Genomic DNA, 121,896 nt, shown 5'->3' on the forward strand with positions numbered 1-121,896 from the left:
GGCTTCGAATTCGGGCAGCTGTTGTTTTGTTAGAATATAACACTTGGTGACCATTAACTGTCAAGGAACCTGGTTTCTGCATAATGGTAGTGTGGCTCTCACTACCATACAATATTATTAATATAAATGTACAATTATTAATCAAAACTACAAGTATTTAGTAGGAGAATGACTCAGTAGTGACTTTTCGATATGCTTTACTTTTTTCAGCCCCGCACTGAGATTGCTACTCAGCGAATTGCTCAATTGCCATGGAACCACAGTCAAGCATACCATGATACTTAGCTGGTTGGCAAATACCACGGAGATTGTGTTTACACTGGAACAATTAACGCTCGAAAAAGAAAGAATTAAACAAAAAATATATTTTTCTCTCATTCAATAATTCGGCCCATTCAATTTACAACACATTAAACTTGCATAAAAATATTTTAATAGAGCATTACAATAAGAAGAACAACAAATGAAAAGGATCAAGTAACGCGATACGGGAATCCTTTCAGGAATGTGTGCATAGCAACAACAAAACGACGTAAATAAAATTACTCGCATAAGAAAAGCTGAAAATTAATATGGAAAGAAAGGCGACTTTAAAAATCTCGCCAAAAACTTAAATTATGCCCGAACTTGTTTTGTATTCGTTTGCATTCAAGCGAATGTGAGGTGTGTTGGTTTTATTGTTGTTTCTTTGAGGGTAGAATTTAAAGTTTCCTGTTTTTGTGAGCATGTCCGCACAGCTTTTATGTGCCTGTACCACAAAGGCGGATGGCGTCATTTTCCACAACAACACGTGTGCGCATTTAGTAAGGAGCTGCTGACGGCGTTGTATACCAAACCCTCGATTTTATGCAAGTCGCGAGGAGAGGAGTTTGCAAACTTTTTATGCCTTTGTTTTTGCTGCTTTTCAAGAAGTATATACGAGTGTGTGTACAATACAATAACAAGCATTGCATGTAAGATAGCTCGCGAGCGGAACACATTGGAAGCTTTTGCCAACCCTGACATGTCCCATATAATTCAAATTTACCAACCTGGTTCACACAGATTTTGAATATAAATTGCGTCATAAGTTTATGTGTAAATAAATAGAATCAATTACACACAACATGTGCCCCAAAGCATTGCTTTGCTTTGTTGAAAAAAAGTGAAATGTAAGGGCTCACACATGCTGTTGTCTTCTGTGTCCCAAATAAATATCAGCGAGGGTTAATAAATTCAGTGCTCGTAGACAAACCCATACGCTAAATGTTATTCAATAGAAGTGTAGCGTCAGCCCTTTTTATTTAGCGGCTTCTCGCATTAAATATCATATTAGCTTTATTAGATGCTTGAGTACTAATGGCCAATTTGAAAAGGAAGAAAAGTATAAGTATGCTCTTGAATTGACAATAGATTTATATTACACTTTACTAAGGATCACATAGATGTATTAGAAATTACATACAATACACATTCGAAGACTACTGTAGTCAGAAGCTAATAGATCGCTCGTTTTCCGAGTGCTAGTCGCACTACTGCCGAAATTTTTTTATCTAACTTCCCATATCCTTCGGTATTTTTAATTTTCCCAGGATCTCTCTACAGATATGGGATTTTTCTAAAGAATCCTAGTTTAATTAGGATTAAAACTAATATAGTACCTTCTTCAGACCAGCAATGCCAAGGATGAAGGGCAAGAAGAGCAACCATTTCAGCTTGAAAATTTTCATTGCCAACAACAATGTCATTCTCATATTCTTCAATTTCTTGCGAACTATTGAAGGAAAGAGAAGAATTTCAAAGGTTTAATAACATAGAATTCCTATTTCCAGTATCACTTTGAACTTCTTTTTTTATACCCTGAACAGGGTATATATAAATAATCAGCATGTTGAACTGAGTCGATTTAGCCATGTCCGTCTGTCTGTCTGTATATATACGAACTAGTCCTGCAGTTTTTAAGATATCGTAAGATTTTTAATACTGCAGATGTTATATTCTCCTCAAGAAGCTGCTCATTTGTCGGAACTGCCGATATCGGACCACTATATCATATAGCTGCCATACAAACTGAATGATCGGAATCAAGGTCTTGTATGGAAAATTTCCGCATTTTACTACATATCTTCACGAAATTTGGTGTGAGTTATTGTTCATAGAAATAATTTAATCTCCGGAAAAATTGTTCAGATCGGTTTACTATAGCATATAGCTGCCATACAAACCGAACGATCGGAATCAATCAAATTTTCGCATTTGACGTGGTATCTTCACGAAATTTGACAGGGATTACTGCTTAAGGTAATACTATAATCTCCGAAGAAATTGTTCAGATCGGTTAACTATATAACCTTAATGTTTCTAGCAAACAACCCGTCTAAAAAGAATTAGTAAAAAGTTTTCTTTTTTATACTCTCGCAACAAAAGTTGCTAAAGAGAGTATTATAGTTTTGTCCACATAACGGTTGTTTGTAAGTCCTAAAACTAAACGAGTTAGATATAGGGTTATATATACCAAAGTGATCAGGGTGACGAGTAAAGTTCAAATCCGGATGTCTGTCTGTCCGTCCGTCTGTCAGTCCGTGCAAGCTGTAACTTGAGTAATTCTTTGGCACCATAAAAAGGTAAAGTTCGAAGATGGGCGGAATCGGACCACTGACACGCCCACAAAATGGCGATAACCAAAAACACATAAAGAGCTATAACTAAGCCATAAATAATGTTATGAAAATAAAATTTGGAACATAAGATCGCATTAGGGAGGGGCACATTTGAATGTCATTTTTTTGGAAAACGGGGCGTGACCCCGCCCCCAAATATATTTTTCGTATATATCTTGCAAACCAATAAAGCTATATAAACCAAACTTCCTGCAATCGTTTCTTTTAGCCGTTTTCTTATACAGTCCAAAAATGAAAGAAATCGGATAATAACCACGCCCACCTCCCATACAAAGGTTAGGTTAAAAATGACTAAAAGTACGTTAACTGACTAACGAGAAACGTCAGAAACACAAAATTTCACAGAAATGATAGCAGAAGAAAGCTGCACTCAGATCCTTTTACAAATTGAAAAATGGGCGTGGCATCGCCCACTTATAGGTCAAAAACCATATCTCAGGAACTACTCGATAGATTTCAATGAAATTCGGTATATAATATTTTATTGACACCCTGATGACATGTGTGGAAAATGGATGAAATCGGTTCACAACCACGACTACTTTCTTTGTAACTCAATTTTGAATTCCATCTGAATCCTTCACTTTATAATATATACATTAGGAACCAATGATGATAGCGAAATAAAACTTTACACAAATACAGTATATGATCAGTGGCATCACTTATAACTTTTCAAGGCCCCAGATATCGAACATGTTGAACTCAGCGCCTAAGGTTAAATTTTAACCGAAAATATGGGTAAATCTCTCAGATAATTTAATGTAATTTAGAGGAAATTGTTTTCTTCCAATAGTGTGTCTCTGTTCCAAATATTATTAAAATCGGGTCACAACATCTCCTAGCTCCCATATACATAATTATAGGTTTTTCAAAAATATCATCCCCTAGCTCTCATATACCTAATTATAGGTTTTTCAAAAATTCGTTGGGCTTTATTACGCATATATGTATTGGTTAATATGTGATATATCTTAGCAAAATTAAGTGAGCGTATAGTATTGGATATAGTGTCCCTTGCTGGTGAAATTGAATGAAATTGGTTCAGGAATTACCTCAGCCCTCATATCTATATATGACGATTTTCGTTATCCTATTAAACTTTATGCCGAATTTATGGGTAAATTTGTGCGTTATTTTAATAAAATTTCTTCAATAAATTGCGAGAGTATAAAATGTTCGGTTACACCCGAACTTAGCCTTTCCTTACTCGTTTTTAATTACTTTTTCTTACGTCTTTAGATTTGCTTAAACACATAGTTACTAAAAGAAATGCACCTGTGAAGGGTATATTAGCTTCGGTACATCTAACGTTTCTTCTTGTTTTTTTAGTTTCGATTAATAGTGTAAAGCCCTTTCTCGACAGCATTCTAACTCTTAACATCTCGGTTTATATTTAGAACAGCCAATCCAAGCCCTTCTAATACGAAATATATAAGTGTTTCCTAAAGATCTCCATAAGCTATAGTCTCAATAACAAAACTCACTGATCCAGTGAGTTAAGATCATTCTCCTTTTCACGAAAGCCTTCATTACTTTCTCATTACTGCTCACCATCATGACCTGAAACAAAGTTAAAACAGTATTCATCTTGGAACCAGCATCAGCTGGTTCTAATTACTGTGCTCTATCGACGAACAACAGTAACATCTAATAAGAACCTTACCGATGTTCAATGATATGATGATATGATCTAAGTTCAAAAGAAAAATATACTTCGAACAATTTAGGAAGCATAATGAGTTACGAATAGCTCACTACCTAAATATATGTATAAACTTCGTAAGCATCGCAAACGGAGTCTAGTGAATGAAAACTTTGTGGATAACTGTTAGATAGAACAATATAATTCCAAATGAAATCAATCAAAGTACTAGCAATTGGTCACAACAGCGTGAGATCTATGAGGCCTAGATTCTCAATGAAGGAATAAAAAAACTCGGAAAAGTCACTAACTTGGCCGGATATAAATATTGCGTAGACCAGAGAGACATGGGAATGAACTATCTAATTAGGTTAGCCTACAGTGGTTTTAAAAATATATCTCAAAAAGCATTTAGTGCAGATGTAAACATTTTCGCGTGATTATTTTTCTAAAATTAATCGGCAGATTACTCTGATCAGATAAGATCTTCATATTAGTTAATATAGATGAAAAAGGTAAAACTAACATCAGACACTTGTCAACCAAGATCTAGCTTTTTCTTTGTAAAGACGTAAAGAATATAATGAAATCTAGATGATAAAAGATAATGCTAATTCCCTTAATTTACATACTGCATATTTACTTACATATATATACATGTATATGTAGAAGGTTATATAAACACATGTGTAAATTACCGTTTTTATCGCTTTGTTTTAAGTTTCGGCATTATGTGTTCCACCATCGCTACCCTCTTATCACATAAAATATGAATTTATGCTTATGTATTTATGCGATTTTTGTATCAAATTGAAATTTCGCAAGTTGTCCTTCAAAACGTTTGTTGACTTTAAACGCTTAAACGGCAAAAATTTGCTGATATAATTTGTAGGCGCACTAAACGCCTTCTATATGGCCGAATTTAATACATATGTAAATATATATAAATATGTATATGTATATGTACGCTTATAAAATTTTAATGTTTTGTTATAAAATCTGCAAATTTATGTACCGGTTAATGAACTTTGTCATGAGTAAGTAGTTTTTTTTTATTTTGGAAATCAATTTTTAACTGTTTTATTGTTTGAAATGCGAACTTTGGCACGTGCTTGTAACCAAGGTTAAAGAAGGTTGATTTTTTCATAAACGATTAAGGAAGAAATTCCCTCTCTTCCTTTACAGTCGAGTCTTCCGAACCTTCGAAACAGTAGCAGAACCGATAGTTCTGCAAAATTTCTCAAAATTATTTGGGAATTGTTTTCTTCCATTACAACAACAACAATAATGGGTCCCAATATAGATACATGTGAAAAAAATCATGTTATGAAAAATCTTACATATTCGTTAAAAATAATATAGAGTCAACCGAATGGTCGGAATTCCTCTTATTCCGTATTCTTGGGCAGCCGAAGGTGGGGAACATATGAAACGATTATATGGAAAACCATATAATTTGCTCAAAAACGCTAGCTGAGGGTTGTTTTTATAGTTTGTTGTGCTGTTTGAAAATTGTCTATTGCCTTAAAGATGACGTCGTATTTTTAAGGCCCCTTTCTTAACATTTTTTGGTTACTTTATTCACAAAATTAACAATGTAACAATCTGATAAAGAGAACAAGAAATTAACAAGCCAACATGACAAGGGTTAATTTCATTCATTGTATGGTAAGTGTGCAACAGGGGCTGCGATCTATCAATGGGAAGATAAATCTATGTGTTTGAGCATGGCTGCATTTCGAAATTCCTGTGTATTTTGGATCTTTTGTCTATTTCATGGTCCATGACATTTAATTAAAAGGTATTCAAAGTAAATTTCGGTAATTAACATTTTTGCAATTCAAAACGCAGTTATAATTCGTTAACGTAGCCTGTTTTTATTAGAGAGAAATGACAATTAATCTTGAGAAACTGGATATCCCTTTATAAAACTTCCTTCAAAGGTCATATTAAGGGTTAAGATAACAGGACTGTTAGTTCCATTGTTAAATATCAACTTTTGGCGTTTCAAATAAAGTTTAGAAATTTGAAGATACGTATGATGTTGTTGTCAATTCCTTAATTGTCAAAATCGAGCTATAACTTGTTAATTCACCGGATATCGAACGTGAAGAACTCAGTGCTTAAGGGTAATTTTTCATCGAAAATATCGGTAAACCTAATTGTGTGTCACTGTACCAAAAATGGTTAAAATCGGGTCAGAACTTCCCTTAGCTCCCATACACATAATTATAGATTTTTCAAAACTTCGGTGGGTTTCATTTCGCATATATGGGTTAATTTGTGAGATATTTAAGTATGCGTCTAGTCTTAGATAATATACGTGAGTGGTGAAAATGAGTGAAATCGGTTCAGGAATTACCTCAGCCCTCATATACTATATATTATGACTTTCGTTATTCTATTGGACTTAATGCCGAATATATGGGTCGAATTGTGTTATCTTTATAAAATTACATCAATAAATTGCAAGAGTATAAAATGATCGGTTGTACCCGATTAAAATCGTCCTTACTTGTTAGTATATAATATTAGGTCTACAGCTTTGCTTTTCGTTTTCCAATAGATGTCTCTATGGTCAAGCACTGGTTGATTAAATCGTTTTATATCGATCCAATCCACATGTCTAAATGTGTCAACATTAACCCAACAAAATATTTGTAGAGATCTGCATCTCAAACTTATTCTCAACTGAAAATGTCACTTTTTGAGCCGAATTTTCGACATTTGCGGAAAATTTTGCTTTTCTTTTTTAATTCCAAGAAAAGTGCGGCTGAGGCTCATCGACATTTGTAACCGTTTTTATACAAATAAACTTAAATTTACGAAAAAACGGCGAAAGCAAAGTTGTAGACCTCATATATTATTTTTTACGAGCATATTTTCTCAATAGATAAATAAAATGCAAATATGTATTTATAAATATATAAACAAAGCATAATTATACAAATTATTAAATATAAAATTATCTTAAATACCATATTTATCAAAATCTACTTACTTTTTTAGCGTCTGGTCACTTTATTCAGTTTCATTCCGCTGGTTAAACACTTGCCAAACTAAAAGCTGGCCACCCTAATAAGCTATGTGAAGCAAAGCGAACAGCTGATTGTCGGGTTTGTTGTGCTACTCATGTGTTCGGTTTTGCGTGCTTTTACGTTTGTGGCGCAAGTTTCTGTGTTTTCTCGGTATTAATTTGTTGTGAATTTAGCGAAAATACTATTTGTTATTCAAAGTGAAAGAAATACTGTTAAATATGTTGAGGAAAGTGCCATTAATCGTGATTTTGGGCTCAACCGGCACTGGCAAAACAAAGTTGTCACTCGAATTGGCGGAGCGCTTCGGCGGCGAAATAATCAGCGCTGATTCAATGCAGGTATGTTAAATGCCAGCGCTAGTGGAACAGGGTTGTTATATTAAATATTATTTACTAAAATTAGTTATTGGTGAGATAAATAAGAGAGGATTGTATAATAATGTTTATTTAATTTGCATTAAATAAAATTAAAAAAAATTAAATTAAAAATTGTTTTAACATTTTTGTAAATATTTTTTTTATCAAATTTATTTTTTTATTAACTTATTCAGTTATTATTTTAATTATATTTTTTTTGTTATTTAATAAAAAATGTATTTAATTACTATTTAATTAATTAATTATTTGCTGAATTAATTTTTACTTATTAAAATTTAAAGGTTTATTTTGCTATAATGGGCTATTTTCATTAAATTTTTTTAATTGAAAAAAAAAATCGATTTAAAGAATCTCAACCACTTGTTAAATGCTATAACAATTTATCGAAAATTTTAACGAGTTCCTAAAAAAAATAATAATAAAATGTTTAATGAAAGCTTTCATAAAACAAATTCTTAAAAAATATAACTAAAAGAAATAAAGAAGGAATATGTGCAGAATTTAGTGCGATTTTATCTGGCACCCAAGCCACATATCTCAATCGACATATTTGCCACAAAGTCAACCGGAAAATCGAAAATCGTTATATTATTTGATACATTAATGCTAGCAAAAGATCTATTTTAGAATTTTTTTTCTAAAAAAATTTGTTACGACATCTCTCGCATTGATAAATATATTCTGTAAACAAACATCCAGAATAATGAATATTATTATAAATGGCATTTGGACTTTGGGAAATTCATGAACTAATTTCCCCCAACCGCTAACTTTCCTTGAAATGATCACAGACCACATCTTGCTAGCTACTATTAGCTTGAATACAAATAAGCTTACAAAATTTAAAGAAACTAGTCCTTCATTGACAACGAGCTTGACATGTGACTCAATGACCAACGAACTAAGTGGAAGCAAACTTGACCCCGCAAAATTGCCTCAATGAAAACTACACTTCTAAAAAATCACCCGTATATATATATTCAGTTCCTACCAGTAGCAAAATTGAAAATTATAAAAAAGTGTATTATCATCTCTAGATGAGCAATATTTTATAAAACTCATCTTTATATAGGGTGATTCATTTCGAGGTTCCCTATTTTTCTATAAAAAAGCACAGAAAATTAAAATTTTATTAATAAATAAACATTATCATCATTATCATTTGAAAGAGCATTATTTGGCATTTATTTTTATACTCTCGCAACAAATGTTGCTAAAGAGAGTATTATAGTTTTGTTCACATAACGGTTGTTTGTAACACCCAAAACTAAACGAGTAAGATATAGGGTTATATATACCAAAGTGATCAGGGTGAAGAGTGGAGTTCAAATCCGAATGACTGTCTGTCCGTCCGTCCGTCTGTGCAAGCTGTAACTTGAGTAAAAATGAAGATATCTTGATGAAACTTGGCACACTTATTTCTTGACACCATAGGAAGGTTGCTTGAGCAAAATCGGACCACTGCCACGCCCACAAAATGGCGAAAACTGAAAACCCATAAAGTGCCATAACTAAGCCATAAATAAAGCTATGGAGCTATGGAAAAAAATAAAATTTGGTACGAAGGATGGCACTATGAAGGGGCATATTTGGATGTAATTTTTATGGGGAAGTGGGCGTGGCCCCGCCCCCTACTAAGTTTTTTGTACATATCTTGCAAACCAATAGAGCTATATAAACCAAACTTCCTGCAGTCGTTTTTTTAGCCACTTCCTAATACAGTCCAAAAATTAAATAAATCGGATCATAACCACGCCCACCTCCCATACAAAAGTTAGGTTGAAAATTACTAAAAGTGGGTTAACTCACTAACGAAAAACGTCAGAAACACTAAATTTCACATAAGAAATGGCAGATGAAAACTGCACTCAGATTTTTTTACAAAATGGAAAATGGGCGTGGCGTCGCCCACTTATGGGTCAAAAACCAAATCTCAGGAACTACTCGACCGATTTCAATGAAACTTGGTTTGTAATAGTTTCCTTACATCCCAATGATATATTGTGAAAATGGGCCAAATCGCTTCACAACCACGCCTACTTCCTATATACCAGAACTTTGAAGACGATCTGAATCGTTTAATTTACAATATATAAAGTAAGCACTAGTGAAGATATCGGTGCAGAACTTTGCGCAAATACTATGTTAATACTGTGGCAGCACCATTCTAAAAATCACCGAAATCGGAGCATAGGTTTTTAAGGCCCCATATATCGAACACGAGGTGCTTCTAACCTAATATTATGGTTTCCAACTTGCAATGGACTTTATACAATATATATGACGACTATGTGGGTCAAATTATGTATTATATAATATTAATAAAGTTAAATAAATAAATTGCGAGAGTATAAAATGTTCGGTTACACCCGAACTTAGCCCTTCCTTACTTGTTATGATTATCTCTTTCAAATTAGGCTTCGTCTTAGATGGTCTTCGTTGAGTCCAATTTTCGGTGACTCGTTCGAGCATTTACATACCCATTGAACTTATCGCTGAACAGAGTTGAACAATTTGTAAACAATAAAAAAATACCTCTACTTAGGTACCAGGTTATAACTTTCTCGCAAAAGCCTAGATTAGTATTAATACGAATTTTAACCAGGTGAGCCATTGGATTGGTTGGGTATATATAGTTTTTTCACCCTTAGCGGAAGTTTTGGTCCATTGAAACAATAGTTACTATGTAAATATAAAGATATCGGTCAAAACAAACGATTGTACCGTTAGAAAGTGGTCCGGTTAACGATTCGGAATGGTTCACTTGAATAGTGTTGAAAGTGACATTCTGGTAAAAAATAAAGTGGTTCATGTCTGGGGTATTTTTAACAACAGTAAAAACTTCTGAAGCCGATCCGTGTTAGTAAGACAATCAATTGAGTACTATTAATTGATCAATTATACTACTTTTTATTATCAGCATTTGTGGTGTCTTTGAAGATAGGTTTTAGTCCATTTAGTGAAGTAGTATTAAAATAGGCGGTATGCATTTTAATGAGGAATGCTGTGGTGTCTCTAAATGGACTCTCAAGTCTCTTTGTTACTTACTTTCGACATATAATACATATATAAGTGCAGATCTATGCAAATTCGCATACACCACAATATATAAAAAATTGAATTTATTGCCAACTATCAAACTGACATTGATTGCTTTAAATCTCTAATGAACCACTTGACCACTCGGCCTCTGAAAACATGTCGATTATTCATTAATGGGCCGATTAACGGCAAAAAGATACCATTAAGAGTCTAAGTGACTTGGATTTAGCAGTTGCAAAAATCGTCAGCTAATTGATCCTACTAATTATAATACATACATATGTGTATATATTATATATTTTGTATATACCCGCAAATGTGCGCCGTATGCCATGATCAAAGTAGACAAGCCAATTAAAATTGTTTCGAAACACGAGACATTTATTAAAACTGTTTCTAGTTTGACATTCATTATTTATATTTTAATTTTATGCATATATCCATATATCTACATACACTTATATGCATTTCTATTAGTAAATTTGACGACCAGTTAAAAGCGTTTGAAAAAGAAACGCCGAAGAGCGAAATTTAAGTTTAACAAAGAGGCATAGACAATTAAACATTTTAGAGTAGTAAAACCTGTTCAAGCTTTCCGGAATGTATGCTAATTTCGCCATTATAATTATGAACATTTTACGTTCGCATATACATTTAAACTTAATTAATCTCGAAAGCGTTTTGTGGAACGATAGTAACAGGTGACATCAAGTTCAATTCGGGTTTTATGTTCCATCAATATTTTGGAGAGTGTATGTGATACATATTATACACCTTACTTCGGACTGAATTCAGAATCAGGATACATATTTAGTTGACTCAATAAATACGGAAATCATTGTCGCAGTACTAGAGATAAAGATGGGACGATAGAGAAAAAGAGAACATTTTATACTCTCGCAATTTATTTATTTAATTTTATTAATATTATATAATACACAATTTGACCCACATATTCGTCATATATATTGTATAAAGTCTATTGAAAGTTGGAAACCATAATATTAGGTTCGAAGCACCGAGGTCCTCGTGTTCGATATATGAGGCCTTAAAAACCTCGGACCATAGGTTTTTAAGGTTTTTTTTTTCGTCGATTTTTAGAATGGTGCTGCCACACTATTAACATAGTATTTGTGCAAAGTTCTGCACCGATATCTTCACTAGTACTTACTTTATATATTGTAAAGTAAACGATTCAGGTTGTCTTCAAAGTTCTGGTATATAGGAAGTGGGCGTGGTTGTGAATAGATTTGGCCTATTTTCACAACATATCATTGGGATGTTAGGAAACTATTACAAACCAAGTTTCATAGAAAGCGGTCGAGTAGTTCCTGCGATATGGTTTTTGACCCATAAGTGGGCGACGCCACGCCCATGTTCCATTTTGTAAAAAAATCTGAGTGCAGCTTTCATCTGCCATTTCTTATGTGAAATTTAGTGTTTCTGACGTTTTTCGTTAGTGAGTTAACCCACTTTTAGTAATTTTCAACCTAACCTTTGTATGGGAGGTGGGGGTGGTTATTATCCGATTTCTTTCATTTTTGAACTGTATTAAGAAGTGGCTAAAAAAAGGAATGCAGAAAGTTTGGTTTATATAGCTCTATTGGTTTACTAGATATGTACAAAAAACTTAGTATGGGGTGCGGCCACGCCCACTTCCCCAAAAACATCCAAATATGCCTCTTCATAGTGCGATCCTTCATACCAAATTTTATTTCCATATCTTTATTTATGGCTTAGTTATGGCACTTTATGTGTTTTCGGTTTTCGCCATTTTGTGGGCGTGGCAGTGGTCCGATTTTGCTCATTTTCGCAAGCAACCTTCCTATGGTGCCAAAAAATAAGTGTGGCAAGTTTCATCAAGATATCTTAATTTTTACTCAAGTTACAGCTTGCACAGACGGACGGACGGACGGACAGACATTCGGATTTGAACTCCACTCTTCACCCTGATCACTTTGGTATATATAACCCTATATCTAACTCGTTTAGTTTTGGGTGTTACAAATAACCGTTATGTGAACAAAACTATAATACTCTCTTTAGCAACATTTGTTGCGAGAGTATAATAACCTTGACCAACTGGGGAACTAACAAGAACTGCTGTTTGCTTTTTTCTTCCAGACTGGATATATTTTAGCTACAAGTCTCAGAATTGTACCATTAGCAAAGGTCATTCGGATTTTTGTTTTAATTCGAAGAATATAATTTATAATAATTAATTTATTAAACTTTCCAAACTAACCAAAAAAATACAGCACGAGTATTTAATAGACCATTGTATCACCAATTCAATCTACATACATTAAAAGACATAAATATACATATAGACATTTTAATTAAACCTGTGCCTTTTCTACTTATTTTCTTCTAATTTATGTGTGTGACTAACTGGTTTATCGTATAAATTCTTGCTGTTTAAAAATTTTGCTTTCATTCGGACATAAGAAAAAAAACTCGAACATGAAGTTCGTTTGGAATTTGCGAGTTTTTGTATTTGATTTGAAATGTTTATTCAAATTGTCACACAATTCAATAAAGAAATAAATTCTACAAACAACACCATTCAAACGGCAAACAAGGAAGTGATTTTTATGGAGTTGTTATCTGAAGATCCAGTTCATACCTAAAACAAATTAAACAAACACACAAAAAATTTTAAAATTGTGGACATATCTGGTATTTATGTATATTTTAGTTGAAGCGGAGTTTATTTGAGAATTTCGCATTTAAATTTTACTTGTATGTATGTATATTGACGAAAGAGTTCCGGGGCGAAATCCATCAAATTAGTCGAATTAATTGCATTGAACAAGTGTGAGATTGTCTTTATGTACAGTTATCTGGCGCAATCTGTTTTTTGTTTCTTCAATAAGTTGTATTTGAAAATCATTAACGATTTTTTTGGTAGATTGCATATTCAATCGATCGTTAAAAAGGTTTGGTCAAACAAGTTTTGAAGCGAAAAAAATAAAAAATATAAAAACTAAATTCTACTTGAAGCACTATCAGATTCAATCGGTTAACATAATTACTACAACATCACATCTATGATTATAAGTGTTGACTAGAGTAGTGTTATTTAAAGAATCAATTCGTCAACTTAGTCAGCAAATGTATAATTTAATTGTGTACCTTCTGCTTAAGAACTTTTAGCGACTGCCGAAACGAACAAACAACGTTATGAATATCATACATTTCTGTCACAAATAAATATATTTACATATTTTTTTGATGATTTTGAGTTATTTTCACATATTCTCGTACAATAATAGATCTTGTACTTTTATTTACGAATTTTTTTCCAAATTTTTCAGGTTTATGCCAATCTGGATATTGCGACCGCAAAGGCCACCAAAGAAGAGCAGTCTCGAGCTAGGCATCATCTCTTAGATGTTGCTACACCAAATGAACCGTTTACGGTGGTCAGTTTTCGTAATGCGGCTTTACCAATTGTATCCTTTTTAGAACTGAACTAAAGTATTATAAAGTGTTTTCCAAAAGGGAAGCTACAAAAGTAAACCGATTGGGACAGCAAACGATGACATTTTTTTCCACTCTTTTGAGATTTCTCTTACATTTCATCATAGAAAGATATACAATCCAACTAGTCGATATTAAAAAAATTTACTACCGAAATTCAGAGTTAGTGCCCCCATTTCAATTTCATTGATATCGCAAACTTTTGTAGCGCTATTATGGAAAAAGCCGTTTAAATATTTTTATACCATGAACAGGGTATATTAACTTTGTCACGAAGTTTGTAACACCCAGAAGGAAGCGTCGGAGGCCCTATAAAGTACTTATATAAATGATCAGTATGTTGAACTGAGTCGATTTAGCCATGTCCGTCTGTCTGTCTGTATATATACGAACTAGTCCTGCAGTTTTTAAGGTATCGTTTCGAAATTTTGCAGATGTTATTTTCTCTCCAGGAAGCTGCTCATTTGTCGGAACTGCCGATATCGGACCACTATATCATATAGCTGCCATACAAACTGAACGATCGGAATCAAGGGATTGTATGGAAAACTTCCGCACTTTACTACATATCTTCACGAAATTTGGTGTGAATTATTGTTCATAGAAATAGTTGAATCTCCGAAAAAATTGTTCAGATCGGTTCACTATAGCATACAGCTGCCATACAAACCGAACGATCGAAATCAATGGCTTGTATGGAAAATTTTCGCATTTGACGTGGTATCTTTTTACGTCTTTAGATTTGCTTAAACACATAGTTACTAAAAGAAATGCACCTGTGAAGGGTATATTAGCTTCGGTACAGCCGAAGTTAACGTTTTTTCTTGTTATATTTAAATTTGGATCCATGAGTAAGTACATATTTTGAGAGAAATAATGTTAGATTTATTAACTTGGTTATAATATCTGTACCACCGTACTATAGAAAAGTTGTTAAAGCTTCGAAGATCTCTGACGTTGTGTGTCTTAGCTTTACTCAAAGAGAAAGTAATGGCGAAAGTGCTGATTGATTTCCAGATAATTTTGTCAGTTTGTATACTATATACATGACTTTCGGGCGACTGACTTAATTTAGCGTTAGAGATAATATTTATCACTGCAGTTTCACAACTGGATATATGTATATGTATGTATAGTATGTAGATTATTCGAAAAGCAAAGAAAAACCCGGTGGGAATTTGAATTAATCGGCCAAAACTGGGGATAATTTCAAGAAATAAATAATCAAAAAAGATGAGAAGTAGATATTTCGACGATACTAAATTATTTGGATCTACAAATGTAGCCGCGCAGTGTGTATTTAAAATACACATATGTACATATTGTATAAAACTACAAAACTATCAACATTAATTTTTATTGATTTCCGCTATTTCGATTGCTCTGTTTGAATATAATACAGTTCTCGTAGACTTTCGTAATTAAAACTAAATCTAAAGAAAAACACAAAAGACATTGAATTGTTTTATGTTTTTTACTACTAAAAATATTTATTTCTAAAATATAGATTATATTTGTATGCGCATTAGCCTTTAAATACCTAAATATTTGTCTGAAGTTACGACCTTTTAATTGAAAACAATGAAATATTTATTTCAATGGAATATCAAAATTAAAGCACTTAAAGCTCGCTGTGAGTACCGTAATTTCCTATTTAAAAACCATAAAAATTATTTTAAAATCGCTTTTAGAATGCCACATATTAAGAATGTTTATTTCTATCAAACTTTGTCATTGTGCGGTGGCTAGTATTTTTCTTTTGTAATCTCTGCGGAATTCGTTGTCCCAGTTTTCCCAACAAGTAAACAGTATGTATTCAAATCTTCAGGCATTAATCTGCACGCACCGAAAACTACTTTTGTTGGAAAGTCTAAAAATAATGGGTTGCCACAGTGGAAAGGAAATTATTAATGTCATCACACAACAAACCACGCACATCAAGACAACGGTGAAACGGTAGTGAAGTTGTATAGTACGCCATGGTGACAGACAGCAGCAGTCATGCTATTCCCATCGTGTGACAAATGTTGTCATGTGTGAAAATAAATAAACAAAAAAAATCAGCGCTACCATAGCTAGATCTGCGGGACGGACTTGTCACAATATCAAATGCGAGTATGTTTTGGGTGTCCTCATATCAAGTGGCCGGAGATGCCAAGAATTCGTATTAACATACATATGTACATATTATATGGGGTGGTTCATATGCATAAAATGAATATTTGCGAATTATTTATTAGTTCCGGGTAGCCTGGCTCCAACTTACGAATGATAATTTTAATAGTCTGGTTCTGCCAAAGTTTAGAACATTGGATTTCCCATCAACACAGCAGAAATCTAATGAAGTCAAGTTCCCAAAAATTTTTGAAAATTGGATCCTTTCTGTAAACCATCAAAAATCAGATGGTGTCAATCAAAGATCTCTTGAATATCCAGCGAAAAAGGATCATATATCCTGTCTCTGCTGAGCTTACTGTTTGCGGAAATGGAGTTTAAAGCAATAATTTCACAGAAAGCTATAAACCAAAGTTGGCACCATTTCAAAACCGAACTGACAGATTGGTTTTTGAGGCAGTTTCGGGTTCTAGAAGATCTTCTGTAAATTCTTAAAATAGTCCTCGGTCATTCGATAAAGAAATATTTGAACTAACTATATAGTCTAGGGTTTAGAATTTTTTTTTAATTATTTCTGAAGTTGTTGACATTTTGATAAAGTGATATACCACCCACCCTATATGTAGAGTACAGCCTGCACACTTCAGTAATAGATGTGAAGCATTTCCATCGCCCATCAACCGTTTGCTTCGTTGATTGTGTCGCTGACTTTGTCAGCAGATATTTAGTAAGCAATATTTTATACTCAAAGAATAACAACAGCAATTATGAGCTGAAGCTGTTGATAGCAGCATCAAATCAAAGCAGATTCTTAGGGAAGCCAAAAAAATGAAAAAAAAATAAAACAAAAAAAATATTTATACACATAGTAAATTAAAACGATTTAGAATTCTTCTTGGCAATTAAAAGAGACGCTGACTAGATGGACGCCAGAATTGGCGATGATGCTGGCGACTGTATGCTTGGTGTGGGCGTTGCGGCGCAACTTTGTGTATAACATACCAATTAGTTCGCTTAGAATAATATATGTACACAGACACAAATTTAAGTATATATATATCTATAAAACTGGGGGCTATAGTATTATGGAAATGTTATTTCCGATTTTACATGAAATTGTTGTAATAATTCGCATTCGAACGAGGGCATTGGCCTAGGTGTATGTTTTAAAATAGTCAAAAATAATCAAATAATCATATAATAGTGGCAATAAAATATAAATTTCCACAATGTATATGTTGAGATTTTATTAGCGAAAAATCACGGCATGTGCCGTTAATGATGGCCACAATATCTGCTTTTGAGCGCACGTGTTTATATACAACTGTTTATCAACCACAAAATTAGATTAGAAATAATAACAATAACAGTGCAAACACATTAGATCGCATTTTGAAAGAATGAATGTTGTGCTAATGATTCTACTATAAAAATGCTAAGTGTGAAATCTGTATTCTTTATTATAAATCGATTGCGCTCTTTTCGGCATTACAATATGTTAGCTATAGGTCACACGAGGTTATTTCCATATTTTTAATATTTTCTCAATATATTCTTAGCTTATAAAAGGGTTTAGGATGTTAAACCTATGTTATCCATTTTTACCAACCAACATTTTGTTCATTCTCACCACTATTTTCTGAGTATCACGAAATCGTTCCAATAATTCGACTTAATAGCATCCTATAACCGTTTTTCCATTCATCATCAGACAGTCGATGAGATCACACATTAGATATGAATTCCAGAAAACGGTAATTATCACCAGGACGATAAAACACTCTTCGTCTTCTTCGAAGCAGGTTCACCTCGGTTCACTGCTTTAATTGTTCCTTAGCATCTGGTGTACCAGAAGATCCGTATTTTGTCGACTGCCACGATGTGTCCTCACTAAAGTTACTGGAGAAATCTCAAATAACTCCTGACACATGTCATATATGTATTATCATAATATAGAGAATACTAAGAATACTTTTGAAAGAAATTTCAGATATTGCTAACAGCTTATTTCTGTCATGAAAATAATTCTCACAATATCTATTACATATTTTCTTAAAAATTGTAGGACTTTCCATACACGACAAATATGTAGTATGAATGTCTCGGTCTAACATCCGTCATACACTGAAGTCAGCAACAATTATATGGGCAAATTATTCGATGCTTCGAAAGCAAAGATTCTGATAAATAATTTATCTGATATTTTATTTGCTTTCTCAGTATAGTTAATTTTGCACTTATTTTCGTCACAAATTTGTATGGTTTTCATAATCTAGTCACGAAAGGTGTCAGTTTCATGCATTCATTGTACATACAGTTGAAGCACTTATGCTGACAGTTGACAATCAACAGCTAACCTCGAAATATGCCATATAATTCTGACATTAAAAACATATTTTAAAAGCTCGTATCATAAATAAAATCGTTTCCAAAAACAAAAAGCTTAAGACTTCACCAACACTATACCCCACCACCACTTCCGCCCAACTGCAGTGTTCCTTTCAATTCCACCATATTATGCTGTTTTGAGCATATTCCCTACGGCTAAGCATATACCAAGAACGCTCATTTAATATTTGCAGCACATATTGAAGTGTCCAACGGCAACGGAAATGTCTGTTTAACAATTTGTGATTCATTAAAGAAGCTACACTTCTTTCTCGCATTTCGAAACTTGCATTCCAAAAACTTGATTGACAGCGGGAAAAACAACAACACAAATATATTTCACATATGCATATGGACGTTCTTCCATAGAAACGTATGGTTGTTTTCGAAACTAAATATTTAAGTACAGTTCTTGCGTTTGGAATGCATGGGACAAATTTGATCTGCCATTATTAATATATTTTATGCAAATATTCTCGGTTGACAATTTGAATGAGAGACAAACGAATCTCATCATCAGTGAACCTATTTGAGCAATATGTTTAAAGCCTTCTCCATTTCCATACCCTGCTGCATGGATTTTAGAGTTTTGGGGTCGTCTTCATATTTCCCAATGAACGAACTAGTAACATATTTGAAATCTAACTCATCGTTAGTATCACGATTTCATAGTACCTTCTGCCTGCTCTAATGTCAATATCAAAATTTACGAATAAAAAAATTTTTAGAAGATCATAAGTTTTGTGGACATGTTTCTGTCACTTTCAGAACTCATCCTCGAAACTATAATCATTGGAATAAAATAGGAATTTTGAGAAAAACTCTTGGATTTATTGCTCACTTTTCTGAAGGTTCGTCAGTCCACATTGTATGCTACATAGTGAAAGAGACTGGGGTAGGAGATATAATTTACATAGGATCATCCTTATATGGAGGGAACTTTTATAGATCGATTAGAAAATATCCCACGGCTCCATCATAAGTGATATAGTCAACAGGTTCGTCCTGCTTTATGATGCAGAAGCATGGACGATGTCAACATCCAATGAGACAGCACAAGGAGTTTTCGAGAGAAAAGTTTTGCGGAAGATTTATGGTCCTTTGAACATCGGCAACAACGATTACTGCAGACGATGGAACGATGAGCTGTATGAGCTATACGACGACATTAACATAGTTCTGTGAATAAAAAGACAGCGGCTACGCTAGTTAGCACATGTTATCCGAATGGACGAAAACACTAAAGCTATGAAAGTGCCCAATGCAGTACCCGCTGATGGAAACCGAGGAGAGGAAGACCTCCACACAGGGAAAGACCAGGTGGAGAAAGACCTGGCTTCACTTGGTAACACCAATTGCTGCCAAACAGCGAGAAGAAAGAGCGAATGACGCGCTGTCGTAAACTCGGATATAACCGCGTAAGCGTCGTCTACGCCAGTTAGGAAGATGAAGTAGTCAATAGATTCGTATGTTGTTTAATTACGTTCGGGAGGTTATTACGACCATATTATTTTACAATGCAGAGACTTTCTAGCGATCAACAATAAAAGTGGACTCTCTTTGAAATCATACAAATCTCTACAGAATTAAACGAAATTCACAAAAACGGAATTACACTAATTCCCAAGACTCATAAAGTTCGAAAAATGTCAGGACGGAAAGCACATAAAATCAATTAATGAATTGAAAGTGAATGCATTAAAGTATTGATTCAAATATTCAAATTAACGCACACCAAAGTGGAATGCAAAAACAGCAATCTTCATTTGTCAGAACCGACAAATGTGTTCCAGGAATTGGAAAAACTCGAAAAGGTGAAAGATTGTATGCTAAAACGTGTGTCCCTGCCGAGATGGACGCAGATAATGATCGTTTATGGCATGCGTGTACTTTGTTGTTGGCGCATTACGTCCGGCTCACAGCTCATAAAGTCATCACACCATAAATAAGAGGCGTTCCGAAAACAAAATCTCTTATGAAACAATGAAGGCAGAACAGCTAAATGATGGGCTTTTAAGATGTTGTCACTTTCAGTGCTTTCCAGTTTAGAGGCCCCATGATGATTTCGGCAAATCACTAATGAAATGCAATCGAGAGTTAACATATCAACTAATTAAGATTTAAATAGAGGTCGAAATGATGCGGTTCAAGTTGAAAGACACACACTGCCGAAGAGTCGAAGAAATAAATACAAAGTCATTGTCATCAGCAACATGAAGCGGGTACCACCAGCTACGGCCCCCCCGCAAGATACTTAAATACTTTTTGAATTCAACGGGCAAATAAAAAACCAAAAACGAACGCCGTGAATTGCACGCAAATCGACGCAATACGTTGAGAAAAAGCGTAACTGAAGCATATGTAAACAAAAAATCTGGCGGGCAAAAAGTGCATAAACAAAACAAAACAAAGCAAGAAACGCGAGTGGAGAGGAAGAACCAACAAAACCGAAAATTCACAACTTTTTAGCGTCTTGCGTCGACGCGTCAGTGTCAGCCAGTCAGTGAGCCGGCCAGGTAGCCAGTCAAGCCCAGGCAGGCAGATCGCGACTGCGCGCAAACCTTGTGCAAGTTCAAAAACCTGTATGAATGAGTCAATCGGCAAACAAAACAAAAACCAGACACAGTCATAGTCGGCGCGTCAGCGACGTGTGTTGCATTGGACGATGCGCCGCAGACGTCTTGAAAACAAAGAAAAATGAAGAACAGAAAAAAAGTAGCAGAGAAGCAGCAACGCACGAAAAATAAAACAGCAGCAATGCCGTTTGGACGCCGGGTCTGGTTGAGTAGACAGACGCGGCACGCCGGACCGGCCGGCTTTTTGGCCGTGGTTCCACTTAAGCAATTCGCTTTTAATAAACAAACCGCATTGCATGCGCACTCCAAGTTCAAACATTAGGACGGACGGACAGACGGATAGACGGAGGGCGGAAGAGATAAGCTAACAGCCGCACAGACGCATCAGCGAATTCGCTAACAACAAACATACATATGTGCGCAGTGCATATATGGCTGTACAATTGTGGGGAGAACAATTGAAACTTCCCTATTTTTTTTTCATTTGGTGATATTGAGAGTGAAGCGGCAAATCTTATAAGAGAATTAACCTAACAGACTAAACATCTCTTCATCATCGACCTTTTTCTCCGCGGACCGGCCTCGGAAGGTCCGAGAGTAAATTGAAATTAGTGAGAAAAAAGTCCTTTCCAATAATCTATTTGTGAGTTTATGAGTTAATCTAAACCGTTTCACTTGTCAGTCATAGATCGGCGCCTTTCTTCGCCAACAATCTCGCTACCCGCTATCATCGTTACTTCATGTGGTTAGCCCAGACTTTCAACTTTTCAATTTCGCAGCAATTAAGTCGCGCTTAAGTCCACTCTATCCATGACTTAGTGTCGGACGATGGGTCGACATATAACATTACATCTCTTTAACGCATCCCAAATATACTCCATTTAAGTCATTATAACCACACCGACGAGAAATCCTACACTTCCTTTAGCGAAGTTCTCTTTATTACCTCATTCAGCTCATGACTTATTCTCTAGAACATATATTTCAGTTTCGGGAACAGTAAAGCCAACGACCAAATTCTCACAACATAAATAATTTGATAACTCATTAAATTCTAACAATTCCCATATCTCTGTTTCGAATATAAATAGAGGCTGTATCTACTTACACAAAAAACCCTTTCCACGACATAAGAAAATTTGGTCTAAAATATAGTAATTGGTCGAGTTTTCATTAATTTATGGGATGAATTTTGGTCTTTGATCTGGATCGTGACTGCTTTAGTGCTCAGACAACTTATTATAATCTCTACAGTTCGAGGCAGGAAATCACTTAAAGAAAATATTCTAAAGTAATGCAATACTTCTGCTGCCAATATTTTTCTCGCAACTATACATACATATTTGTAAGCGAGTATAGAACATACGCCGATCGCCTAGTCATGCTACCGACCTAAAAGCTTTATTTGTATGCATCATACACACTCACACACATACACATACATATATATTTTGTTTGTACTCGTATGTTTGTTGTATGTGTGTGTGTATGTGGTGCAGGCGCATTGCAAACATTTATTAATGTTTTCATTTTGTATCCGCCATTGTTGTTGTAGCTGTCGGTTTTTGGCTATTTTTTGCTTGCATTCCTCTGCTTAAACGCTTAACAGCAGTAACGTCATTGCAAACAGACGCGAAAGGAAACACACAAAACATGCAAAAGTCATATCTTAACACTAACCGTAAACAAATAACCGAAAAATAATAAAATAAATGAGAAAACAATTCGTATTTGTTTGTTTATGTACAAACATTGCAAAATGTCACTTACTTACTTACTCTTGACCGATAAAGCAATATGTCTATAAACAAATTCGAAACTGGAAAATAAATATGCGAAAATTTCTGTATGTATGTATGGATGAATGTAAGAACAATATTGATATGTTACAATAGAATGTAAAGTCGGTATCCGCACCGAGGGTTTCAGGTTGAGGCTCCACCTCAAGCCCCTTTTAGCAATTGCTCTTACCATGCGCGCATATACAGTTGAATCGGCCACTAACACAAAATAGCGATAATCGGTGACTTATTTAGGGCCCTGGCATTTATACTGTCAGCACCTAGTATCCAATATGACTGGAATCCTAATTGTTCCGGATTGTTTTAAGTTGAACAGAAGATTCCGTTTGTTACTTATTAATAAAGGGAGTCTCTGAACCAAGTCTCGAACTGCCCCTTGTCCTGTTTCATCCATTTTGAGTGCCGAATTTCTAAATGCCCGCATCTTGGAATAAATTATTTTTTTATGAGACTGGGATAGACTTTTTGACGGATTAAAACAAGACGAAGTAATGTATGTTCTCATTTTCCTGATCTTGCCTACATATGGTACTGATTGGACTAGCTGCTACTGATGACAGAACACTTCTTCGCTAATAATGCACTTTACGATACATTTTTAATATCCAATCTTGTTCAATTTTTTATGAAATAGATGCAGGTAAAGGTTCTGCTGGAACACTAGGAAGCATCAACTTATTTCTACAAACCTATCTATTATTCAAGTTTTTGAATACAGTTTTTCGGCTAACCAAGTTTTTCCTAATCAAAGTATTATGCCGAACCTTAGTATGATCAACTATTCCTGTTTGCAAATTTTTAATAATGACAGATCTAATTAACTATGGCCATATAAAGAACCGATTCCAAAATCACTGTACCTCAAAACACCACATACATAACTTGTACATAAATCGATAAAGCATCAGTTACAACACCACTAATATGTACATTGGAAAACTCATTTTATCCATTTCGAAACCAAATTTATATATTTTCTGCAAGTTAATAATAATTATCTCATGAAGTAGTCGGTTTACATGCATTTTTCCCGCAACAACATTTATTTGGCGTTCAGTTCCAACTCATTACGATTTCATCCACTCTGGCTTTCCAGTGATTGCGTAATTGGCAAGGAATGTAAACACTGAATAACCGGTAAGTACAGTGTTCTCGAGTGAGCCCTCCCAGTAGCTGTCCAACAGTATGGCACCATATTTGGTCAAGAAGGCCGTAAGAGCCATGCTCACGTATATGTAGTTGCTCTCATTGACAGCCAAGAATGTCAGCGACATGATATTGCCCAAAATCGTCAGATCTTTCAACGTATTTGTATTGCTATCATCGCCTTCCTCTGTGAAGAGTTTCGCAATTAAATCAAAAGCGAGTGGTATAACGAATAGACCATGGCCCAATGCCAAAGCGCTGGTTTCCGATGATGCCAAATATAATTCAATATTTATTAATGGCAAATGCACGATCTCCATAACACTGTCAGATATCTGACGTATCTTATTGCAACTGTCACTCTCGTCGCCCTGCTTGTAGGCATGTATGATGCCCAACAGGCCATGACAGAGACCAAAGGCACAAGCGGAGAAGGCATACGGATGTTCGGTCGGCTGTATTGAGGCCAAAGCAAATCCTGAGGCACCTACCAAAAGGCCATTGAATACCATGGAAAGCCCGGCCATCCTGCCGTTTAGCGACTTCACTAATCCGTTGCTAAACAATTAACCTCTGCACGGCGGTATAACGGTCCGGTTTTGCTTCACCTGTTTAAAACTCGGCCGCCAACCGGATTTTGATATGTCGTCCCTTGGAGTTCACCTACAATTTAATTTTCGCGAAGAATTTAGTGTGAGCTTCTTATAATCACTGTTAATTTTGAAATATTTGGCTTTCGGCAGACAAACAAAAAATAGTTTAAAACAATTTTAGTAGAAATAATAAAAAAATATTTATAGAGAATTTTGTTTGAAAACCGAACGAAAAATTTATGATGTTTTTCACCATGTTGTTTATGAAATACTAATTTCAGAAGGATGAAGTAGCTAAGAAATTAAGTTCTAAGTGTCTACACAATAAACATTGAACTATGTTCGATTAGACCTCGACCTTCGGACTATACATGAACTTTCTGGAATAAGTCCATACAGCTTGTGACTTACGAACCCAAAAACCCATAAATTCTTTCCGGTATATGTCTACAGAGCAGACCAATAATTTTAGGCATCATTCACATATTTCTCTAAAGCTCTCGATTGTCGTTTTCATATCCGTTCAAACTACATATTATTCTTTTGTAAAGGTCTCGTAGCTGGCCACTGAACATTTGAAGTAGTCATTCAGCGGTTGAGTTCACTGTTCAGATTTTCAATTAGATCAAATATTTGATTTACACCTTCCAATTTCAGATTGGGTCTTCAACTATTCACATAGTAGTCACCGGGGTTCCGCAATTATAGATTCTAACTGTTAATCATTAGTTGTAATGGAGTTTTAAGGAAATATCAGGGAAAGACAAAAGCTCTGCGTATATATCTGTTGCTTCAGCCTTATTCTCACTTTTGTCGATCGTTACTTCATTGCTGGTTCAAATAGAACCGACAAAGCTTTATTAGAAGTTCGAATTTCCAACAATCGAAAATAATACGGCAATTATCCTTAACTGTTAAATTTATCTAGATCGAAAATCTTTTAGCACAAAACAAGTGTCCTATTGTAGTCGGCGGTACCAACTACTACATCGAATCGCTCCTTTGGGATATACTCGTTAGTCCGAAGGATCCAAACGAACTGGAGGACGGTATAGACAACCAGTCTGACATATCTACTACAGTAAACATTGCGGGCAAAGGAGAAGAGCGGACTGTTGGATCTGACAATGTGAAAGATGTAAGTATTATCTGAGCAAATTTTGAATCTCAATACATCATTCAAAGCACTGTAGTCGTTCTCTAAACACTGTGCGTTAACAGATTTATTTTCTTGTTTTTAACTTTGCTCTCATTACATATTTATATCGTCTGCTTTTAGCCTTTATTTCTGCCACAGTCAGAAATGTCAGCAATGTCATCTGAGTTGTTGCATAACCATTTAAGGAAGATCGATCCGCAGTCGGCAAATCGCATACATCCGAACAATAAAAGAAAAATTACGCGGTAAGTTGATTAAGAAATATTTAAAAAATGCAATGAAAATATTTGTTGCGCTCTTATATCTACATACATATATAGCAGTAAAAGTGTTAAAAACACTTATGCACAAGGTCCAATTGATTGTGTTGTTGAGAAAAATACAAAAAAAAAAACTATAAAACTATAAAAATTCAGTTTCAGGCTAAATTTGATTCACTGGAGATGTAATCATATCTGATACATACTTAGAATTACTTGATTCCAAACTAAGTACTCCAAATAATGCTTGGTTTTACGGCATTGTTCTATAATATACTAGTTTAGGGTCAGTATAAAAGTATGAAGTCCTCGCTGTATTCAAATTATCACCAAGACAGCATGGTCTCCATCCCACTTACTTATTATAAAATATCTCGGATGATAAGATCGGCTTCTGAGGAATATATGTATATTTATGTGCCTATCATATTTATGTATCCTATCTCTCGTTACCCTTAGATATCTAATCTCGAAGACTGTCTTTTGAACGGAGACGACAGATTACATTTAGGCCTGTTATAATACTTTTCATTCTAGTTTGATGATCTGATATTCTCGGTAGTGGTAACAGGAGATCAGAAAATCCATAAGACTTTCGAGAAGTTGTAAAGAATAATTGTGTTCAAAAACACTTGAAAAATTAAGAATACATACATATGTACAACTAGTTCAATTTTCATTAAAGATCATGACAATATCTGATCAAAGGAACCATGATGATTCTACATAAGAGGGACTTATCATTCATTCATACCTTCAATTGGTAAATCTGGAAACTGGCAGCAGATTGTAACACGAAGAAATATCGAACGTACTGCTGTGGACTCTCTCGATACGATTGATAGAGAGATCTTCCAAAGGGTTCTAAAAGAAGAAGGTAATTTATTTGATGTTGTCAGACCTGAATGACAATATTTATTAAAATGTTATAAACGTCGAAGATCTCAAGATCTGTGAACTCACAGGTATCAGCTTTTAACCCTTGTAAATTCCATCAGTCACCAGTACCCACAAGTGCTATACAATTGTTAAAAGTGAAAAGTGTAACTGAAATTATTGCTCATAATGGTTTTCATTATGTTAAAAATTCAGCAAAAAATGTATTTATTCTAATCCATTAACTATTTATGTAAGCGGACATTAGGCATTCATATGCATTAAAATTTTCTCGCTTCAAAGCTCACCAAAGTGCTATTTGGTAATAAAAACCCTACCGCACAGACTTACATACATAAATGTAAATATTGAAATATTTTAAAATTGTTTCTATTTAGTGGCGAATGCGAATAATTTAATTGTTAGGCCTTCCGTACGTGTTTTAATTGGATTTGGTGCTCCTCCAATAAAATAAATGCTTAAAAGCACATGGGATTGCTCATATATGGAACTTCATTAATTAATATGTACTTACGTTTGTTACAGAAATATATCACTTTAAAAGCAAATTCGTTAATCTTAACACCCCAACACCATTTTTTTCATTTTGTAATTTCTTAATATTTGCACTGTTGTATTATTTTTATCGTCGTTATGCTGCCAAACCTCGTCGGGCGGTATGTGGAAGTAAGCGTAAAAAATTGTGAGCGTGATTAAATTACATAAACACTTTAGTGTTCAATTTATTGCCTGCGAAGCATTTTAGGGTTCAAATATTCCGGCGTCCATTCAACTAGCCAGGAAGGCAGTCAGTCGGCCGATTCAGCTTTAGTGGCCGAGCAGGCAGGTAGTGAACGCGTGGACAGTGCCTGGGTTGTGCAACAGAAGATTCGCCAATTATATTATGGGGAGGTTAATAATTACTTTCTACCATGACAAAAAAGTAATTCTTATTCGGTAATCGGTGTCTTAAGACTCTCTTTTATGCCATAAATGCATTTAAAATTAAACTAAGACATCGAATAAGTTTAACAGTGACGTTTGTAATGATTACCAATATTCAAAAAAGTTTAGTGATTTAACTAAATTCATACTTAATGATTGGTCCGTTTCACACTGTATGTACCAAAGGTTAACTGATTAATTATGATTAACTTTCTGTTAAGCTCCGGTCTCCGTTGCACATTTCTACTACCCTTTTTATACTCTCGCAACAAAGTTGCTAGAGAGTATTATAGTTTTGTTCACATAACGGTTGTTTGTAACACCCAAAACTAAACGAGTGAACCAAAGTGATCAGTGTGAAGAGTGGAGTTCAAATCCGAATGTCTGTCTGTACGTTCGTCCGTCCGTCTGTGCAAGCTGTAACTTGAGTAAAAATTAAGATATCTTGATGACACTTGCCACACTTATTTCTTGGCACCATAGGAAGGTTGCTTGCGAAAATGAGCAAAATCGGACCACTGCCACGCCCACAAAATGGCGAAAACCGAAAACACATAAAGTGCCATAACTAAGCCATAAATAAAGCTATGGAAATAAAATTTGGTATGAAGGATCGCACTATGAAGGGGCATATGTGGATGTAATTTTTTTGGGGTTTTTGGTACATATCTCGTAAACCAATAGAGCTATATAAACCAAAATTTCTGCAGTCGTTTTTTAGCCACTTCTTAATACAGTCCAAAAAGGAAAGAAATCGGATAATAACCACGACCACTTCCTCCTCCCCCTGGCGTACGCCGATGATATTGATATCATCGGAAGCAACAACCGCGCCGTTTGTTCTGCTTTTTCCCGCATGGATAAGGAGGCGAAGCGAATGGGTGTGGAGGTGAATGAGGACAAGACGAAATATCTCCTGTCATCAAGCAAACAGTCGGCGCATTCGCGTCTTGGCTCCCACGTCACTGTTGACAGTCATAACATCGAAGTCGTAGATAATTTCGTATACCTGGGAACCAGCATCAACAACACGAACAATGTCAGCCTCGAAATCCAGCGAAGAATAACTCTTGCCAACAGGTGCTACTTTGGACTGAGTAGGCAATTGAACAGTAAAGTCCTCTCTCGACGAACCAAAATCAAACTCTACAAGTCGCTTATCATTCCCGTCCTGCTTTACGGTGCAGAAGCTTGGACGATGTCAACATCGGATAAGACGACACTAGGAGTTTTCGAGAGGAAAATTTTGCGCAAGATTTATGGTCCTCAGAACATTGGCAACGGCGAATACCGCAGACGATGGAACGATGAGCTGTACGAGTTATACGACGACATTGACGAATAAAAAGACAGCGGCTACGCTGGCTACGACCTGGTTACACTTGGGATCTCCAAATGGCGCCGAACTGCGAAGGAGAGAGAGAGGTGTCGCACTATCGTCGACTCGCTATAACCGGCTAAACAGTTGCAACGCCAATCACATACATACTTCCCATACAAAAGTTAGGTTGAAAATTACTATAAGAGGGTTAACTCATTAACGAAAAACATCAGAAACACTAAATTTCACAAAAGAAATGGCAGATGGAAGCTGCACTCAGATTTTTTTACAAAATGGAAAATGGGCGTGGCGTCGCCCACTTATGGGTCAAAAACCAAATCTCAGGAACTACTCGACCGATTTCAATGAAACTTGGTTTGTAATAGTTTCCTTACATCCCAATGATATGTTGTGAAAATAGACCACATCGCTTCACAACCACGCCTACTTCCTATATATCAGAACTTTGAAGACGATCTGAATCGTTTAGCCCTTCCTTACTTGTTAATGTTTTTTTTTTCAACATTATTCCATTCATTTTTCTTGCAACATTAACAATAATTAAATTATCTTACAGTATGCTTGCGTTATTGTTAGGAATCATAAGTATCTAATTACATTACATGGCTGTATTAAATACAAACATAGAATTGTAGCTGTACAGTAATGCCTCATTAATAAAACTAGAAAATATTTATGGTATTTTTGCACAGTTATCAATAACTTCTTTACTTTTATTTCCAAGTAATTGAATATATTGTTCAATTAAAGTGACTTCCACTCAACAGGTCATTAAGCCGATGCAATTAAAATATTAATTTGTTGCAGCGAAATTTGTTTTCGCATACACTCAATTAAGCTCGAAGTAGTAGTTAATGAGGATATCAAATTATAATTTACATAGATATGTTGTCAAAATACCATAATAATAGTAATTGAGCAATTAGTACATTTTATGATAATTTGAGAACAGTTTAGAATAAACTTTCAAAAAAATTTTTACATAATTTTATTTTGAACATACACAATTTAGCTTGAATAATTAATATTTGAAAATTGATATCAAATTGTTCTCATTTAAACACTAATTGAACAACTAATCAATTAATTAAAGAATTAAATTAATAACAATTAGAAGTAACATTGTTGAAATTTCTTTATTTGCATTAATTTGTTGTAAAATAAATATTTTAAAATTAATTTAGAATGCTATTTGGACAATTAGTTAATTACTTTAGTTTGTAATAACTTCAGATAAATTAGAATTTATTCGCAATTAAATTTTTTTCATGAATTGTTATGAAATATTTCGTTTGATTTAATACTTTAATTCCAAAACATATTTCAAAACCTAGAAATTTTTCTATTTTTAAAGATATATGTATAATCAATATTAAGCAGAACATACTGTATATTCCCTTCGTAAACATATCTAAAGTACCATATGAATGCTTATGACCACTTTGGACATTTGATTTGTACTTCATTTGCGGATCATGGTAAGCGGTGCATTGAAGCAAGAACTTTGAACACGCCACAACCAGAGCCAGATGTTGTCAGGCTGGCCGTAGTAGCAAACTTAGAGCAATAGTCACATACAAACACATTTTCCTTGGTATATTTATAATAAATATATTTCAAACTTTATGCAAGAGTCTACATACGCAATGAAAAGCGAACTGGTGTGACACAAAGAATAAGAACTTTATTTTGTGGTGAAATATGCGAAACAAATTATTTAATTTATATTAAAATAATTTGTATTTTCTTATGTATGTTAATTAATTATTTTTAATTATAATGGATTAATTAATTATTTGGATTCATTTATTTTTTGTACGAAAATAGTCCATCGGTAAAATATTGGCTAACAGCAATGATTCTATTGATTTTTTATAATCTTTTTTTTTAATTTTCTATTTTTTAAGTTTCAACAGACCTCAAACACCTTGCACACTCGACTCTGCTCCCTTTTTGCTTTCGTGTTAACAGTTATTAAATAGGCTGCATGTTTTCGTGCCGCAACAATGTTGTACCTGTAATTAAATAGTATTTACATTACTCATTAAGATAATCAAAATGATGAAAGCCATCAAGTATATACAACAATAATTTCATCACACTTCATGCAGTAAGAGATGTACGCACCTGGTCAAAATAATAGGTACACCAAAAACCAAGCCAAGCAAAACACATCAAAAATTATTTTTATTCAAATTTTTTAAGCAAACTGCAATATCCTTTGGAGCGCCGAAACAAAAATAAATTTGTTTAGAAACAATGTATTATGAAAGAAGTGTACGTCGCCTGTAAAGAAATGATTTATCTTCTTATTTCTCTAATCCAATCTACATGATTTCAAAGCTAAATTTAATCTCCAACTATTTTTTAATGGAAGCTTTTTGGCTATTCGCTTTGGTAGCTTGACCTTTTAGAAGCGCCTGTGAACTGTTTGAGCACTAACTTCATTTCCAATTTTTGCTGCCATCGTCTCCAATGACATCAAAAGCGCCCTCTTTGAAATTAGTTACAATGCGACGATCAAGAAATTTATGCGTTTTTTGTCGCTTGCCACGATTATCCCTACTAGATTTCACTTTAAAGCATTTATGAGACTTTTTCGTTAATTTCCCAATGTCCCGAAGTAATTTGTCTTGTATTCGGAGCTGGGAACTTGCTGGGTTTCTTCAAAAGTCGAATGCGACTTGCGACCCATCTAAAATGTCCAAAAAAATTTGTAAAAAGTCCAGAATAATAGTGGATATAATGGCTATCAACTCGGTAATGTTAAATGTATAGCAAAACATTTGTATCAAATTTATTTTTCCATAATAAATATGTCATCAAAAGTATAACTATTATTATTCTTTTGATCCTCATTTCTTTGTTTTGCTTAATTTAAACGTAATGTTTTTTATACCTACTTGAAAATATCTAAAGAATATAATTGCGTTTGCACTTTTCTTAAAAAATTGAATACACATAATTTTTGTTGTGTTTTGCTTGAAAAAATTTGATGTTCCTGTTATTTTGAGCAGGTGTGTATACATATATCGCAGATAGCTTTGCCGGAATGCAGTAAAATATTGCATGAAATTTGTATTACATATAAAAGGAGAAGGCAAATCGACTAAAGTAATTTGTAGAATCATTTAATAAGCTGATAGTGGTTCTAAAAATTCTTCCGTTTCTCAATCGTCGTCCTTTTAAATTAAAAAGTAGTTACTTAGACTAATGAATTACTACTTTTTTGTTTGTAACAAATCATGGCCCTTAAACTGTTCAAATATTTCATACGGTTTTATACACCCTTAGATGTAGTGAGTTCGCTCACTTCCATTATCAATTCAACCAGAAAAATTTGCTACTTCTTTTCGCCAAAATTCTAACCTCTTTACTTTTTTCGAAGCAAACTAAATGGGATACTGCTGTAGGAGGAGACCAAAAAGTCTCCTAATTATCGAGCATGTCTCCCATTACTAGTCTTGAGCTCTGGTTATTCGTTTGCCTTTCAATACAATCGAAGAATAGATTTTTATGTCTTCAAAGATATGCAAATCCATATCAAAATGTTGACAGACCATTATTTTTACATAATCTTTCAATTAAATCTTACTATCAAATTCTCTATATAAAACAGTGCACTAAAATATTCAATGGTATTTATTACGTAGTATTTTTATGAGTATTGACTTTCATAACAAAGAAGCTATGCATTTCGTTTTCATACAAAATACTCATACCCCTCCCTACATACAGTAATTGTCCACAGCTTTGACGTGTACTCGTATGTCCAAAATTTTTGCGCTAACCTTGAAAGGCCGTCAAACTAATAAATCAAATAAATTTTAATATTGTTATAGAAACATTCACACACATGCAAAAAATTAGTAGAATAGAGGCAAAAAAAAAACACTTTCCATTACATATGTATTTGCATTTCAGCAGAATTTCCTAAACGAGTCGTGTGAATCGTGCGACCGACTGGCGGCGGCAAAAAAAAAGCTTTGGCGCTCAACAACAAAGCATATGAAGCCACTTGATACAGTTTGACAAGTAATTGTCGACGTTTAATTTCAAACAGGAGAGTGGAATTTCTGGAATCAGCAAATAAAAATTGTTTGCCAACTGACTTACGTACGTACGTAAGGAGGAAATGAAATGTATTAAAAGCGCATAAAACTGAAAGGTGTCACGATTTTGAAATGTTGAAAGTGCCGGTAGTGGATGTTCCAGTTTAACGGTTTTGTTGCTGATATTAAAACGGAAGCAATCCAATTAACTAATTATTTTGAAGTCTTGTAGAAGTCTTTGAACTGTATTGAAATCTTTTTCTGTTGCTGCTGCTGTCCCACAGTTCAGTTACTTCAATAGACTCCTGGGTCTTCAGAAAAGATTACGGGAATGGTCAGGAATATTGTTTAATCAATAATTTATGGAGTTTCTTTAACATTATCCACTTCCAGTGCTTTCCGTCTGTTCCGATAATCCAGATTTGAAAATGACTCTGAACACTTAATAAATTTTTATGAAATACTTTTGGAAATAAAAAAACCCAGATTTTTTGAAGTTTGTCTGAACTGTCATATCCCAGAGCTTCTGCGCAATCCTCACCAACACACCATATAGTAATTTTTGTCATCTCTGATGGCTCTCAACCAGAGTCAATGCACCTTTTCATTCAATGTTTTTGTAAAAATCTTTACTCTCCTACCTCTCCACTCACAATACTTCCATCATTCGCCCTCACCAAAGCAATTCATGAGACATCTTAACCTTTTAGCTGCTGTCACTGCAACAGTTGCTCGTCGCCGTCACGTTGTTGATGTGTCTTTCTTTGTTTTACTGTATGCATTGACAGTTGCTGTTTCTACATGTATTTCTTTATTGCTCATTTGTCCATTGCGTCCAACTGCTGGGCCCCCAAAATGTTTTTAAAGTCTTTAAATTCTGCAAAGTACTGCGACCCATATGTGCAACAGGCAACGCAGTGGATGAACTCCGAAAAATTCGAATATAAGCGTTGTTATTTATTTGCTAGGGTGTTCGTAAAATATTTATCTTTTTACATGAATATATTTTACGAACACGAAAAGTAGTAATTTAACCAAGAAGTACAAGAGTATTTCCATAAAGTAGATTTAGAATGCTACAAAATTAGAATTATATTTTAATTAGAATATTGTATCCTTCTAATAATAAACGTTTGAACATCTGCTAAGCTTTTAGACATGCCCTATTTAACTATAGATCTATAAAACTTATTTAATAAATAATGGCAGCCTTAATGTGAAATAGGACGTATGTATAATATTTTATTTTATTTCTTAATTTCTTGATTTTTTAGTTGTATTTTGCCACATTTTATTTTTCTGCTGCATAATAAAACGTTATCCAAAATTTAAATGTGCCCACACTTGTCGTCAGTGTATTTATGAATGCTTGATCGCGTCCAAGGGTAATGAATTGCATACCAATTAAAAACCAATAAAAGGGGCATTATTGCTTCTTTCATTCACGAGTTTTTATTGTTCTCTTTCAGTGTAATGACACGAATTTGTCACCAAATTCAAAAGAAACAATGAACCATATATGACCATATGTTTTAAGCCCAGCAGGAGGCTGAAATATTCTGACTGATTTTAATTTTCAATGCTCCTGCTAATAAGTTTAAATGTGTTAATGTTTTATTAAACAGAAAACAATACAACAAACAAATCAAACAAACATTATAGATATGGACTATAGCCATTAAAATTATCTATCAAATCTGATTTCAGTTTTGAAAACTTCAGTTGGAGTTCTAATCTAACGAAATTGTCCGATAGGTACGCATGCATTGAGACTAGGGGTTCTGGCAGATACAAGTTGCCAAAGTTGTCCATCTAAGCATTTCCTCCTCCAATTTTCAGCTTTTGACAGACTGAGGTTGAACAATCTAGAAAGGCTAACCTTCAGCGAACAAAGCAAATAGGCTAGAATTTACATTAACCGACTGAAGGTGTTTATAATAGATTCCCAGCGCTCTGCCGAATAATAAGGGAATTTTTGATCTATTAGGAGTATATTGCTACCACAAAGCACAGAGCTCAAAACTGCTCAGGTGAGATCTTCCTGCATATGGGAAAGATCTATCTACTAACTTAACCTATCCTTTTGTTTAAGTTTTCATACTTCTAAAGTTTCAGTTTGAAGTTAAACCTCCATTTGCCATAAAGTATTCTTCACCCACTTTTGTCAAACTTGCTGCTACTCGTTCTTAAATTTCTTTCCGTTTATTGTGGTGCCTTTCTGACGATTTAATAAGACTTTGTTCGTTTCAACCTGTTCTCATTCCAAATTTGGTTGGTTTCAATTAAAGTAACAGTTGCAAGATTCATATCAATTTGATAATATACCTTATAATATAGACCGATAGGGACAGCAAATGTCGTTCTCAAGCGTTGGACATCTCTATGATGTCGTGGCAAATTTTGCGAAAAGATCTTGGCCTACATCCTTTCAAGATGAAATTGACGCAAGAAATGAACACCAGAATCGTGAATTGGGCTAAGCAACAACTTGAAAATTATTCGGATTTTCATCATTAATCGAAAAATCATCTTCTGAGATGAGGATCATTTCTGGCTGAATGGCTTCGTCAATATGCAAACTATGCGTTATTTGACCATGGGTCACCATTGCATCCCGAAAAAGTTACGATTTGGTGCGGTTTATGGGCCGTACTTTTTCCGTGATGATCACGTGCTCGTGGTGGACATGCAAAAGAAATCGAATTCCATACTACTGACATTGAATTTATTTTCACAGGAATAAAGAATTTCATTCATATCCCAAACCATTCTAGCGCTCTTACTGAAAACCCTTTTAGTGAGCTTATATGAGATTACAAATAAAGTTTTATGTCCGGATCAGAATACGTTCACGCAGTCACATTGTTCCAACTGTTTTAAACTTAAATAACTAAATTAAAGAGAGGATTTGAGACAAAAAACCCCACTCGGTAAGCAAATGTCCAGAAAGTAGTAAAAAACCCAGATTCACTGAAAGCTCGTGAAGTTCTCTCACTACAATGATAGCAAATAAATATAATAGTTGATCCATTATTTCCTGATATTTGTTTATGTCTACAGTCGATCTTGATACTTCTTTTTTGTAATAATATATTCGTCTCTATTCTCTAAACTTAAGTTCAATTTGTCATATTTCTTGATAAGATATTCCACCTACACCCTTTCCCACCAATAGCACAAAATCCAATCACACTTTAGAGGGCTTACACTCAGTAAACTCATTGAACATCATTAATTCTTTATATACATAGCTAGAAACTAGAAACTCTTTAATTATATGACAAATTACTTATAATTGACTGGTTTATGCGTTACTTCAATCTCCCAACTATTTATAATTACCAAAAGCACTCTACAATAAAATTTAGAACTAAGGAATATGCTCAACAGCTTAGCAACAAAGTGCTTTCACCCGCATAGAATTTAATTACATTATTGAAGTTTAGCAGAAGAAGTTGGCAGCAGCCAGCGTCAACGCCTCATTTATCACGAATGAAATATCCTTTTTCTGCTGGCTGCTGCTGGAAAAACAAATAAAATGCGCCATCTGCTATGCTTGGCAGCGTTTTAAGCATTTTCTACACCCAATTAGCGTTGAGTGTCATAAAGTCAGCACGGCACCATACAGTTACATAGACAAAAACAAAAAACAACAACAACAGCGCATGTATTTTCCGCATGTAGTTTTTTTTGGCGTAATCTTTTGACAGGAAGAGCAGCAATGCAACGCTGCAAATGTGTGTCACCGAGTCAAGAAACGCAGCGACAATAATAACAAGAACAACAACAACAACACATGTGCATATTTGTTTCGGGGAGCTAAATAAAGAAGAAGAAGAAGCAGCCAACAACTATAAATGACAGCGACAAATGGCACGACAACAAATACCGTTACAATGATTTTTGCGAAAAGTGCGCACGGAAGTGATTACTAATACAAGCGTTGGCTTGCATGTGTGTGTGTGTGTGACTTCCAAGGAAGGCAAATGCTGCAGAAGTCAACAATGCCATGACAATTTGGAAAATTGTGTTTCTATTTTGAAACTTGCAAGGCGTTTGATCTGCTTTTTTGTTGTTGTTGTTGTTCTTCGAAATTTCTCGCTTAAGTGCATGTAAATAGTTCGACCCACTTCTGCCAATCGCACACTTTGCACGAGTGATTTATACTATTTATGTTCGTATTATATATGTGTATATATGTATTTGTCTATTTACATAGATATTTATATATTTATTGTCTGTTCTAAATCTGCTCGCGCGTGCATTTTCACGCAAGCAAACTTTGTTGGCTAAGAAATTTTTCTTAAGTTTTTCTTTAATTTTCGCTGCTCTAAGTAACTAAGTACGCACTTACAAGATCTTGCATTAAAATGTTTAATGACATCCACCATTAAGCCATCAACCGCCGGCGCGGTATCACGTTGCAGACAAGTGCCAGCAGACACACGCAGCAAGCCAACGCCCTCAACCCTTTCGCGCGAAAAGGCGCTGCCAAAGCAAAAAAAAAAATCGAAAAAATCGAAAAAAAGAAAGAGAAATTTAAAACGGAAATCTTGACATCAATTTGCGCTAAATACGCATAGTTAGCCAAGTGTCTTTTTAAATAGACATTAGTCGCATTAGTAGACGCAGCACCTGCGCAACGCCGCCTTTGCGACAGTGAAATTGACACTAAATTTACACTTTTCGCCTTTTTCACTTTTTGTTTTCTTTTTTTTCACTTTTTGTTGCTTTTATTTAAATGCTTTTGTCGTTGCATTTGTTGTTGTTCTTATTTTCGTTCTTGACAAATTTTGTGCGATAATTTTGCGTCGCATTTTTTTCTGTGTCACACGCGTCTGCACGGGATTTTAGGATTTTTGCCAAGCAAATTCTAAATAGGTGCCGTTCTATAAGTCAAACTATGTATTTTTGGTTGTGCGCGACGCAGCGCAGCGGAGTGACATCACACCACGAAAAAATTATAATTTTCGGCGAAATTCAACTTTGAACGACAATAAATCGTTGGAAAGGACAAGTAAGGACGTACGTGTTTGCGTCGCAATCAGAGGTATTAGAGTTTTTACTTTCAAGGAAAATTAAAAAAAAAATGTACTTGAATAAATCAATTTCGATAGGATAGTGTTAGCAGCTGTAAATCGACTAAATTATATTAATATGATAAATACCCAACTTCATTAATGTACGAATTCCGATCAGGTCTTGTTCCTACAAAGAAGAGCAACACTACCTCAAAAAATAAAAGACCATTATTATAAAAGGAACACACTCCAGTATTCGACAGTACAAAAAAGTTACACGGGAAATTTTCTGATATTTCACGGTGCTCAAAGTACTACAGCGTACGCTCGAAAACATGAACATTCTAAAACTTGAATACCCAGGAACGTAAACACTCTTTTTTGTGCATTGACTATTCTAAAATGTGAATAAGGCTAAAAAGCTCTAAAACATGAACAAACAATTTTTCAATATTTCAATAATGTAAATAATTGTGAACTTGGGAAATCCCCTAATAGTAAATTACTTTTTTTTCTGAAATTTTCGGTTATTTACAAAAAAGGATCTAGTTTGACGTTCTTATTGCAACGAATATAATGTTGCTAAATACAAGTCCTTTAAAACAAAAAGGCAATTGATTTTAAAACACTTAAACGATCCATTTTCCGGAAAAAGAAAAATACTTCGTACTTTTGAACTGCCCAAACTGGAAAAAGTTATTTATTCTTGGTTTATCCGTATGCAAAATATTTAAGAACTGGCAAGGTAGTGCTTTATTGTTGAAATGTTGAAAGAAAAAGCCAAAAACCTGCATTCAAAATTAGAGGAAAACGAAGCTGATTTTTACGCTAGTCGTCGATGGCTTCAAAAATTCAAAAAACCGTCTAAAAGACAATGGAAAATCAAACCGTATGAAACAATTGACATTTTCAACAAAGCGGTGCAGTGGGCAAGTTATGAAGGCGCTCAAAACAATATAAATGTACTGGCCCGACTAAGGGAGAAAGCTGTATTAAAATTATTATAAAAACTGGAAGTGTAAAAAAAGCTTATAATTCCAATATTAATTATCTATGATTCATTAAATAATTTTAGATATTTTAAATAATAATAATAATTTAACTGTTCCCATGGCTTCTTTAGAATTTTCGAAATCGAATAGACAACTGTCAAAAATAAAATATATAAAGATAATCAAGTGGATATGAAACAACGAGAGATTATAGAACGTTGATCAAATATACTGTCACACATTCAAATCAATATACTAGAAGGAATACTTCCCTCAAACATAGCGAGCAGACAAATGGCGAATAGAAATCGACTACTGGAATTATAATTGATAATAATCAATATGGAGACATTTTTATACGTGTTTATTAAACACAGAGTTCATCGATACGATCTGGTTTTTATAGTTTTATAAAGTACTAATTATAAATATTTTATTTCTATATTTAATTTAAAAATGCTGTAAAATACCTCCAGTGACTCTAAAAGATTTTTATTCTCCACACTTTAAACTTAAACAAATCTTTCTTACTCTTATTGGCTTTTCTAACCTTTGGCAGACATTTTTCACAAAATGAATCGTTTCGTTTGAAGACAGACATTTGCAGACATTGTACTTTGGAACTGGACTTTTTTCACATAATTTATCAACAAAAACGCTATTATTGTCCTAAAATATGTTAGTCAACAACATAATTAATTCATTTACTAATTGTTATTCAATTAATTTAATTGTTATCAAATTAACTGAATTGCTACTAAATTTTTAATGCTGTTAATTGAAAAGAGGGAAGCGACTAGTTACCGCAAACTTTATAAAGGAATGTTAGAAAGAAAATATAATAGCGAATATTGTTCAAAATGGTTTATCTCAATGTCTTTGAAATATATTTAAATATTTCGCTTAATAATTGAATCCGCAGCGAATTCGATTTAGATACGATAAAGATTTTCGATCGAAAATATTCATGCAATCATTGATTCATCGATAAACTGCTTTACCAAAAAGTGAGAACGTAAATCTGTTTTATCGACAAATGCGACAAATTTGATTAAGTGCTTTTTGCTTAAAAAAAATAAAACTGACCTTTAACTATTATGAAATTTCTTCTAAAAAAAAAATATTTAATTCACCTGAAGCTTTTTGAGAAAATTATTTCGCTATTTCGAGGGGCAACTTTATATCGCTTTTAAACATCTTTAATTAATTTTTGTTAGTCTATTTTTGTCTCTTGTTTCCAAAATACCCATTTAAAACATAATTTAGTCCATCATCGGTAATTATTTACATAAAAATTTCCAAATAGTTTATTGCTTTTCCATTTCCGTAACTCATCCACCAACGGATAGTTTACGATGTTGCGGATTCAATGATTTCGTAATTAGCGACATCTATTAGCCGCAGAATGTATTTTTTCGAGTCGGTAAGTGAGTTCAATGTGATCGCAAATTTTATTTTCGATACGGTTTCAATGATTCCGACGTAACTTTTTTTCGATCGAATCGAACCATTTTTTGATCGAAACGGATTCAATGATTAGGCCCATTATCTAAATTATAAGTTTATGTCAAGAGTGTTATTTATAATAGAATTCAACTCGACTTTTTTATTTTAATCAAAAAATCTCATTTTTAATTAATAGAACCTTCATAATCAAAGAAAATGGAGTATATAATTGACTTATATTTTAATTAGAGTTATTAAACAACATTCAGAGAAGATGTGTTTATTATATGAAATTCTAGGTAGGAGTTTAATATGCTTCAACATTTAGAAAGTAATAACGCGAGGACCCTTCAAGCTTCATGAGACTATTCATGTTCTTAAACTGTGTTGGGTGGTATCTCAGCTCCTAGAACGCCATTCAGTAATAAACAGTCTGACTGAGAGTACACTAGTAATTCTTTTATAAATAAAGAATAGGATCAGAGATTTATAACATTGTTTAATTATTTGCCAGAAGTTATTACAACAAAAGCAATACTGTTATGAACTCTCAGTTACTAAATATTTAAGCTAAATTGAGTGTTTATGAACAACAATTCAGATTATATTTATTATTATATTTATATATTATTTAAACTCTGAAAGGACAGTCCCACTTAACCTTTGGGAACCTTAACCTTAATAAAGGCTTCTAAATATAAAATTAGCGCTTAGTTCGAATATATGTATGTATGTATGTATGTTTTTTTTATTATTGATATATGTATGTATGTACATAATTTTCACAAGAAAAAGTGTTGAAAATTTCTATTGCAACAAAAAAAGTGTCCAATTTTTTTAATACCCAGTAACATCTGCTCGTCAACCAGCACATTTCAGCACTCAAAGAAATCTCTCCCCTTAAGTTCTATGTGCGAAAATTATAAATATACGATTTCCCGAAAGAAAGATACATATAATTTTAGAATTTTTTGATGCAATAGTTGACATACATTTCAAATATAATGAATGTCGAAGTTTCACACCCACGCAGTGGCACCTTTCATTGGGTGTTTCGCCGGCTATAAAAGCTGAAAAAGAATATTTAAATCACTGTCAACTTTGAAAATTAAGGACGCCTTCAAGTGTATTGCTTTTCGCACGAGTGGCAATCAAATATAGCGAAGAATTAGAAAATAAAAAAGTTTGCAGTGTTTTATGTTTCAATTCAAGCAGTATCTTTAATCATCAGTTTTAGCACATTATTTCGATTTTCGCATTTAAAAAGTTGACATTTTTCTACATAAAACACACATAACTTTAATAAAAGGCGCCATAAATTTAATTAAGTGCATGTATTTGCCACACATTTCTGCAACAAAAATCTAATTTTAAGTAAAAACGGCTTCATTATGCAGAAATCAACTTGACGACAAATGATAAAACGATCTTTGATCACACGCTGGACGAGTGGATATCAAGGCCAGCGCGTATTAAATTGTCAAACATTTAGCTCTCTGTGTGTCTGTATGTGTGGGTGTGTCTGTGTTTGCACCTAAAATTCCTCAATTTCAAAAACTAATTTTCGTATCACATGTTTTTTTGTTCGCTTAAATAATTTATAATGTTAATCAAATACACACAAAATTAAAACCACAAAATTTTCCAACACCAGCTGCCATACATATATACAAACATATGTGTTTGGGGCACTGAAATCAGTACGAAATACTTGAGAATCGTATGAAATTTTAATTTAGTTTCGACAAACAGAACCGAACAAGCGCCGTGCATACGCTTACATTATGCCGAAGCTTGTGCCGAGTTTTATTGCTTTTACAAGGCTGGTCAAAACCTCGACGAAAGCGAAACGCGCACGTGTTTATATTTCCCCTCATTATACAGTTCACATATATATGTATATATAAATCGTATATTTGCTATGTAAATGTGTGTATTACAGTCTTGTAAGTATAGAAGTGTGATCTGGTGTGACACTAACAAACAATGTTTGGAAACAATTTTATGTTTTAATCAAGGCTTGTTTTCCATACGCACTGATAATAAGCTCGTCTAGTATTTAAATGTAAATCGTGAAACAAACAAAAACAACAAAAGGTATGTGATCTGTTGTAAATACATACATAAGTATAAATTACTATTTAGTTGCACAAATAGATTTGAAAGCTTCCTATACAATACTTGAAATTAACAGTATTTTAAGATTCTTAGAGAAATTCCTTGCTGTCTTGATTTGCTTCAATAAGATACTCAAGAAATATTAGCAGTCTTAGATGCGTCAAACGTTAGAGACTAGCGAAGTAAACGAACTAGTATATCTATCCATTAACCTATTAGCTTCGAGCGGTTTCTTGCCTTATGTTTTCTATAGCATATTTCTATACTCTCGCAACATGTTGCACAGAGAAACTGCATCGCCCCGAATTGGTTTAATGAATATATATATCTCATAAACTAATAAAGCTATATCAACCAAACATACTCGAGTCATTTCTTGAGCCATTATCTAGCATTTTTAACCGCGCCTACCTTTCATACAAATGATATGTTTCAAACTACTAAAAGTATTTTGATTCAGAAATGAAACAATTTTATGGTAAAGATGGTACAGAAAAACTGCATAAAGATTGGTCTGAAAAATGGACGAGGAGCATGGCGCGCTCATTTATGGGGTGAAACCCATATCTCAGGAACTACTGGACCAAAAATATTCGAAATCAGTCATGGAATTATGCCAGCGTCCATATAGTCTACATATTTTTTTCGTTTTATATTTATTCTTTATATGGGTCGACTTGTATGTTATTCTGAAGGCCCTGAGCTAACAATTTATGTATAACCAAACCTCTATTTTATAAAAATTTCCATTTTTCTTGGTCATCATCATTGATTTATTTTTAACAATATTCTCTCCGTAATTATTATTTTTAAATAAAATTTTCGAAAACGGGCCTCTCTTATGAAACATCCTAATTAATCAATTAAATTTATGGTCAGCAGTGACAAAATAAGTTCAGATTTTTTACGGATCAGGGATCGCTTGTTTGGTTAGGTTCACTCACGGAGTAAAGAACACTATTTTTTATAGTGTAGAGGGTGTGCCATATTTTATGTTTTGGTATGTAAACATTGAACAGTGTTGAATACTTCTAAAAAATTGGTTGGAAATACTCAATTTAGTACAATTGAAACCATAAATCGCTCCATACGTAGACAGTTCACCGAAATAGTGACATTTTACTTAAAATACGCTAATGTTTCAAATGAACTGATAAAAAATTTACATTTTTCTTTATGTGACCATAAAGTCCTCACACACTTCTACGTAACGAATTGTTCGATTCAAAAATCGTTGACGGGATAAATCTGGCAGTAAAAGCCTGGAAGAGGTCTTGATGACCAGCAGCTAAGCAAAACGGCGAGCAATGTCACAACGCATACCTTAAACTGGCCAACCCGATCTCTAGATTTAGAACCAGCTTGACTTATTTTTGTGGGAAAATTTAAAAGAAGGGTGCGCGTCAGCAAGGCTCGCATCGTTATCGAAATCAAAGAAATCAATCGTGACTAAATTATTGCTAAATCACTCTAGATACTTGACAAAGTAATCGTACATTAAATAGAGCTAATTTAAGAAAATAGTTCAAATAATGTGTAAGAAACTAAATTGAATAAAACAGTATCTAATGTAAAAGTGTGAACTTTTTTCAAATTTATTATACTGAAATACCCTGTATTTATTTCCAATAAAGAGGCTGGTCAATTTGCAGTTAATAATTTTAATTTCAATCATCAATTTGTACCGTAAATAACGAAAACTAGTTTCTTTGAAGCATACGAGTACGAGTTGCGGTACATATTAATCACCACACAAACGATGCAATCAAAAGGCACGGCCCCAAAAGCATAAAACTCGACCGAGTACATATGTAGATGGTAGAAGGCAGCGCGTGCGACCTTCGAGTCACAGATGCCCAAGCAACATTTCAAACACTTTCACGCATTTTAATAGTCACGAGAGCTAAAGAAAAAAATCATAACCAAAAAAATCCATTTCGAAATTTTGAAAAATTCCATGGGCACACTGATGCGCTTATCATAAAAATGCGTGTAAAAATGTGTAGCGCACTCTCGAATTAGATGTGCTCACATCCGCACATACACTTGTGTTGTTGTTTGCTGTGCGTGTTGCAAAGCAATGTGGCAAGTTTGGCAGTTCCGAATAATGAAGGGTGTTCTACTGAACACACACAAGCGTACATACAATAGTGCAATCATTTTTATTTCAAACATTTTTTTGGAATTTTTAATTGCGCTCTTGAGACTTGCATTTTTTTCGCACTGAAAAAGAATTCTAAAATTTTACACATGATTTTTGCTTAGCGACAATTTTAGCATTGTCACATCATCCACCTACTAAAAGCGCTCAAGTACACTCAAGTATATACATACACACACACATCTATATAGTCACACATGTCTGCGTTTCGCGTTAATTTGGTCAGACGGTGACTTCAGCCGTCTACTATTCTGGTTTGCTGCTTTATGACTTCATGTCGGTGGGTGTCTTGATTTCCCCATTCGAACTAATGAAATGCGAGCACTTAAATTTTTTTATATCATTTGCTCGTAAATGCGTTTCACACGCCTAAATGAAAGTGTCAGAAACTCGGAAACACAAATGTTTAGCCAAATAGAGACTGATGTGCGCGTATGCCGTTTGTACATACATTCATACATTTCTACAAAATAGTAGCTATATGCTTTTGTGTGTATGTAGTTCGGTTTGTGTTCGTGCGTGCGTCGCGGTACAACACTCAATTTAGAAACACTTAAAAATAATTTTGTTGTAATAGCTTTTTTGGCATTTTGTTAGCTGCTATCCACCGATGAGTATGAGTAGATATGTATTTACATGCTCTTACAGATTAGATATTATTTGGGTATGCACATACAATGTAAAAATAAGAAAATATCTTCATTTGGACTTTACTATATTTACCTGATATTTCAATTTGGGTAAATACAGCGTCCACAGCAGTAATGCGCGTTTTGGAAATCAGTCGTAGATTTATTTTGGATAGATGAGATAGATATTTCAAAACGAATTTGATAGCATGAAAATATTTTTTTGCAAGTAAAAATAATTTACAATTCCAGGTAACCATAGTGGACCTAATCATTGAATCCGCACCGAATTCGATTTCGATACGATAAAGACTTTCGATAGAAAATGTTCATGCAGTCATTGATTCCGTTGATAAACTGCTTTACCACAAGTGAGACCGTAAAACTGTTTCATCGACCTTTATCGACAAATGCGACAAATATGTCTGTTAAAACTGACTATTAAAACTGACTAGTGTGACATTTTTCCCAAAAAGATATTTAATTCGCCTGAAGCTCTTTGACAAAATTCTTTCGCTATTTTGAGAGAGCAACTTTATATCGCTTTTAAACACCTTAAATTTATTTTTGTTAGTCTGTTTTGTCTCTTGTCTCTGAAATATCCATTTAAAGCATTTTTTCGACCGAATAGAGCATTTTTCTATCCAAACGGACTCAATGATTAGGCCCAATATGTTACAGTTCTCCGTATCATAACTCCATCAGCTTACCGGTCCATACCGTGCTCCTCAGAAAGTTTCTTGCATCTGACTTTTTTGTATTATGTCTACAACTTTGCTTCCGCCGTTTTCCAATAGATGTCTCTAGGGTCAAGCACTGGTCGATTAAATCGTTTTAAATCGATCTTGGCCATTTGTGTCAACATTAACCCAACAAAATATTTGTAGAGATCTGTTTGTATCCTAAACTTATTGTCAACTGAAAATATCACTTTTTGAGCGAAATTCTCGACATTTGCGGCAAATTTTGCTTTTCTTTTTTAATTCCAAGAAAAGTGCGGCTGAGGCTCATCGACATTTGTAACCGTTTTTATACAAAACAAGTAAGGAAGGGCTAAGTTCGGGTGTAACCGAACATTTTATACTCTCGCAATTTATATATTTAACTTTATATTATATAATACACAAATTGACCCACATATTTGTCATATATATTGTATAAAGTCCATTGAAAGTTGGAAACCATAATATTAGGTTAGAGGCACCGAGGTCCTCATGTTCGATATATGGGGTCTTGAAAGCCTATGGACCGACTTCGGCGCTTTTTAGAAAGGGGCTGCCACACTATAAATGCAGTATTTATGCAAAGTTCTGCACCGATATCTTCACTAGTGCTTACTTTACATATGTATATATTGTGAAGAAAACGATTCAGATCGTCTTCAAAGTTCTGGTATATAGGAAGTATGCGTGGTTGTGAAGCGATTTAGCCTATTTTTACAACATATCATTGGGATGTAAGGAAACTATTACAAACCAAGTTTCATTGAAATCGGTCGAGTAGTTACTGAGATATGGTTTTTGACCCATAAGTGGGCGACGCCACGCCCATTTTCCATTTTGTAAAAAAGTCTGACTGTAGATTCCATCTGCCATTTCTTATGTGAAATTTAGTGTTTGTGACGTTTTTCGTTAGTGAGTTAACCCAGTGAGTTTTAGTAATTTTCAACCTAACCTTTGTATGGGAGGTGGGCGTTGTTATTACCCGATTTCTTTCATTTTTGGACTGTATTAAGAAGTGGTTAAAAGAAACGACTGCAGAAAGTTTGATTTATATAGCTCTATTGGTTTCCGAGATATGTACAAAAAATCCTTCATACCAAATTTTATTTCTATAGCTTTATTTATGGATTAGTTATGGCACTTTATGTGTTTTCGGTTTTCGCCATTTTGTGGGCGTGCCAGTGGTCCGATTTTGCTCATTTTCGAAAGCAACCTTCCTATGGTGATAAGAAATAAGTGTGCCAAGTTTCATCAAGATATCTTAATTTTTACTCAAGTTTCAGCTTGCACAGACGGACGGACGGACGGACGGACAGACAGACATCCGGATTTGAACTCCACTCTTCACCCTGATCATTTTGGTATATATATAACCCTATATCTAACTCGTTTAGTTTTATGATTTACAAACAAGCGTTATGTGAACAAAACTATAATACTCTCTAGCAACTTTGTTGCGAGAGTATAATTAAATAAATACATAGCAAGAGTATAAGATGTTCGGCTGTTGAGTTTGATGTTGAGTTTATGGTAATTTCCCATAGTTGTCATCTGGATGGTGCAGGTTCGGGATTATTTTAATTTCGTATTTACCGAATTATTCCATTTGATATTCGTTTCTAATGTATTTATTATATTTATTGCATTAAATTTTCCAACAATCGATGACGTAGAGTTGGACAGTGGTGAAAAGTTTCTTTTGAATGTGTTTAGTTCACGGGATTATTCCAACAATACAGGAACTTGGTTTATTTGCTTAATTTTTATAATATTTAAATATTAGATATCTAGGAAAGTTTTCAATCAAAAATTAAGTTTATTTTCCTTGATAAAAAAAATTGTCCTCAAAGCTATTTCTTATTTGTATGCAAAAATATTATTCTAGAGCCACATAAATATTAGTGGTACTCATTTAACGTCGTAAACGTATGGCAACATCGCAAAATTACAATGTCGTAAAACAGCTGTTAATTTTTACATGCATTTCATTTTACGACAATTTTGCAAATATGCGAGACCTTTTTCAGTGGCATTCATGGCATGCTTACAATTAATTCACAATAAGCTGATATTACCACAATATTGCCAAAGAGCGCTCATTTAACATTTGTTGCCATATTGCAAATTTACTATATTTATATCATTGCAACGTTAAATGAGTACCACTATTACTTAGTACTTTGCACTTATTCTCCAACGAAAAATTGCGTCTAACAACTAGTATAAATTCGTACCTCTCATGCTGGCATGCTCTTCAAGAGCATTTCCGCGATTCCCGATACAGAGCTACCGCAACACATTGCCTAAATATGTACACAGAACACACACAGTTTTTTGTGCGATTTGAAAATAAAAATAATAAAATTTTCCGCTTCTTTCAAATATAAAAGCGCCAACGTAGCGCTTAAAATAGCCCCCCACGTACGCGCCATAAAAAAGTAAAATAAAATAAATTAAAAAATAAAATTAAAAAGTGAAAAACCAAAGGAAAAAAATCACACACACCCGCCAAGAGCAGATAGATAGCTCACATGTGTGTGTGTGTGTGGACGACGATCATGGCGACACGTTCCTACACGGCTGCCAAGAGCTATGCGTATTGAAATTGGAAAATTCAACGCATGAGAAAAAAAAGAATGAAAAACGAAAAGGAAAATGTCTATTTGAATTCCTGTATTATTATAAAATTATTATTTTTTGTTTTTATTTTTATTTTTGTTTTTGTTGTTGTTGCTTTAAAGCAGCAAATCTAAAATAGCTAAAATTTCTAATGGCCCGGTCGCTGTGTTGCTGGTGCTGGTGCTGGTGCTGATGGTGGTTGTCTACAAGCGTGCGGAAAGGCGTGCAACCGTGCGAGTTGCTGGTGAAATGCTTGGCCTGGCCTTTGGTATGGCGGCGGTGGGTTAACGGAAGATCGCATGGCGTGCTAATGGCCACTGACTGGTGTTTGTATGTGTGTGCCTATATGTGTTTGACGCGCACACCTCCTGTAGTTATTTATATTTATAAGAGTATGTGTATGTCTGTATGTACATATGTATATATATATATAGTTATATTTGTATTTCAATTCTCGTTCAAATGTGCTTCCTTTGTGCGCCGTTTGCCTTTTAGCCACAAGCACATTTAAGTGTCTCAGCATTTCACCAGCGTCGCTTGCGATACGCTCTTGTGCGCCTGGTCGTTTCTTGCTTGTTGTATTCTGCTTTCTTTTCGACTAAGGTGTACTCGTATAGATTCAGTGATAGCATCGCTCTCTATTTGTTCGACTGTGTGTGCGTATGTGTGTGTGCGCGTTGAATGTGACAAATTTAGTTTAGAGTACACATTTTTAATGCCAAAATACATGTGTAAGCAAACGCACGCACAACAATACACGAAAACAAACAAACATACACTCGAACATTTGTATATATATGCATGTACATACACACTCACATACACAATTTATTTATACAAATATTTGCTGGGTTAATGCGAAGCGTTGTGCTAGTTGCTGACAAAAGTTTCAATTTTACTTTTTATTTCATTGCTTATACTTGTTGTTGTTGTTGTTGCCACTTAAAATGTAGCTTACTTTAAAACACTAAAGTTCTGTGTACTTTTTGTTTTATTAGTTTCAATTTAAATGCGAGTAATTCTTGCAAATTAAAGGTACAAAGCGTTATCCCAGACATAAATATAAATACATACATACATACATATATACTTACTTATATACACACATACATACTTTCCTTCAAAAAATATATACACACACACACATACATAAATACTTATAAACTTATATTCTTGTCCCCCTTGTAGTTGTTGTTGTTGTTGCCGCAATATACGTTTTTGTTTATTGGCAGACGCTTGTGGGTCATTGTACTTTTCCAACTAGCAGCTGTGTGTACAAACATGTGAAATGTGAAATGCACTATTGAGTTGTTGCTACTTCATTCTGCTGTCAGAGAGCATCTAAGTTTCGTTCACTTTGGTTTTTGTTATTGTCCAAGCAGAAAATTTTGAAATTGTTCTTTTGTTGTTGCACTCGCCAAGCTGTTTAGGCGTCTAAGTGTTGCTTTTTGACAGTTTTTGATTTTGCTTGATTTCAAAATTTTTCGTAAAATTTTGCGTCGCAGTTGGAAATCGATATTGGGCAAATTGCAGATTACTCATACGCACTGGCGTCTCTCGCGGAGCCAATAACATGCTGTGCGTTAATAATGCTTGCGCGTATCTAACGTAAATTGCGCGCAAAGAAAATATTTAGTGTTTTAATATTTAAATGGCTTTAATGGTTTTGAGTAATTCATTTATAATTACATACATACAAATGTGTAGTTTATTTTTATTTTCGTCTTCGGCAGACAATGTAACAATGCTGAAATAATACTTTTAATAACATCATGTTTGGCATGCTATTTATTTACCATATTATTTTAGTAAAAATTCTTTGTAAAAAATAACAAATCAATGAGAAGTCTGAAAAAATATTTTCTTTTTCAACAACAATAAAAAATCAAAATAAACTATCAAATCCAATAAAAACACATAAAATGGATCGTAGTAAATTCATATGGTTGTAATAAAGAAAGAAGTCTAAAAAAGAAAGAAATCTAAGTTGGTTTTATGTTGTAATCAAGAAAGTAGAAGAAAATAATTGTATATTGAAATGATTGGAAACGATTTTTACACATTTGTTGGCCTATTTTAATCGCTTAAAGATCAGTATTTTATAATGCCAATAGCAAATTTCCTACCTCAACGGCACTTAAACGATAAAAATTGTTTTATACCGATAACACTTTCTTGACACCTTGATGACACGGGTGGAATATGGGCGAAATCGGTTCACAACTACGCCTACTTCCCGTATAACTCAATTTTGAATTCTTCTAATTCGTTCACTTTATAATACATATATACATTAGAAACAAATGAAGACATCGGAAAATACTGTATTTGAGCTTTGACATCACTTGTGGAAAAATTGTCAAAAATGGGACCATGACTTTTCAAGGAACCTGATATCGAACATGAAGAACTCAGTGCCTAAGGGTAATTTTTCACCGAAAATATATGTAAATCTCTCAGATATTTTAATGTAATTCATTCGCTCTCAATTTTTTTCTTATAACAGTTTGTCTCTGTACCAAATATGGTTGAAATCGGGTCATAACTTCCCCCAGATCCAATATATCTAATTATAAATAACATAAAATTAAGTGAGAGTATAGTTCGATATATTGTATCTTGGTGGTGAAAACGAGTGAAATCGGTTTAGGAATTACCTCAGTCCCCATATACTATTTATGATGATTTTGGTTATTCTATTGAACTTTATGCCGAATATATGGTTCGAATTCTGTTATCTTTATAAAATTACATCAATAAATTGCGAGAGTACAAAATGTTCGGTTGCACCCGAACTTAGCCTTTCATTACTTGTTTTCAACATAACCTTTGTATGGGAGGTGGACGTGGTTATTATCCGATTTATTTAATTTTTGGACTGTATAAGGAAATGGCAAAAAATTTCTGTAGAAAGTTTGGTTTATAGAGCTTTATTGGTTTGCGAGTTAAATACAAAAAACCTATTTAGGGGCGTGGTCACGCCCACATAAAAAAAATTACATTTTTAAATTTATTGAAGAAATTTTATTAAGATAACACCCAAATTTATCTATAAATTCGGCACAAAGTTTAATAGAATAACGAAAATCGTCCTATATAGTGTATGAGGACTGAGGAAATTCCTGAACCGATGTCATTCATTTTCACCACCAAGGTACACTATATCCAAGACTATACATTCACTTAATTTCGCTAAGATATCTCACATATTAATCAATACATATGTATATGCAGATTAAAGCCCACCGTATTTTTGAAAAACCTATGATTAGGTATATGGGAGCTAGGAGATGTTATTATCCGATTTTAATAATTTTTGGAACCGAGACACACTATTAGAATAAACAATTTCCTCTGAATTACATTAAATTTTCAGAGAGATTTATCCATATTTTCGGTAAAAATTTACCCTTAGGCGCGGAGTTCATCATGTTCGATAACAGGGGCCTTGAAAAGTTATAGTCCGTTTTCGACAATTTCTTCTCAAGCGAAGCCAGAGATGATATGTACTATTTGTGTAAAGTTTTATTCCACTATCTTCATTGGTTCCTTATGTGTACATTATAAAGTGAAGGAATCAGATGGAATTCAAAATTGAGTTATATGGGAAGTTGTCGTGGTTATAAACCGATTTCATCCATTTTTCACATGTGTCATCATGTAACCACGCCCATCTCCCATACAAAGGTTAGGTTGCAAATTACTAAAAGTGCGTTAACTCTCTAATGAAAAACGTCAGAACATCTAAATTTCACAGCAATAATAGCAGAAGGATACTGCACTGAAATTTTTTTACAAAATGGAAAATGGGCGTGGCGTCGCCCACTTATGGGTCAAAAACCATATCTCAGGAACTACTCGACCGATTTCAATGAAATTCGGTATATAATACTTTCTTGACACGCTGATGATACGGGTGGAATATGGGCGAAATCGGTTCACAACATACTTCCCATATAACTCAATTTTGAATTCTTCTGATTCGTTCACTTTATAATATATACATAAGGAACCAATGAAGACAGCGGAATACAACTTTACACAAATACTGTATTTAAGCTGTGACATCACTTGTGAAAAAATTGTCAAAATCGGACCATGACTTTTCAAGGCCCCTGATATCGAGCATGAAGAACTCAGTGCTTAAGGGTAATTTTTCACCGAAAATATAGATAAATCTCTCAGATATTTTAATGTAATTCATTCCCTCTGAAGTTTTTTCTTATAACAGTTTGTCTCTGTACCAAAAATGGTTAAAATCGGGTCATAACTTCAACCAGATCCCATATACCTAATTAAGTGTTAGTGAAAACAAGTGAAATCGGTTCAGGAATTACCTCAGCCCTCATATACTATATATTATGACTTTCGTTATTCTATTGAACTTTATGCCGAATATATGGTTCGAATTGTGTTATCTATATAAAATTACATCAATAAATTGCGAGAGTATAAAATGTTCGGTTGCACCCGAACTTAGGCTTTCCTTACTTGTTAGAAATATTGCCATTTCTAAACAGAAATGTGAACAAAGCAAAGTATAAATGCATTAAAGTATATATGCAAACATATGTAAGTATGTTTCTGAAGGACACTGCGATAAGACAGAGAAAAAATGCAACACTTGACGTACAATTTGTATTATATGAATGCATATATTTGTGGTTGAGTCTAAAATTAATATTCACACGCATTACTATCGTAGAGCTGCTACACACAAAAGCGGCTGCATAACGATGCTGTTGTTGTTTTTACTACTTTACAAACTGATAACCAGCAAATGCGCTGCTAAGCGTGCAATAGTAATTAGCGAACAATTAGCTAGCAATATAACATATGTGTACACCACGGGCCGCACTGCCGCTGCCGCGCGAAGTCATTGCGATTACAATTCAACATGCATGTTGCTGAGAGGCGCCTCGTCTTATCTACTACTACTGCTAGACTTGTGGTTGAAAGGTTAGTTTTGCTTATAAATTAGTTGTTATTGTTGTAATGTAATGGCATGCAATTGGTTTTGAGGGGCGCGCAAGGGGGATGCAGTAGCTTTGCTGTTTGCATCTGTGCAGTTTCTTCGCTAGAAATCGTTTTATAATTTGTAGTTCACTATTTCTAGTGAGAAGTGTCGAGTTTCGCATGTAAATCACAATTTATTTATTATTAAAAACATTCATTTACAGCTGTGTATGTATGTATGAGCACACATTTGCATCTTAAATTGTTTATTGTGATTCGTTTTCCGCGAATTAAGAATGATTTATGAATGTAGTTCTTATAAATTTCAGGAAATAATTATAGTTTTACTAGTATGACTTTTAGTAGCCCTTAGTGTAGAACCCGAAACTAGATTATAATTTCCTGCATTATTTCAAAACATTTCCAATATTTTTTCAAAACAGCGCTTGTCTCTTGATTTGTTATTGAAAATGAAAAGAAAATAAGTTGTGCTGAGCATCCCTTGATAAGTGTTTAATTACATGAAAACAACCTGAAGACTTCAAATCGGTACTAAAACTGAGTCCAAATGTTTTGAAGTTAGATCGAAGCTTAAAATAAAAATATATGCAAGTAAAGAAGGGCTAAGTTCGCTTATAACCGATCACTTAAAACCTTGCAATTCATAATTTTATTAAGAGGTTCATCACATTTGACAGCTTGTTTTTTAGGATTTTTTGAGAATCTATATTAAATATATTTTGACAGTACAAATGAAAATGTAAAGCTAAAAATATTGTGTAGAACATGAGTTACGGCGTTCTGAACACCCCGCCTCGAAAAAATGAGCTCGCACTTCTCCAACGATTTCGGCTGATTGGCTTATCGGAAACAAAAAAATGTAAGGAAGAGCTAAGTTCAAATGTAACCGAACCCACATAATCGGAATAAAGTCCATAGAAAACAAAAAACATTATGTATAGTATATGGGACTAGGGTAATTCCTGGACCGATTTAAAATATTTTTACCAGCAAGCTACAGTGTATCCCAGATTTTACGTTTACTTAATGTTGTTACTAACCGATATATACAGTATAAAGTCCACCGGAAAATTGAGTATCCGAATGTGAGGTATGTGGGAGCTAGACGAAATATTGGTCTGATGTTGTCCATTTTTGTTCCGTTGCGTAGAACAAAGCAATATTAGGTATATGGCAGTTAGCTAACTAACCGATTTTACCCATTTTTGTCACAGAGAATTGTTAGCAGAAAATCATTGCCTCTGAACTTCTATAAAATATTCATAAGCCCTGAGATCTTCATGTTCTATATCTAGAGCCTTCCATAGTTATAAACAGATTTCGACAATTTTTAGATGAGCAATGCCAGACCTCCGATATCGACATTAGTAGTAGTATCTGAGATATGGAAGTGGAAGTGGGCGTGGTGTCCATTGTAGCAATCTGAGTGAGGCTTTTTGATGCTATCATTTCTATGAAATTTAACATGAACCCCTCTCTCTGGGTGGGCGTGGTTTCGATTTCTCTGGTTTTCATCATGTATGTTGGGATACCAAAGGGAACAGTCTCCAGTATGTTTGGTGTACACAGCTTACGAAATATGTACAAAAAATATACAATTTCGTCCAAATATTCCCCAGACATAAATTTTTTTAAACGGATTTTAACTCCTATCATCATCCTAATCATTTTGATATCTATAACTATATATCTATTAGTTTAAATTTAATTTCAATTTATAAATTTGACAGCTGTCGCATTAAAAACTGACTCGATCATTTCAAATCAATAATTTTTAAGTAGTTTGCTAAATTCCGCATAGGCCGTAGAAAAAATCAATGAAAATGATTTTAGATTAATCTGAAAAGTGTGTGGCCTCGAAATAGCTGACACTCTAAGATAGCAAGGGTACATGTTGTACTTATCTATCATTAATATCGAAGTTTTCCAATGGTCTCTGCAAAGTAAGAGCGCACGATGTGTTTCCGTAATAGTCAATTTTCCCGTGTATGATCCTTTCTATAACTCAAACTCGTGGATTTTGAGAAACTTAGCTGAATCGGAATTTTTTTTTTTTAATCTTAAACGAACTATTAGACTTTAACCGAGTCCAATTTACAGTAGGGTTTTTTGCTTTATCATAAAATGTTCACTCTTCTTCCCGTGGTGTCCGTACTCGGCATCGACTTTATTTGCTTTCCTCATAAAAGTTAGTGTAAGTAAATATGTTTGTCGTTTGTGGCAGAACTTTCAAAAAAGCGTGACACGTATCAAACACGCTATGCTAACTTTCGTGTACCCTGCAAATATTCAAATATTTACACTGAACATATACATAACTACACGAGTAAATACCGTTGCGTATGTACAGAGCACTTCGCTGCAGAAGGCGGAAACGATCAGATAAGCTTTGTGCGTGGCTTCAATCGTACACTGGCGCCGATTATTTCACTTTCATTATCACAACACACATACACTCGCACATTCGTGCAAACTCTTCGGTACATACGCATAACCAAATTTGGTAGCACTTGAAGTGGCCAGATACTTGAGTTATCTGCTATTTACTTAAGGCATACATTTTCGCACACTCCAAACAAACAAAAAACGTCTGATTCGTTAATTTGTGCGTTTACTCTGATTATGCATAGTGATAAATCGATTGCAAATACGAGTAAGTGCCGTCGCAGTCGTCTAAATTTTATATGAAATCCACTTTCAAAGCGCCGAAAGTGTTGAGACTTTCAATGTGGGAGTTTATGGTAAATTATGCTTAAGAAACTTGAAATTTGAACCATGACTAATTGCTTAACTCTGTGGGTTTAATTGTCGCGACATTTAATATTTGTCTTAAATATTTATTTAGCTTAAAATAGTTGGGGCACTAAATAAATTCTGTTTTAGTCGATTATAATTTGACTCACAATATTTCTGCAAATATTTCGAGCTTAGGCGCCATGACAAAATAGCAGTTAATACAAGAATTATACCATATACTTTGAAATGATCACAGGTGAATTTAGTTTTTAATATTGCGTTGCATGTTATCCTGTAAAAGAGGTACCTTAATACCGTTAATCACGTCTACCTTCCATATAACAGTTTTGTGGGTTATTATTATTATTCGCATTGGCTTCTTTACCAATATTCCTAACCCTCAATCCAATTGTTTCTTGTTCTTAACTTAGATTATAACTAAATGCCGAAATCTTCCGATCCCTCAAAAACCAGTTAAGGGTTCGAATAATATGTTTTAGAGATTCTCAATCGGTGAATCGAGATCGGGAACTATTAACAGTATACTTAAGCCCCTCATATAGAGAGAGTGTAGAAAAGAGAAGAGTTCCGACAGAACCTTTCTGGAACCATCGACCAGCTTACCTGTAAACTTTAACACTTGCCTGTAAACATAACATATTCTTATGCGGTACACAGATAAAGAAGTTAGCAGAGAAAATGTATTTTCCGTGCTAAGAGATGAAATATGTTCTTCGTGATATCAGTCAAGAACAGAAAATAGATTTGGGTGTGAATTTGGGATCATGTTGAATGGTTCACTTTCTTCTAACACCGGTTGTTGCAATGCGGTTAGTGACAATGGTTCTACAAAGAGACTTCAGGCATAGAATTGAAAATTAAATCATATTCAATATTCCTTTAATGAAAGGTATATATAAGTTCAAGAACTTATGTTGAACCTCATACATTTAAAAACCAAATCCTCGGCGAAGACAACATTAAATTATTTCATTTCACGTTATTCTTAGTGAGATCTTCTGTATTTATCAACTACTTTTCGAAAAGAACTAAGCCGAGTAATTGCTAGCATGTGATAATCTTTTAAGATCCTAAGTCTCCTCCACCTAACATTTTCGAATACCCCTTGAAGAAGATTAGAACTAATAAAAAAATACAAAAAACAAAACTATTTCACCATACCAAATCATCCACCAAAAGTGTGATCTCACTATCTATATCTAAGTGCGTTTACCTTTAATTTAACCTGTCCTTAAACTCCAAAGTCAACTATTAAAATAATTTATTTGAAATATCTCATAATCGGTTTCACCATTTAGTAGAATGCCTAGTAAGAGCTGAAAATTTCTTACTCACCCGCATTATCACCAACTTATCGCACGAAACGTGCCACATAAATACAGTTAAATTAAGAAATCGTGGCATTAAAATCTAAACTAATAACCGCTCCCTTCATCGCGCATAGTAGTCATTCAATCTATATACATACTTATATGTAGAATATATTCACCTGCCGCCTCATTGCCATTTCTCAAAAGCCCCTTTATTATAATATATATTAACACTGCAATCAGCAGCAATTCATAGCACCGACAGCCGCAACTCTTTACCTCGTCTCACGCTTGTGTGTAGGTACACATGTGTATTGTCATTAAATGTAGCACTTTCTAAGCGAAATGGCATTTGAAGTTTCCAACAAATTGGCGCTTATATTCTTATCAAAGTCGAAACACGTGTTTAAATATGACAACAATGTGACTGTTTGTTCAGCAAAAAGAAAGTCAATACAAATTTTGCAATATCTCTGAGTGTATGTTACGCGTGTGTTTATATTACTCGTATATGTGTGCGTATTTACACATATGGGAATTTTTGCGATAGTCGTATAGTAAATTGGATGGGGTTTATAGACTGGTGACATGCCTAGTGCTGTTTGGTATGGTATAATATATTTATATAACTTCTGATAATGACTATGAAGTAACATTCTTCAGGGGTTTTCTTAGAATTTTTCACTTTTTTCAGGAAATTTATTTATGGCTCCAATCTATACAAAATTCAAGAATAATATGACTAAATAACAAGTAAGGAAAGGGTGCAAGCGAACATTTTATACTCTCGCAATTTATTGAAGAAATTTGATTAAGATTACACACAAATTTACCCATATATTTGGTATAAAGACCAATAGAATAACGAAAATCCTCATATATAGTATATAGGCTAACGTAATTCCTGATTTCACTAATTTTCACCACAACTACATTATATGCTCATTTTTGGCTAAGATATTTCACATATCTTATAAATCGGTTAATATTTATAAGCTATTAAGCCCATCGTATTTTTGAAAATCCTATAATTAGGTATATGAGAGCTAGAGGAAGTTACGACCCGATTTTTACAATTTCTGGTACAGAGTCATACTATTAGAAAAAGATTTACTCTGAACAATTTTTTCAAAAGTGATGCCACAGATCATATACAGTATTTGTGTAAAGTTTTATTTCGCTATCTTCATTGGTTCCTTATGTATACATTATAAAGTGAAGGAATGAGATGGAATTCAAAATTGAGTTATATGGGAAGTTGTCGTGGTTGTGAACCGATTTCATCCATTTTCCACACGTGTCATCAGGGTGTGAAGAAAATATTATATACCGAATTTTATTCGAATCGGTCGAGTAGTTCCTGAGATATGGTTCTTCACCCATAAGTGGTCGATGCCACGACCATTTTCCTTTTTTTAAATCTGAGTGAAGCTTCCTTCTGTTATTTCTTCTGTAAAATTTATTGTTTCTGACGTTTTTCGTTACAGAGTTAACGCACTTTTAGTAATTTTCATCCTAACCTTTGTATGGGAGGTGGGCGTGATTGTTATCCGATTTCTTTAATTTTTGGACGGTATAAGGAAATGGCTAAAAGAAATACAGTACAAACAGTTTTTTTGGTTTGCAAGTTTTAGCAACTTTTGTTGCAAGAGTATAAAAATAGTTCTTTTATTTAATTTCTTTGTAAACAAACTTATTCGGGCTCTTCATTACACTTCTTTGAGTAAATTTGTAGAAGAAATTTCGATCCGAATTTCTTAACTGTGTCTCTCAACAATGATCTGTACCAGAAAGTAATCATTACAACTTTCTAAGGCTTGATTTTAATAGGTCATGGCATGGTAGATGTAAGAATTGAAAGAGGTTTGTTCTGTATAGATACATACAAGTACATGTATCGATACATATTTCAAAGTCTGTTACTGTACCGATATGAATAAATTTCAGCATTTCTTTCTTCACTGATCTGATTTTATAAAATAAGTTTCAGCGCTTTGGCTCATTCATTTCATTTCTGCAGCTTTCAGTTTCATACTTAAATTCGAGAGAAACCTATCATTTATGAATCTTTTTAGTTTTCGTTGATATTTAAAAATCTCTCAAGCATACAATAGACCGAATTGACTGACGGTATTCAATACTGCCTACAAAGATGATCATAATCTGAAGTTCTACTTTTTGGCTCATCTCACATCTTGACAGATTAAGATACATACATATATGCGTGGACTTACGTGCAAAGTACAAAGTCTTCGGCCTTTTCCAAGCATTTTCTCATATTTAGAGTTAATTCAGAATTTGTTAAGTTTAACATTTTGGAAATTAGATTGTGTCGAAACAATTAAGGAGCAATGTTTTTGATATGTTTTACAGTCACCCTCTATGTGTATTTTACTTAAGAGGCTCTTAAATGACTCTTAAATGAAAGAGATCCAATACCAAAATTCACCAACAAAAGCTAAAAATTTTATTTACTTTTAGGCTGACGCCAAATTAGTACCGGTTTTCAATTTGAATATTATTTTTCGCATTTCGCACAGCCTACTGCTCGATGTACAATCAGCTGTTATATATTTTTTTAAGTTGGTAAGTTATATCAGTAAACACAGCCAAATTCTCAGTCAGCCAACAACCCGCAAAGCTGCATTCCAATCTCTAATCGATTTGTATTCGAATAAAAATTTATGTACTAAACTAAAATTTTTCTTTTGTATGGTAAATCGTTCTAAATTACTATTTTAATCGAGTAAAAGTCGCTTAATTGATCAATTAACTCCTGTGCGAAAAATGTATAACTTTGAAAGCTGAACGTCAGAGTCAAATAAAAAAATGTCCACCCTTTATATGCTAGTTTTGATTTTGATTTGATTTTGAAACCACCACAAGGATAATTCAATCAATTAGTAAATTTTCTAAATACCTATAATTGACTGAATTAAGAGCCCATCTCATACATTTTATGTATGATAAACGGTTCAATGCAGTACCTCTGCTTCAATATTAACAAATTTGAATCAGATTTTAGCAGTCTTCAAATGACTAAAGTGGCACAAAATTAATAAATGCGTGCAAATTTATTGAGCAATGAATAATTGTATTAACAACTATTAAAATCAATTAATTTTTCTTTTTTCAAATTCGCAAGTAAATGATTTTCCAGATTTTACTGGTTTCTGTCCAACAAAGAGCTGGCTTTCTTTATACGCAAGTGAAACTAAAACTATTTGGCAAACGTTGATATATTTGAGTTTATGCGTTTGTACGCGTACATAGCAACAACTTTAAAATTTATTTATGTGTACAATCGTCTAATATAATTTATCAATATGCGTTGCAAATTGAAGTGAAAACACACCAACAAACTGCTAATGTAAACGAACTTGACTACAACAAACACAGGTATATGTTGAGCGACGCCTACTTGCCCAACAAATATATTGACATTTGTATATATATTTATATATGCGTACACTTTGCACAATCAATATTATAGTTTCCTTATCAAATTTGATAAGTAATCACCAACTACTTTGGAGGAGCACTTATTCCCATTCTATTTTTGAGTGTGCTGCCACAAAAAGATTTTAATAATCACTTTTGATTGATTTAAACTCAAGTGCCTAACCGAATGCACAAACATTTGCACGCATACAAACGAACATGCAATGTATAGTGCACACACGTAAGCGCACGAATTCGTACGCCAACTTTGGCGCCAACGTTGCGTATGAGTAACATTCAATACAATAAAATTCAGTTCACAGTTTACATTACAGTTTAACGGCTATTATCGGCTGTTATGTATGCATGTACCAGTATGTACAGAGAATGAGGCAATAGTATTTAAATATATATGTATATGCATACAAGCTCATGTCTATATGTATGTATGAGTGTGTGTGCGTTTGCGTGTAATTTTGAAATTTAGAATGACAGCTGATAGCGTTTCGGTGCAAATTAGAAAATAAATTAGGGGAGATTATGAATGGTATGTTGGTGCTTTTTCTGTCTAAAACTAACAAGCATACATACATACATACACACATACTCAAGGGAATCGTGAAATATGAAATGCCAACTAACACTATACTCATATCGCTGATGTACTGATAATTCCAGCTGCCAACAGACGTGCCAAGGCAACGCAAGATTTAGAGTGCTCACTTTAATTGCTGATAAAGTTTCAGTTTTATTTAAATATATGTATATATGTAGCGCTAGATTATACACAATTGTACAATATGTGTGTTTAATCAACTGTGCTGTTGTGAAAAGCAACGGTATAATGAGGGAAAAAAATGTATTTCATTAGCGTCTATTTAAACAGAACTTAACACTTTTGGAGTGAATGAGTATGCAGCTCACATTTTGGAATTTTTTCAAACCCTTCAGCGAGTACTTGAAAATGCATTATCTATTAATGAATAGTACAATTTATTAGAGAAACTGAAATTTCTTGGCCTCTATCAGTCAATCAAGCTTAATATTACAATGCAACCCTGGTTTAGGTATCTTTTCATTGATCATTTTATGACTCATTCTGAGTTGATTATGAAAATTCGATTGGTCGAGATGTTCAAGTGCTTAGAAGATATATATGTATATACTTTCTCGGAAAATTAGTTGCGGTTTAGTGCCCTAAATAGGGGATCCTATCTAATATATACGTAATGAACAGCAATTAAAGGCCATCAGTTAAAAGACACATCTACGGGATTTCCGAATATATTAACACCAACACTATACATATATTGCTTATAGGATTATATGGGCTCAGTCCGGAAAATATTTGCCTATTTTAAGTATTTTTTGCAATAAAATAAAATAAAGTATTTAGTTCAAAATTTCCATTGTCTTTTTTATTTTTGGAAAAAAAAAACAAATACAACAAGTAAGGAAGGGCTAAGTTCGGGTGTAACCGAACATTTTATACTCTCGCAATTTATTTATTTAACTTTATTTATATTATATAATACACAATTTGACCCACATATTCGTCATATATATTGTATAAAGTCCATTGAAAGTTGGAAACCCTAATATTAGGTTAGAAGCACCGAGGTCCTCATGTTCGATATATGGGGCCTTGAAAACCTATGGTCCGATTTCGGCGATTTTCAGAATGGGGCTGCCACACTATAAAGGTAGTATTTGTGCAAAGTTCTGCATCGATATCTTCACTAGTGCTTACTTTATATATTGTAAAGTAAACGATTCAGATCGTCTTCAAAGTTCTGGTATATAGGAAGTAGGCGTGGTTGTGAAGCGATTTGCCCTATTTTCACAACATATCATTGGAATGTAAGGAAACTATTACAAACCAAGTTTCATTGAAATCGGTCGAGTAGTTCCTGAGATATGGTTTTTTACCCATACGTGGGCGACGCCACGCCCATTTTCAATTTTGTAAAAAAATCTTAGTGCACCTTTCATCTGCCATTTCTTATGTGAAATTTAGTGTTTCTGACGTTTTTCGTTAAAGAGTTAACACACTTTTAGTAATTTTCAACCTAACTTTTGTATTGCAGGTGGGCGTGGTTATGATCCGATTTCTTTCATTTGTGGACTGTATTAAGAAGTGGCTAAAAAAACGACTGCAGAAAGTTTGGTTTATATAGCTCTATTGGTTTGCGAGATATGTACAAAAAACTTAGTAGGGGGCAAGGCCACGCCCACTTCCCCAAAAAAATTACATCCAAATATGACCCCTCATAGTACGATCCTTCATACCAAATTTTATTTCCATAGCTTTATTTATGGCTTAGTTATGGCACTTTATGTATTTTCGGTTTTCGCCATTTTGTGGGCGTGGCAGTGGTCCGATTTTGCTCATTTTCGAAAGCAACCTTCCTATGGTGCCAAGAAATAAGTGTGCCAAGTTTCATCAAGATATCTTAATTTTTACTCAAGTTACAGCTTGCACAGACGGACGGACGGACGGACAGAAAGACATTCGGATTTGAACTCCACTCTTCACCCTGATCACTTTGGTATATATAACCCTATATCTAACTCGTTTAGTTTTGGGTGTTACAAACAACCGTTATGTGAACAAAACTATAATACTCTCTTTAGCAACTTTTGTTGCGAGAGTATAAAAATGCGTGTTTAATTATGAATTTAATCAATAATTTGAAAAGAATTATTAATTCAAATTATTATAAATACTATTTCGAATATCTGTCTAAAATTTCATCACGATCAGTTGAGTATTTCACGGGAAAGCTTGGCAACTAACTTTGAAAAGACAGTTTTGAGAAAACGCGTGCAAATTTTGTAGTGGCAATGAAGCTATTCTGGTGTGCACTACTTCTTCAGACTATGTCTGAACCAGATCTGATCTACCAGCATTTTAAGATATTAAAATCTTTATTAAAGGTAGGTAAGTAGGAGTACAGCTTTACCGGCTCAATTAAAGTCAAGTTAAGGTCTAGATGCGTCATTTAGATGCACTATTGTGAGACTGTAATATCTTGCTATCTCGTTACCACATCAAACCAAGAAACTACTTATTTTCGTAATACTTTTTGTGGACATCCATTCAAAGTTCGGGTTCCCAAGAGTTTTATGTCTGGATTGTGATAGGGCTGAGGATTCACAGCGAAAGTAGAAAACCGTTTCCTTATTCTCTTCAAATTTGCAGGAACGATAAGTATCGTTATATTGCAGACCCATTTTCAGCACATGTTCTCCAAATGGCCAATGCCCCGTTATGGTAGCTGTAAGTCTGCATATCCTTTTTCTGGTTCAATTTCTTGGTTCTCTCCCTGTCATATTTAGGTAAAATCTGCTTTGTTATTTTGCATTTGGTTATTTCCATCATTTCTGACCAACCAGTATGAACAGGTGTGTGGAGATCTCGCTTGATAGTACCTGACGAACGTGGTATTTGCTACGCTTCGGATTCGTCCTGAGAAGCTGCTATCTTTGACTTTATTATATTATTACTTAAAATATTTTTCCACTATAATTATAATCTTGGAAGATTGGAATAGCTTATATACTGAAATGTCAGACTAACGTTAATCGTAAAAGCACAAAATTTGCAAAAAAATATTAAGAAACATCTTGCTTCAGATGCTTATATTATAAATTACAATATTGTCTTGTCTTTATATGGCATTTATGTACCACTGCAGAGCTATCTAATTGGTCATTGGTACACGTACCTTGGCTTGGTCCACATCGATATGATAATTAACTAGGTATGAAAGCATGCTAAGTCAAATATTTGGAATAATCAATCGATCAGGAACGTAATTAAAGCTTATGTGGTATTAATGATCTTTAGAGCGCTTCAAGAAATACTAAAATTTGTTTGCGAATGCTAATGAAGATCTAACCCCTGTTTGTGCGAGCACACAAGAGAAATCAGTTCTCAAAATAAATAATATATATTTTGTATGAGTTATAATATTGGTATGGATTTCATTGTGATTTCCTTATCCAAAACATTATCAGTTTCACTAGAAAGAGGTTTTTTTGATTTATTTGCATCAAACGTTTCTAAGTAAATACGATAAATCATTATGTTCTTGGAAAAATTTATTGCGGTTGTGTCCAAAGATTCAAAACTATAAATTATCAAAACACGACTTCGAGTGGGTTCCCGAGAGCTTCCCAGAAGTAGTTGATAATTTCGTAGCTCCAAGGCATTGCTGTTATAATTGTATTCAAAACAATTTTCGAAAATCATAATTGCTTGAAAATATGCTACTTGTTGTTGTGGCATATTATAGTATAACGGAAGCGACAATACCTTGAACTGCCGCACCATAAACCGCAGCATTTAACTTCATTTCCTTTGCAAATTTCACTGATAATCCAAAATATATTTGATTATACAAAGTAAACTTATTTTCAATTCAAAATTGCAGCAAGTACTTAATCAGCGCTGGCTTTTGCATTCATATTAGTATATACAAATACACTAACAAAGCGGCTATGAATCGCATGTCAAAGTTCCAACTCATTTGGCGCATGATTAACGCTGCTAAATTGTCCAGTCAAGCCATAATTTTGTTGCGAATAATTGAAGGCAACAGTAACTAGGCGGTGATATGCGGCAATATGTTTGTGTGCATGTGTGTGACTATAAATTTCGGGAACAAATTTTAATCTGCGCTTGAGCTTTATTTGATTGGATTGACGTTTAATTGTCGTATGTATGTATTACTTATGAATGGTGTATGTTTGTATGTACTCTAAGTTTGAAATCTCGCAATTTTTCTTATCAGCGATACACTGGCATTGAAAGTGAACGTTTTTTTGCTGAAACATTATAATTTAAAACCAATTTTTTACGCTTGATTCCCCATAAAGCTGCACTAATTCTTTGCTAAGCTGATAAGCTGACACCAAGTATAAAGCTCAAATAAGAATATAGTTAAAGCTTCTCGACTAGATCTCGCTCGACTTTTACTTTGTTGAGGTCCCATTACTTTCTAATCAATTCGAATGTCTTCATATATTATGAATATACATGTGTATGCTTATGCTTCTAGTTGCTCGTTGTGTCTTCGCTTGACGTTCGTCGACAACTTTGTTCTAATTTGTCGTTAATGATAAGGTGATTGCGGTGCTCAAGCGTTTCTTTTTTATTGCCTAATTGTAACTTTCGTTCATTATTATTTATTTCGTTAGTCGCACGCGTGCAACCGCCTGCTCCCGCTTATCAAAATTAGGTCAAACAAACCTATCACTATACAAAAGTTATTCCCAATTTTCGTTTTCTTTGCGATAGGCCCACACAATTCCCGTTATCACGAAATCGGGAAGCATGTGCGCTTAAGTACTTTTATTGTATAATTTTTATTGCGCCTTTTTACTCATACCATATTTTGATTGCGTGTGCATTTTGATTGAAGGGATTATAGACAATGTTATGTCCAGAATGCAACTCTGTTGCACTTTGTTGCAAACTATCTACAACAAATTGAAAGGCGCAATTAATTACACAATTCGTATTGTCTTGGCTTATTTCCAAATTATATACATAAGTACATATTTGTATGTATGTGATTGGCGTTGCAACCGTTTAGCCGGTTATAGCCGATAGCCGAAGTACATATTTACAGTTACAAATAATTTTCTCTTTAAAATGGTCAAACATTCTCCCACATTTTTAACCTCGACCATTGTTTTTCTACAACATAATTGATAGATTTTGCTTTGATCTTGATCCTAAGCCCTCCCAAGTGGGTAGAAAATTGTAATAGAACTCGGCTCGTTTTATTGAATTATTGGTTGACTCTCGCATCTGGAAAACCATGTGGGTTATATCACTTCTGAGAGCAGGGCTCTTCAACCCTCCTAATTTTCATGGGGTTGGTTGAAACGGTATTCATTCTATAGTAATGTTTTACAACTTCGGGGGATACTACAGTTACCGACAGTAGTACTATTGCCACGATAGTCTAATCGAACCGGAGCGGACGTGGAGGCTCATCCTGTCAAATTCTGTTAACCTGTCAGAATTCCTCACAATTGTTTATTAATACTCTCTGCGGCAATTTTAGTACTTTCTTTCGGAATCGAATTGGATATAATTTAAATATTTTTGAATCAACAGAGATTGTAGTTTGAGACCATTTAAACAACTTCTACTGGTACTAGAAGGACAATCCAATATTTTTATTTATGTTTGGATAAACTTAAGGGATCCCGCATTATTTCGATTGTACCAGCCTTAGAGAGATCTTTCTAAAGAGTTCCGCATGTCAGATTGCCATCAAACCTATAATCGTATTTCTTCAATAAAGCAACGAAAAGAGTAAGACAACTACATATACACACAATTACATACACACACATGCATTATTAAATCCATGTGCTTTTTCAGAACTGCCCAAGCAGAAGTGATTCATACGACTGTAGTGTTTACTTCCTGTGTGAGCTAATATCAATAAATTAAATACAAATACCATTTGTCGCTTATTTATATATACAAATCATTGAGGGCGCCGATTTTCTGCGTTACCTTAATTTGGTAAACAATTAACAGCTTTGTTTCCCATGCCAATTTGGAATTCATTACTTTTTACGACGCTGCCATTTACTTGCTCATATGCTCGAGCTTATTGACATACATAATTATATTCTTAATTCCAAATTTTATTTGATAAGCATCAGTTTGGCATACACACATACATATGTAGTTACCTGCTGTACGTTATGTAATTATCATAAGTTCATAATACTCTGCAAATCGCGTAATACATAAGAGGCACAGATAAGAGGTGGTACACTGGTGGTATCCCCAACGAAATTTACTGAAATCGTGATGTCACAAGAAGATTACATGTATGAGTATTGTTACATTAAAGTTTACACATGTTTAGAGACCCTGTAAGTTTTATAAAATGAATAAGAGCCAACGGTGAGTTCATTGTTCCTTCACTGTAAATTATACCTATCACTCGGAAGTGTATACATAAATAAAGTAAGGTATGTTCATAGTAAATGCTGGAGATAGTGATTTGTATAGAAATATATCCATACTGGACTAACACATCCAGATGATCCAACTGTAACCAACATTTATCGAGATATCGTTAAACTTTCAAGAACTTTCACCATACTAACGGAGCGTCAATTTTAAAGAGAGAAATTAATCTTTGAATCATCCCCGCAAAACAAAATTAGATATTTAATGTGCCTAAGAATAGAATCATCTCCTAATTTGTTCGATTTCATTTGTTTCCAAAAAACTCAATTCATTATGATAACATCTGTCCAATAGGCAGGATAACCGTAATTACTAAGCTTGAAAAAACTGTTTGGAGAATATTATTTTTTATTTTTAAAATTTCAATCCCGCGAACTTGTTTTAAACATAACCTGTTGCCCTCAAAGCAATCATTTCTTCCAATATAGCAAATAAATCGAATGACCAGAGTCACATTTAAATAAATATTCCATATCTTAACTTAGGCCTTCGAACGAATCGTTATCAATCAATCGTTAACTTTAGGCAACATTATTCTTATTAAACATCTTCAGAGTCAGGTAAAGAATTATCAATGCAACGTTTGTATTCTCCGGCTATTTCACTACCTTAAATGTTCAGCCGATGAGAGTACCGATCGCACGTGTCGACGTAGCTGAAACAAACCACGATTTATAACTGAGTAGAGCTGCAGAGCTAAATAGAGAAGGTACAATCTTCTATAAGAGTGTACAGCTGCTGGCATATGCCGATAATATCGATATCATTGGAAACGACACTCGCGTCGTTAGTTCTGCTTTCTCCAGACTGGATAAGGAAGCGAAGCGAATGGGTCTGGAGGTGAACGAGGAGAAGACGAAATATCTCGTGTCATGAAACAAACAGTCAGCGCATTCGCGTCTTGGCTCCCACGTCGCTGTTGACAGTCATAACTTCGAAGTCGTAGATAACTACAATGTCAGTCTCGAAATCCAGGGCAGAATCACTCTTGCTTTGGTTTGCCCTTCTTCTTTTCCATGCTTGAGGTTTGCCCGTCAATTTAAAAAATCTGCTCATTAAGATCTGTCTTTATCAGTAAGCTTAAAGTGTTATTATAGTAAGATCTCAACTCAAATCTGGCTTTTCTAATGAAGTATACGGAATATTACGAGTATTACGTATATAAAGCTTACGCCACTTTCAATCGTATTCCCTGATGTATGCAATTTCCAATGAACTCTCGAGCGAGAATTAGAGTGTAGAGTGCGTTAACTTTAAAACGGTGACATAACTGCAATTGCATATCTATAATCTATACGATCTAAAAGTTGTAAATGACAAAATCTATAATTAAATGCGAGTTAAGTCGCCAGCTGGAAAATTGCCCGTAAAAATTATTCATTCATGAATCATTAAAGAATAGAGGGAAACTACGAATAAATTACAAGCATGTAAAACTGGTTGTTTAGGTGCCGGCAAACAAGACGAAAGGTGTGAATGCGGCAAATCCGCTTAATCATCGACGCGTTGGGGTCGCCATTCTCTAAACCAATGGCGCCTATTTTCTCAGCAAACGCAATACCTCAGAAGTTATTTACACGCTGGTATTCATAACCGGCGATCAGGCGGCGAAAACGTGAATTCAAATTCCGAAAATTTTGCACTTGATTGTGCAAACTGTGTACAAATGTGAAAGTGTGTGTGTGTGGGTATTTTAAGTGTTATTATAGCATATTTGCAAGCGAATGCAAATCAACAACAATTCTTTAAATATTTCTGTGAAATACAAAGCTCATAAAGCCCACTACCCTTAGACTTGCGAGACCTACAAGCTTTGCTGAACTATAAGCCGAATGTGTGTATGTATATGTGTGCTTGTGGATATCAGCAAAGGCGCAACCGTTTTAAAAATTCTTGCGGTTTTTATTTTTTTTTTATTTATAAATAGCTTCAATAAATACACAAGTCTAAAATGAGCAAAATAAAAGGAAATTGTTTTTTTTTTTGTTTTTGCTTTCTGCAGTGAGCGTGCAATGTGTGTGAATGAATTAATAGCCACATCCAAGTGTGTGTTAGTGCGCTGCATATGCAAACATCAAATTGCATGAGTATCTGTTAAAAAATTCCCGCGTAATTTTTATCTCTTTCAGCTTGGCGTTGGTTCAATTGCACTCGGCAACTGACGTCAATTGTTTGGATTCCTGGAAACGTATCTAATTTGTGCGGCAAATATTGTGATCTTGCATGTATATGGATACTTGTTTGTTTGTATTTATGTACGATAGTGATTTCATAAACAATCCCACTCATTCATGCCGATCTTCAAGTGCATGTGATTAAGCTTCGCGGAAAACACCTTAAAAATTTCATTTGTAAATTTACATTCAATACCGAGGAATGCTTACGGCTTATTTGAGCTGCGTATGTAATATTTTGATTTGTGTGTTTTGTTCGTAATTAAGGAAATGATTCTAAAAATACATAAACATACTAATATATTATAGGTTTCAAAATTTCTTCAATGAGTATATTCTTAACTTTGTAACATAATAATTGATATTTAAAGACACTTTACTGCTTCAATTGATATTCGTTCAGGTGTTTCACAAGATGATCTTTATATTAATACAACAGCTTTAAAAGCTAAAAGTTCTGTTCGTCTAAGTTCTGTCTGGTTCAGTGAAAGGGAAGGGAATTGAAATCGACATCGGCACCGATTTTTTGGAATCCGTTCAAGAATCCATTTTTTTCTTAGGTCTTTTCTAACGTAATTCTAGGTCATAAGGAAATACTATGTCTATTGGTTCATTTATTAGTTATTACTCTGGATGGATTAGTTTTTAGTTCATACACTTGTCTGGGATAAACTTTACAATTTTAGTACGTTTGCCAAGGTTACTTCGACTTTTCGCTGCTCCTCTAATTCTTCTACTAACCTATAATTTAATTAAATAATAATTAGTAAGCATTTTGATTAGTTCCGTAAGCATCAGTTGTGTTACTTCACTTTTTGACAAATTGCACTAAACATCTTCCGTACAATCTTCCCCTCAACCACTTAATGGATTACATGGCTTTTAAATTTAAAAAATCATATAATTGTCTTATGCATTTCAACTCTCAGGAATATTGGCCTAAAATTTCAAATCTATCTGACTAATCAATTTGGAGATATAGTCTGAAGAAATTGGCCACACAAGGCAGCGCTAGATTTTTTCATCCGATATTGATGAAATTTTAGATGTCTTCAAGATACAATTTAGAAGAACTTGAACGAAGGATTTTTATTCAGTACAAGTCAAATCTCTAATTTAAAGTCTTAACTCAATTTCATGGAAATATCTGATCAGATATGAGCTTCCCAGTTTTAAAGCTAAATTGATAGCTCCAATCAACTTCAACTTGTTCGAAAGAACTTTGTATACTGTTGTTAGATACTTGTATATATGCAAATACAAATTATTACTATTAAAAATATATTCTATTCGCAAATTTTCGAACTCGAAAATAAAACTACATATGCATTAGTATGTCTGTATATATTTCCATGTGCTAATAAGCGCTAATGAACAGCATGTGATTTACTTGCCTATTTTAACAGATAATAAATGAATATATAGTATATATGATGTATGAATGTTCATATGTAGTGTTTACCAATTGTGAAATTAAATTTGTTATGACATATACATACGTGTATCTCTAGCAGTATGTGCATATTAGCATACTACCTAGGTATACCCCACATACAATTAAATTGAATGTTTTCAACTTTTTAAGTTTTTTTTTGTAATAAATAATTTAATTACATTCTAGAGTGATTCATTTGAAATATATCTCTACATGTTCCCTAATTCGACCTGAGTTATTTTTGTATTGGCACCAAAAGTATCTCTACTATATGCTAGAACTCCATACTCATTTTTCTTCAACCAAAATTAGAAGATTCTGATACATTTAATGAAGGGTATATAATTGTATAAATATTTACATATTTACATAGATACATTGTCTGCCGCAATATACGCCTATAGGCACAAAAAAATTATTATTTTTTACTCACCACCGAACTTTGTACTTGTGATTCAGTCGCAGTAGACACTAAAGCATGCTGCTCTAACTCGAATCACCATAATCCTCAAATAAACTTCGAGTTAGAGAGACGTCCGAGTTACAGAAGATAATTTGTATGAATTTTGACCTCTATTGCCAATTGAATAGTTCGGATTATGGAGAACTTCGAGTTAGAGCAGTTCGAGTTATGGAAGTTCAACTGTATATATGTATATTTCAATGTATTTTACTACTTTTGGACTTCGCGTTCTATTCATTCACACTTTGCTTGTTGAAAATAAAATCATTCATTTCGAACCATTAACAAATTTCTAAACACTCCAGCTAGACATGCGCGTGTAAATTTGTATACACCAGCTAATTGTTAGTCCGACCATCGTTGCTATTGTTAATTACAGCTGTAATGGTGTTAACGAAACCCGCTCATAAGCTAATTCTAACTAAGCATCAACGCCTCTAAGCTGAGCTTTTAACTGTGTTTAATGCCACCTTATCGGCGGTGTCAAGTGAAGCGTTTGTTGTTGGTGCTAATTTCATTAATAACAACACATCCGCAGGGTTCACTAAACCCCCATACAACCCATGAAAGGTGCATATTATGCGCTCTAAACTTTTACACCTCGCCTCCGAAGCGTTCACTAACTACGTGCGCTGCTCCAGAAATATACTTGCCGCGCTTTATGATTTAAAGTGGAATATTTTTTCAATGTTTCTATTAATTAATGCATATGTATGTTTGTATGTATGTAATTTTCCATGCCATTACTTTTGAAACTCGTCTAGAACTGAACTTTATGGTTCAATGTTGACTTTTATGCCCCGAGCTTGCGTGTGACTCAATGTTTTACTTGTAAGTTATTAATCTAGGCGAGCGTGTGTGTGTGTGTATTTGTACGTGTCTATAAGTGATCATTGATGATCATCATGTCTGCTGTAATGCTTAAGGCATTTCTATATGCCACATAACTTTTTATGTAAGTGTGTGCTTGAGGAAATACTTATATGTGATACGTGAACGTCGGTTTTTTCTCAATTTTTTACGAACTCAAATAGTAAAAAAATTATTTTATGACATTTATGTACTTTTTATGAATATTTACGCTTACACGTTTTAGTAATGTCGCTACAAGGAAGTGGCTCACGCCTTAAGCGTACGCTTCATTATGATTGTCAGCGACGTTGACGGCGTTATTGTGCGTACTCTATGCGTATGACAGCGGATTAGCTACTTGGTTGATGAGCGAACATTAGCATTCCCGAGCGATATTTATGTATATATGTATGTATGTCTGTATTCTCACTTTCAATTATATGAATTAAAAATGTATTAATCTAATTGATTAATACATATGTAATTCGTGTGTACGGCGAATTCATAAGCAAATAGAATAAACAAGTTCGGCAGATGTTCAAAAAACATAAATTTTGTCAGCCAATTTGTATAGCTTCTTACCTAATATGAGTTCACAAAATGAAGTCCAGTAGGTGAGTGAGTACATTCGCTGGTTTATTGATTCAAATCACAGTCAAAGTAAAACGTCTCTCCTTTTTAATAATACCAAAATTCCAACCATATTTTGGACTGACATACCTTCTCAAAAGATCCACCTGCTTTGACAGGCTGCCGCAAAATTCTGAGAGATGTGATATGTATCCAAGGATCGTGAAAAACAGGAGCAGTATTTACGGAGGAGTCATTAAAAGTATCATCTATGGGTTTTAACACCAACAACTCTGATATTCTGATATGTGTCAAAATCATTCAATCCATTACCCTTACCAAATTGCTATCAGAGGGAATCAGGTCTCAGATATTTATATGTTGCATATATGTTGTTGTTTGATAACAAGGAGTTCTAGAAGACCTCAGGCAAGTAATACTTCTGAAAGAGACATCAATCTTATACACAGAACTCTGAAACAGACTGCCCGGTGATAAAGGTGACTGAGGTAATTTTGATCTTTTTGGATTACTTTGCTCAGCTTGACTTCTTCTCCAAAGAAGAACATTATTAGAAACGACCAAGTTGACTGAATCGCATGGCTTAGACTTGATTTTTGATCAATTTTGACGACTAGTTTGTATTGACTTTGACGTTGATACAAATATAAATTGCAAAATCCATTTTTATTTGCACCTTAGGCCCCTCTTGGTAATTAAATATTTTAAACTGACGTTGACAGTGCTTTTCCAATTATAGCCGGGTTAACAACGCTGAGCCGGTATTTTGTTTTTTTCTTTTTTCTTTGATTTTTTGAGGATACTAAGTGCATAGATTGGGATGGAGACGACGACAAGCGTCGTGTCGTCTTCTTTGTGTTCAGCACTTGAGACCGATTTGTAGAGTTTGATCTATGTTCGTCATGAGAGGACTTTACTTTTCAATTGCCAAATCAGTCCAATGTAGTGCCTTTTGACGGTGATCCTGCGTTGGATTTCAAAGCTGACATTTTTATTGCTGTCAATGCTGCTTTCAAGATAGTCAAATTTATCGACGACTAAGATTATTTAATTATTGGAATAGTGGAAAGGTCTCTGAGGAAAATAGTAAAACAATTTTTTTATTGAGCCGGCAATATTTATTTCAGCTTTTTTTCTCTACTTGATATCGTTGATACTGCTCTTGTGTCTAATCTTTCGATGATAATTCGTTCCCACCCATTATTGAGACACCTTCCTCTTCACATTGAACATACTTCACAGAGTTGCATGTGAAATTATACATTAATTGATTGCCAATTAATTAATTGTGTAATTAGTTAAATGCTCTAAAGTAAGTGCGAGCAGAGGTTATATTAAGCTCTTTTAATTAGCAAACTGGAAGACTGTTTAGAGATGGCATCAGCCGATGTCTGGAACCATATCTACAATGTAAACAAAATATATATACAAGTATAATCATAGGCAAATGTTGCGAATTAAATCATCTCAAATATTTAAAATTAAAAAATTACTTCACTCTAAGTGATCTCTTTTAGCACCTACTACATATAAAAATACTTTAACAAATATAAAAAAATCACATTACGCACGAAATTCCAAAAGCAAACACTGAACGCATTTTTTATACGTTCTCAAAGAATTTGTACGTGTGTAAAATATTTAAACGCTTATATACAAATATACATATGTTCATATAATACATGCATACATTTATAGATATATCATACATATGTAAAGGCAGGTTCATGCTTTTTTTTTAAATAATTGTGGGTGTGATTTTGATTAAACGCTCAATTACGAAAGAATGTATGAAATAACGCGTTTGATAAATGTAAAGACATACATACGCATTTACATATATGCCATTACATATATAATAATTTTATGAACAGAAAAAAAAGAATACAAAAAATTCGAAGCGACAAAAATTAGGCGAAGTTAATTAAAATGTTAGAAAAAAATTTATATATTAGATACATACATACATATAGATTTACAAATGTACATACATTTATTAATTTGTTGCACGCAGAAGGGAATTAAAAGAATGACCAAATTGAAAGCGTCGTGCTCTGAATCACTTGGCGTATTTTTGTTGGTATCTCAGTATATGTCGGCATTTTGCATATAAAATTCATCTAATTTTTTAATTCACAATTCTAATTGATTTCATTTCTAGCATTTTGTGATTCATACGCCCATAGGCTGACGTGCTATGGGTGGATAGGCTACAATAAATTACTATTAAATGATTATTTCTATTTCATGTCTGTCGTCGTGAAATGTTGTACACGTACCTCATTAAAATATTTTATTTTTAAATAAAAGAATTACTGTCATACCATTGCAATGAGTATTACACTGTAAACATTTTTGGTATTTATAATATCTGGATTTCAATTGAAATCCTCTTTGCAGAAATTTGTTCGAGAATTTTCGAGATATTCTTCTCATATTATCGTAGTCATCTATTTCTCTTGCCGCAACAACCTGAAATGTTAACGTAGAATCAGAGCTTCTAGGCTAAATTTAGAACACACTAAGAACGCCTAATGAGACCAAAAAGATCTTCAGAATTATTCATATTAACTTCCACATATTTCTTTCATAATTTGCCATCGAATTTGATACTCCCTACGCCTGGTTGAGTTCACAACTTCCTCACGAATACCACTAAATTAATTCCTCTTAGAAAAATACGATGAACATTATGGTCAACCACCCACTGTGAGAGGTTATTTATTGTGTAAAAATGTAGTTTGAAGTATTGATACCCAGATACAATACACCAGATCTTGAGAACCAGTTCACCAGTATGTAGAGAACCACAAAATTTCAGACAGACCTAAAAGAATGCTAGAACTAAGTAAAACCGAATTAATTACTATGTTAGAATTGTATGTTAAGACATCTACCTAAAGTTAGATTTATTGATCTAACTGTTGTTTTTGTATCATCGAACGCTAAATAACAGCAGAAATAAATTTTTTAGCACTGATCCAAGAAAAGATCTTAAATGGCTAGGAGAAGGTCACCCCAAATATGAGGATCACCGTCCTTCTGTTGTATACTGGATATAGATACAGGTCTTATTGGAGCCGTTTCCAAGACCATGATGTGGTTTGACTCCTAAATATGTGAAATTCTTTAAGACTTTGTCCTGCACGAGCTCATCCCTTTGTGTTTGTTGTTTTTTTAATAATTCTGGATTTCGCCACGAACCAACCTTGTACTACTCTCTTTATATTGAGCGGATTTCTTAACATGTGCAATCATCTCTGCATTTCCTCCTGATAACAAGTGGCTTGGTAACCAGCACATGTGCGAATTTTTAATTATATTAACTAATTTAATATAAGCCAGCGAGATTATATATATATACACACACACACATACAACGCTAAAATGTCGGTTTATCTAAAGCAACTTTTATAACAGGTGTCACGCACTGCAATTGAGAAATTATTTTTATCTATTTAATTATATTAGTGATTTTGCCACTTAAAAGCAGAAATAATAGATAAAAAACTGAAACGCTTACGCATAAAAGTTTTGATTTATGACCTTTTTTTGCAAAGAAATCCATTGTGTACTTTAGGCACACATACGCACAAACATATGTACATCGGTATCCAAATATAATGCCAAATCATGCGTTAGATTTTGGAGATATGCATGCATATGCCTCCAAGGCTAAAATGTTTTAATAAAATTATGAATTTATATCATTTAATAATTGGCCTTGGCAACAGCGATTTTTTTTTTTTTTGGTTTGAAGAGATGCCTAAATGGCAAGCCCAAACGGAATTCCAAGCGCTAATGAACTCTTAAATGTTTAGAATTTTTGTAATTTTTTTATTTTCAAGTAAATCTCATCTTGTGCTGGAAATTCCAAGAAAGCAGTTTATTTAAGTCAGTGACGCTGAGCTTGGAATGATAGTGGAATACTTAAATAAAGTTGCGGATGCTGTATGAACACTTTTTGTATCATTATTCGATGATAACCATCGTGGATTTTTAATTAATCTGATAAATTCTGAATGCATATTGTCTATTACAATAGAATATGTGTCATTGTAATATTCAAATCAAAATCTTATTCTTGAATCGTTTGGCTGTCCTACGTGTTTTTCATAAGATCTGAACTCATTACACTTTTTATTGATAGTGCTTCAAATCAACTTCTTCTTCTTGACTGGCGTAGACACCGCTTACGCGGTTATAGCCGAGAGCACAACAGCGCGCCACTCATCTCTCCTTTTAGCAGTTTGGCGCCAATTGGTAATACCAAGTGAAGACATGTCCTTCTCCACCTGGTCCTTCCATCATAGTGGAGGTCTCCCTCTTCCTCGGCTTCCACCAGCGGGTACTGCATCGAAAACTTTCAGAGCTGGGGCACTTTCGTCCATTCGAACAATATGACCCAGCCAGCGTGGCCGCTGTCTTTTTATTCGCTGAACTATGTCAATGTCGTCGTATAACTCTTACAGCTCATCGTTCAATCGTCTGCGGTATTCGCAAAAATCTGACGCAAAACCTTTCTCTTGAAAACTCCTAATGCCGTTTTATCGGATGTTGACACCGTCCACGCTTCTGCACCATAAAGTAGGACGGGAATGATGAGGGACTTGTAGAGTTTAGTTTTTGTTCGTCGAGAGAGGACTTTACTTTTCAATTGCCTACTCAGTCCATAGTAGCACCTGTTGGCAAGAATGATTCTGCGTTGGATTTCCAGGCTGACATTATTATCGGTGTTGGTGCCCAGGTATACGAAATTATCTACAACTTCAATGTTATGACTGTCAACAGTGACGTGGGAGCCAAGACGCGAATGCGCTGACTGTTTGTTTGATGACAAGAGATATTTCGTCTTGTCCGCGTTCACCACCAGACCCATTCGCTTCGCTTCCTTATCCAGGCGGGAAAAAGCAGAACTAACGGCGCGGGTGTTGTTTCCAATGATATCGATGTCGGCGTACGCCAGTAGCTGTACACTCTTATAAAAAATTGTACCTTCTCTGTTTAGCTCTGCGGCTCGAACTATTTTTTTTCAGCATCAGGTTAAAGAAGTCACACGATAGCGAGTCACCTTGTCTGAAACCTCGTTTGGTATCGAACGGCTCGGCTCATACTAAAAGCTACTGATATTGTCCATAAGTTGATGAACTTTCAGCTCTCTTCAGTTATCCTTCATAGCTTTCTAAGATACTCCAAGTAATTTCAATTTGTTCAAGTTGTCCCCAATCGCAGACAACTTGTTCCTTAACTTGATTTTTTTTTTTTTGTTTTAAATTTAAACTTTTTCTGGAGCAAAAATGTGGAAAAGGCGATTTACTTTCTCAATTTTAAGAATTATGAGCTTTTCAGCGCAAAAAACGTGATCCTTTAATTTTTTCAAAAATTCGATCGAGTGAAACAAAAAAACGGCTGGCTGGATTAATTTAATTTTTTGTAGGGTTTTTGTGGACATATTGAATTGTAAAAGACACACTTAACATTAGTGGTTTCCTCACTATTTTCGATCTAGCGCTCGATTTTCCAAAAAAACACCAAAATCCCTTTTTTCGCTGCATTTTCAAATTCATGTGACAATAAGAAAAAATTTATTTTTTTGGAAAAGCAATAGCTAGTCGTTAATGAGAATTCATTCAAGTTCTTGAAACCCCCCCTTAACTTTCTGTGCGATCATTGGTTGCTGAGATATCGATAATCAAAGGCAAAAGGATCCTTTTCCATTTGAAGACTGATATTTTCGCGAGAAGTGGACTTATCGAGGTGTTCAAAAAACCAAATTAAAGCTAAATGAACAAAGTATCCGATCCCTTATAGTGGCTACGCCCGTAGACCAAAAAAAAAACTAAAAAAAATTTAAAAATTTTTTTGTTGCTGGTTTTTCTACGATTACTCAAAAACCGCAGAGGTTAAAAATTTTTAAAGTTCTAATCCAAAAACTAGACACTTGGAGCTATAATTTCCTTCTTTACCGATTTCTTGTACGACCATTTCTTTCGAAGTTACGGCCTGTTGAAATTTGGAATTTTTTTTGATCCCTTAATTTTTCCAGTAGTGTATTTTAAATATAATTAAGTATATTTTATTTTATGAGATTAAATATATTTTTAAGAGATTTCTGTTGAAATTTTTCAAAATGGTTGCCAACGGTTCAAAAAGTTTAAGTGAAAAAATATTTACTCTTCCAATACTGGTAGCATTTGAAGCAACGACTTTCAACGAAAGGAAATCACAATTCCGCTGAATAAATTAAGCTCCGGTGCCAATATTTTGGCAGTCAGTGTTCACATCCGCAAATCCATAATCTACAAATTATACACGCGCCTAAATACACACGTATCTACATGCATACCCACATATGAACAATTAAATACATATGTATACAAAGTAAATACTACTGTGTGCACTCACATTCATGCGATTGCTGAAAATTTACTTTTAATTTCATTAACGGCATTTAAATGTTTTTTTTTATAACACTCGCACATATCTTGAGGTTTTTCCACATAATTCCACTTCTGTTCTTCCGCTGTGGCATTTAACGGTTGCCATTCTTCGGCGATAGTTTTACTTCCACACAGGAAGCTTTAAATCTTGCGCATTTGGATACATATTTACATACATATTTGCAATGTTTGTTTCTATTGTTGTACAATACTAAGCTCTTTAATTGTATGTACATAAAGGGTGATTTTTTAAGAGCTTGATAACTTTTTTTAAAAAAAAACGCATAAAATTTGCAAAATCTCATCGGTTCTTTATTTGAAACGTTAGATTGGTTCATGACATTTACTTTTTGAAGATAATTTCATTTAAATGTTGACCGCGGCTGCGTCTTAGGTGGTCCATTCGGAAAGTCCAATTTTGGGCAACTTTTTCGAGCATTTCGGCCGGAATAGCCCGAATTTCTTCGGAAATGTTGTCTTCCAAAGCTGGAATAGTTGCTGGCTTATTTCTGTAGACTTTAGACTTGACGTAGCCCCACAAAAAATAGTCTAAAGGCGTTAAATCGCATGATCTTGGTGGCCAACTTACGGGTCCATTTCTTGAGATGAATTGTTCTCCGAAGTTTTCCCTCAAAATGGCCATAGAATCGCGAGCTGTGTGGCATGTAGCGCCATCTTGTTGAAACCACATGTCAACCAAGTTCAGTTCTTCCATTTTTGGCAACAAAAAGTTTGTTAGCATCGAACGATAGCGATCGCCATTCACCGTAACGTTGCGTCCAACAGCATCTTTGAAAAAATACGGTCCAATGATTCCACCAGCGTACAAACCACACCAAACAGTGCATTTTTCGGGATGCATGGGCAGTTCTTGAACGGCTTCTGGTTGCTCTTCACCCCAAATGCGGCAATTTTGCTTATTTACGTAGCCATTCAACCAGAAATGAGCCTCATCGCTGAACAAAATTTGTCGATAAACACATTTCGAACCGAACACTGATTTTGGTAATAAAATTCAATGATTTGCAAGCGTTGCTCGTTAGTAAGTCTATTCATGATGAAATGTCAAAGCATACTGAGCATCTTTCTCTTTGACACCATGTCTGAAATCCCACGTGATCTGTCAAATACTAATGCATGAAAATCCTAACCTCAAAAAAATCACCCGTTATAAGTAAAGCATTTAGCTTTGTTTGTATGTTTGCCTGTGGCCAATAAAAAATTCATTCATATATTTTGCGCCGTCATTCATCGTTGTATATACATATAAAATAAGGAATTGCAACAACAAATTACGATCGCAAAGAATTAATATGCACAATGATACTTTTAATATGACAACTACAAAAATACATAAACACTTATGAACCTTTATGAATGTAAGTACATACATATGTACAATTGAATGTGTGTCTTGCGATTTTCATTCAGTCTTTTTATATCCCTGTATGTACTCCTATGTTTGTCTCATATCAACATATTTCTCATTTGCATGCATGTTTGCATATGCTGAAGAAGAACTTCTTCTAAATACAGCTTTTGGCAGATAATTAGATACAATTGGTGATTTTTGCAGTTTATAATGGTTTTCGATTCCTCAATTTTGAAAAAAAAATCCAACATATTTTCAATTTAATCCTCGAAGCTTTCCGGTCCTAAAGGTTTCGACGATTCTCTGGGCATCACTTCCCGTTTGGTCTAAAAATATGTAGCTTTAATTTGCCTTTTGTATAATTAGGACCAGTTACAGACTTCAAGCATCCGGAGCTTATCAAGAGCTCTTCAAATATTTCCTTGTTACCTTATCGCTTACTTTCAGTTGCCTCAAGAAATTCCCATAAATTTGATGATGCAATACCATATATTCATAAGTGTTATTATACATATATTTGTAAGTATAAGTAGTAAGTGCGATAAGAGCGTAGAACTAGTATTCAAATTAATATTTGAAAATTTAGCGGTTCTTGTGCTACAGCAACATACATATTAGCGACAATTTCTTTCACAACACTTCAACAAACATCCCTACAATTCGAGTCTTTATTATAGATTTGGTTTTGAATTGAGTTTTTTAGCGATAGACACCAGGTTTTGGAGAACCTTCGCGATAAATTACGTGATTTGCGGGTTCCGGATTTATCACTAATTAGTTTAACACTAGTCGGGATCGGTATTGAATATTTTGTCTCGCAACACAATCTAGTAACAGTTTCAAACATACTTACCCACACAAATTGAATGGTCATATGTGTATGGCGATAATGTGTAGCGCTGAGCTCATCGAGCGCGAAAAGTTTATCAATTTGGTGACCTTAAATCCGCCTAATGTGCAAATATCATTTTTTCACAAACATACATACATTGTACGTATATATTCCCAGACTGATGCGACTGGATGTGGGTGATTAAAGTCACAGCTGCTGGGGCGTTTAAGCGAGTACAAAGGAAGTAGGAGAATTCGTAATGGCTTTTGGATCAAAATGAGAAAGTAAAGGAACGGAAGTTAATTTTTTAGTATCATTAATGATGATGAAAGCACTGAAAACTTACTTTGTCAAAACACCAATCTCTAGCCGCCTTGATCTGATTGTTCATATCTCTTTAGTAGGGAAGTAATAAAATATATATCAAAGGACCGATCCCTTTAATATAATACATCAATACTTGCAACAGCTGAACTATGAAGCTTTTAGAAAGCGGAACCCGACTACGTAAGTTTCAAAAAATTAAAAAAGAAAACGGAAATACAATACAAATAGGTGTTCTTAACTAAATTCTATTCCATTTGATAGTTTTCAAATATAAATCTCCAACTATAATCCAGTACAAAGCTCAGATCTAAAGTCAATTACAATATTTTATTGAAGTAGGATATATCACTTATCTTTAAAAACGGATTTGTTATTGATCTTAATCCTATCAAACACTTTCGGAGAATGTTCCCAAGATAATGACTGTTAGCAGGTTAAAATTTCGAATCTATGTATGTACAATATTCGTTATGTAAAATCATCTATCGTGAGAACGAATCCGTAATAATCGGCACAAATTGTTGCAGGGTTAGTTGTAGTCTCGAAAAACGAACACTTGCATTACTTAAATTCTGTTTGAACTCTACATCGTCAAGGGATGGCATCCTAAACGATGACTACTACTCAGCGAATACATGACGGCACTCCATCTGGTATCGCTAAAAAACATAATTGGTCTATGTAGGGGTTAGCCAACTAGAATAACCTAGCCTAACATTAAATCGTCAATTCCTTTCTAATTCGAGAGGTAAAACCATTATCATATTCCCAAAAGTCTTAGTCTATACTAATTTACTATTCGAATATGAGGAACGATACATTGGGCGAATAAGAAAAATAAGAATATTTTCATCCGATAAAACAAAACCAAATGTTTTTCATACTCATTCATCCATACATATTTTTATTTCAGTTACAACCGAAATTAGCCAAACGCTAGTATATGTTCGTCTCGTATCTATTGTCCAAATTAATGGAAGTGTATATTTAGAACTAAAATCGGAAACCATAATAATGGTTCTATCAATAACAAGTAAGGAAGGGCTAAGTTCGGGTGTAACCGAACATTTTATACTCTCGCAATTTATTTATTTAACTTTTTTTATATTATATAATATACAATTTGACCCACATATGCGTCATATATATTGTATAAAGTCCATTGAAAGTTGGAAACCCTAATATTAGGTTAGAAGCACCGAGGTCCTCATGTTCGATATATGGGGCCTTGAAAACCTATGGTCCGATTTCGGCGATTTTCAGAATGGGGCTGCCACACTATAAAGGTAGTATTTGTGCAAAGTTCTGCACCGATATCTTCACTAGTGCTTACTTTATATATTGTATAGTAAACGATTCAGATCGTCTTCAAAGTTCTTTTATATATCAAGTAGGCGTGGTTGTGAAGCGATTTTGCCAATTTTCACAACATATAATTGGGATGTAAGGACACTATTACAAACCAAGTTTCATTGAAATCGGTCGAGTAGTTCTTGAGATATGGTTTTTGACCCATAAGCGGGCGACACCACGCCCATTTTACATTTTGTAAAAAAATTTGAGTGCAGCTTCCATCTGCCATTTCTTATGTGAAATTTTCTGGCGTTTTTCGCTACTGAGTTAACTCACTTTTAGTAATTTTCAACTTAACCTTTGTATGGGAGGTAGGCGTGGTTATTATCCAATTATCCGATTTCAACTAATTTCATGGTGTGTGGTGGAGAACGTAAGAGAACCGACTGCAGAAAGTTTGGTTTATTAAGCTCTATTGGTTTGCGAGATATATACAAATAACCGATTTGGGGGCGGGGCCACGCCCACTTTCCCAAAAAAATTACATCCAAATATAAAGAGAGTATAAAAATGAATGTGAAAATGTTATTTAATTATTACTAACCTTTCGAAAGCAAAATCAGTTTTGATAATTTGTTCCTGACCCGCAAATCTTTTCATGAACCAATTGGAATGAATTGGAGTAGGAGGTCAGTTAGACACCTGCTAAAGAGTACCGAGTTATTACTTTTATTATATGCAAAATGCCACCTCATTCTATGTGAGTATGACGATTGGTATTCAAGTCTGTATATAGATATAGTCAATACATAGTACATACATATGCATGTATAGAGATGTGCAGCTAAATCCACCTACAGCTGTGTATGACTATTCATATAAGAATTGCCGCTGACTCATCCTTTTTGTCAATATTTTTGGTTCTCGTAAAAGCCCACATAATTGTCTTGCCCATCCTCCCTCTCGTTCACAACATTATACATACAGTATATGTATAGCCTTGACAGTCGTTGCTTAAAAAGAGCAGGGCACCTCCACTACAGTCGTGTTGAACACTCCGACATTTTTGTGATTGTTGGACTGCTCACAACATTTACGACCCCTACGAACCAAACAAATAACAAAGCATTAGACAATAAATGTATCCATATATACATACATACATACATATTATTATGTATAGTACATACATATATACAATGTCTCCATGAGCAGAGCAGCCACCCTCATGTTCGAACTCAAAATGTTGCCGACAAGCTTTTGTCCTTGACTGGGAGATGGTGTCATTGCACGCGTCGTGTCTGCCGAAAATTGTAGCCACTACATTCGCACATAAATATGCGTATATTAAAAGCATACAATACATACTACGTACCGCCACGACCGTCCCCTAAGCAACAAACACCTTCACCCACTCTGCAATCCCTTATCACTTGACATTTTGTTGCGGCGCACACGAGCATACCTACATACTCATCCTAGCGACCACCGACCCGTAACCACTCCTTGTTACGAGCTGCGTACTAACGCACTCAGCGGCCTAACCACTGTTGTTGGCTTTTCGTGCCCTTCCACAAGCGAAAATGCCTGGTCCCACCCAGTACGCAGTTCGTGTGCCGGCAATGGTATGTTGGCGCCGGCAACAACCCGGCTCTCCTGCCGCACCTGAAAGCATTCCTACGTATCCTTAGAAAAAAACAGAAAACGCTCTGCTGCCCGTCTGGCCCCCCTAACCATATTTAGCTGACAACAACCCTGACTGTTTCGCTTCGCGCCAAATTTATCCAAGAGACTGGCGCAAGAGACGCACAGTTAACGTAGTCGCCACTGCAAAGCGGCGCTTTCCGTTTACATACTTCGGCATTTATTTGCTTTGCTTGCGCATTTCTTTTTTTTTTTTTTTTGTTTTGCTTATTCGATTTCTGGAATTGCCAGTCTGCTTCGCCTTGGCATTCGTTTATGCTTTACATTGTTTTTGTAACTGTACCTTTTTGCGCTTTTACAAACAAATACGAAGCTTCTAGCACCGCTGAGTAGCGTGAGTACGCTCGTGCGCTCTCTGCCTCTCACTGTCAACGGTACGCACACATACACACCGTTATTTAGTATGCAATATTTGGTGCTTTTTTACCAGAGAACATCTTATGTTCTCTGTTTTTGCTCCGCAGAGAATTGGGCGTTTTCCAGTGTTGATGTCATGCAAATTTGTTTACTCTCAGCCGTTCTCTGTTTGTCTTGGAGCGCAAAATAATTTGCCTCAAAATTAAATAAAAAAGAGTTTACTCACTCTACGATAGTCACACTCAATTTGAGCGTTTTCTTTGAGTGCCTTTAATTTGAGCTTTTAGTGAGTGTACTCTTATACTGAAGAGAATGTCGTTTATATAATTGGTGCGTTTTAAAGAGTATTTTAGGTTTGCCGGTAAGCAAAAGTGTTGCAGTGCTAAAAACTTAAAAGTACTTTATTAAAGAAATGTTGGTTTGATTAGATCTTAAATAGTTTTCTTTTAAAAGAAATTCGAAATTAAATTATTTTTAGAGAGCATAAAGGTAATGCGAATGGAACTGTAAAAAAAAACTCACTGAAAGCACGAATATTGCATTGATTGAATATCTCATTAGCTTATTAGCAACAAATCGATGAAGTTTACGTGGTTTGTGCGATCTTTATTACATTAATTTATGTATGTTTAACGTTTCTAACGGATAATCCAAGTAGAGATATTTTGTTCATTATTGTTTGACATTCCATCTTGGATAGACTGAAAGGAATTGAGACCCAGCATTCATATTTGGATAATATTCGACCGAATACAATCGGTTTGGTGTGGTTTGTTGGCCGGTGGAGTCATCAGTTCATAGTTCTTCAAAAGTTATGCCGATGAGAACGTAGCCGTCAATGGTGATCATTATCGAGCCATTAAACTGACTATTTGATGACTGAAATTGAAGCTCGTGATCTCGACAATATGGTTTGAAGAAGACAGGGCCACTTCCCACACATCGAGAGAGAACACTCCGGTGAGCAGATAATTTCACGTTTTGGGCTAGTCGATTGGCCACCAACATCATGTAATATCACATCGTTCGACTTTTTCCTGAGGGATTATGTAATGTATAAAGTCTATGCGTCGATTCAGGCCTTGGAGCAAAACATCACGCGTGTCACTCGCCAGTTGCCAGCCGAAATGCTCGAACGAGTCGTCGAAAATTAAACTCAAGTTGCGGCCAACATATGAAAGAAATAATAAAAAGAAATGGTTTAAATAAATGCTATAGATTGTTCTTTCGAATGGTAATAAACATTCCCCATTAAATTTCAATTCTCTATTTGTTTTTCTTTAAAAAAGTTGGAAACCTCGATATGGATCACCCTTTCATCACTTTATTTTCTTGATTTCTTCGGAGATGCTGTTGCATCTATGTAGGGTTTGCCAGTGTTTTGGATGATTTCAAGATAGATGACAAACTACGATTTCATAGTTCTGATAAAAATAATATGAGAACTATGATCCAAAGCACAAAAAGGGCTAATTTGTAGTCTGCATTTAATGTATATTTTAACTAATTTTTGTTCGGAATTAAATTAAACTAGTAAGTAGACTCTATCCTTTCCCATTCTATTTCCTTAGTAATGTCATAATTTTGCCCACGAATGTAAGTATGTATGTAAAGAGGTCTAGTATTACTACATAATAGCTTTATGTCATTCAGCTTTCAGTGAACGCTGATTTCCAGTCACTACCGGCGACCACAACTCATCGCTCCACTAAACGCCCACGTTACTTGCCACAGAAATTAAAATCACCGACAAAAAACGAGCAATCATTTGAGAAAACAGAAAAAGGGTTTAAGCTTCTGGCTGCCCTAGAAAACCACTTCAAGCATACAGCACACACACACCAGAAATTCATGCCAACAACGTCGGTATGTTGTATTTAGGAATTCTCGAACTGGTAACGCGCTCAAGTGCCCGTGTATTAATCAAACAGCCGACAGACAAGCGGACACAAATGAACAGCGACACACCGTAAACTTTAACAAAAAAGTAAAAAAATAAAAAAAAAAAACAAAATTGAAATAAGCAAAAATGAAAATAAACCGAAAACTTGGCATTGGAAAAATTGTTGCTGCATAGTAACTACGCGCTGCGCAGAAGCTGAGCGCAGCTTCAAAGCTTCATTGAATAACTGCCTACATTTGTATATGCACGAAGTAGCCACACACAACTGTACATATGTATGGGTGTGTGTGTTTGTATGGGCGCATGCGCAGCAGTATGAGATATGTTGGAATACCTGTGAGTTGAATGAAGCCGCAGATTGGAATTAACAGCGGCCAGCATACAATTCACAGAACTCAATAATTACATTACACACACACACACACACACACCGATACAAACAAACAAACATGCATACAGAGAGAGATGCGTAGTGACAAAGGCAAACGCGGCGGCGCATTGCGGAGTTGTGAAGCTGTGAAACAGCGCAGCCGCGCATGCGCCACCACTTACCACATTCGGTTGCCGTAAGCAAGCTTAAGCGCTACACGCTTCAATGCTACCACGGTCGCTAACGCTGTTACCCCCCACCACCACTTGCTGGTCGCATGTGTGTGTATTGAAGTTTTGTTGAATGAATGCGCGATGCGAAATTCGAAGATCACGTTTTGCCCTTACAATGTACATACCTACATACATTCATATGTATATACGAATATGTATGTTTGTGGTTTTGTTTCATTTTTTAACTTCGTTTTCACGTGTATCTTACTTTTATTTTTTATTATTTTTTGCTTGTTCATTTCATTGGAAATCGCATCCAGCAGTGAACAATCATGTTCATACAAAAGTGTCGGCGTGTGTGTGTGTTTGTACAAAAATACCGCCGCCATCCTTGCTGGTGTGCCTGCTTTGATTTTAAATGTTAACATTTTTTTGTGTGGGAAGTTTGCCCTGCTTAGTTATTAAGTGCGGCGCGATTGTTTGCCTGTTTTCCTTGTGGAATTTCTGCGCATGCGCCATATTTGGTTAGAGCAGGGTTAATCAAAAATGAAGCAAAAAAAAAAGAAAAAATATAATCGAAAAATTGGTAGTTATCAGTTTCGTTCTCAATTAAGGTAAATATGTGCAATATAATATATATATATATATATATATATATATGTAAGGGGAGAAGAACTGCTTGCTTGCAGAATTAAGCTGTACATAAAAAAATTTCCGAATTAAAGGAACTTATTAGAAAGCATAATATTTCGATCAGTTTTGAGTCGATTTTCTTTTCAAATATGTATAGATAATCTTGGTACAGTTAACATTGAATAAATTAACCTCATCTTTTCGACAGAAATTGAGATGTTTGTTGTGGTCAGATAAAACTCCAGTGGTTCAAGACCATTGGTGGCCATTTGTACACATCACAAAATTATCGCCTTGCTTAAACTGCATTTTTAAGAATTTTATAGTAAAACTGTAAAATATGCCGAAAATTCTATTTGCCATCTTCCATCTTCGATAGGGCACCAAATTAAAACTATTCCAAACAAGAAAGAAAGGGCCAAGTTCGGGTGGCACCGAACATTTTATACTCTCGCAATTTATTTATTTTACTTTATTTATATTATATAATACACAATTTAACCCACATATTCGTCATATATATTGTATAAAGTCCATTGAAATTTGGAAACCATAATACTAGGTTAGAAGCACCGAGGTCCTCATGTTCGATGTATGGGGCCTTGAAAGCCTATGGTCCGATATCGGCGATTTTTAGAATGGGGCTGCCACACTATAAACATAGTATTTGTGCAAAGTTCTGCAGCGATATCTTCACTAGTGTTTACTTTATATATTGTAAAGTAAACGATTCAGATAGTCTTCAAAGTTCTGGTATATAGGAAGTAGGCGTGGTTGTGAAGCGATTTGGCCTATTTTCACAACATATCATTGGGATGTAAAGAAACTATTACAAACCAAGTTTCATTGAAATCGGTCGAGTAGTTCCTGAGATATGGTTTTTGACCCATAAGTGGGCGATGCCACACCCATTTTCCATTTTGTAAAAAAATCTGAGTGCAGCTTCTATCTGCCATTTCTAATGTGAAATTTAGTGTTTCTGGCGTTTTTCGATATTGAGTTAACCCACTTTTAGTAGTTTTCAACATAGCCTTTGTATGGGAGGTGGGCGTGGTTACAATCCGATTTCCTCCATTTTTGAACTGTATAAGGTAGTACCTAAAAGAAACGACTCTAGAAAGTTTCCTTGATATACCTTTAGTAGTGTGCGAGATATGTACAAAAAACTTAGTAGGGGGAGGGGCCACGCCCACTTCCCCAAAACAAAAAAAAAAAAAATTACATCCACATATGCCCCTTCCTAGTGCGATCCTTCATACCAAATTTTACTTCCATAGCTTTATTTATAGCTTAGTTATGGCACTTTAAGTGTTTTCGTTTTTCGCCATTTTGTTGGCGTGGCAGTGGTCCGATTACGCCCATTTTCGAACTTAACCTTCTTATGGTGCCAAGGAACACGTGTTCCAAGTTTCATTTTAATTTTTACTCAAGTTACAGCTTGCACAGACGGACAGACGGGCGGACAGACAGACATTCGGATTTGAACTCCACTCTTCACCCTGATCACTTTGATATATATAACCTTATATCTAACTCGTTTAGGACTTACAACCAACCGTTATGTGGACAAAACTATAATACTCTCGTAGCAACTTTGTTGCTAACAACTTTGTTGCAAGAGTATAAAAACTTGGAAAGTGGCGAATCGAACAGACAACTCTCATAAAATAAAAATACTGATATAAAAAAATATAAATTATATAAATGAGTTAAGAGGAAACCGTTTATAAAAAGGAGAAGCTAAGCATATTTAAAGCTATTATTATTAAAATCTTAATAAAGAAGACAACAAATTAGAATGCAAATTAGTCCGTTCCTTAGTCCAGTACATACCTCCTGAAACAGACTTTTACTATAGGAATACATATAAAAATATTTAATTTTCTACAGTGTGTCACTCCATCCACTTTTAGGTTAAATTTCTTTTGCAGTAGCTCGTTATAAATACTTTATGATTCACCCTTGAGTTTTTTTATAGAATAAACTCTTCTTCATACATATACAGTTGTTAGTCTTTCACTTAGTATAATGTGAGTTTATACCAAAATCGGGATAAGCAAACCGATTATTAAGATTCCCTTACCATCGGTCAATTTTATTTCATATACAGCGGTTGGCAGGTATGATAACTTCTATCTATAAAATTAAAATAATAAACCTGTGTAAAATGGAATAAAAAATAAGCTTTGAAAAATGCTGAATTTAGGGCTATCGTAATTTTGACCCCAAAAAGTATGCTATGAACGAGAAATATGTCACTTCAGGTTTATCCTTCCGATAGCAACATACTATATTTTCGATTTATCGAAAAAAATCACTTTTGGTTTTTAAATTTTATATAGACTTCTTCCCTTAAACGACATTTTTTATGCAATTATTAAAAGCTTACGTGAATAAATTTTATTTCCCACCCTAATGTTCATATCAATATTGTTTATGTGTCAGATGCTTGACCAATTTATTTTCTCCCATTAATGATGAACATTTTTCTAGGTCATCCCACATTGTTTACATATAATAGGATACTTAAATATACACATTTTTGGATTATTCACAAAATAACTTATCTCAAATTAGTAATTTAATGCTCATAAGCTGTAAATTGAATTATTCTGTCGTTTATGGAACCAAATCGCTAAAAATCATTCAGACAGTCTAACTGTGAGTTTAAGTGTACTCAAGTTAGTTAAGTCTAATAAGTAAGTAAGTAATTTAAGTCCTTCACTATTTCAACTGTTGGGATAAAAGCAAGGCACCACACTTCTTGCAATAATCTTCACAAAATACCCGTTCCTTTCAAAATCCCAAGCCACACTTATTCCAACACAAAGGAAATTTCTGCGTAAATGAAAATAAATAAATGAAGAGGAGCCTGAAAGCAAAGGCCAGCGTAACTTCAACGGCGCCGCTGCTGCCAGTCAATTTAAAGCACACGTGACTCGCGCTACGGCAGCGCTGTCTCCAACTGACTTGACAACAAGTCAGCATTGTCTGCTGACACAGATCTTAGCAAACGCCATAAACGCTAATTCGAAATTCATTGATTGAATTTGAGGTTTTAAATTACTTTTTTCTTTTATTTATTTTATTTATTTTTTATTTTCATTATAATTTATTTTTGGTTTAATACTGAATTAGGTTATACCTTTTTAATTGCGACTGTAAGTGTGGGAGCAGCGTCAAAATTATCTGCAAATTCATCGATTTGCGCGCATAAAAAGTTCAAAACTAAAGGTAAATCCATACCCACACACACAGTTCATAAAAGTGTAGCGCCGCGGGAAGAAAAGTAAACCAAATTGGCGCCAATAGTAAAAAAGTGTTCAATAAAGAAGGTAACGCATAAAAGCAGCTTCACTTTGCGTGCTTTGTTTTGTGCCTCACCTTCGGCGTCGTCGTATATTTGTCTGCTTAATTGGCGTCATGAGTTTGTATGTATGTACTATGGCTGTGTAATTGCAGCTATCAACACACCACCTATTTGCACTGTGTCGCTGTCTTTCCTTTTATTGGTCTTTTATTTATTTACATACGCTTCTATTTACCTTTCGATTTTGTTTACGGAAAATTACATGCTCGCTGCACAACCCAGCCAAAGCGGCAACCTACTTCCTTCACATATGCAAATAAAAGTGGAAAAAATGCATGCCTAGAAATAACACAAACAAATAAGAAAAAACCTAACCCGTCCCAACACACACACACACACACACACGCACACACACACACACAACATCATATATCACTCATACGCCCCTCAAAACTAGTTCAATGAACAGCTGCTCCATTAACATTTGCTTAGGGTGAAGGGTGGCGGCTGCAATATTGCAACAAAGCTTTTGTTGTTGGTGTGTGCCGATTATAATGTAATGATGTGCGACAATTGCAATTGCAATAAGAATAACAGCAACAACACTGTCAAATTCAATACGCAAGAGTCGCTGCATTAAATGTACAGTGGTGGTCATATAATTAGGGAAATTTGTTTCATTTTAATTATTTAATTTATTTTATTTTTTGACATAATTTCGTCAGCAGCCGATCTGTTTATGCTTATCAATTCATGAATATACCTTTATGGAGATTTTGGTCCATGAGATCCCATTAGACTAATTAATTCAACTATTTCCTCCTATTCATGATATTTAAAGTATAGTATAGTGACCGAGTATATATTCGAAATTTTTGTTTTTGGGAAAGGCGCACATAATTTTTTTCTTCTGACCCCAGCAATAAAAATTTGGATTCATAATTCCAATATTTTTCAAAATCTTAAGTGCTTTATGGTCATTTTTTCTCTCACTACATATTTAAATTCACTATGCTTTTTTGAAATAATTTGATTATCATATGAAATTTCCTTACTTATGTGACCATCACTGTTTTTATAATTTTTCTCGAGTTCTGCTGTAAGTAAGCACACACACACACTCATATATGTAAATACATAAATACTTTTCAATTAGCATTTCTTACTTTTTGCTTTTATTTACGAAATTTGTTGTTGCTTTCTTCATTCACATTCATTTATAGTCACTTTTTCATCAGCTGTAACCACATGTACATATGTACATATTTATGTTTGTATGTTTTCATTTTTTCCTCAATGGAAGCTGCGCCTACTACTAGCGACTGGCAGACGAAAACGTCAAAAAACATCAAAATTCATTGAGCTTTTCTCACATGGCGCTGAACTTATGCCCATTAAGCACATTTGTGTGTATGTATGTGTATGTGTATGTATTGACGTTTGCGTGTCTGCGGCCTTATTAATAGTTTACGCTTCAATGTAAGTATGTACATACGTATGTAATTGTTGTGCGCTTGTTGTCTGTAATTATACTTTAAAACGCCAAGAGTAAACAGTTGATGCCAACATACAACAACAGCAAATGTACATAAATGCCACAATGATCAATTAAATCAAACAATGTGTTTATGCATCTGTCAGTCATTCCGTCTTATTTACCCACAAACATACATTTATACCGATTCACATCCACAACATTCAATTAGTAGAGAGTCACGTGAAATAAGAAGGTGTGCCATATCGAAAGTTTCGATGAAGGAAAATTGATGAAATTTCATATTTCTTTGGCGGCGGATTATGTCACATGCGACATCTTAGCTATATTAGTATGGTTAACAGATCGGTTTGTTCAGAAAAGTAGAATTAACTTTCTTATATCTGAAAGCGCAGATAAGAATTTCAGTTTTATTAGAAAAATTTTCGTGTTTTTTTGGAAAAAACTTCGTTTGCCGCAGTAGATTTGAACTATGAAATCAGATGTGGTAGTAAAACTCATTTTAATATAATTTTATTACTTGATATATGTAAGACTCAGAAAGTTTAAAATAACTTAGTGTGATGGTTTCCGCTTGTTTGAAATTTGTATATCAAAAAATTTGAAATTGTCAAGAATTGTCCTTTATTAAAACATAAAACCTAAAAAAATAGGAATGTTGCCATCTATTTAAATCAGATAAAATAATTATTACAAATCCGTATCAAATTTGGTTGGTTTCGGAATACTTATAGTAGCAATTAATTTTTATATATTTTATACAAGGGTTGCCACATGTATGAACATTTTAAGGAAAGTGCTGTAAGATAAAGAAATAATTCAAGCTGAACAGAGTTTTAAGAAAGTTTATTTTTGGAAAGATTTTTTGAGAAGAACAATTTTTCATTTGATTAAAATGTATTAGATCATAATAGATTTCAAATTGCTGACAGATGGAATTATTTAATGGTTGTCACCTACTTTAAAGTTTTAATTTAATAAAATTGATCAATAAATACAAATTAATAATAGAAATAGGCTTATAATCTTTTCCCACAGGAGTTAATTAATCAAATAATCCTTGATTAAAGCACTAATTTAGGCGGATTTACCAAACAAAAAAATCATATTTTATTACATTAATTTTTAATCGAATACAAATCGTGCTGAAACTGAAATGCAGCTCTGCGGGTTCTTGTCAATATGGCTATGTTTATTTATAAAATAGTAATCAGCTTATGAAAATTGCCAAGTTTTTCTAAACAGCAAAAAAAAGAAATATATAACAGCTAACCATTAATCTATTGGTTGTTTCTCAATTAAGATACATTAAATTAATTTGGCTGTGCGAAAAGGCTATTAGAGAGTTGTCAAAATAAATCGATGAAAATAACTTGAGAAATCTTTGACACAATCCAAAATAGTTTCAATAACAACATAAATGTATGCATGTAGTCAAATTTAGTTGTCAGCATTCAATTATATCATATAATAACTGAAGAAATAAAGGTAAAATGAATAAAGGCATCTCCAACAGTCATTTGATGACTATAGTTTTAAAATGCCGTAATTGTTTTAAAAGCTCAATAGGCTTTAATTCAACTCAGTCTAACTTAACTTTTTCTATAATATTTCGTTGACATTAACAAGTTAATCTTCTCACAAATTTTGAAATAATCAGTTTTAATTTTATAATTTTTAGAGCTGTTGTTTTATATTCGTTCTATTTTCTCTCGTGAAATTTTTGACAAATTACGAATCTTACAAGATCTTTTGACTTTCATTAACTTATTTTTTTTACTTATATTTGTAATAAACTGCAATACTAATATGACCTTGCTTAAAGCTCATTTCTATTCTGATTACACATATTATTCCATATTACAAGTTTTTCTGGTATTAAAAAGGGCTCATTTCCAATTGTCTAAGTATGATCACGCAGGATAAACTTCTTCATAGCGATAATCAACCTCAAAACCTAACCTAATTTAGTTGCTACAATTAATATTTAAGGCATTACTTCATTGAATGTCTACTTCAAATCAAATCCCATGATGCCAGAACCGGTGATGCTATTTGACGTCTTTTTATGTTGTTGGTATATTACCAACCGATCGAAAATAGACGAATGTTTATAATTCTATTTGATTTTTATATTCTCTCAAGAAAGTTCCTACGAGAGTATAATAGTTTTGTTCACATGACGGTTGTTTGTGTTACAAAACTTAACGAGTTAGATATAGAGTTATATATACCAAAATAATCAGGGTGACAAGTAGATTTGAAATCCGGATGTCTGTCCGTCCGTCCGTCTGTCCCTCCGTTATTTGGTATATAATATTTTCTTTGACACGGTGATGACACGTGCGGAAAATGGATGAAATCGGTTCACAACCACGACAACTTCCCATATAACCCAATTTTGAATTCCTTCTTATTTCTTCACTTTATAATATACACATAAGGAACCAATGAAAATAGCGGTATAAAACTTTACACAAATACTGTTTGTGATCACTTGGGAAAATATTGTCGAAATCGGACTATAACGTTTCAATGCCCCGGTTATCGAATATAAAGAACTCAGTGCCTTAGGGTAATTTTTACCGAAAATATCGGTAAATCTCTCAGATATCTTAATTTAATTCAGAGAAAATCTTTTTCTTCTAATAGTGTGTCTCTGTACCAGAAATGGTTAAAATCGGGTCATAACTTCCCCTAGCTCTCATATACCTTATATTCGGATTATCAAAAATACGATGGGCGTAATAGCTTATAAATCGGTTAATATGTGAAATATATTTATGCCGAATATATGGGTCAATTTGTGTGTTATTTTAATAAAAATATATCAATAAATTGCGAGTGTATAAAATGTTCGGTTGCACCCGAACTTAGCCTTTCCTTACTTGTTCATATTAACTTGGAATACGTCTTTTATAATAAAATAAATTGCTATTTTATTAAGATGTATATTGATGTCGGGTATTCAAACTTGTGATCCATCTCTTTCTTTGCTCAAATTAAAAATTATGGCTCAATTAGGACTTGTATAAAATATAAAAATGTATGTACAATTGTAGTATCAAATCAGTTATGAAAATATGTATGCATACATATACGTTTCCAAACACATGAGGCATGCAATGCAATTTAAAATCAACAACTTACCCATACCCACAAGCTTACATACAAGTACACAGCAGTCTCTTAGCCAATAGACAACGTTATTATTATTATTTTTGTTTTTGTTTATTTCCGAACGTGCTGCACGCGACAAAAACAAAATTCACCTTTTATGAATGAAATTCAATTTTCTTGCATCAACGCTGGCATTGAGTGTATTTGCTTTTTTATTGTTTTTGTTATTGGTTTGTTGTTGTTGTTTGGTTGGCGGCTGTGGCTGACAGCAAACTGCAATGTGCAACCGACTGTGACGGCGCTTAGAAGCTAAAATAACCCGTCAAATCCGCCGCCTTTGTTGGCGCTGACAGCAACGTTTATTGTTGTTGCGACACCTCTGCAGCTTTATTCATATTCGTTTACTCGATTGTATTGTGTCAAAGGTGTATGTATGTGCCTTTTTCTGTGAACTCATATGCATGCATGTATGTATGTATGTACATATGTGCTAATCGCCTGGAATCTGTGCTTTAATTGCGGGTTTCCAATGATTTCTATCAATGGCGTTACATGCATTGTCTCTTACATATCTTAATTCATACATATATACATTCCTCGGCATTTGTTCGTGTCTGCGCTGTAATTGCAGTTGTAAATTGTTGTAGCCACAATAGTAATCGGCATTCGAGTTATTTTCTTGCTATTAAATGCAATTTTGTTGTAAGCGCAATTTCAATAATTAACTTACGTATCGGAATTCTATCGGTATTCGATTTAGAAATATAGCTTTTGTAAATAAACCACACAAAAATGTGAAAATTTTGAACAGAATTTCATATAATTTATTTGTGATATATTCGATTCTATGCATAAAGGGTGCTTTGTTTTGAGTTATGTGACTTTTACATTAATGTTCTCGCCTTTTGAAATAATCCCCATTCGATATTATACATTTCTACCAGCGCTTCTTCCAATCATCGAAACACTTCTCAAACTCGATTTTGCGATTCAGCGATTTCTCGCATGCTTATTAAACGACAAAAGGTCCTTTAAGTTTATCTTTTTTTGAATTGGGAAAAAATTCAAAAGAATTCAAAGATTATCTTCCTGAAGTATTTGCCGAGTATCCTCAAACCACACTCCAATTAAATTTTTGTAAGGCATCTACTCTTCTTCTTCGATCCCTTACTTCGTTCTGCAATTTCACATAATCTCGAAAACCCCATAAAGCTCTTATTCACTTAAATTAATGGGTCGCATCGTATCTATTATTAGTTGACTGAATTCTTATGTTGAATATGTGTATTATTCCTAGTTCAGTTCCTTTATATACGACTTGAAGTCCACATATGGTTCACTGACAATTGACAGAAGGTCTAAAAAGGATTGAATTTGGACCGCATAATATGCATATAAGATCCAGAAATGGATATATACTGGAAGATGATACCTCTCGAGCTCTTCTCATGTAGAGAATAATAATCCTGATATTGACATAAAGGTCCATACAAGTCATTCTATATCTCCAAATGTAACTAAAGAAACGCTAGTCCGCAAAGGATTGAGTCAGGTTGAGTTTATTGTTAGTGGAAGGTACACAAATCTATGCACGGTGGAATCATGAAGAAGCTGGATATGTGTCGAACCAAAACGAGACTCTCTTTCACTTGAGTTCAGCATATATTACTCCATAGTGACCTCACTATGAAAATAGTCAATTTTAAAAATATTGAAGATTTTCTTACTAATTCTGAAGTAGTTGGATACGGATTTGAAATAACAGAAGCAATGGGAAGGTAATTTCATATAATTTCATATTTCATATAATTATATGTTATTGAGTTTCGCTTTTAATTCAACAAAATTACGAGATTTGTTCCCATTTCTTGATGTATAGACTATAATAGATTATGTATGTATAGACTATAACATCAAGAAATGGGAAATCAATTATTTATTAAAATATCCCAAATTTTTGTTTGAGAATTTTTACAACTTTTCACAGAATTCCTTATTTACCTAAACGCGAACAGCCTTGTCCAATTACTGACTGTACTCCACGTTGAGACAACTTCAATAATTTCCGTTTTAAGTTTATCACTTCGTCTCCTACGCGTTTACACAGCTATTTTCTTGCTCATAGTCACACCTTTTTTTTGGAAAACTGCAGATAAATAAGACATTTCAACTGCGAAGCATTTCGATTGAATCAAAAGTAAAAGTAGGCGCGTGCTTGCTCGTTGTCTACAAAAACTAGGCATCACGATCGATAGACGCGTGCACAAATGGAGCAGCAGCAAAAGAAAACGAGTTGAAAATAACAAAAAAGTACAAAAAGAAATGTATGAAAATACTGGAAAGACGACTTGTGGAAACGGAAATGCAATTGCACATACGGCGGCAAGAAATGCAATCGATTTTTAGGCCATTCAGAAAAAATCACTGACAGCAAAGAGTGGAGGCTAAAATATTGAAGCTGACGCTGAACTGAATGCGGTTATTACGTATGGACTCGTTGCTGTTGCAGCATTTCAGCAGCGCCCGTTGTGATTGTGCAGATAAAATAATAGCCAATTAGCTATTGATGTGATTCGTATGTAGTTACGTGAGGGACCTACAGACATACATATATCGAGACATAGATCAATACAGAGTTACATATGTAAGTGGTAGTGTGAAGGTTTACCTTTTGCTATAGAGTACAGACCTATTTATACATATGTATATGTTTACATGGGTGCACTTCAGTCAGACGACCAATCGGCCGATTGACCCACATTTCGGGTTGTCTCGTCGGCATTCGCTTTGTGACTCACGCTATGGCCGTTACATAGTCAGAACCATACAGAATGCATTGATTACATAGACGTAATACATATGAAGTCACACTGTAACATGCTGTAATGTTGCCAGATTTTGTACTTTTTTTGCAGTTATGTATACTATGCTATTGTGAAGCTTTTTTCAATAATCGAATATCGGGCACAGTTACTTTGCTATTGGAATTTAATTATCACATACTACATACATAGATACGTATGTGTGTGTAGCTTCTAGGCCGGATCTTTTACCTGTATGAGTTTATTAAACGGAAAGCAATAAATGCGAAAACGTGCAGAAAACAGCGACAACAGAAACGTGACTTCCGGAAATTGGGTGTCGACAGAGATAATAATGAAAATAGAATTTGCTGAGGCGAAGGAAATGCAGTGAAAGAAACTTAAGGCAGTGGGATTTGCAATTGTCAGACTTGCAAAAGCGGCGATACAAGAAGTACATACTTAGTCTCGCCATCCAATGGTGTTACTATGGGAAGAGATCTTTACTTCCCTCTAGAATATTCTTGTAGATGGCAACCGTCTAAATCTCAGCTGAATAAGACACATGGTTTTGTTTTGACCGACTTGTTGAAGCTGTCCTTGGAAGTGATATTTGTGGATATTTTTGGAAGGGAAATGGGGCTGTGAAATTAAAGAACTTTTGAATGATGCAAAAGTGCACTATATAGATGGTTCGCAAGATATCTAAGACAGCAGCTAACTCAAAGAACCACATTGGGTATAAAAAAGCTGGCGGCACGATGGGTGCATTTGCTCACTCAGAACAGCAAGCGTCCACTTCACAACAGTATTTGACAAAATCGGAAGGTGTTCTATAGTTTTTCGTGGCCGTCGACGAAACATCGATATCCTCGTAGATACCAGAGATCAGGAAACAGTCAAAAAAGTTGACAACGAAGACTGCCCGGACGGAAAATTGTTGGTTTCCGCTGTCTGGAATTCAAAGGGTGTGGTTTACATCGCTTACCTGGCGGACAAGACTATCACAACGCTCTATCATGTCAAATCATTAGACCGATTCTCCGACGAATTGCTGAAAACCCACAATAAAACCTTACACCATCACAAAGCCACGCTCAAATTCGTGGAATTAGACTACAAACTGTTGCCCCGTCCATCGTATTCTCCAAATTTGGATCAGTGCAACTTCGCTTCGTTTCTAACCTAGAAGAATCGAACGGGAAAGTTATCTCCGCCACTTGGGACTACTTAGCAGACTTTCCGAAATCATTTTTCGATTTTTTTATATGTTAAGAACTAAAGGACCGCAGCGCTATTACTTTCTCAGCCAGCACTGAAGTGACGCCATCATCAATGAATTCCGCTGTAACAGTTGACTAACAAAAATTGATATTTTACTAATTCAAAAAATTATATAGTAAGATGTGTGACGCGTTTGCTTAGGCTTTCAAACAATAAATATGTATTAATAATTTTCTAAATAAAATGTAAATACGCCTAGTTGTGATTGACAGGTGCCGACAACAAATGTTTCCGCTGGCATTCACACCATTTAACAACTTGTCAAGAGATTTCAAGCATCTGTTGACTTACATCTGTTGATTTTGACAAAATACACAGTGATTGAGAGGAATATTTTGGGAAGCCATTGATTTTGAAATTATTCCAATGTTGTGTCAAATATGTAATGTAAAAATTTTGAGAATTCCAAGTGCGCGTGTACTTAAAATGTGTTAATTTGTATTTATGTATGTTGCTTACATACATATAATCTTAGGTTTTTATGCCCTGAACAGGGTATATTAAGTTTGTCACGAAGTTTGTAACACCCAGAAGGAAGCGTCGGAGGCCCTATAAATTATATATATAAATGATCAGTATGTTGAACTGAGTCGATTTAGCCATGTCCGTCTGTCTGTCCGTCTGTCTGTATATATACGAACTAGTCCTTCAGTTTTTAAGATATCGTTTTGAAATTTTGTAGATGTTATTTTCACTTCAAGAAGCTGCTCATTTGTCCCGATATCATATAGCTACCATACAAACTGAACGATTGGAATCAAGGGCTTGTATGGAAAACTTCCGCATTTTACTACATATCTTCACGAAATTTGGTGAATTCTTTGAAAAAATTGTTTAAATCGGTTCACTATAGCATAAAGTTGCCATACAAACTGAACGATCAGAATCAAGGGCTTGTTTTTACTTACTTTTTCTTATGTCTTTAGATTTGCATAAACATATAGTTACTAAAAGAAATCCTGTGAAGGGTATATTAGCTTCGGTACAGCCGAAGTTAACGTTTTTTCTTGTTTTTAATAGTATTTGCCAGTGTCTTTATTCGTTGTTCTTGTCATTAAAGCAGCATAAAATCTTACCAAAATAATTAGTTAAAGCCTTTGGTAGAATATAAATCCAGGTCTATTCCAGTTACATATGTACATAAATCCAATTTGTGGAAGCAGTGATATAATTCGTTGATTGTAGTCCTTCGGAATACTCTGTGGAATCTGTGTCCATGAAATTTCTGAAAAAATTGTGGAAAGATTGATCTTGATGTTTCATGTTTCTGAGGAGATTTCAGATTTCGATCTCAGGATAATTCTTCAGTCATTTGGAATTGATCTACAATTTTTCGACTATTATATGCATTTTTCGTATAATGTTTCTTTGGATTCAATGTACTTTACTGAGAACACAATTTGAGTTCCAACTCAACACAATTAGCTTGATTATTTTAGTTAAAGTTATTAGTTATGTCAGGAAAAGATCTCAAGATAAGATCTCTGAAATACATTTAATCATTAAAAAGTGGAGTCAAGGACTATTTTTTTCAATAAGGGTGAGTTTTTGTTGGTCGATGTATTCTTAAAACTACGGATTCCGAAACTCAAATGTTTTTAAATAATAATTTTGAACTAGCTGATTTTCTTCACTCTTGTCCTTCTATATTCTTTCATTACGTTTATGCTTCAAATAATTTACATCAGAGGTAAACAAAACAAAATTCAATAATTTCAATTATTTCATTTCCCTCTTTTCCCCTTTTTAGCGCCATAGAAGTATATCAGCAAACGGGAGAGACCCTAACTGCTAAATTGCAGGCGCAACGCCAACAACCAGGCGGTAATCGGCTCGGCGGACCACTACGTTACCCCCACACTATATTGTTTTGGTTGCGTTGTAAGCAGGTACGTACAAAAACAAAATTAATTATTATTTGTATACAGTTCTAATACCACCAAAAATAATAAAAAAAACTTAAACAATCCCTAGACACTATAAAAACATAGGAATATCCATGAAATCTAATTACTGTACTTTTCCACTGTTTTGACTGAAAACTATGTATTTCTACAAATGCGGCGATTATTTCGAAAGTGGGAAAGAAAAATGAAATTAACGCATTATATGCGTCATAAATGTTTTAAAATAGCAATTGGGTTGACAAATCTCAGATGTATGCGCCTTTGTACCGGCTGCAGACATAACATTGCTGTTGACTGATGCCTTAGTTGTGCGTCTGGACACCGGTGTGCTTGCGTTAAATCGTTCACATCCAAATGCTTAACATATTTCATTCAGCTTCTAGCTGTAGGAATGTCACTTAAGTTTCCATTGTAGGTATTAGTGGAGAGGCGTAGGCAATGAGGGGATGCTGAGGGGTTTGAAATTACTTTTAATGCGTTACAAGCATATATTTTCCTGTTATTTTCTCTGATTTTTTTATATTAATCGATAAAAAGTTTTAGAACATCTAATGGAATTGTAAAGAGATTTAATTCACAGAGTTCTGTAAAATTATACCGTTAGAATTGCAGAGTCTTAAACATTGTTGAGGGATGCTCATTCTTCAAAGTCTCTTGATTGTATTATATTGACGTCAAATTTATGTTCATCTAGATCGGAAGAAATATATAAGTTGTTAGTATAAATTAGAAAAATATCTGCTGATAATACTCAATTGAGCAAAAACAACAAAATAATAAGGAATAAATTTAAGAATAGCTTTTTTCCCAAAATATGTGAACATTTATCACGAATTTTAGTAATCAACTAAAATTAACTAATCATTATGAAATTACAATTTATTTGTTATATCTGATTTATTTATTTATATTTAGAAGTGTACAAAGATAAGTACTAGACATGCATTAATATATATTTGAAATGAGATTTTAGTTTCGATAGCATAGTTTATATTAAGAATAGAATAATTAAATGAGTTGTATAGAAGGTACTTCAGTTTCTACTTAAGTAATACTTATCTCTGTAACCTGTAAACAGTTAAAATGACAGACGAAAAAATTTCCGTTATGTATGTTATCGAGCACTGTATTTCATAACCCTGCAGTGAAGTATCAAACAGTTTAGGAAAGTAACATTTTTACGACAAAAATTGAAATTAAACAAGTTCGAAAATATTGCCATTATGGGAAGGTACAGAGCGCTTCATGTTGCATGTAGATGTGTTTCATAAATTTGGAGATCTAATGAACTTTAAGCGGACCGAATGAGCTTAGTCTAGACACTAGAAGATTTATATCAGCATTGTAAGAACGACATCGAATCAGTTTCCTAGATTTCTGGAAGCAATCGAGATTTTACTTTTCTGACTGAGTGAACTACAAAGTTTATAACTAGTAGACTTCCCAGGAGAAATAATCCAAATAATACGAGTAAACGCTTAAAACAAGAAAATAAGCATTCAAGCATTTAGGCACCCTCTAATAACACACCAGCGCGCGTCTCTGTCACTCTGTCACTCTGACACTATGTAGTGTTGCAAATGCCTTGCTGCAACAAATCTTATTCTATGTTTTCGAAAGACGCTAACATTGTGTGTGGAAGGAAGGAGACAATTTTGTCAACTTTACAGCATTTTATTTATGTTCGTTGCAGTGTTGAGCTGACGCTTCTCCATAACACTAAATTTTATGCGACATGTCGCATACCATGTTCCCCCATTTTCGTGATTTCTTTCTTAATTTTAGTGAAATTTTCCATCTACCAAAATAGCTTTAGTTCCAGTTTTCACGATATTCGAAGTAAACTATACAGCGCTCTTTCAATTTATGATAAAGAAATAAAGCAGACAAAGCAAAACTCGGAAGTTTAGAACAAAACAAAAAAACAATAATTACAATTGGGATAATTCTTAAAAATCCCATTAGACACAGAACTGTTTTAAGTATCTGTGGGGATAGGTAGACAACAGCTGACTGCTGATGGTTCACTGTCAAACATCCAAAGCAGCGCAGCAGCCTACGCCCACACCGGCTGATAAATCTGCTCAAAATAGCTGGGTTTTCATTTTCCTTCTTTCCATTCCGTTTGATCTAATAACAATCTCACGAATATGTTGTGTCTCATATATCCGATTTTATATATAAACGTATGCATGTAACTTCAAATGCATTTTTCTTTAATCCCTTTCTATTTCGTATGCTTATCCGACCAGCATTAAATTACCGAAATTTATGATTTTCATCTTAACTAATCCGCTTCCGGATTTCCCATCTTTTTACTTTTCGTTTATATTAAAGGTGAAATTCTAATTTTCTGGGAATAGTATGTAAGTGTGACAGTAGAAATGATAATATTTCTTTAATGAGCTTTGCTTTCAGGGAATCGGAAACAACGTTTAAACAATCGTTATTTAGAAATCTCTTGAAAAAAGTCTAATCGCTAGAAAGTAAAGCTTTAAATTAGCTTGCCGAATACATGATTCATCCTGAATTGATTTATTTTATACAATTTACACAACAAATTACACAGGAGGTATCTTCTTTTCAAATAATTAATAATCCTCAACTTCTTGATTTTGCTTTCATATTCGAGGGTATGTAGTAATTAAAAAAATATGAACAAATTCGAACCTTAAGTACGCCGAGATCACCTGTCTTTTCAATGCATACGTCAGGAATTTAGAAAAATCACTAAAAAAGCTGGTATGCGACATTATCCTGGAAGTACTATATATGAAAGTTGTACACAATATGAGAGGGTTTGTAGATACCTTATTGCAAGCTGGGAAAATCGGTTGTTCTTCAATGTCTTTTTGATTAGGTCATGTTTATTGAAATGATACTGCTTTACAAGATCTGACGAACCGCAGATAGTTCTCTCGACAGTATGTGAGTTATCGAATTGAAAATTGATATAAAACTAAAATGAATCGTGTTAACTTTTCATTGGATATTGCTTAATAAAACCCGACACTCAGATTGCGCTTGTCTTATGCTGGTTTTCTACCAATTAAGAAATTAGGTTTAAATTTAAAAAATAAAATGAGAATTTATTCTGGTGGTTTATTGGTGAAGATCGAATATTATTTAAGTTTTGTAAACTGGTTGGATTTTGAGTTCGAAAGCGTGAAAAGGATTGTTTCAAAAACAAACTTCTTCATTGTTGCTATTTTTTCCGAATTTCCGGGCATTTTCTCGAAGTCTGAAAACATTCAAAAGGATCTGGGGATCAGATCTGGAGAATTCAGTTGATACGGAAACAATCTCACCATTGTCATCACTTACGAATGGTTTCTTCGTCGGGCGCAGAGCTCGGATGATACTCATTAAGACCTTTTTCAGTCTCAGAAATATTTCTTTTTTGTCGTAAAATAATGTTTTAAGAATTAGCCTTCTTATTTCGTTCTAACACACCTCTTTTTTATGTTAGGACTTGGATTTGTCAAAAGCATTAGGAGCAATTACACAATTACAATTACAATAAATTTTGCATTAACTGGTAACTGGTGTTAATTAATGTACGCCAAGTAGCTCAAATTCGCATACACTCACACAAACTTGTACAATGTTCAGTACATACGAGTATTACGCATAACAATACCGCTACACATCTGTGTACATAGGTCACTTCACACGTCCGTAGAATTTGTTGGTCTCACGTCTTTAAGATGCCACCAACGTTCTTTGCCAATTCTTTTTACAATTTCTTAAGCAAATCATGGTAGTCAAGCCTTCCTTGCGTCTCCACCGGATTATCGGTTAACCCCGTATGTGATTATAATACTCTCTACCGCCTCTCACATTCTCCATACACATTTTATATCATTGCAATCGCGCTGTCACGCATACACCCATACAAAGTTGGCGGCTTTAAAGCCGATTCTGCGCGCTCACTATGGAAAAGAACCTGTAAAACTCCTTTCACTTTGCATTCCTTAACATTCGACATTCTTCTTCAATTACGACTCGCATTCTAAAGCGCCCTGCTCCCCGCTTGCGGACTGCGCACAATCGGACTGTTCACTTGTTCTTGCGCCAATCTTTCACCAGCCAGCTGTTGAGCGCGTTGCGTTTACGTTTCTATGTTGGTGTGTGTGTGTGTGTGTGTGTGTGCGCCGTGGCTCAGCGAAATTTTTTGTGTTGCCATCGTAAAAGCGCCTACTCAAAGGCATTTTGGCCAAAAGCCAAATGAGTCGTAAACCATTGTTGAAGCCAACACGTTATCGCTGCAGAAGACAAAGAATAAGTCAAAGAACGTCTTCGACTTCTTCGTTAAAGACTATCGATGTATTTGTTGTTGCAGCTAGTTTGCTGAAGTTCGCTTTGACGGCTGGTTACCGCATCTGCATGCTAATTTCACATTTGACGCAATCGCGTATTTCATTGTAATGCGTCGCCATCGTTGGGTGTAGTGAATGTTAAGGAATGTACGCAGACATAACTGGTTGCAAGCACACACACACACACACATACACATCCATATGTACATTCTTATACATCCAGCCATATCTATTTCGTGCAGTTGTATGTACGTCTGTCTCTAAGTGCTTTGGCTTCGGCTTAACAATTAAACTGGTTATGCTGCTGAATTATAGCTAAAGACAAAAACAACAAGAAATTACTGAAATAGCAACAAAAACAAATTACTTTAGGTCACTGCAGTGCAGAATGTCGCTGAATTTTAATTTTCATATCGATAAATAATTGAGGCGAATTCAGTGGAAATAATAAGGAAAACCGCTAACTTGAGCCACATACATGCAAACACACATAACACATACAAATGCAAATGCATGCGTGATTGGAGCCGTGGCATGTCTCAAGTGATGATTCAGCAATGCAAAATAAATTAAAATGTTATTTTTTATTACTTCGAGTGATAAGCGATACATTTGAGTAATTTAGTGATAAAAAATATTATAAATAAATATCTTAAATAATAAATAAATATAAATATAATGATAATTATAGAAATCTTAATAGTTAACCTCTTTAAAACGTTTGACTCTCATGGATACATGACACTCTGTTCATAACTCCACTACTGACAATCTGACCTTTAGATTCCAGCGAGTAAAGCTTGTCTCATATAAACTAAAAGCTCACTTTATGTTCGGCTGTGCAGAATGGTATCCATTTTAGTTGTGTTCCCAGACTTTATCAGAAATTAATAAAAGTATTCCTATGTCAAATTCTCTAGAAAATAAATGAACAAATGAGGGAAGTGATAATATTTACTCTCAGTTAGAAATTGTAAGATTAGGACTTGTCTGGGTTTTGATAGAAAAAGAAACTCTTTCTCTTTCTGTGTAAACTCTTTTTACAAGTTTGGGAACCAAACAGTAAATATAAAATAAAACAAGTAAGGAAAGGCAAAGTTCGGGTGTAACCGAACATTTTATACTGTCGGAATTTATTGAATAAATTTTATTGAGATAATACACAAATTTACCCATAAATTCGGCATGAAGTTTAATAGAATAATAGAAAATCGTCATGTATAGTGTATGAGCGCTTAGATAATTCCTGAACCGATTTCATTAATTTTCACCTGCAAGGTAGACTATATCCAAGACTATAAGCTCACTTAATTTTGCTAAGATATCTCACATATTAACCTATATATAGCTATAATTGGGTACATAGAAGCTAGGAGATGTTATTACCCGATTTTAATAATTTTTGGAACAGAGTCACACTATTAGAAGAGAACAATTTCCTCTGAATTACATTAAATTATCTGAGATATTTACCCATATTTTCGGTTAAAATGTACCTTAGGCACTGAGAAAAATATAAAAATATGGGCAAATGGTGGATAACATTTTTCGATGAAGCTTATATGACAGATGATGTAAGCAGTCGAAATTAGATCTTAGAAAGAAAATATTAAAATTTTATATTTCAAAAAACACTGACACAATTTTTGAAAAATTGGTATATTACTCTTTTATTTATATGCATATTTCTTTTAATTCAGAGGCATATACTTTTTCATATTATATTTTGGATTTTTTTGTAACTACATATCGTCCCCTCAATATAACAATAGCGTATGTGCTCATACGCCATTATTTTTTTATTGCATATTTAGAATCTCCATTATTGATTCTATGTCTGGTCAAAATTTCGTCAAATTTTACTTCCATAAAGTGGGTCAAAATGTCATTGGAAAAAATGGTGTATAATTTCACGTTCATGTTTTTTGTTCATGTTTTCTGATTTGACAAAAACTTTACACTCGATTTTCTCAAAACCAAAAAAAAATTATACGCTATTATATTGAGGGGACGATATATCATATAATTAATATTAATTTTTTTAATAAACCTTTTTTCGAACTTCGAAAACAAATATTTCGATTTTGGAGTCTAACTTTGAAAATCGAAGAACACACGTTTGTTACTTATGACTCAATCTCTCGGAAAAGTCAGTCAATACCCAGCCGAGTTTGTACAGTGTTATTAACAACTTGGATCGCTTCATACTATAATTTTGAACTCTCTCTTAGAGTATTATTCAAGTAAGCCTATGAAGTTTATACATTAATCTAGTAATTTATAATCACTTCAACTGACAGAAATTTAAGGTTATAAAAAACTTCGATTGTAAGAAGAAATTTTAATTTTTTTTTTATAATTTCCGTAACGAAATTCTCAAATACTATTTTTTCCGACAAGAAGCAGGATAATTATAGTAAAAACCGGGCAGTTATTTGAAAAAAATAGCAAGTTTATAAACACTGTTTGGAATTATGTATATAGAAAGCTTTTTAGAATGGAATATAAATTTTTCATTGTGATGACCATACCAACGGTTGCAATATCTTTTCAATGCTAAATTTCTATTGTAAATCAAATGTCTATAAATTTGTCTCCATTTTGACAAAACATTCGGATTGCTGCATGGAATAAACAAATGGCAGAGATCAAACTTTATTCCCATATTTTTATTATCACTTAAATAGTAAATTATGGTACCATCAAAAACAGCGAATCGAATAACCTATTGATATAAATCACATAAACTGGTATAAATCTGATAGAGATGCTTAAAACAGAATAAAGTTATACCAATTTAATGAATTATGCAAGAGAGGATTGTAGTGAATTCCACTAGAATTTTTGGCGGAAATCTGGTATAATTGTATAAACTGGTATAAATTTGTAAAATGTACAAAATTTATTAGATATCCATATACAATTTTTTAAATATTTATTGCTACCTTTATAAATAAAATTTTAAACTACGATTGGTGGATCGAATGATTTGGTATAAATCATATGCCATACTGACTAGTAGAGAAAGCGATTTGAAGACGGCTAGTCAAACTGGTATCTATGCTGCTGTATGACAAATGTCCCTATAAATACCTAAAAGAGACCACTGCAATTCAAAAAGACACTCGTACAAACCGAAGCATTCTGATAAAAATTATTTGGATTTCCTTTATTATTTACTAAGAAAAGTCAAAATAAAATAATTATGAAAATAATTATTGGAACCAAACTATAAGCAAAACGACAAATTTACAGCCACGCTTACGAGAATAAATACATTCACACCTATTTATTGTGTATATGCGTTATATACTCACATGTATGTATGTATGTAGATAACTTGCGTATGCACCGAAAAATTCAATCAAATCTAATTGTGGCTGATGAGTTGGTGGGCGCACATACTTACACGCAACGACATGGACATAGTGTACGGCACATGCTTGATTTTAAATTAAGATACGAAAATTAGAACAAACTGATAAGATATTTTGTTCGCGGCTTGTGGCGGCAGACACGCATTGGCATGAACGGCCCTTATCAACTTAATTATCAAGCAACAACAACAAAACCAAATGAGGAAATACAATAAAAATAAATGAAAGAACTTTGATGCCAATGACCAACAGAATTAACGAAAAATTTATTAAACAATTTCTGTTTTTTTCTTGCTTTTTTTGCTTTTTTGTTTATTTGTTATTATTGTTTTTATGGTTAATGCATATCTATGTTTTATTTTTATTGTACGAGTAGTTAACTTAAACAAATACACTCAAAAGTAAATAAAACGATTGTTTGGGGTTTTTAATAGAAAAACTAGGTCAAGCGTGTACACATATTTACAGTTATACTATATGATATAACATGTCGCCTACAAGTTGAGCACTTCAGCTCACCTAGCAATGTTTAATAAATACCAAAATTTTGACAAAACTGCGTGCGGTCACATACGACATTTCGGCGAACTCACTCAGCTTGCCACCGTGTGTTCAACTCAGCGTTTTTTGCTCTACCTTGGATATATCCTTTTCCGTTAATTGCTTTGCGGATGCCGAACAATTTTAGAATATATTTTTGAGTGAAACCTCTTTAGCTATATTAGTAAGATCGGTGCAACGAAATTGGGTTGCGCAACAAAATTTTGTCACGATTTTAATATACGAAGTGGCATAATGAAGACACACATTTAAATATTGTTTATTTAGTATGGGTTAATATTCGGCTGATTTCAAAACTCAGAGAAAATTTAATGTTTGAAAATTTTAATTTAAAAAATTTACAAAAGTTTTTGTATATTATATGGGTATGGTAAAAAATATTATAAGAAGGCTTTTCAATAAAAAAAATTTTTTGAACGGTTGACATACATTTATGATTTATTAAATTATTAAAAAAAACGAATACCAAGCGGAAGAGATTTAAGCGAAAAAGCTGATAACTAAAAATATTTTTTGAGGAAAGTTGCCACCTTTCCAAATATTTTTATTCAATTATTACTATGCCGTTATAAAACGGAAGAAGTTTAAGGAATATTTCTGTCGAAGATATTTTCTTAAGAGGTTGTCATTCGTTAATAGGTTTAATTGTTAAAGAAATTCAAAAAGTCTTGTTTTTGAAATAAAATTTAGTTGGTTTAGTAGGGTTGCCAACTATTGAAAATATTTTCATATATATGATGTATATATATATGAACCTTAAGCGATTTAATGAAATATTTTTTCTTATTTTTTTTCTAGATTATCATATTTCGTTTAGTTCGAAATATATTTTAGGAAACAATAAATTTCAAAAATATTTAGAAACTATTTTTAATGAATATATACTTTTTGCTTCGTAATTTTACCTTCACTTAATAGTTTTTCTGCAGAACAAACCCACAGTGGGCTCTATTTCTATTCATATCATATTATCATATGCTGTCAAAAACTATCGTTATTTTAGTGTACATAATAAATTTGAGCCTATGCAAACATATGTATGTACATATATCCTCTTCAAGAAACTTAGAAAAACTCACTAATATTATTGAATAATAAGTATTATTGTATTAGATTTTATTAGATTTTAATTTTAGTACTTTAAGCAATACTTTTGTGTGCAAAAACATATACAAACGCCCAAAAAAATTGTTTAAAAATTCTTTTCAAATTTATGTTGTTGATAAACAAACAGTGTCTACGTGTGTCCAGTCAAGTTTTTGTTTTGTGGCAGCTACTAGTTCTAAGCAGTGTGCTTACATACAATATGCGTTGATCCCTGTAGGGATTGGGTCAAGTATTATTAATTTAAATATTTTTTGCTTTCTTTTATACTTCTTACTATAAATACAAAATATTTGTTTTTGAGTTTTCCAAATGGTTTATATGAATTAGATACATGCGCGTAATAGCAAAAAGCTGTCTTTGATTTATTGAAACTCATACTTCTACTCTATTTTCTAAAACGTACTATGATATACTACGTCGAATAATAAAATTTTTTGTTGAAATAGGATACCCTTTCTAAATTTGAACGAAAATTTCAAACTTCAAACAACAATTCCATTATCTCTTTTCATACCATTACTGTATTCTATAAAGTGCTGTGTGAGTACCGGCATTCGGAGATTGTTTTAGAGATGGATGCTTGGTAAAACAACACAATTTTTTTAATAACACTAATAATGCGTAAAGCTCCATGAAACCATTTTAATTTTTATAATGAACCCACATATATATATAAATTTATGACTGATTAGCGAATACCCTAAGGGTACTGTAAAGGTTATCATCAAATTGGAACCGTGTCCATTTTAGCTCTAAAACATATATAACAACAAGTTTGAAAATCGAATATTTCAAAAATTGCAAAAATGAAATATGCTATTACACTGAAGATTTCCATTGAAATGCTCCTAAGGGTACATACTATCTACTACAGTCATAATTACATACGTAAATCTCACAAATACATACATATACATATATATTCGAAACAATATGTGCTTACGCATGTTTGACATGAAATTCAGTAAAATCATACACCTTACTAATTTCCTCGAGTTAATTTACTATAAATATTTGTAGACAACTAATTAGATACACGTGTACCGCAACACATCTGCAAGGTTGAGGATTTCGGTATCTCTGCAGGGTATGCGCCGCAACTGCTGACATGTGTAATAGCACATAAATGTTTATACAAATACGAGAGTATTTTGATAAATCAGTGCCATTTTGAAAATTGTATCCAATAGTTAATGATAGCTATGGGACCTGATTGGAAAATATAGACGTTTATTATTCTGTATAAATAGTGAGACCAATGAAATACTGCTTGAAAGGCGATTACTTTTATAGAAAAGAGTAGGTGCGACGTAACATTGGATCGTTTTTAGTTAGAGCGCTGTTCGAGGTCTGATTTGACGATACTAAAATAATGCACCGTTTTAATGACCATCGGAAACTTATTTCTATTTATGTCTCCGTTCGAATCTACTTTATGTGGCCGGTAATTCCGGCCGATAATTCAGCCCAGTCAAGCAATATTAGTTTTGCAGCTTCTCCCGAAACTATTTATTTTAAATGTTACCATGATTTAACATCAATAGTAACCCCAACAAGGCTGGACCTTCACAGAGAAAGCCTATAGTCTTACATTTAAATATATTGATTGACAGATACAGACAGAAATTGAACTGACAGATGCAGTACCATCAGATTCTTCATGATAATTTACAGGTTCCTCATTCTAACCATGCAGACTTTGTAACGTCTTGAATATTTGAAATCACTCGTTGGCGATATTAGCGCTTACAACACTGTTAATCTATCTGAAAATATATTAGTCTTTATCACTCTTCCACCCTCTTTCTGTAGTGTTTCAACGTCAATTAGTTTCTCTAAAATGTTAAAAAGTTGCAGAGAGAGAAGAAAGAGATACATATGTATTTCCTTGCTCAGAGAATAATTCGTCTAAATTCTGGCGATTTTGCATCTAAACTGTATTCGTTAAAGTATGCTAGATATAGATATTGTTACTGACAGTTACTGTTCCTATTATTTTTTGGAGTGAGTCTGACAGAAAAATACATTGGTTCCTGAAGTCTTGGTTTTGTTCAACGACAGATTTTTATATAATTGGTCATCTTCAATATTACATACAATATCGGAGAGTGTTTTTCAAACTTATGAAAGGCCCGATTCTAAGTGTTTGATCTAATGGAATCATCCTCATATTTTTTTATCTTTTACAATCTAAAAGGGGATATAAAGAACTATCGAACCTCCCTCGTGCATACCTCAATACTCGTGTCAAATAAGCGACAATTACAATTGTGCTCCAAAAAAGGGGTTTAGGAATTTTTGGTAGAGTTTTTTTGTTTGTATGTTTATATATATCAGTCATCGATCAGTGCTCATTAATTTCTGTAGTTTTCAAGTGGTATTTAAGAGATTATTTAACAGACACGCCTGCCAAAATCAATACCCAATAGATATACTTTTCAACAGACCACAAGCTTAATTGCTGCTTAAAAAACCAGTCATCTCTATGTGTGTGTGTGTGTTTATGCAAGCGACTCGTTGAAAGAGTCCGCAATTAGAGCTAATGATCTACATGAACTACAGGAAGTTGTAATGTTGGTAATTATAGCTAATATGGTGTTTAAAATATAGAGCATGGTGTTAACAAATAAGCGTATAATTATTACATACTAAGTTCGGTTGGCAGGTATGGACTATAATATTAATTTTAATAAATCGAACGATATTAATAATTAATTTACTTATTTAACGATTTAACAATTAACTTGTTAGCATAAAATTTGTTGTAAGTATGAACAGTGATCTCTTACTCTCTCATTATCTTTATCTTTCAGGATGTGCTCAATGTGCGTTTGGACAAGCGCGTCGACGCTATGCTCGAACAGGGTTTGCTGGCTGAGATACGTGCTTTTCATAACGAACACAACGGTGATAAAAGGTAAACAAACACCTTAGAATATGGACGTAGAAAACCCCAGAGATATCTAAATATATAACATAGAGTACACTTGTGAGCTTGATTATGAAGGAGACTTGTTGATATATACATACATATCTCGCATATCATATGTACGTGTATATACACTGGTGGCCACATAATTAGGGACAAAATAAAGTTGAGTAAAACACGCGTTTCAGTTCAATGTTTTTAGCACTAAATTTTCGCCTAGAGACCCATTGTAAATTGCAACGGTATATTATAACTGTGCTCAAAAATGTAGCACGTTTTTGAGTGACAAATTTAGACACTTTTACTAAAATTCGGCGGTTTGATGAATTTATTGTATTTTGAGTGTGCTGGTGCTTGGTCACATAATTAAGGACACCAATTTTTTTTATTGGATTTTTTATTATTTTAACTCAAAAACTTGCGGTAAGTTGTATAAATCATTTGTATATTAACTGAATATTCAATATCAAATAAAATAACTGTTAGATATGGGTCGAAAATAGAGTTGTACTCCAGAATTGAGGAAAATGTTTATTTACAAGTACGTGAAGGAAAAAATGTCCATTAGAGCCGAAGCGAAGGAACTTTTATGCTCAAAATCAATGGTTCACAATGCTTTGATTCATTACGGAGGACAGGGAGTAAAATAAGAAAAAAAAAACGGCCCAGAAAAACTACTTCAAAGGACGATCGTGTAATTTGTAGAGTTTGCAAGGCGAATCCTTTTTTAACTTCCAGGCAAATTCTTGGCACGATAAAGGATCAACTGACCAACGATGTATCAACACGAACCATCAGATGTCGTCTTCCTGAATCGCAAGAAAAAAACCGCACATATCAAACAAAAACTTAAAGAGTCGTATTAAATGTGCAAAGGAGTATATCGGAAAACCATTAGATTTTTGAAAACAAATACTGTTGAGCGATGAATCCAAATTTAATTTATTTGGTTCAGATGGGAAACAATTTGTTCGTTAAATTTTCAATAAATCTATACTTTAGAAGATAATAAATTTGGTAACAGAAGTTTAAAAAAATATGTCGCTTTTAAATTATAAAATAAACCAATATTTTAAAAGAAAACGGAGTGTCCTTAATTATGTGACCACCAGTGTATGTATAATATTCTCGTATACATGTCTAAATATGTTAGCACTAAGCATATGGGGGGAAAAAGCGCCGAAAATCATTAATCATTTCTTAATCTTTCGATAATCTCTGCATAACTTGCTTACAAAGTGTCGAAGAACTTTAGTTATGCTTTTTTGTTGTAAATATATATGTATGTATCTTGTTATAAATATTTTTTTATTTAAATTTAAGCAATTTTATTATTAGCATGTCGGGGCTCTGTACTCATTATGCTCTCTATGCTTTAGCCAAACCGACAATTCCGCAGCGTACACCCGTGGCGTACTTCAAACAATAGGCTTCAAAGAATTCATACCCTACTTGGAGCAGTTTAATGCGGCAAATGATCAGAAAATTGAAGAGTACTTACGCTTGAATGCGTATAAAATGCCAACGGAAGGTAATTGTATACAATGATCTCGTTGTCTGTTTTTTTTTCTTCTTGCCTACTACTTAATGCCACTTAATTTTTGGCATTTTTGATTTAGTTCAGTTTTAACACTGGAAAAAATCATGTGATTAATTTAAGATATATGACTCAGCCCTTTGAACCTGGGTTTTTAATAAGTAAGAATAGATTTTGAAAACCTTTATGCTTCCAATTCATTTATGATTATTCAGTTCAAGACACCGAGTTAGCTCCGAGTGACTTCTCCTTTTTGCTCTTCTACACGTGTGATAGAGGCATCACGAACTCTCATTCGTATTTATATTGTTCAAGGCTTTCCCAACACTGAGCAGATACTGTCATTAAGTCAGCGAATCTACTTTAGGGAGTAAGAGTGGATGGGAGTTCCTTTTGCGGTTCATTCCTGTATAAATGGGATTCACGTAGGTTCTGCAAACTCGATCACAATCAATCTCCAATACTGTCGAGACTGCAAGTTCCTTCTGACGTGGAGTGAATATGGAGATCTAATGATCGATCAGATAAACTTATCTCTAATGAGAACTTTAGACATGTTGTTGAAGTTGTCTGGATTGTGTGGACAAATATTTTAACACTTTCTCCTTGGTTGTCCCCAACTTCACAAGACTGAGATGTAACTACATGACTCTCATTGCTTCAACCTTCCAGGTGGACCCTCTTTTATTTAAATCAATGAGCTTAAAGTATTTGTGACTGGTTCTGGACCATTCCTCGTTATATAGTGATATCTTCCGATTCTGAATGTATCACATTATAAATGACATGATTGAAAATTTCTGCCTTCACGCTTTGGGCAAAGTTCTATATACAAATCGGTGTTTTGAAGTGTTAAGATGCTTCCAAAGCTGTGTTTGTTCCATATAGGGGCTATGGCAAAATATTTATAAAGCTGTCTCTGCTAGAATGGAAATGGAATATTTTCGTCTCAGGAATGTTCTAAAAGATTTAACGTTGCCTGAAAAAGGAGCGAATGTTATTATTATATAATAATTTATAATTTAACCCAACTTTCGACAAGGTCATAAACGTGATTTAACTTTAATATGTGTATTTTGTACCCAATTTTTTACCATGTATGTAAGCACTTACGCATATTAAATTCGTATGTATGTCTATCTGTATCTACATATTCAACCACAACCATTCACCAATTGCGTCAACTTTTTCAAATATTTCTTTGCAATTCAAAAATCTAAGAGATCTAATTTTCCCACACACTCGCATAATAAAGTCGCTGAGAAACCATCACTTTTTCTTTCTTCACTTCTGAATATCTTTTATACTTACATTTGAATGACCATATTTTTTATTTTTTTTGTATTGTACAATAACTTATATCATTCGCACGCAGAGCACTTCAAAGCACAAAAGCCGAGTTCAATAAACGTAACAGCAGTTCAGAAGCACACACAACAACAAAATATAGACGAACGTCAATCACAACAGCCGCCACAGCAGTCGACCATTGATAGAGAAATTGAATTAGAATTGGAAACAGCGACACATTCCGATACAACAACTACGAGTTCACCTTTGCCCGCAGGCCTCGAGGTGCTAAACGCGTGTTTGAATGAGCTAAAACGGGTCACACAACGCTACTCGAAGAAACAAATCAAGTGGATAAATAATCGTTTTTTGGCCAGTAAGGATCGTCAAGTGCCCGATTTGTATGAACTCGATACGAGTGATGTTAACTTGTGGCAAGCAGAAGTGTATGAGCGTGCTGTGGCGGTAATCGAAAGTCATCGCCGTGGTGAGGTCTGCGAGATACAAGCAATGGCGCGGCGTCAACATCCGGGTGCGGGACTTAATGAGGAGGTAAGTTAGCAAGAATGAGAGAATTACTTATGCTGTGTTATTGGACCGAATATTTAAGCCCGGCGAGTGGGTGTGTATGTAATAGATCTGTAATGTTATGTCCAGTTATATAATTGATTCCTCCGGGCTTGACTTTCTACCATTTTTATTCCTTATTTTTAGACCAGCAATTTCTGCGAGATCTGTCAACGGCATTTTATAGGCGAATATCAGTGGCAATTACATCTGAAGTCCAATAAGCATAAAAAACGGAGGGAGTCAAATAAAAAGAAGGAGAAAGCGAGTGGAATTTCTGTGGACACCAATAGGGAGGATAAAAAATCGTGATTTATTTGATAATACTACTAAAAAATGTGTTATGAAAAACAAACCAAAATATACCTATGTATAATAAATTCTATAAGCCGAGATTATAAATTTATGCAATCAAATAAATTTCAAAATAAATCTCAAAAAAAAAAATATTGCGGAACAACTAACTCTTCTGTAGAAGACAGTTTCAACTCGCTATGTCTGATCCTTTCTTTCATGACAAAAAATCAAAATGTAAATGAAAAAAAAATACCCGATATATTTTAGGTTAAATTTGATTTTTATTATACTATTATAGTTCTATGTTCGATTCGCTACTCTTCAAACGGAAAATAGCTATTATTCTCTATAATTAAATAATTTTAAAGATAAGTTAATTTGAAGATGCACAGTAATTTAAGAGGTTAAATTTTAGTATTTTTTGAAAATTAATTATCAGCCGTTGCAAAACCATGCTGTACCTACTGTGTTTATTGGGTCGTTAACTTGGTAATTTCGTTTTTTTATTGTGTAAAACATTTTATGACGAAATATGGTCGTCTGTAGTACTAGATTCCATCATAAGAAAATCCATCAAGCTACTTGGCTGTTCCCGGATCGAATCACTCGCAACCAGATCGATCATGTTGTGATAGATGGACGACATGCCAGTGTGTTTGATGTGCGTACGCTTCGTGGTCCCAATATCGACTCGGACCACTATCTTGTAGCAGCTAAGATACGCCTCTGTGTAGAAAAGCGCACACATCAACAACACAAGGAAGATTCGACATCGAGAAGCTACAATCACAACCGACAGTCGAACGATTTTCTACTCGACTTGCACTCCTGCTCTCTGAGAGCACTCATCAGCATCTCGGTATAAGGGAACTGTGGGACGGCATATCAAACTCCTTACGGAAAAGTCAAAAAAACAGCTGGTATGATGAGAATTGTCGTCTCGCAGTGGAAAGAAAACAGACTGCCTACCTCGCAATGCTGCGATCGACCGCAACACGAGCGGGATGGGAAAGATACCGAGAGCTGAAGAGGGAAGCGAGACACATTTGCAGACAAAAAAAGAAAGAGGTCGAAATGCGTGAGTATGAAGAGCTTGACAAGCTGGCCGACAGGGATAATGCTCGAAAATTTTAATTGTAGGACCCCCAGATGTTCCATTGCCCGACCGTGAAGAAATTCGAATAGCAATTACCCGCTTTAAGAACAATAAGGCGGCGGGGGCCGATGGATTACCGGCCGAGCTATTCAAATACGGCGGCGAAGAGCTGATAAGGTGCATGCATCAGCTTCTTTGCAGAATATGGTCGGAAGAAAGCTTGCCTGACGATTGGAATCTCGATACCGATATCATTGGAAACAACACCCGCGCCGTTAGTTCTGCTTTTTCCAGACTGGATAAGGAAGCGAAGCGTATGGGTCTGGTGGTGAACGAGGACAAGACGAAATATCTCCTGTTGTCAAACAAACAGTCAGCGCATTTGCGTCTTGGCTCCCACGTCACTGTTGACAGTCATAACTTTGAAGTTGTAAATAATTTCGTCTACCTGGGAACCAGCATTAACAGCAATAACAATGTCAGCCTGGAAATCCAACGCAGTATCACTCTTGCCAACAGGTGCTACTATGGACTAAGTAGGCAATTTAAAAGTAAAGTCCTCTCTCGACGAACAAAAATCAAACTCTACAAGTCTCTCATCATTCCCTTCCTACTTTACGGTGCAGAAGCGTGGACGATGTCAACATCCGATGTGACGGCACTAGGAGTTTTCGAGAGAAAGGTTTTGCGGAAGATTTATGGTCCCTTAAACATTGGCAACGGCGAATACCACAGACGATGGAACGATGAGCTGTATGTGTTATTCGACGACATAGATATAGTCCAGCGAATAAAAAGACAGCGGCTACGCTGGCTAGGTCATGTTGTTCGAGTGGATGAAAGTGCTCCAGCTCTGAAAGTATTCGATGCAGTACCCGCTGGTGGAAGCCGAGGAAGAGGGAGACCTCCACTCCGATTGAAGGACCAGGTGGAGAGGGACCTGGCTTCGCTTGGTATAACCAATTGGCGCCAAACTGCCAGAAGGAGGGATACGTGGCGCGCTGTTGTGGACTCGGCTACAACTGCGTAAGCGGTGTCTACGGAAGTCAAGAAGAAGAAAACATTTTATAAAATCATATTTTCTCCATTTCGATCAAACTTTTTTGGCAAGTGATAAATTCTATGCTCATAAAATTTTTGATCGTGGTCCCAGTGGTTTTTGGCGTCCCGATTTGAGGTAAAGGTTCTCCTATCCAAACAAATGTACAGAGAACGGAACAAGTAATGGTGCCAAGTGTAGAGAATATGGTGGGTGTGTTAACCCATTCATGCTAAAAAATCT

At 34.3% G+C, this 121,896-nt stretch overlaps 2 protein-coding genes across 2 annotated transcripts; one reads left to right on the forward strand and one right to left on the reverse strand.

Moving 5' to 3' along the window:
* The first annotated feature begins 7,384 nt into the window (after window positions 1-7,384).
* On the forward strand, window positions 7,385-119,628 carry LOC105216435 (tRNA dimethylallyltransferase). Its single transcript, XM_054230801.1, has 9 exons — window positions 7,385-7,681; window positions 14,080-14,217; window positions 25,794-26,003; window positions 26,145-26,269; window positions 103,378-103,516; window positions 115,712-115,815; window positions 117,207-117,358; window positions 118,740-119,206; window positions 119,369-119,628. Exons 1-9 carry the CDS (start codon window positions 7,562-7,564, stop codon window positions 119,531-119,533), a joined length of 1,620 nt encoding a protein of 539 aa, XP_054086776.1. The 5' UTR covers window positions 7,385-7,561; the 3' UTR covers window positions 119,534-119,628.
* On the reverse strand, window positions 24,070-25,133 carry LOC105216415 (uncharacterized). Its single transcript, XM_011190890.3, has one exon. It carries the CDS (start codon window positions 24,797-24,799, stop codon window positions 24,194-24,196), a length of 606 nt encoding a protein of 201 aa, XP_011189192.1. The 5' UTR covers window positions 24,800-25,133; the 3' UTR covers window positions 24,070-24,193.
* Window positions 119,629-121,896: the final 2,268 nt, after the last annotated feature.

The sequence above is a fragment of the Zeugodacus cucurbitae genome, chromosome 5 (assembly GCF_028554725.1).
Source record: "Zeugodacus cucurbitae isolate PBARC_wt_2022May chromosome 5, idZeuCucr1.2, whole genome shotgun sequence".
In the NCBI taxonomy this organism is placed as follows: Eukaryota; Metazoa; Arthropoda; class Insecta; order Diptera; family Tephritidae; genus Zeugodacus; species Zeugodacus cucurbitae.

Excerpts from the sequence above, each read along its gene's own strand:
- LOC105216435 (XM_054230801.1), top strand. The coding sequence starts at position 7,562 with ATGTTGAGGAAAGTGCCATTAATCGTGATTTTGGGCTCAACCGGCACT. Across the intron at positions 115,816-117,206 it reads GAACACAACGGTGATAAAAG|CCAAACCGACAATTCCGCAG; the intron begins GTAAACAAACAC and ends TCTATGCTTTAG. Across the intron at positions 117,359-118,739 it reads GTATAAAATGCCAACGGAAG|AGCACTTCAAAGCACAAAAG; the intron begins GTAATTGTATAC and ends ATTCGCACGCAG.
- LOC105216415 (XM_011190890.3), bottom strand. The coding sequence starts at position 24,799 with ATGGCCGGGCTTTCCATGGTATTCAATGGCCTTTTGGTAGGTGCCTCA.